General features: G+C 46.1%; 2 protein-coding genes and 1 pseudogene across 2 annotated transcripts; 1 reads left to right on the top strand and 2 right to left on the bottom strand.

The window, feature by feature from the left end:
- Window positions 1-42,445: 42,445 nt before the first annotated feature.
- Window positions 42,446-71,748, bottom strand: NSUN2 (NOP2/Sun RNA methyltransferase 2). The gene is made up of 19 exons (XM_004274532.4): window positions 71,369-71,748; window positions 71,109-71,266; window positions 69,847-69,951; window positions 64,239-64,344; window positions 61,870-61,941; window positions 61,005-61,089; window positions 59,643-59,835; window positions 57,541-57,615; window positions 56,274-56,404; window positions 53,516-53,589; window positions 52,818-52,948; window positions 52,404-52,500; window positions 49,501-49,685; window positions 48,767-48,859; window positions 47,913-48,048; window positions 47,038-47,118; window positions 46,566-46,704; window positions 45,359-45,398; window positions 42,446-43,376 (listed from the first exon to the last, which is right to left on the bottom strand). The coding sequence occupies exons 1-19, from the start codon at window positions 71,468-71,470 to the stop codon at window positions 43,154-43,156; spliced, it is 2,226 nt and encodes a 741-aa protein (XP_004274580.1). The 5' UTR covers window positions 71,471-71,748; the 3' UTR covers window positions 42,446-43,153.
- Window positions 71,749-71,993: 245 nt separating this feature from the next.
- On the top strand, window positions 71,994-98,913 carry SRD5A1 (steroid 5 alpha-reductase 1). The gene is made up of 5 exons (XM_004274502.3): window positions 71,994-72,357; window positions 85,066-85,232; window positions 88,484-88,585; window positions 90,285-90,435; window positions 96,976-98,913. The coding sequence occupies exons 1-5, from the start codon at window positions 72,077-72,079 to the stop codon at window positions 97,040-97,042; spliced, it is 768 nt and encodes a 255-aa protein (XP_004274550.1). The 5' UTR covers window positions 71,994-72,076; the 3' UTR covers window positions 97,043-98,913.
- Window positions 98,914-115,246: 16,333 nt separating this feature from the next.
- Window positions 115,247-115,847, bottom strand: LOC101287397 (glycine cleavage system H protein, mitochondrial-like; annotated as a pseudogene).
- Window positions 115,848-144,179: the final 28,332 nt, after the last annotated feature.

The following is a 144,179-nucleotide window of genomic DNA, read 5'->3' as shown; positions in this document are numbered from 1 at the left end:
ATTAGGACACAGGTATGCACAGAGGGAAGGCCATGGGAGGACACAGCAAGAAGGTGGCCGTCTGCACCGCAAGGAGAGAGGCCTGAGGAGGAACCAGCCCTGCCAACACCTTGATCTCGGACTTCCAGCCTCCAGAACTGCAAGAAATGAAAGTCTGTTGTTGAAGCCGTCCGGGCCATGGTCCATTGTTACGGCGGCCCGAGCTGCTAATGGCCGTCCCCATCCAGATGTGAGGTCTGGAGCAGGGCAGGGAGGGCTTCAGGTGTATGGCTTCAGGTGTACGGCAGTGGGAGGACAGGGCTGTGGCTGAGGGCACTAAGAGTCCAGGTGTCTTAGGTGTCAGTCAGCTCCGGCTGCCGTAATGGAACGCCTCAGACGGGGCAGCTGAAACAACGGAGTTTTACTGCTCGCAGCTCTGGAAGCTAGAAGTTTGACACCAAGGTACCAGTACAGCCAGGACCCGGTGAGGGCCCTGTTCCTGACTTGCAGACGGCCGGCTTCTGTCCTCACCTGGCTGAGAGAGGAAGCTCTGCACTCTCTTCCTCTGCTGGTAAGGATTCTAATCCCATCGTGGAGGCCGCATCCTCAGGACCTCATCGAAACCTGGTCACCTTCCAAAGGTCCCACCTCCTAATACCCATCCCACTGGGGCCGGGGATTCAGCCTTTAAATGTTGATGGTGCACAAACATTGAGTCCGCAGCACCAAGCCAGGCGTGAATGGGAAGGAGCCTGCGGAGGGTGAAGCCGTGTGGATGGCTGAGGGGTCCAGGGAGGGAACTGCTCGCCTGTGGTGCAGCGGGTGCCACACGTTCTGGGCGGGGCATCGCTGACACGGCAGCGGGAGCTGGGAGGTGGTGATTTCGGCCTCAGGCAGGGCTTCCATCCAGGGAGAGGGTGAGGGAAGAGCCAGGCCCCCTGCTGAAGTGAGACCTAGGTTAGACCCAGGGGGCGGGGGCCCAAGGCCCTCCTCCTTGTCACCAAGGATGCTGACACCCGTTTGGGGCCTTCCTCTCTCCCGGGACCCCTGCCCTCCCTGCCCCTCAAGAGGTGAGCTCCCTCCACCTGTGCCTCTCCCGGCTGTGCTCCTCCGATGTCACTGGAATGTTCTTGTGGCTCTGCACAACCTCTTGCCCGTCTGCCCCGGCCCCACCAGGCCACTGAACTCCCAGGAGATGACACCCCGTTGTTCCCATTCCCGGGCCTGCCTCTTCCACAACTCCCCTCCCGCACCCAGCAGGTGCCCGTCACAGGGGGCCACCCTTCCTCACCCTCTCCAGCAGAGCCGGGCACCTCCTCCTCACCCATGTCCAGTTGGTCCCTCCTCCGGCCACCCAGACCCTCAGGCAGTAACAGAACTCAGGGTCTCCTCCATCCCCCCCAAACCATCCCCACAGGGGTAAATGCCGTGACGGCTGTGTTCGTTCACAAGCATCTCTCTGCTTTTCCCCCTCCCCTCCCCCAAAATCCTGGACTCCTGGGGGCAGAGGTCAGGCCTGGATCATTTTGAACCCCGGCAGTCGGGGCATCTAGCAAGCCATCTGGTACATAAGAGAGGCTTGCCAGTTAGTTTTTAGGAAATAATTAATAAATCCCTAAGAGAAGCTACAGTTCATTACTTCTAGACAAGTCTGAAAACTGTATGTGAGCATTACGTTTAATACTAACATTTTAATGGTTACGTAAATAAAATATTTAATGCTTTGTGTCTGGGACACTTTCAAATTGTCCAAGGAAACTCATTTCTAAGTGAACCTTTTCACATTTCATGACGTCCCTACTCAACTCTGTGTTCTGTGCCAGGAGGAATATAAGAAAGGATGATCAAGACTGACTCTCCTTCCTGTTCTAAAACGTTCCAGCCGCTCCTGCAGCCCCTCCCAGCTCGTCTGGAGGCCGAGGACCATGGTGGCCATGGCCACCTCCCCTGGGAGCAGACCAGAGGCTGGGGGAGGAAGGGGACACTGCTCAGGGGAGCCTGCCTGGACAACACGCGCCTCCCCAGAGCTCTGCAGGCAGCTGACCACGGGCACAGGCCATGCGGCTGAGACCTGTCCCAGCTGTGAGTCAGCCTTCCACCCACAGGTGGCCCTCTGTCCATGGGTGGCCCTCGGACAACAAGAATGGGGACTCTTGTCCCAACCCTGCAAACAGCCTCACTGAGGTAGCTCTGCGTCTTGCTTGGGACATTGTGGAAGGCCTTAGGAATGGGTCAGCCCCAGAAAGAGGGAATGGGGTCTTGTGGGAAAAGCTCCTTCCCCACTTCCCTGCAGGCCAAAGCGAAGCAGCCTCCCACTGGGGCCTTCTGAGCAGCGGGAGGCCTGTCCCTGCAGGGTCACAGAGTGACCTCAGCTGAGTGCAGCACAGGGCAGCAGGGCAGCTGGGGAGTGGATGGAGCCCCAGTCCCCAGGACCCACTCCCACCTTCTCTGCTGTCTGTCTCCCAACCCCACAGAATGACCGTTTCCTACTCGTGCCCCTTCCTTGAGGAGCCAGCCTCCAGACCCTGGGGGCTCCTGGAAATGCCGGTTCTGGCTGAACCCAAAATAAGCCTCCGTGTCCAGAAGCTTCCCATTAACATCGGGGGTCAGACCTCTCTCCTGTTGAGTCAGTGTCCAGCAGAGATGGATGCAGGGCACTACCTACCTGGAGAAGAGGCAGCCCACCAGGACGCCTTTCCTGCCTGGGAAGGTTTGGGGTGAATCAGTACCGGGGGCAGCTCCCTGATCCAAAGCTCTCTGCCACCTCCTTCATTCTGTTTGATGCAGGTCCTGCGTCTTGGCAACCCAGGAGCCTAGATGTCAGGGCTCTGGCCAAGAAGAGCTGTTTTTCTAAAAGTACATGTGACATTCTTGGCAGAGATGAAGGAGAACGTCCTTCCTGCAGCCCAGCCTGGCTGGTAACGCTCTGAAGGGCGATGGATGCTGAAACTCGCTTGCAAGATCTCCCTCCAGCAAAGCCTTCGGATGCGCGGTTTCCCTGGGACTCATGCCTTGGCTCACAGCCCAAGAGGGCAACAAGACGAGGAGGTGAAACCCGACCAGATGCCAAACTCCCGCAGGGACCCCGTCCCCTCCCTCCACGAATGGTGGATGCGAATATTGGCAGAGGGGCCGCTGCCTCGGCCCTGGGCTGAGACCCCTGCCAGCTGAGAGCTCGGGCCCGACATCTGGTGGCACTTGGTGAAGGAACCCAGGGGGCCTCGTTTCTTCCCCCCGGGGCTGTGCACGGGGTGATCACACCCCTCCCACCCTAGCTGAAAGGGGCTCTGGAAACTGACTTTTTTCAATGGATGTAATGTTGTCTTGGATGACATTGGGTTTCCCCTGGTAAGGAAGGCAGCGGTGAACACGGGATGGGCAAACAGCAGCTCTGCCCCAAACACAGAGAAGACCCTTCAGAAGGAAATGGGGGCCCAGTGACCCTGCTGCAGGGATGGGGCAGTGGATCCCGGGAAGGGTGGGCAGTGGGTCAGGCCATGTCCTCAGGTTGCAAACAGAGAACAGGAGAGAAAGAGCAGTACCTAGAGGCCCAGGAAGGGCTGTTTGCCTTCTTGGGACAGTAAGAGTGAGGGTCACACTGAGCTGGGGGAGGAGCTTGCTGGGGAAGGGGCCCCCGTAAGCCAGACATGCTCTTGCACAAGCATGAATTCCCCACCCAGGCACCCCGCTCGGAGAGCTCTCACTGGGGACCTTATCTAGGGCTCTGGTCGCCACTGCGACTCAACACTGTTCCATTCCTGGCCCTTCCCCCTTCCCTCCCACGGCCCCCCAGCCCTCTAGGTTTGGGTGATGTCCCCAGGCCGTGCTGGTCCTCCTGAGCTCCACCTGGCGCCGTCTGTCCAGGGAGCACATGAAACATGGGAGCCGATGCCTTCCCCTGCCTGTCATACTCCTCGTGAGTCAATAACGAGACCTCGGTTGTCACTTTTAGGTTGGCACATTGATCTAACTGACCACCTGCACACCTGATTGTTCAACAATCTCTAGTTTCTAGCGTCGATCTGGGGTCCAGCCTCCTAACAGGGATGGAGATGCCAGGAGACCAGTTGAGGAGGAGCCAGCCTCAGAAGGCAGCACCGGGGCATCAGCTGAGCACTGGTCAAGGTCCCCCTGGAAAGGTTGGCCCCTGCCGCCAACCCCGGAGTGCCCTGTGCACTTCTCCCAGCAAGGATATGGGGATGCAGAAGTGGCCTCTCACTCACTGGCCACTGAGGGCCACAGGCCCATCTCCCCGCTCCATAACCGCTGCTTTCTGCCCCCAACACAGGGCCTGGTGGACACGTTCACCAAATACTCCCCGAGGTGGGGCGGGAGGGAGGGAGGGAGTGGATGAATAATGAAAAAATGGTGCCCTAAACTCGCTGAAGAGCTGAAGCCAGAACCACTTGCTGCGTGGCTCCTGTTTCCCCTCCCCAAGCACCAGGCCAGCATTCAAGTTACTCAGCAGGCAGAAGCAGGGTCTCCATTTTACTGCTGACTTTGGAGCCCTTGGGCATCTCAGCCTCAGTGGACATGCCTCCAAGGACCACACCTGTCTCCTCACTCCTGAGTTCACGTCCTGTCCACAGAGCTGGCATGACCCTAGTGCCTGTCTCCAAGGCCAGGCCTCAAGGGAGAGGAAGCTTCCATATCCTGTACCCTGGGGCTTGATGTTGCCCAGCCATCATGCTGGGAGGAAGCCCAGGCCACATGGGCATGTCCTGGCCGACAGCCTCACTGAGGTCCCAGCTGACAACCAGCAATGGCCACCGGACATGTATGAGTGTGGTTCTGAGCTGACGGCTGGATGCAATCCTGCAAGAGACCCTGGTCAGCTCCTTAAAGGAGGAGCGGAGGGGGCAATAATATGAAGTTAAAAGTAATAAAATTATTGTCTTTGCTTTAAGCCACTACATTTTAGGCTGATTGGATATTCAGCAGTAAAAACTGGAAGAAATGGTCAACTAATAAGAGTTGCTAAAATTGAAATAATAGCTCCTTCCCTGCCCTTCTTAGAATCAGCCTTCTGAGCTGTTAAATTCCATACAAATGAGTCATAGCTCTTCTTAGGAAAACTGCAGAATGCTCTTTCTATCACTTTGAATCTCTTGAGAAATATCACCTGCATTGTGGGCCAGATCTTTAAATTTTAAAATGTCGATTTGCAATGCGGGCCCTAAAGGCTACTCATAAAAAAGGCGTCAGAGAAGCAACTCCCTTTGTTCATGAAGGCAGTATTTTCTGCCTGGCTCTCTCTCTGAGCAGCATAAAACTGTTTGCTCAAGAAGCCAATATTTGAGCAGGAACAGGTTGCTTTAATAATTGATTATTAGATAACTTTAATATAGAATATAAGGTAGAATGAAACACAAGGTAAATGCATGAATAAAAGTGAATGGGGGCTTCCCTGGTGGCGCAGTGGTTGAGAGTCCGCCTGCCGATGCAGGGGACGCGGGTTCCTGCCCCGGTCCAGGAGGATCCCACATGCCGTGGAGCGGCTGGGCCCGTGAGCCATGGCCACTGAGCCTGTGTGTCCGGAGTCTGTGCTCCGCAACGGGAGAGGCCAGAACAGTGAGAGGCCCGCGTACTGCAAAAAAAAAAAAAAGTGAACGGGGTTCCCAGAGCTCCCAGCACAGTGGCAGTGGCAGTGGAGATGACGGGCCCAGGCAGACAATGAACTTGCAAGCACACGGAGCCAAGGTGTTACCATCTTCCTCTGAGTGTCTGCAGTTCTACTCTATTGAACTCGACCTTGAACCCATCCTACTTTATACCATGTTCTTTCTAGTTTTCCTGGGTGTGGTCCACTCATCCAGGCCCAGTGAGCCTCTCAAGGGTGAGGAGGCTGTCTGGGGGCCCACTCAGTCATGAGAGATTGCCATTTGTTGAATTAATGCATCAAAAGCCATCTTGTCTGGAGATTGGTTCAAGATGGTGGAGTAGAAGGACATGCACTCATTCCCTCTTGTGAGAACACCACAATCACAACTAACAATCATCGACAGGAAGACACTGGAACTCACCAAAAAAGATACCCCACAACCAAAGACAAAGGCGAAGCCGCAATGAGATGGTAAGAGGGGCGCAATCACAATAAAATAATATCCCATAACCACTGGTTGGGTGACTCACAAACTGGAGAACAATTATAGCACAGAAGTCCACTCACTGGAGTGAAGATTTTGACCCCCATGTCAGGCTTCCCAACCTGGGGGTCCAGCAATGGGAGGAAGAATTCCCAGATACTCAGACTTTGAAGGCTAGCAGGATTTAATTGCAGGACTTCGACAGGACTGGGGGAAACAGAGACTCCACTCTTGGAGGGCACACACAAAGTAGTGTGTGCATTAGGACCCAAGGGTAAGGAGCAGTGACCCCATGGGAGATTGAACCAGACCTACCTGCCAGTGTTGGAGGGTCTCCTGCAGAGGCAGAGGTGGCTGTGGTTCACTGCAGGGACAAGGACACTGGCAGAAGAAGTTCTGAGAAGTACTCCTTGGCATGAGTGCTCCCAGAATCCACCATTAGCCCCACTAAAGAGCCCGAGCAGGCTCGAGTGTTGGGTCACCTCAGGCCAAACAACCAACCAGGAGGGAACCCAGCCCCACCCATCAGCAGACAAGCGGATTAAAGTTTTACTGAGCTCTGCCCACCAGAGCAACACCCAGTTCTACCCACCACCAGTCCCTCCCATCAGGAAGCTTGCACAAGCCTCTTAGATAGCCTCATCCACCAGTGGGCAGACAGCAGAAGCAAGAAGAACTACAATCCTGCAGCCTCTGGAACGAAAACCACATTTACAGACAGACAAGATGAAAAGGCAGAGGGCTATGTACCAGATGAAGGAACAAGATAAAACCCCAGAAAAACAACTAAATGAAGGGGAGATAGGCAACCTTCCAGAAAAAGAATTCAGAATAATGATAGTGAAGATGATCCCAGACCTCGGAAAAAGAATGGACGCAAAGATCGAGAAGATGCAAGAAATGTTTAACAAAGACCTAGAAGAATTAAAGAACAAACACCTGGAAGAATTAAAGATCAAACAGAGATGAACAGTACAATAACTGAAATGAAAAATACACTAGAAGGAAACAATAACAGAATAACTGAAGCAGAAGAATGGATAAATGACCTGGAAGACAGAAGGAATCAATAACAGAATAACTGAAGCAGAAGAATGGATAAATGACCTGGAAGACAGAAGGAATCAATAACAGAATAACTGAAGCAGAAGAACGGATAAATGATCTGGAAGACAGAATGGAGGAATTCACTGCTGTGGAACAGAATAAAGAAAAAAGAATGAAAAGAAATGAAGACAGCCTAAGAGACCTCTGGGACAACATTAAACACAACAACATTCACATAATAGGGGTCCCAGAAGGAGAAGAGAGAAAGAATGGACCCAAGAAAATATTTGAAGAGGTTATAGTCAAAAACTTCACTAACATGAGAAAGGAAATAGACACCCAAGTCCAGAAAGTGCAGAGAGTCCCACGCAGGATAAACCCAAGGAGAAACATGGTGAGACACATAGTAATCACACTGACAAAACTGAAAAACAAAGAAAAATTATTAAAAGCAACAAAGGAAAAACAACAAATAACATACAAGGGAACTCCCATAAGGTTAACAGCTGATTTCTCAGCAGAAACTCTACAAGCAAGAAGGGAGTGGCATGATATATTTAAAGTGATGAAGGGAAGAACTACAGCCAAGATTACTCTACCCGGCAAGAATCTCATTCAGATTCGATGGAGAAATCAAAAGCTTTGCAGACAAGCAAAAGCTAAGAGAATTCAGCACCACAAAACCAGCTCTACAACAAATGCTAAAGGAACTTCTCTAAGTGGGGAACACAAGAGAAGAAAAGGATCTACAAAAACAAACCCAAAACAATTAAGAAAATGGCAATAGGAACATACATGTTGATAATTACCTTAAATGTGGATAGATTAAATACTCCAACCAAAAGACACAGGCTTGCTGAATGGATACAAAAGCAAGACCCATATATATACTGTCTACAAGAGACCCACTTCAGACCTAGGGACACATACAGACTGGAAGTGAGGGGATGGAAAAAGATATCCTATGCAAATGGAATTCAAAAGAAAGCTGAGGTAGCAATACTCATATCAGATAAAATAGACTTTAAAATAAAGAATGTTACAAGAGACAAGGAAGGAAACTACATAATGATCAAGGGATCCATCCAAGAAGAAGATATAACAATTATAAATATATATGCACCCAACATAAGAGCACCTCAATACATAAGGCAAATGCTAATATCTGTAAGAGAGGAAATCGACAGTAACACAATAATAGAGGGGGACTTTAACACCTACTTACACAAATGGACAGATCATCCAGACAGAAAATTAATAAGGAAACACAAGCTTTAAATGACACAATAGACCAGATAGATTTAATTGATATTTATAAGACATTCAATCTGAAAATAGCAGATAACACTTTCTTCTCAAGTGCACACGGAACATTCTCCAGGATAGATCACATCTTGGGTCACAAATCAAGCCTCAGTAAATTTAAGAAAATTGAAATCATATCAAGCATTTTTTCCAACCACAATGCTATGAGATTAGAAATAAATTACCGGAAAAAATCTGTAAAAAATACAAACACATGGAGGCTAAACAATACGTTACTAAATAACCAAGAGATCACTGAAGAAATCAAAGAGGAAATCAAAAATTACCTAGAAACAAATGACAATGGAGACACGATGACCCAAAACCAATGGGATGTAGCAAAAGCAGTTCTAAGAGGGAAGTTTATAACAATACAATCCTACCTCAAGAAATAAGAAAAATCTCAAATGAACAATCTAAACTTTCACCTAAAGGTACTAGAGAAAGAAGAACAACAAAAACCAAAGTTAGCAGAAGGAAAGAAATCATAAAGATCAGAGCAGAAATAAATGAAACAGAAACAAAGAAAACGATAGCAAAGATCAACAAAACTAAAACCTGGTTCATTGAGAAGATAAACAAAATTGATAAATCTTTAGGCAGACTCATCAAAAAAGAGAGGGAGAGAACTCAAATCAATAAAATTAGAAATGAAAAAGGAGAAGTTACAACGGGCACTGCAGAAATACAAAGCATTATAAGAGAAATTCTATGCCAATAAAGTGGACAAACTAGAAGAAATAGACAAATTCTTAGAAAAGTATAACCTTCCAAGACTGAACCAGAAAGAAATAGAAAATATGAACAGACCAATCACAAGTAATGAAATTGAAACTATGATTAAAAATCTTCCAACAAACAAAGGTCGAGGACCAGATGGCTTCACAGCTGAATTTTATCAAACACTTCCAGAAGAGCTAACACCTATCCCTCTCAAACTCTTCTAAAAACTTGCAGAGGAAGGAACAATCCCAAACTCATTCTACGAGGCCACAATCACCCTGATATCAAAGATAAAGATACCACAAAAAAAGAAAATTACAGACCAATATCACTGATGAATATAGATGCAAAAATCCTCAACAAAATACTAGCAAACAGAATCCAACAGCACATTAAAAGGATCATACACCATGATCAACTGGGATTTATCCCAGGGATGCAAGGATTCTTTAATATATGCAAATCAATCAATGTGATACACCATATTAACAAACTGAAGAATAAATACCATATGATCATCTCAATAGATGCAGAAAAAGCTTTTGACAAAATTCAATGCCAATTTATGATAAAAACTCTCCAGAAAGTGGGCACAGAGGGAACCTATCTCAACATAATAAAGGCCATATATGACAAACCCACAGCAAACATCATTCTCAATGGTGAAAAACTGAAATAATTTCCTCTAAGATCAGGAACAAGACAGGGATGTCCACTCTCGCCACTATTACTCAAAATAGTTTTGGAAGTCCTAGCCACAGCAATCAGAGAAGAAAAAGAAATAAAAGGAATATAAATTGGAAAAGAAGAAGTAAAACTGTCACTGCTTACAGACGACATGATATTATACATAGAGAATCCTAAAGATGCCCCCAGAAAACTAGTAGAGCTAATCAATGAATCTGATAAAGTTGCAGGATAAAAAATTAATGCACAGAAATCTCTTGCATTCCTATACACTAACAGCAACAGGTCAGAAAGAGAAATTAAGGAAACAATCCCGTTCACCATTGCAACAAAAAGAATAAAGTACCTAGGAATAAACCTACCTAAGGAGGTAAAAGACCTGTACTCAGAAAACTAAGAGACACTAATGAAAGAAATCAAAGATGACACAAACGGAGAGATATACCATGTTCTTGGATTTGAAGAATCAATATTGTGAAAATGACTATACTACCCAAAGCAATCTATAGATTCAATGTAATCCCTATCAAATTACCAGTGGCATTTTTTACAGAACTAGAACAAAAATCTTAAAATTTGTATGGAGACACAAAAGACCCCAAATAGCCAAAGCAATCTTGAGGGAGAAAAACAGACCTGGAGGAACCAGACTCCATGCCTTCAGACTATACTAAAAAGCTACAGTAATCAAGACAATATGGTACTGGCACAAAAGCAGAAATACAGATCAATGGAACAGGATAGAAAGCCCAGAGATAAACCCACGCACCTATGGTCAACTAGTCTATGACAAAGGAGGCAAGGATATACAATGGAGAAATGACAGGCTCTTCAATAAGTGGTGCTGGGAAAACTGAACAGCTACATGTAAAAGAATGAAATTAGAACACTCCCTAACACCATACACAAAAATAAACTCCAAATGGATTAAAGACCTAAATGTGAGACTGGACACTACAGAACTCTTAGAGGAAAACATAGGAAGAACACTCTTTGACATAAATCACAGAAAGATCTTTTTTGACCCACCTCCTAGAGTAATGGAAATAAAAACAAAAATAAACAAATGGGACCTGATGAAACATAAAAGCTTTTGCACAGCAAAGGAACTAAAAACAAGACGAAAAGACAACCCTTAGAATGGGAGAAAATATTTGCAAATGAATCAACAGACAAAGGATTAATCTCCAAAATGTATAAACAGCTCATGCAGCTCAATATTAAAAAAACAAACAACCCAATTAAAAAATGGGCAGAAGACTTAAATAGACATTTCTCCAAAGATACAGATGGCCAAGAGGCATATGAAAACCTACTCAACATCACTAATTATTAGAGAAATGCAAATCAAAACTACAATGAGACATCACCTCACACCAGTTAGAATGGGCATCATCGGAAAAATCCACAAACAACAAATGCTGGAGAGGGTGTGGAGAAAAGGGAACCCACTTGCACTGTTGGTGGGAATGTAAATTGATACAGCCACTATGGAGAACAGTATGGAGATTCCTTAAAAAACTAAAAATAGAATTACCATATCAACCAGCAATCCCACTACTGGGCATGTACCCAGAGAAAACCATAATTCAAAAAGAGTCATGTACCCCAGTGTTCATTGCAGCTCTATTTACAATAGCCAGGACATGGAAGCAACCTAAGTGTCCATCGACAGATGAATGGATGAGGAAGATGTGGCACATATATACATGGAATATTACTCAGCCATAAAAAGGAATGAAATTGTGTCATTTGTAGAGATGTGGTTGGACCTATAGTCTGTCATACATAGTGAAGTAAGTCAGACAGAGAAAAAACAAATATCATATATTAACAAATATATGTGGAATCTAGAAAAATGGTACAAATTAACCAGTTTGCAAGGCAGAAATAAAGACACAGATGTAGAGAACAAACATATGGACACCAAAGGGGGAAAGCGAGGGGGGGCGGGGTGATGGTGGTGGGGTGAATTGGGAGATTGGGATTGACATATATACAGTAATATGTATCAAATAGATAACTAATAAGAACTTCTGTATAAAAAATAAATTTGAGAAAAAACATGTAAAGCACAGGGAACACTACTCAATACTCTGTAATGACCTACATGACAAAAGAATCTAAAAAAGAGCGGATATATGTATATGTATAACTGATTTACTTTGCTGTACAACAGAAACTAACACAACCTTGTAAATCAACTATACTCCAATAAAACTTAGTTTAAAAAATAAAAGTGAACGAGATTAATAGCATCATTGTAGAAAAGGCCTCCTACTGCCCAGCAGGTCCATGTTTGCTTGACAAGAAAAATCAGTCACCTCATACTCCTTCAAGAGGGTCAGAGCATGTCAGCCAAGATCAGGGAAGACTCAAGGGCAGTTTACTGCCTGGGAAGGAAGTTCTTTGTATGTCATCAGGGACTTGTTCAAACAATGAGTCTTTACAGAGCACAGGCTTTGGCTTCATCTACAAGAAGCCTTGGGAACACAATGCTACTTTTGGTGCTAGAAGGACCAAACCAAGACAGTTTCAAGGAAGTTGTTGACAGGGGCGTGATGGCTCCATGCAGACTCTACACCTGGGTTCTAGAGCAGCACGGAACGGAAGGTGCATTTGCTTGGGGTGGAGGTAATCAGGACTATTGGGAAGACTTTTGCAGCCTTACAGCCCCTTTCAACCTTCCCCAATACACCCCTGAGCCAAGAGTGTCTGTCAGTCTTGGAAGATGGATTTGGAAACTAAAGCCAAACCACAAGATTTATAAACAGTGCATTTGTTCCCGGTCTTCTTGACATGTGGTAGCTCAACTAAAGTAAGGTTTCTGTTCTCGTTTCTTCTCTTTTTTAAAAAAAAATTGGACTCAGATGTGCAGAATTGGGGTCTATGCATAATCCTAGATTCAGGTTATAATACAACCATTGGTCCATGTATGGCTGTCTTTGTTAGGCACGCATGTCTATCTGTCTGTATATGATAAACACCCTGAACTCACCAGCCAGCTCAAGCATGAGAACACTGCAGATAACTAATACTTCATATGTGCTCTTTTCCCATAATCACTTTGCTTCTTTCCTCAGAAGCAACTACTGTCTTGAATTTGGGATTCATGATTACTTTGCTTTAAAGAAAACTATTATGACATACACATGTAGGCCTAAATATTTTGTGTAGCTGTGCATTTTTAAAACTATATTAGAAGCCTCTCATACTATATGAAGTCTTCTGGGACTTGCTTTTTCATGCAACTTTATGATGCTATGAAGCATTGTGTTTTGAATTTTATTTTATTTATTTCTTATACAGCAGGTTCTTATTAGTTATCCATTTTATACATATTAGAGTATATATGTCAATCCCAATCTCCCAATTCATACCGCCACCACCACCCCCGCCGCTTTCCCCCCTTGGTGTCCATACCTTTGTCCTCTACATCTGTGTCTTGTTCGAGACTTCTTATACACGACTGTAAGCATCTCTCTTAATGGTTTCTAGGACTGGAATTGCCAGATTGTTGGGTAGGCTAATGTTCAACTTTACAATGTTCAAAGATTGATTTCCAGAGTAGTTTTAACAACTTAACGCTCCCACCAGCAATGTATAAAGTATACTCTTTTTTTTTTTTTTTTTTTTTTTGCGGTACGCGGGCCTCTCACCGTTGTGGCCTCTCCCGTTGCGGAGCACAGGCTCCGGACACGCAGGCTCAGCGGCCATGGCTCACGGGCCCAGCCGCTCCGCGGCATGTGGGATCCTCCCGGACCAGGGCACGAACCCGCGTCCCCTGCATCGGCAGGCGGACTTTCAAGCACTACGCCACCAGGGAAGCCCTAAAGTATACTCTTGATCTGCTTCCTCTCCAATACTTGGCACTGTCGGGCTTCATAATTTTGCCAAGCATAGGTATGCAATGGTATTTCATTATGTCATGGGCATGTCCCTGATTTCTAATGAAGTTTATTACAGTTTACTGGGTCCCTGTATTGCCTCTTCTCTGAAAGGCCTGTTCATATCTTTCACCCATTTTTCACATCAATTGTCTTTTTCTTATTAATCTCTAGAAGTTTGTTTTATAGTCCGTGTCAGTTGCATGTGCTGCTAATACTGTATTCTAGCTTGCCAAACTCATCAGTTTCATAACGCAGGCTTTTGGTGTGTTATTACAGAAAGCTTTTTCTACCCCAAGGTCAGAAAAATAATCACCTATATTTTCTCGTTAAAAATTTTAACGTTTTGTTTTGATGTTCCTACATGTAAAGTTGACCTTTGTGTCTGATGTGAGGCAGGGATCCCATTTTACTTTCTTCTGTATGGATGAAGAAAAGCCACTTTTCTAGTTCCATTCACTGAACAATCTCCCTCCAACCAGCAACGTCACCTCAGTCGTGTATCAAGTGGTCCTGCTTGTGGGTTCTCTGTTGCGTCCCATTGGCTGATTTGTTATCCTTAGCCCAACACCACACTGTCTTAACTGCTATAACTTCGTGATAATACTTGACGTCTGCTAGGCAAATCCTCCTCATGTTTGTTTAGAATACACATGGCTCTTTCTCAGTCCCTTGATCTTCACTACACGTGTTACAAATCAGGTGTCAAGTTCATGAAAACCCTGTTGTGATTCTGAATGGAGCTGTCTTAAATCTAGAGATCTATTTAGAGAGAATTTGTATCTTTGAGCCGTTCTGTTTTCCTATTCACGAACATAGGATATCCAGCCATGTCTTTTGTCCTTCTTTAATGTCATAGTCTGTACAGATTTTCTGTGTAAGGGTTTTACAAATAATTTCTTAGATTTGTTCTAAGAAACTTGCAGATTTTTTTCTACTATAACATTTTTTTGCTATTCATTTTTCTTTTATTTCTTTTTATTTTGGCTGTGTTAGGTCTTTGTTGCTGCGTGCGGGCTTTCTCTAGTTGCAACAAGTGGGGGCTACTCTTCGTTGCGGTGCACAGGCTTCTCATTGCAGAAGCTTCTCTTGTTGTGGAGCACAGGCTATAGGCACGCAAGCTTCAGCAGTTGTGGTGCGTGGGCTCAGTAGTTGTGGCTCATGGGCTCTAGAGTGCAGGCTCATTAGTTGTGGTGCACGGGCTCAGTTGCTCCGTGGCATGTGGGATCTTTCTGGACCAGGGATCAAACCCATGTCCCCTGCACTGGCAGGTGGATTCTTAACCACTGTGCCACCAGGGGAGTCCACTATTCACTAATTTTTTTTTTTTTTTTTGCGGTACACAGGCCTCTCACTGTTGAGGCCTCTCCTGTTGTGGAGCACAGGCTCCGGACGCACAGGCTCAGCGGCTACGGCTCATGGGCCCAGCCGCTCCACGGCACATGGGATCCTCCCAGACCGGGGCACAAACCCGTGTCCCCTGCATCAGCAGGCGGAGTCCCAACAACTGAACCACCAGGGAAGCCCCACTATTCACTTTTGAAAATCAATTTTTCATCTAGCCACCTTGCTAAACACCCAATTTTTCTAATAACTTATAGACTTTTGTGTTATCACTGTAGATAATCATATCTACAAATAATGATTTGTATTTGCTCAGTAAGCAAATAATGATTTGTAGATATTAATATTTGCACATCTGAAAATAATGACAAGTGTTTCTCTTTTTCATCCTATGCTATTAATTCCTTTTTATATGTAATGTCAAAAAGAAGCATAGGAGCTTCCCTGGTGGCGCGGTGCTTGAGAGTCTGCCTGCCGATGCAGGGGACACGGGTTCGTGCCCCGGTCCGAGAGGATCCCACATGCCGCGGAGTGGCTGGGCCCATGGGCCATGGCCGCTGGACCTGCGCGTCCGGAGCCTGTGCTCCACGGCGGGAGAGGCCGCAGCGGTGAGAGGCCCGCGTACCGCAAAAAAAAAAAAAAAAAAAAAAAAGAAGCACAGAGATATGGGACAGCTTTGCCTTGTTGTTGATTTTAAAGTGGACGCTTCCATGTTTCGTCATCAGAATGATTCATTGTACCCTTTATTAGGTGAAGAACATGTACTATTACTCCCAGTTTAATAAGAAATTTTTATTTTTCATCATGAATGGTTAATTTTATAGGAGGTTTTTTCAACTTCTACTGAAATGATTTTCTCTCTCAATAGAATGACATTTTCAGATTTTCTAACATTAAATCTTCCTTGAACTTGGAGGCAATCCTTAGGTATTGGCTATTATCATTTTCGTACACTCTGGGATTCAGTTTGCTAATATTTTGTTAGGGATACATCTTCATAAGTGAGATGGGCCAACAATTTGGCTTTCTTATACTATCCTTGGTTTCAAGGTCATACCTCGCTTACAGAAGGAGCAAAAGCCAGTTCTCTCAAATAAATTAATTTCCTATCTCTTCTTGTTGACATTTTCAAGTTAACAGGGCCAGCTCAGTAAGCAAGATGGGAAGGAGTTCAAAAAGAGACAAGAGGGGCATTTTAACAAGTTATTAGGTTATTAACAAGAACATGTTTTATAAAGACAGCCTATTTCAGTGTCTCTCAACCCTGGATGTAAAATAGGATCACCTGGAGAGCTTTAAAACAAAATGCCTGTGTGGCTTCCCCGGTGGTGCAGTGGTTGAGAGCCCGCCTGCCGATGCAGGGGACACGGGTTCGTGCCCCGGTCCGGGAGGATCTCACATGCCACGGAGCGGCTGGGCCCGTGAGCCATGGCCGCTGAGCCTGCGTGTCCGGAGCCTGTGCTCCGCGGCGGGAGAGGCCACAACAGTGAGAGGCCCGCATACCGCAAAAAAAAAATTGCCTATGACAGGCACACCCAGGCCAATTAGACTAGACTTTCTGGGGTTGGGCCCAGCCATTGCATTTTTTAAAAGCCCTCTTGAGTGGATCTAACCTGTAGCCAGGATTGGAAATACTGGCACATAAGAATCTGGATTTTCCTTTCCACAAAGCAGTATCACAGATCTTCGTCTTATTAATAGAGTGTTTGCTGGCATATTTCTGAGTGGTAACAATGGTGCTGATCACAGCATAAACAACAGAGACACTCATACTCGACAACTTGTGATTGAATAAACTATGGTTCTTTTATTCAATGAAATCTATGTAGCCACCCAAAGAAAGTTCTACAGAGATGTCAGTGATCTAGAGTTCATGCAGATTATAAACCAGTAGGTACTGATCCTGACATTTCATAAAACATTTAGAAAGAGGAAAAATTGCATGGATAAGCAACAAATAACCTCGTTAGTTGCTCTGTGTTGCGAGTAGGAATTGTTTTAGCTTGCTTTTATGGGGTTTTTTTCCCCTAGCCTGTTTGAAATGCATAGGAAGTTCTTAGGCAAAAGGAAAACGATAAATGTAAAATATAATGAGACAGTTACATAATATCTTATTTTATTTAAGACAGTTTGTTACAAGGACAAATCCACTCATGGCAGCTCCAGCTTCTTTATGCAGCACACACACACTCAAGATGAGGCCAGGCTGGCGTAGAACCAGGACCCGAAAGTTCAGGTGCAGCCCCTTCTCCGAACTCCTGTCTCTCTCCCTCTCTGAGAACCTGCTCCTGCTTCCGTCTCCCCAGACGTCCCGTTTGCCCAAGTCTGTAGCTTGCCGTGGAGGGCCTCGGACTTAGTCATGACCACACGATCTTTGAATCCAGTGCCATCCTTTTGGGCAAGTTGCTAAACCTCCTGAAGGCTTAGTTGGTCATTTATAAACAGAGACATAATGGGACAACCTCACATATTTCTAGCAAAGTACCTGTTGCCTTAAAAACATTCAGCCCGGGGCTTCCCTGGTGGCGCAGTGGTTGAGAGTCCGTCTGCCGATTAGGGGGACGCGGGTTCGTGCTCCGGTCTGGGAAGATCCCACATGCCGCGGAGCGGCTGGGCCCGTGAGCCATGGCCGCTGAGCCTGCACGTCCGGAGCCTGTGCTCCGCAACGGGAGAGGCCACAACAGTGAGAGGCCCGCGTGCCGCAAAAAACAAAAACAAGAAAACCATTCAGCCCATGCTCACTATAAAACATCAAGTGTGATTATTCCTTGTTGAAGATGTGCGATTAAACCTCAGCATTCCCCAGGGGGACAGAGGGCAGCAAGGACATTCTGGGGCCTGCAGGGACAACAGCATGGACCAACCTCAGCATCCAGCAGAGCCAGGAGGAGGGAGGCTGACGTGTGAAGGGGAGAGGGTGCCTGGAAGGATGGGCCCCTGCCAAGTCACATGGATGGCCTGCTCTGGAAGGACCAGGACCCAGAGCCCTTCCTGCTTCCGGAGCCTGAGCCTGGAAGCGGGGCACCCACCCCTGACCTTTGCCATCACCATGAGCCTGGACCTAACTGCCCCGGCCAGCACGGCCCGAGGAGACAGAGAGGCTGGACACGTTGACATAAACAAGGGTGGGCGCCCACAGGAGAGACGAGATTCTCTCCAACTCTCCGCGACTCTAATCCCGCTAGTCTGTGCAGGCTGTTCACTGAGCGCTCGCCGGAGCCCAGGCACCAGGGCCGTGGCACTCGCTGACCTGCTAAGTTCTCTGACCCACCCAGGCCACTGCTGTGGCCTCAGATGTGGGGCGTGAAGCACAGAGGTTGGAGGCACCTATCAGCTCCCTCCCCAGGGCACAGCCCAGCCTCTCCCCTCAAGCCTGTGCTCCCTGGGATCCGTGAGGGGCGTCACTTCCCCCACTCCACTGCCTGCACCCCTTTCAACCTGTCCCCCTCCGAAGCCACCGCCCAGGTCTCTTCTGAATGACAGTGCTGACCTCTGAGACGCCTGGACTGCCTCAGGCCCACGTGGTCCGTACGACCATGGAGACCTTTCCCAACTGCCCACCTGACAGCGTGGGCCCTGCTCAGAGCCCCTCCCTTGCTCCCTATCACCGGCCACCAGGCGTCCCAGGGTCGTAGCACGTTATCCTAGGAGGTACTCTTTGCCAAGTCCTTTGAGGGGATGCATTTGGAAAGGGCAGTGCCCCGTCTGCCCTTCCTGGGATCCACGGACACAGGAGCACGTTTAAGGCTCTGACCTGAGCCCAGAAAGAGGCAGAATTTACTGTCCTAGAGAAAGAAAGCAGAGCCAAGCTAACTGGGCAGGGGGAGGGAGGAACGGGGAGTTAGTGTTTAATGGGCACAGGGTTTCAGTTTGGGACGGCAAAACAGTTCTGGAAGTAGTGGTGATGGTCGCACAGCGTTGTGAATGTACTTAATGCCACTGAACTGTACACTTAAAGATGGTTAAAATGGTAAATTTTATATGACGTATATTTTACAATAAATAAACCTAAATAAACAAACAAAACCCCTAAATTTCTCTCGTGGTTTCCATGGCACTCGAGCACAGGTCAGCTGGGTCCTTGACTTCCAGGCTGAAATCACACTGTCAGCCAGCTGTGTCCTTACCTGGAGGCTCAGGTGAGGAATGATCACCTTCCACGGCCCTCGGGGTGGTGGTGGAACATATTTCCTTGCAGTCGTAGGAGACCTGGGGTTCCCATTGTCCTGCTAGCTGTTAGCTGGGGATGACCCTCAGCTTCTAGAGGTCACCCTCAGGCCCTTGCCATGTGGCCCCCTCCGTGGGCCCCTCAAACTTCCAACCTCTTGCTCCAGGAAGGGCTCAGCTCCTTGAAGGACTCACCTGATTAGGCCAGGACCCCGGGATCCTCTGCCTTTTGATTAACTCAAGGTCAACTGATTAGTAACCTGCTTACAGGCATGATATCCCATCGGAGTCACAGCTTCTGCCTGCAATCCAGGGGGCAGATTATAAAGGGCATGCCCACCAGGAGATGGGAATCTCAGGGTCATCTTAGAGTTCTGCTACCACACCTGCCCGTGTATATTAGAAGTCCCACTAAATCTGATTTAACCTACAATAACCAGCTGGTTCCACTGAGGTTCTCCACTTGGCTTGTAGAGCCTCCTGGGAGAGAAGGTTTTACTGTGAGACACAGAAGGAATGAAAAATTAGCCTTTACCCTTCCACAGGGCCAGCCTGCTTTGAAGACCTCAGGAGCAGCATTTGCAAGACACAGGCAGCTGGAACGGTTAGTGTGTGAGTCGCTCCATCTCTCTGCAAAAGAGAACCCCTTGTGGTTGTCAATTAGCTGTGTTTGCTGGCTTAAGAGTCTGTTGCCTGGACTTGAAGGTAAAAAAACTGGGTCAAATGAAATGATTTCAGGCCTGCGAAAGAGTTCTGTCTGCTGAGCATCCTGTCTGTGCTCTAGACGCTGTCAGTGCTTGGAGGCGGGTGGACAGTGGTCTCCACCCAGGTTGCCCGTGAGAGCCCCTAGGGACCCTTAAGAAACCGGTGCCTGGGCCCTACCCACCGAGACTGATCACATCATGTTCTCTCGTGTATTCTCAGCACTGCTCAGGTGGCGCTAACGGGCGGCCCAGGCAGAGAACCACTAGATTGGATAATCATTTGGGGAACACGTCCTAATAAGATAACAATTAGAAACCAAGCTGATTTCGATGAAAGCGTACCCAGCTTTTTAGAGCAAAACTGGAGCCCTGTAGGGAGTGGGGATACAGCTTAGAAAGAACTTGGTTTACGTGCAGTGGGGGAGGGATGGCTTGTTTCCAGGACATCCAGAGTCAGAGGAGGATTCACGGGGCCAGAGACGCAGCCCACTGTGCACAGCACGGCCCTCATGGAGCTGTGGTCTCCTGGGCACATACAGCAGCAACACGATGTGTCCCCAAAGCTGCTCAGATCCTGGCTGTGTGTGTGTGTGTGTGTGTGTGTGTGTGTGTTTTAACTGGAGCACAACAGGATTCGACTCTGTGATCTTGCACTTTTTAGGTGAGATAATTGTATCATGGTGTGCTAAGAGAAGGCACACCTTTTGCTCCTGGAAATTTATGAATGAGATCATAGACTGTCTTGGATTTGCTTTAAAATCATCTAGGGCAGGGGTGTGTGTGTGGGTGTGTGTGTGGGTGTGTGTGTCAGGGGGCGGGGTCTGTAGACATAACAATGTAAGCCCCAATGTGACTTGTCAGAGTTGAGCGATGGTTGCATAGGGAGGGTTCATTGTACCATTGTCCCCACTTCTGTGCATTTGAAATTTTCCATAATAAAAAGTTAACAAAGTTAATCTGATGAACCAAGAGACAAAAGAATAACACATCAATTAAAATTTTACAAGTTACCTTAAGAAGAAACAGCGGAGTTCAAAGCGGCACGGAGCACTGCCGCTGCATGAGAAGATCGTCAAGGCCCTGAACCTGGAAACCACGTGCATTATGACCTGACACATATGCGAGACCCTGCGTTGGGCTGGGACCTGCCCCTGCCTTGGCCGTGGGCTCCTGACAGAGAGAGAGAGAGACAGCGCTCTTGATAGGACCCCCTCCACCAAGATCTCCGGGACAGCAGGGCCAGGTCTGCATCTCTTTGCACCCTCAGCGCCTGGAACAGCACATGGTGCAGAGAAGTCCCTGAAAAATCTCTGGGCGTTTACAGAACCAAAATAAACCGACTGATTTCTTCTTCTCCTTCCAGGTCCGGTCAGGCCCTTGCAGAAGATGCTTCCATCTGGGGATCCCGGTTTCCCAAGGATGTAAACAATGGAGAGAGTGGAGATGTTGAGACAGAAGGGCCTTAGCAGGGGGAGCAAAGGCAAATCGCAGACGTGCAAGGTCTGGACCGGGATGGGACTGGCTGTTTCTCCATGTGGCACCCAAAGGAGATGAGAGGTTTCTATTCTGGATCAGGGGTGAGCCATGTGAGAGACGCTGAAGAGCTTGCTGTGCGGTCATCCCACGGGGCAGAGGTCATGGCTGTTCTCTCACCAGCCATCCTGAGCACACATCATGGCGCTGGGCATGTAAGGGTACCCTGTGGAAGGAAGGAAGGAGGGGGAGGGAGGGAGGGAGGGAGAGGGGGATAGAGGGGAGGGGAGGGGGAGGGCAGGAGGGAGAAGCTCATTATATCAATAGGCAGTTACGGCATATTCCACACTGGAGACCTTTTAAAGAAGACAGAAACCATTCGGGGATTTGGACTGCTGAGTCGCAATATTGAAAATGCAGGACTCAAACCAGTCCAGGAGAACTGAACCTTGAAGCGGGTGCTGGAAGAAACACACAGGACTTATAACACACAGGCCCACAGCCTGCAGTAACCAGCGCGGGAAGAAACGCCTTATCTGCAGTAACCAGCCCAGGACGCTGCCTGCAGTATTTAGTGACAATCCAGGAAGCAAAACAATAATCCTGTCCTCACGTGGACAGCACTTGATTAATAACTAATGACTTCCCTATTTTTTTTTCCCCCATCCTACTTAGGAGCAGCCAGAGAAAGCCAGATGTGCTCCCCTAATCTGTCACGTAGGTTACCGGCGTCCAGCCCCCAGGCCCGCAGCCTCGGTCGGGGCCACCTGAGCGTCCCTCCTCTCCACCAGGAAGCTCGCCCACTCCTCGTCTCTGCCAGAGTGCCTCGCCACAGCCGGCTCTGGGCAAACAGACTCTGCTCTCCTCACGTGGCGGGCCTTCTGTCATTTCTACAACCCTCACCCCCAGACCGTTTTCCTCCCACTTCTGTCCCTGCTGCCCGTGCTCCCTCCTGTTCCCCTTTCTGCCTTTGCTGGTTTCTGGACTGGGCTTACTGGATAAAATACAAGACGGGAGTCAAATTTGAATTTCAGAGAAACAACAAATAATTTTTTAGTATAAGTATATCCCAAATATTGCATGGGACATACTTATGCTTAAAAATATACAGTCATGGGCTTCCCTGGTGGCGCAGTGGTTGAGAGTCCGCCTGCCGATGCAGGGGACATGGGTTCGTGCCCCGGTCCGGGAAGATCCCACGTGCCACGGAGCGGCTTGGCCCATGATCCATGGCCGCTGAGCCTGCGCGTCTGGAGCCTGTGCTCCACAGCAGGAGAGGCCATGGCAGTGAGAGGCCCGCGTACCGCAAAAAAAAAAATTAAAAAAATATACAGTCATACCTCGTTTTATTGCACTCCTCAGATATTGCATTTTTTGCGAATTGAAGGTTTGTAACCCTGTGTTGAGCAAGTCTATTGGCACCATTTTTCCAACAGCATTGTTTTTTAACTAAGGCATGTACATTTTTTAGACATAACTGCTACTGCACACTTAATAGACTACAGTATAATGTAAATATAAATTTATGTGCACTGGGAAACCAAAGCATTCCTGTGACTCACGTTATTGCCATATTCGCCTTATCGTGGTGGTCTGGAACCGAACCCAGGATATCTCTGAGGTCAGCTTGTACACGTGTTGTTTATCTGCTAGTCACATTTGACCACGTGTCCCGTGTTCTTATTTTCGAAGGCTGATGACCCTACCCTGCGCTTCTCCAGGTGGCCATTTACCCCCCCTTCCCCCAGCCCAGTGATGACTTGGGACAAGAAAGAATGGCCTCTGGCAGCAGGACCTCTACACCCCCAAGATTTCAAAGAAGGAAGCGGAGACTCAGGACGCTGATGTGCACACAGGGAGGTGTGGTAGCTGCAGTACCTCTGCGCTCCCCCGAAGCTGGGGAGGGGGCCCTGCCGGCTGCCTGAGTCACACAGTCACATACGTGTCACGAATGATCCTCTAATCGACACCGTGCAGTCGTGATTCCACCCGTTTCAGATGGGGAAGCCGAGGTCACAGCAGGGCTGGACCCGCACTCTGGCCTCATCGTGTGGTTGGGTGCCCACCTCATCCAGGTGACCACAGGCAGCAAACACAGCTCCCCCTCTGCCCCCTGAGGCATCCAGGCTGTGAGCTGGGAAGAGGGCGAGGCGGGAGGACCCCCCTGAGAAGAGATTCTCCGAGCCTGGAAATGCAAGGGCATCATTCAACTCACCTGCCAACGATTTACCTCTGCGCCCGGAACGCACGTGCTTGTGCCTTGATTAGAGCCCCACTCAGAGACACTGGCTGTTAACTTGATAAACCTCAAGCGACATCTGACCCCAAATGTTATGCCACAGCTGCCCCGTGGGCTAGTGCCCAATTTTGCATCTCATATCAAGCTTATTCCAGCATCTCCTTGCCAGCTGACTGTACCTATCTCCGTTCCTCAAATGTTCACTAAACCAGCTTCACCTTCCTGCCGCTCCCCTCGTTGCCTTACGAATCATCAATGAATCGTTGATCCACGGTCACTACACACGTGTCTCAGAATCGGGTTTTGAAATGTTCGCCATTATACCTGGACCCCAGGACGGCACGCTTGTGCTGACCGGTTTTCTTTACATGCAGCAAATCAAGCCGTGCTTCCAGAAAGCCATATACAGTAAAAGTCTGACGTTACGATTAGCTACAGGCAATATTTATCTTGCCCTCAAATACCAGCATTAATTTTAAAAGAAAAGAAAAGGCTTGCTGAGCTGTGGGGCCCATGGCAGCAGCCGGGACCGGAGAACTATAGCACTGACTGGAAGATTGTCACCCACTTTGGTTTCCACTCTGGACTGTCACCTCCAGGATGGGGGGGAAGGGGCATGTGCTTGCGTATCTTGATGTCTGGTGATGGTGCTGTGTCCTTGTCTACAAAGCCCTAAGGGGGCAGAGCTACTCTGAACAGCAGTAATCACAAAAGGCCCTTCAGGCGACCTAATTTGATGGGACAAGCACGCAGCCCACAGGTTTGTATCTGGCAAGACCCCCTATCGAGATGGGAAAGTGAGGCAGTTATCTGATGCGACACGGACTGTGGAGGGGTCAGGGGGCCCCACTCAGGAGACGAGGGCTCAGGCCCTAGCTGGACCCCGTGTGGTCTGCTCCCTCGCCAAACAGCCGGGGGTGGACCGGAGCCCTCAGTCCCAGCTGCGGGGAGAGGCTCTGGAGGAGGAGGCCTGCCAGCCTTGGGGCTCCTGTGCCTCCAGTTCTGTGACTTTGGGTGACGCCCTTCTCCATCCCGAACGCCATTTCCTCACCGATAAGCGAGCCGGGAGGGCTGTGTAAGTTCTGAGATTCTTCATCTTGGTGGGTGATGATATTCCCGCCCCTGATTATGGAAGTTTATAGTAATCATATTTTTATTTGCATGACAACTTTTTTGGTCTTAGCTCTGACTTATTTGATGCCAAGCCCTTGTTACGACAGCCAGCTCACCCCCATTTTATACCATCTCTTATTCTCGTTGTTCCCTTGGGGAAATACTGCCTGCCTTCTAACCATTTCTAGAAATGCATTCCGGCAAAACACCTGTGGTGCTTGTGCCGGGCTCTCCCAATCACGGGGTGAGAGAACTTCTGCTACGGTCGGGGGTCGGCCTGCGAGTTCCCTGCTGTGGCTGACACACAGTGACAGTCCTGAAGGTGCAGAGCAATGGGGGCTGGGGGAGGAAGGCCCCAGACACCTCGTGTCGCCTTGTATGCCACGATGGGGAAGCAGGGCACTGAGGGGGTTCTCCAAAGGCCTGCAAGTACTTCTTAGAGCCACTGCGCTCTCTTCCAAAGAGATTGATCCCTGCGGGACATTCACGCGTGTCTGGGAAGCTACTGAAACCTCAGCATGTATTCATCCTCGGAAGATGAATGATGCATCTTCAAGACAGAGGAGGATCTCCCTGATTCATAGTGGCTGCCAGTCCTGGGACGAGGGAGGACCACACACGAGAGCCAGTGTCCGTCGTTGGTGTGAGGTTGATGGGCGTTGCTGATTCAGCTGATGTGGAGGTGACGTGGCAGCGGGTCAGCAGGGAGGGTAGGGCCCCGGCTCAGGGATTCTGATGACTCTTCCATGGCTTCCAGACACGTTTTTCTTTGAGTCACTGACGGGCTGTCTGGTGCCAGCCTGCAGCCTCAGAGGGCAGGGTCACCACCTGCTGGGCTGTGCTAGCCACAGACGAGCCTGATGCCTGAGTGGTCCAGGCAGCCCATCCTGGGCCAGGATGTTGGAGAGGCACAGGGGTGGGGTGGCAGGGCACAGTTCCACCCACCGTGAGCTAACGAGCAGGCACCCAGCCCGAGAGCAGGGGAGGCGAGAAGGAGTCTAACTGCCCACGTGGGCATCAAACCACCTGGGAGGTTATCCCAGGGTTTGAGGACGTGTTTCCTTAGCCGCAGATCATCTCCTTACCTGAGGCTCAGGTGAAGAAGGAGTGATGTGCTGCAGCAGGGAGACAAAAGCTTTGTCTACCTCCTACATGGCACCATGCATCACTTGGGTCACACGAAGTGGTTAGCTCTCATCTTGGTAACTCAGATGGCTTACACAGCAGAAATTTATTACTCACAGCTCTGGAGCCTGGAAGCCCAAGATCAGGTGCCAGTGAGGTCAGGTTCTGGTGAGGACTCTCTTCCTGGTTTGCAGATGCTGCTTTCTTGCTGTGTCCTCATGTGGCAGAGAGCAGAGAGATGGCCGCTCTTCTGTCTCTTCTCATCAGGACACTAATCCCATCCTGGGAGCCCCACCCTCATGACCTAATCACCTCCCAAAGGCCCCACCTCCAAATACCATCACATTAGGGATTTGGGTTTCAACATGTAAATTCTGGGAGGATGTAAACATTCAGTCCAAAGCAACTGTATTACTTTTGTGTACCATTTATTTTTAACAAGTAATATATATACACAGGAGAAAATTTTAAAGTATACAATGCATTCCCCTCTGATTCCCATTGCCCCAGATACCCGGTCTCCTCTCTGGAGACAAGCGCAATGACAAGTTCCATGGGCATCCTCCAGAGATAGCCATATAAATAGTGCAAAAGCTGGCAGGCCATATGGGCCATTCTGCACCTTGCTTTTCTGCACTCACCAATGTATGTTAGAGATACACACCAGTAAATAAAGAGCTGCCTTATTCCTTGAGCAAGTTTTATTCCATTGTGGACATACAGCAATCTGTTTCACCGATCCCCTATTAGCAGCTGGTTTCCAATCCTTTGCTCTGACCATGCCATGGTAATTAAACTGAATACACACCCTTTTCCCACTTACCAAAATATTTGTTGTATAAGTTCCTGGGAGTATAATTCCCAAGTCAAAACGTATAGGAATTGTAAATTTGACAGAGATTGCCCAACTGCCATCAAGAGAGGCTTAATCAGTGTGCACCCCACCAGCAATGTGCCAGGGCACCTTGCTCATAGTGTTACAGGGGAAAGACAAACTATCCCATTGCTTAAATTTGCATCCTCTCATAAGACGGCATATTCCAGATGTTTACTGGCTATTAGTATCTGTAGATTTTGCCTGTTTCTCTGGCTGTTGATCTTCTTGTTTTTGATTTGGAGGCACTCTACTGGAGAAATTAGCCCTTTGATTTGGCGTGCTTTTCCATTTATCTTTCGTCTTGGCTATTTTATAGGTTCTTTTTTCCATACAGGGGATTTTTATGTAGTTGAATTTTTGAATCTTTTCTTTCATGTTTCTGGGTTTGGAGGCATATTTTTTAAAGCCTTCCCCACCCCAAGGTTGTAAAAATCAGTTGAACTTTAAACGCCCCCTATACACACGCACACACACTCACACTCACACTCACACTGTATTAAATGTAAGTCTACTGCAGTCACACTGCTTAATGTCCCCCCATAGAATCACTGATCTTCTAAGCTGGAGGGAGATCAAAGGTCAACAGGTCTGGCCCCCTTGTTTAAGCAGTGAGGGAACTGAGACCCGCTTGTAGTGACCATCACCACCTGCAGTCCCACTGGCAACTGGCCATGTGGCTGTGTGAGCACTGGCCACAGGGAACCCACCCTCGGTCTCCCCTGGATTCTGCCCAGCCCTACCCCACCTCCAGGCCCAGTCTCTCTAGCGAACCCAGAGAAGAGCTGAGGCGTGGCTTCCGTTTATAAAGTTCACAGTGTTTCTGGTTGAAATTCAATTGATATTTAAATCATGCAATACCTTAGGCTGGGGGCTTTGGTAGGAATTTCAAGGTACAGGTAGAATTCCAGGGAGCAAAGAGTAGAAATTCTTCTTCCTGCCAATCCTTTTTCTGCGGGATAGAAAAACACATCCTCGAAAATGCCCATCCTGACCGTGGCATTCCCTGGAGAATGACACACCGAATAGTACAGGATGAAGAGCTCAGAAGGGGGACCACTCTGCCCATCCACGCGCAGCCCTTGGGGAGAACTCGGTGGAAGATGCCCGGGCACCTGACCAGAGGGCGGGGATGGAGGAATAGTGGCCGCGAAAGCTCTTCTGGACACTGAGGATTAACTGTTGCTGCTCGGTGGGACCCAGCCCACGGGTCACCTACGAGAAGCTCCCCCACTGGGATTGGAAGTGGCTGATTGGCGTTTCTTCCTCATCTATAAAATGAGTCATTTATTACCCATCCCACCGGGACGATTCACTTCCCAATGGCTCTAAATCAAAGAGCAATTCTCTCTAACCATCTAATACATGATCTCAAATAGATCCCTGGCCTTCTGCTCCACTGTAAATCCTGGGGGCCCAGGGCTCAGAAGGTGGGCACAGCACCCCATCTCTAGTGAAGGGAGGGCAGAGCCACCCCCAGAGAGAGCTGGGCTCTGTGAGCAGGTCGGAGACCTCAGGGCTTTAGTGACTCCCCCTGGCGAGTCTGACATGCAAAGACCCACTGCCTCACCCGCTGATGAGCATGTCTGTGCAGCTGTAACTGGTGCGTCTTCAAACCCCGGATTTCTGGGAACAAACGACGCACTGGCCCCAGGAGCTGCAGAGGCTGCCCGCACCGCACAGGCGAACGCGCTGCCGACTCGGGTCCCCGCATGGCTTGGCTTTCCCAGGCTTGCTCGGCTCCCGGGCTCTCAGCTAAGGGGACAGCAGGGGGCAGCAAAGGTGAAAATGTGACGGGAGGCTGGTGGGGCAGTGTGGCCCGGCGTGGGGAGGGGAGGGGTGTTCAGAGGCCGACATCAACCACTGGCCTGATCTTTATTATTCACAGATATCGGGGTGCCCTGTGGCCTGTGGCTGGCCCTACTCCACAGGAGTTAGCCCCTTATAAGAACTCAGGGAAAGCACACCTGTGTGTCCTCCTCGGCGAGGGCTGTGCCGTCCCCGTCAGCCCTGCGGATCCCAGGCACCGGATGCTCACCTTCGTCCATCATCGAAGGAGCCTCGGAATGCACCCACCCACCCCTCCCCAGGCAAAGGAAACCAACATGCTCCTGGCGCATCCCGCTGTCCCCAGGAACAGCCCGAGGTATCTGGGCGCCCGGGTCCCTCCTCCAATCCAGCCCATCCACGGCGACTCAGAGCTGCCCCCTGCTGTCCCCTCGGCTGAGAGCCCGGGAGCCGAGCAAGCCTGGGAAAGCCAAGCCATGCGGGGACCCGAGTCGGCAGCGCGTTCGCCTGTGCGGTGTGGGCAGCCTCTGCAGCTCCTGGGGCCAGTGCGTCGTTTGTTCCCAGAGATACGGGGTTTGAAGATGCACCAGTTACAGCTGCACAGACATGCTCATCAGCGGGGTGAGGCAGTGGCTCTTTGCATGTCAGTTACAGGAAGGACCTCCCCGCCCCCCCACCGCGAGGGCAGCACGTTTCACAGAAACGTGGAAGCGTTTGCCCTCCATGTATGCACCCCCTTCTGCCCCTTCCTGATGACAAAGAGGGAGAGGAGAACAAGGGCTCAGGGCCGTCTGAGACCTACCCGGCCTCCTGGTCCTGAACCTCCAGGGGGAGCTTTTAAAATCCTGTGGCTGAAACTTGGCATCTTTCCTCTCACTCCCCCTCCTGGAGATTCTGATACTGTGCCTGCATGGAGGGGAGGTGCTGGGAGGGCCCCAGGCTGGGAAGGGGGTCTTCTACAGAGCTCCACCTGCCAAGATTCAGATGAGCTTAATTTTCTGCAATTAATGATGTTTTAATGTTCTTAGTGTCATGTTCCAAGTGTAAAATTCATATTCATAATGCTGAATAGATATGCTTTTTAAGCTACATCTGCACAAGACTGCACGAGGGGTCTCTCCTCCCTCCATAGGCTGCCCTTGCGAGGCAGAAGAGAAACCCCAGCTCTGTCCCTGGGTAGAGCCCTCTGAGAGCTTCCTCCCGTTTCCTCGTCCTGAAACGTGCCAGGCAATGATGCCCACCCACCAGGCAGCATGTCTCCATGTGGGAACAAGGCACAAGCATCCAGCAGGTGTTGGCTTGGGAGATGAATCGGAGATCACGTGGGAGTCGCACGCCAGGTAGATGCTTCCCAAGCACCGGCTGGTTCAGGTTCCGCTCCTTGAATCTCACAATAGGCTGGTGTCCCAGGGGTGGGGGGATGGGGGCTTGTTTAGCCCCTTCCCTGAGTCCTGTGACCAGCTGGGCAAAGCAGACACACACACACACACACACACACACACACACACACACACACACACACACAGAGGTGACCAGAGAGCCAGTCTCACTTCCTCCCAAACCATAAGCCTGAGGGAGGGACAGAAAAGCCAGTGTCCCCACGAGAGGCTGGCATCCCTCACACAGGACGCCTGCCGCTGGGATTCGCTTACCAACACCAGGCCCTGCGGAGAGAGGTAAACCTCCCCGTCCTGGCGGAGCTTGCTGTCTAGAGGGAGGGAAGCAGACAGAGAGCGAATGCTAGAGGGCATGTGGAAGCGCAGGTGCCAATGCGGCCGCCAGGGTTTATGACAACAGGTGAGCACCTGGGCGGGGCCTGCGGCTTCAGCTGGTGAGAGAGGGCTTGGGAGACATCTCAGCTCCCAGACTCTGGGTGACACCTGACACCACCGCTGTGGCTTTTATGCACATCATGCCAGTGAAGACCTCTACTAGGACTGTCACCCCTGGAGGGTCACAGCCAGCCAGGCAGAGGCTAAACACGCAAACAAACACACCTGGCCACCCTTCAGCCCCGTGAGAGAACAGGGAAGAGCCTCATCCGTCCGACTCCTGGGACCCAAGTCCTAGAGCAACTGAGATCCACGGAGATCCCCGCCCCTAACCCAGCACCACAGCCTCTCCTGAAATCTAACCGGAAGCACAGGGAGAGCCCACCTCCCAAGATGTGGCGCTAACCAGAAGGGACCCATTTGCCCACCACCTTCACCCCTTCAACTTTGGTCCCTTTGATGAGTGAATAATCAAAACTCCTTGACACTGTCATTTCTCATTTCTGAAGTCTGCGTGGGGCTGTCTAGTGGTCACTTGCACATCTTTTTCTGCAAACTACCTGTGTCTCTCCTTTGCTTACTTTTCTCTCAAATTGTTCATCTTTCTCTTAGTGATTTGAAGAAGCTATTTACATAGCATGGAGGTGATGTGTTGTCTGTTATACATATGGCAAATATCTTCTCTCAGCGTGTCACTTTGTAAAAATCTTTGTTTATGATGTCTTTTATCTTTATCAAATCACTGAACTATTTAAATAAGAGACTTTTATATACCAATACAGTTCATTCTCTTGGATTTTCATACATAGATAATTATCTGACATGCAAATGATGGCAGTGTTGATTTCTTCTTTCCCTCATTTCTTCTCTTGGTCTCACTGAACTGACCAGGACTGTCGATGTGGACTAATTGAGACAATAGTGAACAATATCTGTTAGTTGGTTCTGGTTTCTAATATTTTTACTGTTAATTATGATGTTTGATACAGGATTTCTGATAAATACCCTTCATGAAGTTAAAAAAGTTCCCTTCTTTTTTTTTTTTTTTTTTTTCAGTACGTGGGTCTCTCACTGTTATGGCCTCTCCTGTTGCGGAGCACAGGCTCCAGATGCACAGGCTCAGCGGCCATGGCTCATGGGCCCAGCCGCTCTGCGGCATGTGGGATCTTCCCGGACCGGGGCACGAACCCATGTCCCCTGCATCGGCAGGTGGACTCCCAACCACTGCGCCACCAGGGAAGCCCTCCCGTCTATTCTTAGCTTATTTTTACTTTTAAGGTAAGGAATGAGTCTTGAATTTCATTAAGTCAATATTTTAATTTTTCTCCTTTAACCACTGAGTATTCCTATGATTCCTTATGTAGCTGTATTAAATGTATACATTCATATATAGTTTATTTTATAATGTAAATATATAATAAATAATATCTACAGTATATATAATAGAATATATAATTATATAGAGAATGTAATTCCTTATGCCCCGTGAATACATCATAGCACATCCCTTATTTTAATTCCCGGCTTGTCTTGTCTCACTAATGTTTTACTTAGGTCTTTTCACATCCACGGTAGTGATGTGTCAGCAGCAGGGTTTCCTTTTTGTATGTGTCCTTGACCACGTGGGGCCTCCTGGGTACGCCAACACAGAACAATGGGGGAAATGTCCTAACTTTTTCTATAAAGTGAATTTAACATAGGAAAGAGGTGTTCCCTGAAAATTTGGCAAAGTTCACCTGGAAATCCCCCTGGGCCTCGTGCCTGTTTGGGGCGAGGAGGTGGGTGCATCTCCAACCGCCCTTTCCCTTTGTTTCTCTCCGTTTCTTGGAACAAATCTGGTGATTTCCTGTATGTTTTCATTTCACCCATGCCTTCAAGCCCATTGGCACGAAGGGGGATGGATGTGTCCTTGCACACTTACAAGTCTCTCCAGTAGTGCAATTTTCTTCTCTCACTGTCTCTTTCTTCTTTGAGCAGTTACCAGAGAGGTGCCTGTTTTACTGGTCTTTCCAAAAGCTTTTGAATGATCGGTCACCCCTAATGGGTATGTGTTCTATTTCATTACTTAGTGTTTGCTCAGGCTTGTTAATTGATACTCAAATCGCTATCTTCTACTTTGCTTGTCAATTTCTGATAGATGTTATTATTAAAATTTCTTAATATAACTGTGGATTTGTCAATTTCTTCTTCTATTGGTAATATTTTTTGCTTTTTTAGTACTTTGTTGTAAGGTGTTTTAAGGTTAAATGCTGTTATATGTTCTTGGTAGATTATTTCTTTTATGAATATAAAATATATAAAATATTCCTGTTTTTCCCATTTAATGTGTCTTACAATGAATTCTGTTTTATTTGATATTAATATCAACACGCCTGATATCTGTCCTAATTTAAAATGCACATATTCCCTGACCAATAAATGTCACTGCTAGGAATTTATTCTAACCCACATGCCGTGTGCAGTATTTGAAATGAAAGGTACAAGGTTATTCTTGCAGGCTTTTGGGGTAGTAACAAAGGACCGGAAACAACCCAAGTGTCTATTCACGAGGTTTTGGCTAAGGGGGTCCTCTGCCCCCTAAGAAAGAACGAAGCTCCTGAGGTCCTGATATGAAATCATTTCCAAGCTGCATTATTTAATAAAAACAAATGCTAGGAGCAGAACATTCTGTACAGAAGTCATATTTGTGTAAAAGGGAGAAAATACCTGCATGGAATATCTCTGGAAGGATATACAGGAAATTACTGATGCTCGTAGCTGCCATGGAGGAGAAAGGGGGCCGGGAGAAGGTGGGGGGACGCATCCTGCTGATCTGAACTTCTCAAATACTGAACGCTGTGAATGTTGGACTCTTCCACATAATATTAAAGCAAAACACCCACACCTCCATCTTTCGTTAGTGTTTGCCTGTGTCCGTCTTGTTTCAGTTGTTTGAGCTGTTTTGTGTTTGTGTTTTCTTGTTATTTCTATCCTTTTTCCCCATTCATTGCTCCCCTTAGACTGATAAAATTTTGTTACCTTTTTCCTCTAGTGGATGGGAAGTCATAATTCCTATTTTTATGTCTCTACCATGTTGACAAACACGTCAGTTGTGTAGGGAATGCACCATGCTTGGGCACACAGCCCAGCCCTGCTTTCTTCCCTGGGCCTAGCGTTCTGATCCAAACTTCCTGCATGCAGATCTCCAGCCCGGGGCTGTTTCCCAGGGAACCTAACTAAAACATGCATTGATTAATAAGCCTTAGAGAACTGTCACCTCGCTCCCAAGCAGGACAGGCCCTCAGCACACCTCGACCTTCCCTCACCCACCGGACTTGACTTGCTGATATCATTGGGAAGCAGAGCACTGCCCACTTCTATATTTATATGTACTTTATGTCTTTGCCTTTCCAAAGACTGGACCATGCAAACGGTCCAACGCTAATAATGAGAGATCAGTTATAAAAGGCATATCTGAACGTTGGCACTGGTTGCATCCCGTTAGTGCATGCTCTGGACCCTTTATACTGTTTGTACTTGTCATTGTTTAAAACTGGCTTAAATATTTAGACATTTTGTTACTGGGAAATGCTATCTGTTGCAACCAAAATCCACCTGGAAAAACAAACCACAGGTATTTATTTTTATTTCAAAAAGTGTAGCCATTCTCCTGACACCAATGACAATCTTATAAATAATCTAATTAGAACACAAATTTGCATAATTTCCCAGGTGCTTGGATACTTTTAATGCAAGACCTATGTTTTCCAGGTTTTATGAGTTTCTCATTCGCTACTTTAAAACTATCTTCAATACTGAAGTTTGACTTTAAGGCTGGAAGGAGCTGGTGATGGAAACTGGTGCTTGAAAATCAAAGAATGGGGTCCACTACACAGTTCCGTATTTCCTGCCGAGACCAGTTCCTGAGCTGCTACCCCTGGCATGAAACACCCCCTCCCCGAGCCCAGGAAAAGAAGTGAGAGCAGAAGCATATGAACCAGGTGGTGCTATGCGGTTCCCGGGCTTTCCCTCTGTGTCTGACTGCCTTAGTCACTCCTGAGACTGAGGACCTTTGCAGCAACAGAACCTGTGAGCGAGACCACAGTTTAAGCTGCATGTACTTCACCCAGCTGATCTCTGTCTACCTGATCAAAAGGTTTTATCCAAGAGGGAAAAGAAACAAGGGCTATGGACTTCCCTGGTGGTGCAGTAGATGAGAATCCGCCTGCCAGTGCAGGGGGACACGGGTTCCACCCCTGGTCCGGGAAGATCCCACATGCCACGGAGCAACTAAGCCCGTGCGCCGCAACTACTGAGCCTGTGCTTAGAGCTCGCACACCACAGCTACTGAAGCCCACATGTCACAATTACTGAAGCCCGCACGCCTAGAGCCCGTGCTCCACAACAAGAGAAGCCACTGCAAGGAGAAGCCTGCACACCGCAGCGAAGAGTAGCCCCCGCTCGTCACAACTAGGGAGAGCCCATGCACAGCAACGAAGAACCAATGCAGCCAAAAATAAATAAAATTAAATCTTTAAAAAAAAAAAAGAAACAAGGGCTTAGCAGTGAATGCCTTGTCCTAGCAGCCTAAAAGAATCAACCTCCACGTTGAAACACTTGCTGTCAAGTGCTGTCCCCAGTGTGTCCCACTCTGTCACAACTTCAGCCCTATCAGGTGGGTGCCGTCATTATGCCCATTTCACAGATGAGGAAATGGAGGCCCAGAGATGTTAAGAAACTTGCCCAGGCTCACACAGTCAGTCAATCAGTCAGTAAGTGACTATATCAGTTATCTATGGCTGCATAACAAATCACCCCAGGATTTAGTGGCTTGAAACATTTACCGTCTTGTGGTTTCTGTGGATCAGGAATTTGGGTCTTTTCTGGGTGTCCATCTTCAAGGTGTCTCACGAGGCTCAGTCATCTCAAGACTTGACTAAGGACGGACCCACTTCCAGGCCCGCCTACACAGCTGTTGGCAGGATTCAGCGCCATGTGAGATGCTGCCCGAGGGCCCTCAGCTCTTTGCTGCTTCAACACAGCACTCACGTCATCCAAGTGAGTGAGCCAGGGCAGAGGTGTACCGGGAAGAGCTAACACAGCAGGGCTGAGACCACTGTCCTCAGAAAGGCCTGAATGCAAGGCTGGCCTCTGGGAACTTCAATTTGGGGAGTGTTCCTCCCACCCTAACTGATTGGGAGGGTTTCTGTGCCTCGACTGTTTATGCAATGTCCTGAACACCTGCTTTCCTTGTGGAAGGCTGGGATTTTGAATGTGCCAGGCAGGGGGTGCCTACATGACCAGCCCTGGTACAAACCTTGGGCTCTGAGTCTCTGATGAGCTTCCTGGTGGACAGCACTTCACACGTATGCCGCAACTGGCTGGATGATTCTCCCAGTCCCCTGGGAGAGGACTCTTGGTTTCCTCCCGCCTTTTTGATGGCGGGAGTGTTCCTCTGCATGGTTAGGCATCATTAATTTCACCAGTGCCCTTGCCATGGGCTTCGCAGGTCTTTCCAGTTTTCTGTTACCATAAACGATGTTGCATTGCATGATGCAGACACATCATTTTGCTCACTTGCAAGTGCAGGAAGTGGACTTGCTGGGTCAGAGTTATGTATATTTGTCATTCTTTTTTAGGAACTTTATTTTATCATCTTCTCTAAGGTGGTATTCCAAGGCTCAAAGGAAACAGAGGCTTTTAAGTGAAAAATTTGTCTCCCAGGTTGCCTCACCTGCAACCAACCCACTGCTATTCTGGACGTGTGGGTCTCCTTCAGAGATGCCCTCTAGGCAAATACGAGCGTATCTGTGTCCTGGCGAGAAAACGTTCGTTCTTCAGCCAGATTGGTCTTTTCTCCTGCAACACTCTCTTTTCAGAGCAGAAACCCCTCACCAAAATATTGATTAGAACTGGAGAGAAACCTTCAGTGTAAGTGTTCATGTTAAGAACATCCTTGTCAATTTTTATTTCAGGTTTTTAAATGGTCTCATCAGGCTTAGCCATATACCATCATCCTCTAGCTTATTTTTTAATAAAAGGGGTATTTTTTAAGAAGCTTTCTTCTCCCTGTAGTCTGTGCTTCTTCCTAGCTGCTTTGTCCTGTTTGCTTTGATTCCTATATTCAATGACAGAGGCTGTTTCCAGGTGTCTGGGGAATCCTTGGTTGTCCACTCTTGACTACCGAGGGCTCCGAGGCGTCTCAGCTGCACTGCTGGGGAGAACGCCACCTGAGGGTGACTCTAGGCGGCCAGCTCTGGGAACCCTGAGGCCACACTTTAGATCTTTCCCCTGGAGCTGGACAGGTTCCAGAGAAGTGTCTTCCAATAATCTCCCACGGGGAGACTGGCTGCCCCAAACATTCAGGAGCCCAGGGAAGGGCCGCCTGTGGACAGCTGCACAGCAGACTGCTTCTCGGCTGTGCTCACCACTGACTTAGGGGTTCACTCTCTCGGTTCTCTTAGTACTACCTCTCAGTTTGCTTTCCAGCTTCTGAAATTGTGTTGCTTCTGTACTGCCCTCTCTTTGTTTTTGTTTGTTAAAATATGGTTACTGTAGTTTTATGAGGGCTTGGGGGGCAGTGAAATTAGATGCCTGGATTCAATCCATGTCTCAAACCAAACCCTCCTAATTATCCTCTGCTTCGAGAAAAGCTCATAAATTTACATTTGACAAAAAAAGCTTAGAGGTTTTAAACAGCTTTAATTTTAAAAGAAGCAAGAAAACATATACTCATATATCACATTTGTTCCTCTGGAGGTTCACTCCTTACTGGCAATTTTGAAAAGCTGCTGAAACCATGAAAATGCGATCACTAAAAAGCAGCCCTTGCAATGCAACTATCCCTTAAAAAGGGAGGTGTCCTGTGATAGAGGCCCCAGTCACAACTGAACTGCCGGCTCTGCTCCTGTAGGTCAAGACTTTTTTTAAAAATTGGAATCCTGTTAATTCAGGGAAGGAGCAGGTCTGAAGAAAAAAATCTGAATTTATTTTTTCAAAAGGTAATGAAGACTTGGTTATGTAAATAATAATAATAAATGTTATATGCCAATTGCTGTACCCCTAATTAGGGAATTAGGGGAAATCATTTACATTTAAATTTGAATTATTTTCTTTATGTTTTGGTAACTAAAGTTCCCGTATTTATCAAAACAGCCTACCTGCAGGCTGTTCATAATGTGATAAAAAAAAAATAAACTACTGTGTTTTAAAGAAAAAACAAAACCAAAAAAATTGGAATCCTGGCTTTGTCACTTACTCTGTGTGATGTCTGGTAGTGACTTATTTCTTGCTTCCATTTCCTTATCTGTGAGTAGGGGTGAGAATACCCCCCTCCATTAGGTTGCTGTATTGAATGAGTCACATATCACTGGTCAGTTTATTGTCTCATGGCTACAAGTTCATCCATCATTGCCCTCTCTGCCAGAAGGGATCTGGGTCCTTGAAACAGTTCTGCCAGTTCTGGCAGTAGAGGGCACTAGAGAGACACAGCAGGAAGAAGGGGTTTTGCCTCAAGATTCTGGTGTCCTTGCTCCCCAGCTGTCCCACTGTGTGCAGCTGCCCCGTGTCCAGCTCCTGCGGGGTGCAATGGCCAGCAGCGCCCAGTGGCCAGCAGCCTTCCCCGGCACCCTAGAGGGCAGATTTCCAGCAAGTTCCACCAACGCAGAGCCATAGCAATGTCCCTGCGGTCACACACTCCTCAATAAATCCCGGGGTGAGGAGTGATGGGCTCCTCCTGCGGTGCTCCCGCCCAGGGCTAGCTGCTCCTTCTGTCATTCCCACACCCTTCACCATTCTCTTTACTTTTTACCAGCCAAGCCCTCATTACCCCGACTCCACTACCATAAGCCATCCTTCCTATTAAATTTCCCGTTCCCACAAATTACTATGGTTTCTCCTGGTCACACCTGACTGATATGAGTCAGTGTAAGTAAATCACTTAACTATCATTGGCAAAGGTCCGACGTTGCCCTGTTAAATGACTGTTATTACCTAGGACCTGGTTTGCTTATACATTAAATTGGGATGAGATCTAAATACTCAAGGGTGTTTTATCGACTGCGTGGGCCCACAGCAACTATGATGCAGTGTGGACAGACCTGGGTTTGAATTATGGCTGTCATTTAATATTGGTCGTGACGATCTAACCATGCCTATGTAGACTACAGCTACACAAAATGTTTGTAAAGTACCTCAACTGAACAAATGTTAGCCATCTTTACTGCAAAGAAAACGGCAAGGGTTCTAATTTGCCTTTAAGGTTATATAAACCAATGGTCCTCAACCTGATCACAAGTCAGGCCATATGGGGTTTAGACTCCACACGGCCATAAGAAATAAGAGTCTCCAATAATAGGGCCAGAAATCTGCATTTTAAAGCAGCTCTGGAGAAACTTGAACAGAACTAAGAGCTCCCCCTTCCCTTTGGCTGGTGAAGTTGGCCTCGGCACAGCTGGTGGGAATTGGAAGGGCCAGGGTCTGAGGCTTTCAGCTCCAGTGAAAGAGGGGATTAGTACCTTCAAATGTTGAACAAATAGAAATAGGAAAACCAGGGCTACGCTGCTTACGTGGGAAAAAAGGGAGGGTAAATATGGAAGGGGGACTACAATAGAACCAGGTGGTGGGTTGGAATCAGAGGTATTGGTGTGACATGGTTTTAAACAATGTACAGGTAACACATACAGATGTACAAATGTAAGGTGTGTGCACACACACGCATTTATTTCCTAGCTGTCTCTGCTGAGAGGGCCTGTAAGAAACAACACCCCAGTAGCTGTGAGCACACCTAATACCAGACGTTGGTTTCTAACGACCAGGTTCCACTAAAAGGATCTGGGGATCCGGGGTGGCTCCAGGACTGGACCATCATTGTACCAGAAAGAAGCATGATGGGGACATGTGGAAGGACGTTAGAACCGACTAGAAGCAACTCCCATCAGCAAATCCTGGGACAATGACAGTAACATATAGCTTACTGAATAAAATAGGAATCCTTGAGTCCACATGACATAAATGAATAAAGAAGTAAATGGGGGAGAGGGGAAAAGTGTTTAGTGTAGAATGCAAACTAATAATGTAGAGGAGTGATAAAATTGCAAATTATCATTTTGCAGATCTCATAGTAAATACTAGTTCAGGAAAAATTACCAAGAAATGCTAAAGCTGGTCAAGTTTGATAACAAAGAGATACACAGTCAAAGTATCTCCCTGCAAAATACCTGTTAATGTTTTAAGTGAAGAAATGTGGAGGCAGTTTTATTCAAGTAAAACTTAACTAGGAAGTGACAAATCCACGTCACGAGCCTCCTGATATGCTCCTGGTGCCTTTGTTTTTAGCAAAGACATGCTGAAGTAGTAAGGGATAATGAAACATGTCTGCAACTAACTCAAATGGTTCAGAAAAAAAAATTAGTTACACACACACAGACACAGGAATTTAGGTGAAGGGTAAATAGGAACTCTTCACACTACTGAGCTGGAAAGCATTTCAAAATCAAGACTTAGGAGACAAATCAACCAAACACAGCGTGTGGCCTATTTGTGCAAACCAATTTAAAAAACAAACTGAGAAGAAGCAAATGTGAACATTAACTAAGCTATTGGTGGGTTTTTTTGGTCTTTATTTCTTCTCCATCTCCCAGAAGCCACTTTTCTACTGCTTTTTTCTGAGTTCAACTTTTCTTTTTTAGATTCCACTCATAAACGACACCATGTCGTATTTGTCTTTCTGTCTGCCTTATTTCACTCAGCACAACGCCCGAGGTCCATCCATGTTGTCACAATGGCAGGACTGCTTTCTTTTTTACGGCTGAATAATATCCCGTTGTATATACATGCGCCACTTCTTTACCCTTTCATCTGTTGATGAACGCTTAGGTTTACCCGTTTCCGTACCCTGGCTATTGTAAATAACATTATGACTAACATGGGGGTGCAGATATCTCTTGGAGATAAGTTTCATTCCCTTTGGATCAATACCCAGAAGACTGCTGAATCATCTGGTAGTTCTATTTTTAATTTCTCGAAGGACCTCCAGACCGTTTTCCACTCCCACCATCAGTGTACCAGGGTTCTCTCTTCCCCATGTCCTCACCAGCCTTTCTTCTTTTAGGTAACAGTCATCCTAACAAATTGTGAGGTGACATCTCGTGGTTTTGATTTGCATTTCCCTGATGACTGCTGATGTTGAGCACTTTTTCATGTATCTGTGGCCATTTGTCTTCTTTGGGAAAATGCCTACTTAAGTCCTTTGCCCCTTTTTTTAATTGGATTTTTTTTTTAATTCAGTTGTATGGGTTCCCTGTATTTTTAGTATTAACAGGTTAAATTTTAGTATTAACCCCTTATCAGACATATGGTTTGCAAACATTTTCTTCCATCCCATAGATTACCTTTTCATTTTGTTGGTTTCCTTTGTAGTCCCACCTGTTTATTTTTGCTTTTGTTGTCATACCCAAAAGAGTCATTGCCAGGAGCCATGTCATGGAGCTTACCCCTTATGTTTTCTTCTAGAAACTTCAGAGTTTCAGTCTACATTTAAGTCTTTAATCCACTTTGAGCTGACTTTTGTATATGTGTAAGATAGGGGTCCAGTTTTATGCTCTGTGCATGTGGCAATCCTCTTTTCCCAGCACTATTTATTAAAGAGACTGTCCTGTTCTCATTGTATAGTCTCAGTTCCTTTGCCAAAAATTGACCACATATGCATGAGTTTATTCCTGGGCTTTCTATTCTGCTCTACATGCCTGTTTTCCTACCAATAGCATACTGTTTTGCTATAGCTTTTTAATACAGTTTGAAATCAGGAATATGATGCCTATAGCTTTATCCTTTTTCTCAAGATTGCCTTGGCTACTCAGGGTCTCTTGTGGCTCCATCTAAATTTTAGGATTCTTTTTTCTGTGAAGAATGCCACTGGAATTTTTTAGGGCTTGCGTCAAATCTGTAAGATCACTTTGGGCAGTATGGACATTTCAACAGTATTAATTCTTCCAATCCATGAGCATGGAGTATCTTCCCATTTATTTGTGTCTTCAATTTTTTCATCCATGTCTTAATAGCTTTCGGTGTACAGAATTTTCATGTAAGTTATTTGACGTTAAGGAATTGTTACTGCTTTTGGTGTGAAGTTATTGAGGTTATTTTTTTATTTTTATTTTTTTTTGCGGTATGCAGGCCTCTCACTGTTGTGGCCTCTCCCGTTGCGGAGCACAGGCTCCAGACGCGCAGGCTCAGCGGCCGTGGCTCACGGGCCCAGCCGCTCCGCGGCATGTGGGATCTTCCCGGACCGGGGCACGAACCCGTGTCCCCTGCATCGGCAGGCGGACTCCCAACCACTGCGCCACCAGGGAAGCCCCTGAGGTTATTTTTTATTTTTATTTTTTAAAAGATTTTTTCGATGTGGATCATTTTTAAAGTCTCTATTGAATTTGTTACAATGTTGCTTCTGTTTTATGTTTTGGTTTTTTGGCCATGAGGCGTGTGGGATCTTAGTTCCCAGACCAGGGATTGAATCCACGCCCCCTGCACTGGAAGGCGAAGTCTTAACCACTGGACCGCCAGGGAAGTCCTGAGGTTATTTTTTAAAAAGAAAAAGGGTCCTTATCTTTTGAAATGTTAGACACGATTTACTTCAAAATAATATAAAAAGGTGGGTATTAATAAGACTGCATTCACTGTGAAAGCCAGATGACAAGGCCATGAAGGTTCACCACACCATACTCTTATCTTCTGAAATTTTGATTGTCATGATAAGATGTGTCACCCAGAACCCCGCCTGACACATAGCAGGGACCTGGTAAGTGATTAACTGAAATGACTGCGCAGCTCCTGCCTGGTCAGCACAGCGCCCGAGGGAGCCCATTCAGCACTGGAGATGGTTCCCAAGCTGCTAAGCAACCCTTTACCCACCCAAATCGGGCTCACTGTAGTTGAAGGGTCAATACCGCCCTCTGGAGGATAAAAGGTAAACCCACAAGAAAGTCCTTCAAGTGCTTTCAGGCCTAACCACTGACTTTATTCAAGAGCTGTCTTCACATTAAAATTCCTTCCACCAGCTAAGGCTTTAATCCTAATGTTTCCATTTACCCCCAAATAAGTTAGTTCCTTCTGCCTCATGAACCGGAGTAAACACTAGAATCGTACACATACCCATTTTCATTAATGACTCTTTATTTAAACTTTGCAAGGATCCCAAACCCCATTTAAAAATTAAAATTGCAGGGTACTCCAATAAAAGCACATAAGCCCCTCATGACTAGTATCACAATTCACAATACAGCTCTTACTGTGAGAAAGTTTACTTTACCTTTTATTACAAAGGCACAGAAGTCATCTGAGACCTCAGATATTAACCCCACTGCGTATTAATGTCGCACTAATGGGCAACTTAACACGGTTATTAAAGCTGATAGTACAGTTTTCCAACAATCCACGCGTAGTTACAGATTCTCCCTAAAAAAATGCCTAAAAGAAGCACTAGGCCTTAAGACCAATATAGGCATAACAAAAGGGACCTGAAATTTTCTGCCAGGGCAGTTATATGTCTTGGTAGAATAAGACTTTAACAATGAAAGTCTATTACCGGCAACAGGCATACTGGACCCATCTTTGCCAAAGAAATGGGGAAATTCTAACAGCTAAAAAAATACCTTCCATACGCTCCATGTGAAAGGAGTCCGGGGGTCATTCAAAGACCTAACCTTCCGTCACTTCCCAGTCTTTACAGATGTGTGCCTCACCAGTCAGAAGTAGGCCTGGGTTTCATCTCAGCGGCGACGCCGAGGTGGAGGCCCCTGCAGCCAGCGCACCAGGGCGGGCCGGCCGCCGGGTCACTGCCTGTGGCGGCATCCGGCCGGCCGGCTACTCTGCCCCTTGCTCGGCACCCGCCTTGTCCTCCGGAGCCCCAGGGCTGGCTGCACTCTCGCTTGTTGGAACAGCCCCCTCTTTCTTCTTTTCTGCCAACACTTCCAGCCCCATCATCCTGAGATAGTGAAGCCGTTCGTTCTTTGGCACAAAAGTTCGAATCGAGGCCTTTCCCCGCCATCCACACAACACGATGGGGCACTGCAGTGTGTCCGGTTTCCTGTGAACAGAACGGCTCCGGGTAAGCGTTAAACATCCTCCTAACTGCACCGTAGGCAGTACTAACATAGAACTGCTCCCCCAAAAATACCCCCAAGCCACGGGGAAGGCATTTTAGTCTGTGATTCTATGGAGGCTTCTCTCAAAGAAAACCAGCTTCCTTCTTCCTGTCCTGAAGAGCATCAACACCCTCAGGTTGGCCAGTCTTTCCTTCTAAAAACTCACAGTGGAATAACCCCCAAATCTGCAGATTTCAAACACTTTCAGTGTTAGAATCTCCAAATACTTGCGTCTTCGCCAATGTGAAGACCTATCTGTATGCCCACCCTACCCACCAACAGGAATCTGTCCTGTCCCTCATGGCTCCTTGCAGCTCCTGCCCACGTCTACAGGTGAGCAAACTGAGGCCCCGGAGAGGCCGGGTAACTGGGCCCAGAGCAACAGCGCCAGCCGCGTGGGGTGCCAGGACCGGGAGCCAGGACCACCATTCTTTGCAGACTCAATGCTTCCCAGAATTGGGTCTGGTCACCCACCCCCACAACGGTACAATGCCCAGCACACCAAGCCTGCCTGTGTCCAGCAAGCAGTGCCATCCGGGCCCAAACACCCTGGCTGCGCAACCGGCTTCCCAGGCGGCACCGACTCCCCTTTCCTAACTGGGAGGGCGGCTACTGTCTGTATTGCGCATGTGTCCCTTATCAAGCACTGTGCGTATCCCCGTGTACCATGCATACTGTTATTTACTTTCTTTCAAACGTGACTCTGGTCTAGTTTTTAGGCTCCTAAAGCCCTCATTTAAGTAAACATGTGTCCCAAGCCTACCTGATGCCAGGCATCAGTGACACAGGCTGTGCACGGAACAAACAAGCGTTTCAATCATATTTCTTAAAAAACAAACAGAAAAAGAGAAGAGAAAGGCCTGAACCAGGAAGAGAGAAACCACTAAGAAAAGGAGATGGAAACACATCTCCTTTTCTTAGTGGTTTGGTAAAAAACGATGACAGGAAAATACCAGAAAATTCCCATACTCCCATTGTCTTCCTCTTTAAAAAATCTAATTCCTAAAGCTGTCTTTTCACCTGTCTTTTCACCTGTGTACTTCAACTGGTAGAAACCAGTGTATGTGGAAAAGCGGACCCACATCTTAAAACAGCCTACAGTTTTCTACGTGGGCCACACAAGCACTGTTACCTTAAAACCCACCTGCCGTCTTACTCCTGGTCCCCACCCCCCAAGGCTGCTCCCCACAGACGATGCTGGATGCTGGGACCTGGCCTCCTGTGCAGACTCCACCCAGGCTGCTGTCCAGCTGGGTCCTGCCTTCCAGAGAAGCTGCCCAAACCCCTCTCCAGCCCAGACCCTGTTCTATCTCCTCCTTTGGAAATGGTGCTTTATTTGACAGAGGCAGCTGTTAAATGTAAACCAGTCTGGGGATGAAAACGCTGACTCTGCCACCCCCTTGCTGAGGACCCCTGGGCCTGACACCCAAGTCCTCTGTCTTGTTTCTGGCAAGTGCTGACCACGTGGGACCTGCTCCCCCTGTGAGGGGTGTTGCAGAACAGTGGTTCCGTGCTCCCGAGGTGGCTGTCAGTCTAGCTATGGGGGCCGGCCCCCCATGCCCCGGCCCAGAGCAACACTGCCTGATACCTAACGGGTGATCCACAAACACCAGCCGAACCAACAGCAGAGGTGGAAGAACTCAACCTCTCTTGACTGTCCTATCTGTACACTTCCTCTGTTTAAGATAAAAATCAGAATTAGATTTCTGGGGCACAGAGAATAGGACTCTGCATTTTATCTTCTAAATAAAAATACACATGGCTTGTTTTATCAAGAGTATCTTCATGATACACGAAAATATTCCATTTCTAAAGTTTGCACAGTACTATTTGAGGGGAACATCATAAAAGGCTTCTAAGACCACCCACCATCCTCCCACCTCCAAGAACACGGAGGCTCCGATGGCAGGAGCGTCTCACTTACGTGGGGTCCGGTTCGTACTTCAGGACGACGCTGCCCTTGGCTGGAAGAGAAACAGACACACACTGGTCGAGCTCTGCCAGCAGGGACACCTCTGCGGTGCACGTTTATGTGCCCAGAGAACAGTAATCTGGACTCTTGATCTCAGGGGTCTTGAGGCAGAAAAAAGGCCTTGCCGTCTAAATTCACAATGCCGTCCGTAAGCCAGGCACCAAGTGCCAGGGGACAGTGTAGGAGAGGCTCACGTCAGACCACTGAGAGACTGAAAACACTCAGCAAGCCTCTCTCAGGAGCAGGGAGGTGGGGATTAACTACTGCTTAATTCTCAGAACTCAAGACTAGCTCCAACTCCCAGAAAGAGCATGGAGCAACACATTAAAAACTGTCAAAAATTATGCTGCGGTCGTCCAAATGTAGGATTAAAAGAGAAAGAGAACACACGTCCCCTCATCCTTTAAAGCAATCCCTACTTTGAACGCAGCCCTGCCTGGGGAGACGAGGACGCCTCGGCACGGCGAGCTCCTGCCGCTCAGGCTTCAGGCCGGAACGTAAGGCATGAGACCACGTAACTTCAATGACTGATTTGTGCCCTTTTCATCCAATCGAGCCGGAAATAAGGAATAAGTTATAAAAAAGCAAGCAAGAATGAAAAGAAAAACAGAACTAGAGTCCCAGGTGGAATTATTTGTATTCGTAGGAGGAAACGTCACTCAGTGATTCGAGGTGGAAGTTTATGAAACAGAAAAGCAAGGATGTGACCGCTACCCACAGAGCAGCAGGAACCTTGGGCAAGGATGCACATTCTACCACGGGGGGCTGGTCAAGGTGCCAAACCAAGCCGACAGCCTGTGCTCGTCTCTCCTGGGCCTCGAGATGCAGACACACCCGAGCGCTGGGACCTGCCCTCTGCTTCCACGCGGGGCCCGGTCCTGGCTGTCTGAGTGACAGCGGGTGGCTTGGGGCTCTGGCAGGTGGGCCGGCCAGGTGGAAGGCTGGCTCGGGGAAGGAGAGCAACCCCAGCAATGCCCTTGACCCTCAATGAAAGGGATTATCAGGCGTGTCTCCAGAAATCCCTCCGAAAATCGACACAGGCACTAAGAACAAAGCCACAACGTACATGAAAGTGAAAAGCTCCGTCAGGCAGGAACACCTGCATCTCCACTATGTGTGCGAGGACAAGCGACGCCTCTGCGCCAGTCAAACTGCTTACCCATGTCCTTGACTTGGCCGTATGCCTCACTGCTGAGTTTTCTAAAGAATGGATTTTCCTGGGTTAACAGAATTTTAACATCTTCCATCGAGACGGTGACAATTCTTGAATTAATAAATGGATACAATGTATATATTCCCTGTGGGAATAAAGAGAGGTGGCCATTACGAATGGCAGCACACCGCCCATGCACGTGAGGTGAGCCGCCCGCCCAAGTCCGCGGGCTTTGGCGGCCCTCCCCTCACATCAGCCCCACCCCTCACCACAGCCCCAGGCAGGCGGGACGCTGGTGACACACGGGACACACGCCAGCAAGCACAGCCCCACCCTGGCGCCCCAGGAAAGCTCAGTGTCTTCGAGAGCCCCCCTGGCAGCAGCCGGCCCGGTGCTCAATGGTCCTGACCCGCCGGGCTGGCTCAGAATCACCCATCCACACCTTCACGGCTGGTGCCGCCCCACCAGCTGCGCTTACCTCCTGCGCCAACCGGAAAGCACAGTCGAACTCTTCACCGCTGTTATTTCGACACCAGACTTTAACCCCAGTGTTAATAACCTGGAATGGAAAATATCAGATGAAACGCACGTAAGTGAAAGTCAGGATAATCGACTAAAATACTCCTATCTAGCACAAGGAGACAGAGCTCTAAGTAGCTGCTGAAAAGAAGGAAAAAAGGAGTGGAAAACACTTCAAGAGTCATCTGACTAAAATAGACGTTCTCTTGCCCCGACCGATACTCTCACACAGCTTTGGTTTCTGTGGCTTATACGGACTGATAATTACAATAGACGTTAAAACCAGGAAACTCTGAAAACACAAGAATAGGTCAGCACACATTCCACGGGCCATCGGGAGCAAGGATGCCGTCAGCCTGGAAGCCCCAGCGGACACCCAAGAGAGGACAGGAAAGACGGCACCTAATGGCCTAGCACTGTCCTGAGAACACTCTGAGCTCGGGGGCCTCCAGACCACAGAGATGAGCTGCGTTAAACAAGCAGGCAAGAGGGAAATGAGCTGGGAAAACTGCAAAGCAAATGAAAAGAGGGCCCAGAGGTGGGAAAAAATCTAAGGAAAATGGAAAAAAACAAAGCCAAGCGCCCACAGGAGCAGCAGGGAGACGTCGGTCCCCCGTGACGCAGACGGTGTGAGCCCAGCGGGGCGGACGGGACACGGCCGGGCAGCCTGTGCCTGGCAGTGGCTGAGGCCCCCGGGCAGCTCGGCTCCCCTCTGCCCACGATGGACAGACTGGCAGGGCCGCATCAGGGCCAGCCCCTCCCAACCGAGTCCGAGCAGACACGAAAGCACCGCGCGCTGAGCGCACGCGGGCCCCGGGGCTGTGTGAGCTGTACCTTCACTCTCTCACTGTTGTTCAGCAGCACGTTTCTCAGCTCCTTGGACACCATGTAGAGCTGCCTTCTCTTCCCCTCCACGGTTCGACTTAACAAATTCATCTTTGGGAAGGAAGGGCCCAAAGCATAAAATTTCCTGTGAAAAAGACAGGGCTGCTTGTAAGAGTTCCGTTCAGAATGTGACGAATGCCTCTTGGCGGCCTGCTCTCCCCGACAGATCCCATTTCTCAAAGCTGCTGTGGTTAAGGGTGCTGGCACTCTGCCGTGGACGCCCACCTTCACCTGCTTCACCTGGGCCTCCAGGAGCTTCGCCTGAGCACAGCTAGATCTGGGACCTGCATTAACAAGTGCAACTTCTCCCCCCAACTGCTGCTCCAACAGCACACCTGAGAGGACCCACCTGCTCCACGGGCATTTTAGGAGGGAATTTTACAAACACAGGCAAAGGACCAGTTATCTACAAGACGATGAATGTAAGTGACCACTCTGGTTTAAAGATACTAAGTTCAACAAACAAGGAAGAGATGAACCCAAGACTGTTATCCTGAGCACCTTGTTCTACCTGGAAATCCCACCCAGACGCACTACTCTTCATTTCCTAACCGGGGAGCCCTGGCTGCAGTCCAGAGTTTTCCATCTCTCTATCTTCTATACCTTTGGGTGGCTTAGGTTCTCTGATTACTGCTCACCTTAAATTGAAGGGTTCAGTAAACACCCTCTAAACTTTCATCCAGCTCTGACATGCGTTGTTAAAAAGGGGCTAAATGAAAAACTACAGTTAAATGTGACCACATGTGCATTTCACCCTACGGTAAATTTAAAAGAAGAATTTAAAACGTTGAATTCATCCTTACTGGATAGGTGGAAATAATGGGTCGTCTTCAGGAATAAATACAAACGGATCTTCTTTAAATCCAAATAACTTCATTTTCTTAGATGGAGGAGGACTGAGAAGGGAATGGAGACAGGTAATCTGTCATCCGAGGAATACCGCTAAATCCCAACAGCACATCCCTCCTCCCGCCCAGCCCTCATCCCAGCTCCATGCCGCCCAGGCTCTGGAGGGAAGTAGGTCTCTTCCCTCCAGGGGTCATCAGCACTGAACCGTGTCCTATACAGCAAGGACCTTCTCACCCCTGCAAAACCACCCCCGAGAGAGATCTGGGTTCCTGTTTAATCTACAAGGGCTGGGGAGACACAAGAACGTGAGGATCAAGACACAACCGTTGGGCTTCCCTGGTGCGCAGTGGTTAAGAATCCACCTGCCAATGCAGGGGACACGGGTTTGAGCCCTGGTCCGAGAAGATCCCACATGCCACGGAGCAACTAAGCCCGTGTGCCACAACTACTGAGCCTGCACTGTAGAGCCCGCGAGCCACAACTACTGAGCCCATGTGCTGCAACTACTGAAGCCCGCATGCCTAGAGCCTGTGCTCCGCAACAAGAGAAGCCACCACAATGAGAAGCCCACGCACCACAACAAATAGCCCCCGCTCGCCGCAACTAGAGAAAGCCTGCGTGCAGCAGCAAAGACCCAACGCAGCCAAAAAGAAAGTAAACAAAATAAAAAGACACAACCGTTTCTTACCCACACACACCATCTTTCTTATTTTCATTATTCTCTAAATTCTCAGCTCTTTCAGTTGCTTCTGTGTCACTAATACCAGCGGCCGGTTTACTCTCCAGCTCCAAGGGGTGGGAAACGCTCCTTCCCATGGGATCTGCGGGGCCCGGCTGCACAGGCCCCCGCGGCTCTGCAGACTCACCCTGCAGCTGGAACAGGGGGTAAGCTTGTTTAAACTCAGACAACAACCTCCTCTGCCCTGATACAGGAAAAGAAGGAACTCAAAATGTCACAAAATCCATCCAAATGAATACAGCATTTCATGTACAAAAGAGAGACAACAGAATTTTTTTAAAACAAGTGTCTTAAATCTATCTACTATTATAAGCAGAATTCACGGGCACTGATTCTAGTTTTAACTTCCTGTTTCCTAGCAAAGGCCAACAACGCCAGCTTGTCTTCACTCAGAAATGCTGCCGTGCATCTGCTCTGCGTGATGAGTCGCATGCTGCCCCAAACATACTATCTGGGGCCGAGAAGACAAGGACATACATAAAGGACAGTGGAAACTCTCCCAGGATCCCTGGGTAAACCGCTGTGGAAGTTAGAAGAAAGATAGTAGAAAGATAAAGTGGACCTCTAGGGACTGAGAAACTACCTGTAGAAAAACGAACTTCTGATCTGGGATAACAGTATAATTTTGGCTTTAAGAATGTGCAAAATGTTTCACTTACATTAATTTTTTATGTATATTTTATATACAAGCTTATATAAAAAAACTATTGCATAACACAGTACAGCGACTACAGGTAATAACACTGTTGCATATTTCAAACTTTCTAAGAGAGCAGATCTCAAAAGTTCTCACCATGAGGAAATACATTCTGTAACTATGTATATATAAACAGAATCATCATGTCGTCCACCTGAACTAATACAATGTTTTATGTCAATTACACCTCAACTTAATAAAATTCTTTAAAGCTACACGTCCTTTCTAACAGGTCACAAGATTGGTAAAAGTGATAATTCTCAATCCCTATGAAGTGAGTTTACAAATTAGGACACCTGAACACAGAAAAGTTCAACATGTCCCTCAGTTCACAAAGCTATTAAGTGGACACGTTGGTAAGGTTCTAAAGCTATTAACACTAGGCAACACTGCCTCCCAGAAAATGTACTCTATTTGTTTAAAAAAAAAAAAAAAGGCAAAAAAGAACAAACCCTTTGCCAAGGCTAGCAATGGTACGCATCCTTTCTATGCCCACCTGTGCCTGCTGTTCGGAGCCCGTCTCCCACGGCCCTCTGTGCAGGAGGCTTTTTCTGTTCCATTGCAATGACCCAGATCTAATCCTGCCCCCTCACAAGGATACCAACAGCACTTTGTCAGCATGGCTCTCCCCGGCTCCAATTCTGACTGTTTTTACAAGCTCCATCACTTCAACTAGACAACGGCGTCCTGAAGACTGATAATCTGAGTTATCAATGTGGCCCCAGCAGAGTCACGCTGGGCGAGCTCACAGGGCAGGCCGCCAAAACAGGTTTTCAAAGCTAAATGAATGATGAACTGACATACTCACAGGAGACAGAAGTAGTAGTAAGATTTAAATGAGCAAATGATACCAAGTTGTTCTAAAAGGTAAGATGCCCCATCAGAGGTGGCACACTGAAGAGAAAGCTCAAAACCACTTATGTGACAAAAATGTCAACACAGCCCCAAGTGCAAGTGAATCTGAAGTACACGTATGTGACAGGCTCTGACCAGTACCCTTGTAGTACAGCACAGCCGTGCACTTTGACCATGTCAAATGTGCCCGGTGCTATGTAAGATGCTTCTTAGAGTGAAAGTTCACACTGTTTTTAAATCTCGGAATGCAAGCATGAAAAATATTTCACTAATAACTTACTTTAATTGCATGAAAATCACATTTTATTATACTGCGATAAATAAAATGTCATTAATCTCACTTTTTCGTTCACTTTTTATAATGCGGCTGCAAGAAAATTTAAGTTACCATGTGGCTGGTGTTCATGTGTCAGGGAGTCCTGCTCCAAGCCCCGTGGCCCCATTCCTGACCGGGAGTGAGGGGCTGTGACAGCCAGGGGCTCCGCCTCTGGGAAAACCTCTCCAACCTCACAAGCGCCGTGGCGACGGCCCGCAAATGCCACGTCCCTTCAGTGTGAGGCTGTGACCCAAGCATTCGTCTGGATTAGCCATACCCCAGAGAACAGTTTCCTTTCTGTTTCTCCAAAGGCGAAGCATTATTTGTCCTCGTTTTCCAGCATGGACTGTGACTCCAGGCCATGTTCCACGGCAACGGAAGGAAGGCTGATGGACACGCTAACAAAGTTCCCCACGTTGATACACTGATAAAGGGGAGGAGAGCGCATCACACAGCAACTTTGTGTCAAGACTGAAGGCTGCCCTCTCCGAACCCCTCGGCTTCATGGCCTCCCTTACATAACCCAGGGGGCGGCTGAGGTTCGTTCGACAGGTCAGGCCCTATCTATGTCCACTTCAGCCAGGCCTGGACAGCTTGTCATTACCTCTTATGGCCAAGGCAAAGACTGGCTGGCCTGAGGTTGGCAGAGTTGTTCCGACTGAAAACTACCCACAGGAAGGCAGACACAGACACTGGCCTGCAGGGGTTCCTTCTGATCCTAAACCACAGAGCAGCCGTCTTTATGACTTTCCAATTTTTATTAAAGAACTGGATTTAAGATATAGAAGAAATGCATTTCCCAACTCCGCCTTTTCCACCTCCCTTATAAGACACGGCTGCTTTCTGGAAAACTCAAAATTTAAATTTAAGAACACCACCATCACCGCCCCACACACAAAAACGCTCCACTGACCTCGGCCAGCTTCTGCCTCAACTGCACAAAAAGACCACATGGTATGCTACATTGTTTCGGAAGATGTTTACCTTTGGGGGACGTTTATTCCATGGCATTGAAGACTTTTTCACTAATACTGCTACGAAGAACCCTCCAGTGTTTTGATGATGTGGTAATATCCTAAGACTGAAAAAAACAAAAACAAAAACCCACACAATTTACCCTTTTTAGCTGATCCTAAGTACATTCTTTTGCTGTAAATATTCACCCAACCCTCACTGACAGAATCATCAATGTGTAATGTGTAAAAAGTTAACGTAGTGGCCAAACTATTACCTAATTAAGTTCAAGCCATTTATTTTTGTTATTTACAAATGCTCAACGCCTGCAGCTCAGGCCCTGAGAACCTTACTTGCTGAAAAGTTCACACATGAGGGGTCGGCCATGGGCACAGCCCAGACCACGCAGGACACGCTAGAGGTCCCACCTCCCCACAAGCTCACCACCGCTCTAGGTGCATCGCCTGTGACTTCTCGGGGTCCTTTGGGGGGAACATGGTAGGCCGAATTTGGGTGTGTCTGCTGTGCGGAACATCATCCCACGCTGCAAACCACTGCCCATCCTTCGTCATCACCTGCAGAACGAGAGGGTGGGATTCTAGATTACCAGCCCCACCTAATAATAGGAAAAGTCAGAGTGGGCAATTCTCATTTCTCTCCAAAGCGAGGACTGTTTGCAAAGATAAAAATGCGACAACCTTTATTCCATGAAACAGGACAATCGTTCTAGAAAGCAGCATTTTCATTTTCCATGTGGGTTTTTTTTTTTTGTTTTTAAAACAAGCCTCAGATTGTTCCTCGTTTAAAACTGAAAACTGAATTGTTTCATATTGGAAACAAGGCTTGAATTCCAGCCAGTTAAAAGAAAAAAAGCAAAACTATACTTATGGGGATGAGAATAAACAAAGCTGACTTCTAACTGCAGAATAAAGACAGGAAAACTTTTCCAGTGCCAGAGAGAAATATTTGTGTAATCATACCATTTGTCATTAAACATAATTTTGAAATTGATTCTAAGCTGCATAACCAAATGTACTATTTATTCAAGTTACCCAACTGTGGGTGCTCTAAAACACCACAAGTCTAATAGGTCTATCAAGTTGATCTGCCCTTCTGAGTCAGAGTCCTTGCGGAAAGACTACCTTCCACTGTGTGAGTCCAGGCATCCACTTTAGTCCTGGCAACTCAGAGGACACATCAGCAAGTTCCAAGGCACCTATGTATCAAACAAAAAACAAAACAAAAATTCACATTACGCCCAGTGAAAGAAACTAATTATAAAAGATCACATATTGTATGATCCCATTTACAGGGAATGTCCAGGGAGGGCAGATCCACACAGGCAGAGAGCAGATTTCCTGCGGCGGGCGGGGGTGGGAACAGGGAGAGACTGCAAATGAGCTCTTCTCGAAAATGCAGTGAAGTCACTACAGGTCACTGAACTGCACACTTAGAACAAGTGAATGTTACGTGCATAAATGACAGCACAGAAAAGCTGCTGCAGTAAGGAGCTGCAGAGTCCACACCACGTCCGAGACAAAGTCCACAGCAACAAGAGAAGCCACCGCAGTGATAAGCCCGCGCACCACAACGAAGAGTAGCCCCCGCTCGCCACAACTAGAGAAAGCCCGCGCGTAGCAACGAAGACCCAGCGCAGCCAAAAATAAATAAATAAATTTATAAAAAGAAAGAAAAGAACACTGTGTCTACAGTAGCACTGCTACAAGAAGCTGTAAGTTAGGGCCATTACAGGAAACCTCTCAAATGAACTACCATCCACAGAACACAGACAGAGCAGACGGTCTCAGGAAGAGGAAAATCCAACATAAGCTCCATGGAAGCTATGAAAAATGCAGGCAATCATGAAAACAGAGGAAAAGAATCCCCGAGGTGGAGGTCCAACAGTAAGAAACCTTTGACAAAAGCATCATACTGACCTCCACTAGTACATCCAAATATTCTGGCTTTTAAAAGCAAACACTAAATAATAGGGCAAGTGTACGAAAACTGGTTTTCTCAATCAAACACTGCCCTGGGCTCAGCAGTGACTTTCTGCCAGCATTTGGGTCAGAAGCTGCCAACGCTGGCCCAGAGCATGTAGACTGAATGCGTATCGGCCACCCTTCCCCCAGCTGAGTCTGAGGACTTCAAGGCAGGGACCACAGGCTCCCCAGTCGAAATCCCCAGCAACTGCAGAGTACAAGGCCCAGCCAAGGCCTACTGTCTGATGAAGCCACGTCCACGCATGACGCCTCTACAGGACGTCTACACGGGACGGAGGACAGAGATGAGACATGTACAGTGTGGTCTGGAGCAACCACGTGCAGAGATGGCTGTGAGAGCAAAACCGAGACTGGAAGCCCACCTGCCTGGTTAGAAAGTAATTACAGAATAGGACACTAAGAGTTAAATTTACTATCAAATTACATCACCCACAGCTCTCCTCTTCACATGCCTTTCTAAATAAAGTACCATCAAAAATGTAGAGCTCATAACCATGCAAGAAACACTGTTCAGAAATCACATCTTTATGTAAGTATAGCAAAACAAAATAAACACAACATAGTAAATTCAGGTCGAAAAGACCCCAAAGGTGCGAACAATCAGAGGGCTGACCACACAGCACAGAGATCACTCTGCCACTAAGAATGTAACGGAAGCCTAGACTGTCTCGGATACTGCCTCAGGAAATGCACACCTGTTTCAACATCTGCATTTCCACTTGCTTCATACATAAGTAGAAAACTCGGTAGCATTCTATTCTGGAAATGTAGTTAGTTTGAAATCTCCAATTATTTCTGTTAAGGAGAAACTGACAGAAAGGTTAACATTTCAGCAAAAACATGAAAACATTATGAAATGTCCTTACAACCTATGCTGGTCCCTCAGTATAAAACAGTGTGATAAGACCTCACACCCATTAGGATGGTTACTATCAAAAAACAAAACAAAAAAACAACAACAACCAAAAAAAACAGAAAATAACAAGTGCTGGCGAGGCTGTGGAGAAATTGGAACCCTTGTGTGCTGTTGGTGGGAATGTAAAATGGTGCAGCTGCTGTGGAGAACAGTATGGTGGGTCCTTAAAAATAAACACAGAATAACCATCTGGTGCAGCAATTCCACTTGTGTGTACGCACATAAGAACTGAAGGCAGGGTCTAAAAGAGTTATTGGTACAGCCATGTTCAAAGCAGCGTTTATTCACAACAGCTAAAATGCAGAAGCAAAACCAAGTGTCCATCAACAGATTAATGGATGAACAAAATATGGTCTAAACATACAATGGAATATTTTCAGCCTTAAAAAGGAAGGAAATTCTGATATATTATATAACATGGGTAAACTTTGAGGACATTATCTGAAAAGAGGTAAGCCAGTCAGTCACAAAACAACAATACTGTAATGATTTCACTCAAAGGAGATATCTAGAGTGGTCAAAGTCACAGAGACAGAAAAATAATGGGGGGGCGGGCAGAGGGGATACTGGGGAGTTGTTTACTGGGTCCAGAATTTCAGTTTAGCAAGGTGAAGAGCTCTGGAAATTGGCTACACAACAATGTGAATGTAGTTAACACTATCAAACTATATATTTTTAAATAGTTAAGATGGTACATTTTTAAGTTATGTAAGTTTTACCACAATTTTTTAAAAAATGCAACAGTGTGGTAAGGATCTGACATAACCTTTCAAACCTAAAGAAGCAAAATGGGCAAACTGCATAACTCACGAAACACAACAAACCCATTATATAAGCATGTTTTTAATCAGGGATACCTCATTTTAGGATTTATAGGCTAATCACACAAGCAAACGTAGAAAAAGCCTACAGAAAAATACACTATAGCAATAAAGGTTTTGAAAAGTACATACTCTTATTGAAAGATCATCATGCACTTACCTTCACTCTTTTCCAGTAAAGATGCTATGACTGCTTCATCTTCAATGGGGTTTAGTGAACACGTAGAATACACCATCCTGCCGCCTTCCACTAGCTGTTCAGCGCCCCGAGTTGCAATCCGCAGCTGTAAACTAAGGGCCGGAGACTAGGTTACCCTATGTGCCGAGCACATCCGCATGGCACATACGTCAGAGGCACTGACTGTAGCACACATTCATTACAAATTTTATGACAGACATAATAAAATATAAAATACTCTATGTAAGATGAGCAACTCCCATATAAAGAAAAAAATAACAGCAAAAATTTTAAGATTTTTAAGCGAAGTTAGATTAACCCTATATAAGATGTTCCCTGTTTATCTAAAAAGCACCTATTTATAGATGTTGTTACTATATGTTGTTATACAATGTTGTTAGTGTTGTTAACCTTTCCCAACATGCCAACAAGCAAAGCATAAAGCTGATTAACAAATGAATTCAACATATTAGCTAAATTTCACTATTAAAAAGTCTCCATACTTCTACAAATATTTGCTTTTTCTTTCCTTGAGCAGTTTGTATCTCTTAGTACATTATAATCCCAACTGCCTGTTTCACAAAAACAGTAGTAAGTTTTTAACAGAGAAACAAAATTTCCTCAAGTTATTTATGGTAAATATTCATTAGTACCCTCCAGATCACCCATAGTTCTATATTTGTATAATTTTAATGTTAAGTGAAAAAAAGAAAGCAAAGCTCTGTAGACAGTAAAATCAAAACAGCTATTTTAAAAATCCCTCTGCACAGAAAAACACTATAATATACCAGGCATGACAGAAATTATCTTTGAGTTATAAGAGTTTCTCTTTCCTTTCACTTCTAAGAACTTTCCAAATTTTCTTTAAAGACAACCAAAACATATTTCTGAGAGGTCAAAATGTTAAGCAAAATAATTCAACACAAAAGAACTGAAAACAGAGAGGAGAAATATTAGTAAGAAATGGTCATTTCATGGAAAACACATGTCTGAAATGTTACAGGAAACTTTTATAAAAGGCATTCTCAATGAATGTATACCTGAAATGTATACAATCTTCAGTTTCCTACTCTTGAGAGGTTTTAAAAACAACTACTTCTGACAAATAAGCAAACTCGCATGAAGGTGGCCATTAACATTCTGAGGATTACAGTCAGTCAGCTGAAGCTCTGGATGCCCAGGTAATTCAACCATAAACCTTCACTAATCTCTTAGTCACACAGGGCTACCAATTACACAGTTTATTTACCCATGCAGCTGCAAGCTGTTTAAGGTGCTCCACTTTTTCCAGACGTCAATGTTTTTCCTCATAGTGCCATCTCCACTGCAAAGAAAGATATTTAAAAACTTAAAACTCTGTACCGGTTAGATGATCACAGCTTAACAAATATGTCATATTCGAGTTAAATTACAAAACAGGTATCATTATTATTACTATAAACACCAATTAGAAAACAATCTAAATTCTCACAAGCTACAATAAACTTTCTATTTTTGTTTTGGGGACACTCTAGTACAGTAAACCAATTGCACTTCCATTTCAATGCAATAAGGAAATATGATTTGAAAAGAACACCTCTCTCAACAAAGAGATAGTAATTTGTTTTCATTTGAGAAAAAATACTATAGCAAAACTAATCTTCAGGTCTTCCCTGGTGGTGCAGTGGTTGAGAGTCCACCTGCCGATGCAGGGCACACGGGTTCGTGCTCCGGTCCGGGAAGATCCCACATGCCGCGGAGCGGCTGCGCCCATGAGCCATGGCCGTTGAGCCTGCGCGTCCGGAGCCTGTGCTCCGCAACGGGAGAGGCCACAACAGTGAGAGCCCCGCGTACCGCAAAACAAAACAAAACAAAAAACTAATCTTCAGACCTAGGACACAGAACCTTTTGATCCTGCTACTTAGAAAAGAAACTTGGCTAATCAACAGTAACATTTTAATCAGAATTACAAGAATAATGATAAATTTATACTCATAAAGGATTTCCACAGCAAATTCAATTAAGCCAATTTAATTTCTTTACCAAGATTTTTCTATATATCACACTGAAACATTTTTTAATTTCTGCTTTTACTTAATGGAAATCATTTACACGTAAATTCCATAATACAGAGTTGATCAATTAATCTTTCTGTCCATGTCGAATTTTATCTACTCAGAATTTGAGTAATTCCTGTGTCTGCTGGCTTTCTCTGTAAAGTTTAATTTTCCTTGATGGTCTAGTCACATGTCCTTGAGGTGAGGGGTCTGCAGGATGGAAACGTCCTATACGATATAACTGCTTTCAAATGACATCCCTTGCATGTATGGTGGTGGCTTAAATTCTAATTCCCTCAGCTTACAACTCAGAGCGCATGAGGTCACGTCTTTCTCACAGTATGATATTTGTGATCGCAAAAACACAGGGGTGGGAAAAATCAGTTTTTCTGATCCAAACGAAAACTAAAAAGCTGCAATCTAGAAAGAAAGGAACGTAGCTCATGACCTATTTCAATTTTGTGAAGGAGAATTCTTTCGGTATTTGACAGGCAGTCACACTCAGTGCTAATGAGTTCTGCCACCAGCAGTAATCTGCCCCTTGTTTAAATAAGACAGGATTTAATTCCGATGTGTCATATCTAAACACTGTGTTTAGTGCTAACAAAGTTCTGTGGCAGCGTCTTTACTAAACTTTGTCTCAACAAAGTTTGTACTTTGTCTCAACAAAGTCGTGTGTTCAGAAGGTATTAAACATGTGTGACACCACTGCCTGTGTCACTGCCTCCAGGAAATTAACAGACGTTTTAAGTTTGATTCTCTTCTTTTTGGAAAATCTAAGTTATTCAGTTATGCCATGAAATTCTTTTATAGGTAAACTCTAAAACTCCATAATTTATTTGTAAAACTTGAAGAAAGGCACGTGTACAAATACACTTGAGTTTCCCAAAGGTTGGAACCCCTGAGTTTCACTGTGCTACATAAGATTCACCACAGAAGCCCAATGTGATCACGTATTATCCTATGACAAGTATCCTACATACTCACCGGAAATAAGCACAAGCAAATCGCTCGCGGCACTAACATCCTGAAATGCCTGTTAAGGAGGCTTTATGACGACACTGCTTGCCTCTCAGGTATCTTCTTCGTGTCCCTTTTCAAGACGATCAAAACCACCCCCTTTCTGATCTCTTCGTTCTGTTTATCACTAAAATTGAGTTTCTGGCTTCTGATTTACGCTCAGTGTCTTTCTCTTCAAACCAGTTGCCATAAGATTGACACCTGCAATTGCATGCACACCGTGTGCAGATTCACTTTAGACTATATCTGATTTGATTTTGAGTGGACTCTGGGCTTTCCGGCCTCTTAATCATACCTGCAAGGGACGTCACATAAGATGCGGTCATAGAAGAGAATCTCCTTCTTCCCGTTCACATCCATCTGGAGCCGAGGGATGCAGGAAGCATCGTGGTTGACCACCATGATGCAGGGACTGCTCAGCCGCTTGGCCTGATGCACAAGCAGGTAACAGCGCTTGTTGTCCACGTCATTCGCGATGACAAACCCCTCTGGGAACATAAAACTGCGTCAGGTGAAAGGTGGCGTAAGTGGAGCAATTTCCTGAAATGTGTAACCTCTAGGTTGGCAGGTGAGACGGACAACTGAGCAAACTTAAGACCGAGCTTCAGATTTGCTAGAACTAGGGAAGTGGTCCAGAAAAAGGAACCAGGTGGCTCGGCATGGATTTCACAGTCAATTAAAATGTCAAAACTTCAAAATTCATCTGTTCAACAATTATTCACTTTGTACCAATTACTGTGCCAAAAGTAACATTTCCATTATTAACGATTAACTAAAAAGGAGGGTGAGGGAAGAAAGATGTAGAAAACAACGAAATCCCCCAACAAGTGTTTAAAATAGTGCACATGTGCTGGGCCTCCATTCTGGACCCTGCGAATCTGCTTCCTGGGGAGGGGCCGAGGCTCCTCAGGGTCAAGTCAACCCGCTCCCTGGGAGGCTCTGACCTTTGCAATCTTACATAATGTCCTCCAAGTTCAAGACAGATGTCCCATTTCGTACGTGATGTCTGGTAATGTCACAGAACTCACCTATTAAATGGCGGTGGGATTTGAACCTGGGGAGTCTGACAGCAGCTCTGGACAACTACATTCTCCTGCCTCTCACATAGGTAGTAAAGAGTCAAAAGGAAACAAAAACCCCAATGTGAGACTGTTACTACTGAAAACTCAAAGGGCAATCTACCTACTATGGCTTTAAAAAGAAACACCACTTGCTTTTATAGAAAATACACGTAGGGGGCTTCCCTGGTGGCGCAGTGGTTGGGAGTCCACCTGCTGATGCAGGGGACGCGGGTTCGTGCCCTGGTCCGGGAGGATCCCACGTGCCGCGGAGCGGCTGGGCCCGTGAGCCATGGCCGCTGAGCCTGCGCATCCGGAGCCTGTGCTCCACAACGGGAGAGGCCACAGCAGTGACAGGCCCGCGTGCCGCAAAAAAAAAAAAAGAAAAGAGAAAGAAAATACACGTAATTCTAAAGTAAAGGCCCTCCCCACAATGCACGTGTGGGTCTGAGGACAAGTGACAGGTGTGCACAGCGTCCAGCTCTACTTCCAGAGACACAAAACCCATCTGCCTGATGCCTCCTGTGTTATGCTCTTTTCCTTGTCTACAACCCACCAAAGTAGCACCCCTACCCTTCAAAAACCAGCCCAGTGCATACCTGGGAAAGGCACGCTCATGTCGGCATGCAGCATTTCGATTAGCTGTGTGGTCTTTGATCCAGGTGCTGCGCACATATCTAAAATCTACTGAAAAGCAAGAAAATGTCTGATGTTCTTCTTTTAATAAATCAATCATCCTACATTTAATTTAGAACGACTTAAAACTAGTTTCTCATTTCTATTTCACAACCCAAATACATTTATTTATAGAATGAATCTATAGCATATTATACTGAACTTCCAGGGGCCTAATATTATATGATGTCCCCAAACCACAGAAGGATAAAGATACTTACTCCACAGGGGATAGGAACAAAATGGCACTAGACACCAGTGAAAGCAATACATTTAGGGATGATGAGTAAAGATGCTAAGTGCGAGAAGCAGTATAACAAAATGCTAAAAGGCAGAGCTAGCTGGGTTCAAGTCTCAGCTCAGTCACTGGTGACTAGTTGGTGACTTCAGGCTCCACCTTCCTTTGCCTCCTTCCCCTCATCTGGAAAAAGGGGGACAGTGATAGCATCTACCCTCAAAGGGGTATGCGGATAATAAAGTGAATCGATTCACAAAAAGAACATAGAACAATCCTCAGCATTCAACAAGTCCTCAGTACATGTTCACTATGATTTTCAACCGATTTAGTCAATCAAGAACACTGAAGATTATCTGAGTAGTAAGTAAAGAAACTGAGTTGTAAAAATTGCAAAAAGAACCTAAAATAAATGTCATTCTCCACTTTACCCAAAGTGAAAAGGAAAACAGAAATGATTAACTATATAAAGAAAAAAAGGTCTCAACAGAACAGAGAGACACAAACACGGAGGGTGGTCTACCCACCAGAATTTTCTATTCAATGCACGATACCTTATGGTGAGGGTGAGCATTAAGCAACAGTGGTGGAATCATGCTAACGGCTTCTTGACGACTGATGTTTCCCTTAGAAAATAAAATTTTTTAAAAATCAGCAATGGCATTAAGAAAGGCAGAAAAAAATTAATACTGGGCGTTATTTCCAATGCAACAGGAAAATACCATATAATTATACCAGAACACAAAAGTTAGTACTATCACATAGACAGTAAGTAAGACAGATTTTTATACTAGTGGATAAATGGTTGCTACCAAAAGACTAAGTAAGGATGACCATAAATATCAAAACAACATTAGAATATTAGAAATTCAAGTAAAACACGAGCACAGGACAGGACAGAAAGTCCCCGTTAGAAGTTTCATAGCTGAAACTGTAAGTTCTATCTCTTAGTTCTCCTGTTTCCAGAACAGCCCACGCCTGCTCTGTATTCCTGAGAACTGTCCCCATCAACCACTGCCCCCATGTTTCCTGTGGAAGAGAGAGAATAATTAAAACTCCTCACTAAACCAACCATCCTCTAGATCTTCACTCGTGGGTCAGGACATCTGTTAAAATGTACAGCTGTTCAGATTCAGACAAAGTTCCTTAGTGAAATCCAGCACTTGTGCCAATCACAACTCTATTGTAACAGCTTAGGACTAAACACTTAACAAAAAGCCAAAAAAGCATCAGCTACCAGGAGGCTTCTGCTTCTTTACAACCTGGGGCCCCGTCCTGGAAAGGCCACCCAAGCAGCCATCACTCATCTTACACCTGCGCACCTGACTGTCAGAACCTAAACACAGGCCTCCACTCACACCTGTTCCTTTCACCTCATGGGTTTCCGGCCAGCACTGCATCTGTGAGGACTGAACCATGACTGCCTCGCCAGGGGCACGGATCCCAAGTTCTGGGTTACACCTGTGATTCTGAAGAGCCTGCCTTCTGTTTTCACCCGAGTTGTCACTCAGAGCATTCACGTAGGACGAGGATGTCAGGCCCTTGGCTAGACACCCCAGCAGGTGGTCCCTGGATTCATGGACACTCTGCAGTCAACTTTGAACAACCCAGGGAGTACTGCACCCTGCTGACTCCTGATCAAAAATCTGGACTGGTTCCCTACCATACACGCCGCCAACACTAAACTCCAGTGTCCTCTACCTTTCAAAGCTGCCAAAACCCAGCTCTTCACGGCCTACCGGACTGTGTATCCCTCCATTCCCCACAAACCCTCTGCTCTGTTGAAGTTCGAACCTAAATTGCTCTCTAAACGCATCCAAGTAGATTAAAAGCTGAGCCAGAGAATCCCTTCTTGTATGAGCCCGAGCACAGAACTGGGCCCGTGGTGGTGCTCAGCTCTGTTTACTCCTTACCAGGGTAGGGATGGGGGTGGGAAACCAGGCAAGCAGAGCCCAGGTTACCAGGTTACCAAGCTGGACACACAACCACAAGAGGGAACAGCTCTACCCTGGTCTGAGTAGCTACTAGAGCGGAGCGAGGTGAAAGGTTTCTAAATTGGTTATGGCTTCAAGGCAAGAAACATGGGAAGCACGATAATCCTGTCAGCTGGACACAGAAGCTCCGAGTGAAAAAGAAATAAAAACCATCTGGTGACACACAGAGGTTTCCTTGGCTAGAAAAAGGAGATTAGAAAATAAGAAGGGGCAGCTTCTGATTTTAAACGTGAGACTATTAAGAATGCCAAAAAAACTGAAAGTAAACTGCAAAGCTCACAACATCCAAATTTTATGGGCATTCACTCAATCATGCATTACACGCGGGAACAGCTATTTTGTCGGGGAAGATGTGAGGCTAAAGGTTAGAAGTTCAAGTGACTGAACCGCCATCAGGGAACCTGGGGAGGCGGAGGGGCTGCCAGGGCGAAGGCAAGGTCGTTCTACGAGAACCAAAGTTGTCGCATTTAGGTCTTGTTTGTCTGCCTGGCAAAGGCGGGGTAAAACACTTTAATAAAATACACATGGCCGCGAGAGCGTATCGCTTTCTCCGCGGGAAAGGCGCGTGGCAAGCGTACCTCGGAAGGACATGAGAGCAGACAGGGCAGCTGCTCCTGAGCGAGGCCCATGGAGCAGGGCGCTGTGCCCCGCCCCCGGCTGCGGCCACCCCAACCTGGAGCGGCCAGAAACAAGGAGCCACGCCGGCGCCCGCCGGACGTTTCACGATCAGAGGCGCCAAACGAGACAGCAGCCACGTAACTTAGCAGAAATTCAGGGGGCGCGCGCACACACTTCAGCGGGTTTTTCTGCCTGCCTCATCCACATCGGCACTCCCAGAGGCACGTATGGTTAAAATAAAACTACCGGACTGATACTAAGGCCCAGTTAAAGTTTCAAGGAAACCAGCAAACGTAGAGGCATCTACTCACAGATTCAGTTTCGCTAACCAGAAACTGGTGAAACTTTTCCAATTGTGGAGACTTTCTCAAGATCTTTCGACTTAAGTTTGTGTGCCAGGCAAGTTCTTCAGGATACCTGACCGAAAAGAAAGCAAAACATTTATGGGTTATGTTAAAGCGGCCTCTTCACAATTTCTTGCTTATACAGGTCATAAGCCAAACGAGACACCCAGCTGTGTTCCGGCCACTCAGTCTCGTCCTCGCGTGACGGCCAGCAGCACCGTGAGAGCTCTGGGACACACGGGTGCACTCTCACTGCGCCCCGTGGCCCCGGCACAGGCGGCCTGGGCGCTCTGAGAGACACACGCACATGACACCACTGAGAAGTTATGGTGATGCATGTCCACGATCTGATGAAACGGGAGCCTCCCACCCCGCTGCTCTCCACTGTGGTGAGCTAACGTGACGGCACGGAGGCCAACAGAGGACATAAGGTGACGAATTACTTAAAATGCAGATCACACAGAATCAAAGTGATGCCGTAGGGCAGGTATTAGAATGTTTACCAAACGTTTGATTACAATCCTTTTTACTATATTTTTCACTATTTCCAAAACAAATCAGTCCAATAATGTACTGAAATGTTTTACATACCAAAAAACCCTGGAAATCACCAATGCATTAATTTGAGCTCCTAGGCTGCTACTTATACAGACCTAAGAATGAAGATTCTCCTGCCATTTCTGGGAATATATTTGAACTGTCTATAAATCACACCACCACTGATTAGGAAGTGTGTGCTTTTTCATCGCAGCTTGCACCTGCCCACCCACTGAGCTCCAACTGCACAGGTCAGTACACGGATAGGACACATGGGGCCACGCTCAGCATAACGTGGCACTCGGTGACAAATCATACCAAACTCATTGTTAACTCTGAGGTACAATAATGAGCTCAACTTAACAATGCAGGGTCACAATGTTTCCATGTGTCAAACTGCAGCTAAGGTGACAGCCATGAAAATGAAGCTGGAACATCTGAAAAACAACACATCTGACTGCTTTGAGACTCTGATTATTTGACAGACACAAACTCAGGCTTAAGATCTGAAGACACTGCTCAACTGTCATGTTATCATGAGATACATGTGAAAAATACTTTCCACCAAATAATGAATATTAAACTGGCTGAATCTGTTCACGGCCACCCTCCAAATGTCCCGGTGCTTTGTTTCTATCTCTTATGCCTGCTTCTCTCTTCAATATTTAACCTGTTTCAAAAATACAGAAGCAAAATGCAATCATACTTATCAGACAATTTCAAAAAGTTTAGCTTTAAATACTCCCTTTGGCCTCACTAGAGGTGAATGGCAGGGATTCACTCAGGTTGGCTCCAGCTGTAGAACTGAAGAAAACCTGCTGACCCACTGCTACCTTTGCTGATATCCAAACGTCTACTGGCAACCCCAAATTGTCTGTGACTAATGACAGCACACATGCCAGTTACTACTTTACCAAGCCACCGAACACCACGAATTTGAATGCTGCCTGCCACTATTCATTGTACATTGCTGAAGTTTCATTTTCAAATAGAGACGACAGTCTCTAGATATAATTTGAGGGAATATTTCCTTATGTGCCTTACAGGTTGAATTTCTAGTAGTTAAAATGTAAATTTACTATTAGAATAAAATTCGATTGTAAGTTATTGTACGTTATTATGATTGTGAAAGCTCTTACTCATATGAGAAAAATATTTAAGAACTTTTAGACAGTTAAACACAGACAATTAAAATGAAAAAGTATGTTTCTTATATAGCTTTAGGAACAACTCTTTTGAGCTAACAGATGTTTATGAAAATCTTCACAGATTTCAACATCAAACAATCTTAAAAAACTGTATTTAATTTATAGTTATGTAATTCAAATTTAGCTCCTGAGTCTCTAAAGTCCTATTTTGCAAACTTGTCGTATCTTTTAAGGATAAATTAAAAGCACCACTGTCCCCTTTGTCCCTAAAAAATTCTTAAGAGAAACAGTCTCTAAATATATACAACACCTACGATAAATCATCTTCAACCCAGACATTTAAAAAGAACACAAACAGCATGACAATAAGGTGTGTTCTCAACAACTGATTGTCAAAACAAGGTCTCTTAAAAATTGCTTTAGGATAATTCCTTACAGTTCCTAGTCTATGAAAAGTAAGGATAAAAATGAAATCTGCCCAAGCTATAAGTCCTATACATGATAAGTCCTATACCTTCTAGAAAACCTGGTTCCCAAAAACATTTCTCCTATATTATATCCCACGATGTAGCAAAAGGTTAGAAGAATACATGACCTATTTCTGCATTTTGAACAATATAGAAAACCACCAGAAGTAGTTTAAGCTTCTGCTTTACTTGCTTACTGATTTATGGGTTTCCCACACTTGACAAGTGAATTTGATTGATTAAATGTTTATACAATAAAACTATCACACAACTTCACCGATAATGGAAGAAGGTTGACTATCAGGAACCCAAATCTTACAACATGCTGCTCACACCCTTCAGCCATGTTCAGAAAATTAAAGCAAACAGTAACGTGTAGAGAATGCCTGGCTGTTACTAGAGTGACTCGCTTGTGTTCTTCACCCACAGAACACCTGCAGAGCCTTTCCAACAAGTCTGGGAACTGGTCCTGACTGGTCCTGTACCCATCCCCCAAATTCAAAAATCGAGAGCGAAAAATAGCCGTTAAATGTTCAATGAGCTGATTAAACAAAAGTATGACCACAGTTTGCAGAAAACAATAAAAATAGCGAGACTAGGGCTTCCCTGGTGGCGCGGTGGTTGAGAGTCCACCTGCCGATGCGGGGGACGCGGGTTCGTGCTCCGGTCCGGGAAGATCCCACGTGCCGCGGAGCGGCTGGGCCCGTGAGCCATGGCCGCTGAGCCTGCGCGTCCGGAGCCTGTGCTCCGCAACGGGAGAGACCACAGCAATTAGAAGCCCACGTACCGCAAAAGAAATAAATAAATAAAAAATAATAGCGAGACTAATTCCCGTATTTGTTGGAGCTGTGGAGGAAAATCCCACGAGAACAGGCCCAGAGAAAAGGCGCCTCTTTCCCACAGGAGCACGTGCTGAATTTTCACCTCCTCTTACTGCCCAGACCCAGAGGACACTCAGAGACCTTCGCATCCGAAAAGCTGCACCTCTGAACATAAGGCTGAAGGAATAAAAATGTTTTCAGGTGATTGTGAGAGGCAGCAAATGCAGGCAAGATTATTAGAAATAGAAACGTGCACAAAGACAACCTTAAACCTGCTTCTGAAAACATCAGATGACCCCTGCTTAAGCGCCAGGACATCAATCACATCTCCAAACCTCGGCACAGGAGAGTTAAGTCTACAACCCAAGTCCTCTGAGAGGAAGAGCAGCTCACCACGTGAAGGCTACCTCACTCGGCAACACTGTAGGTACAGCAACTGGAAATACATCTTCCTTGTCCACTGGCCTCAGGACCGCGGACATGCAGTGAGTGACCACCAACAGCCACCGAGCACCTGAGTCCTTTTCCTGTCCTCTAACAGTCAAGCTTTTAAACTCTGACTAAAATCGTTTTAACGAAAAAAAACACCATGAAATGTTCTGGCTTAATACTGAAGGTTTAGTCCTGTGTCCCAGAAATGCATTCTATAATGCTGACATTTGGTTTTGATCTGATTTTAGCATCTGGCCATTCAGCATTCATTCTAAAGGTGGATGATGTGCACATCTGTGATACAGACACTGAAAATCCAAACGGCCAAAAAAAGAATGAAAAGGAAGCAAATCCACAGCCCATGATTAATGAGAACCTGACCTTGGTCTGTGATCACTAAAGGGTATCACAAGGGTAAAAATGAAAGGTAACATCAAATACATGAAGAGTCAAAGCTTCAGAAGTTGCCAGGAAATGCTGATTAAATTCAGCTTTTTATAGCAATCATTTAAAATGTGTTGTTTTGTGAGAACTCTCAATACCGCAAAGTTGATCATCGGAAATGTGGAGCTACAGCAATTTAACGACTTTTCTGTTTATAAATTAGTCCAGGGCTCGGCATTGCTATGGTTTGTGCTCGAGTACTCCAGACATTTTACGAGACAGAAGGGTCTGCCTTCACACATCTGAGCCCTGAACTGGACCCTGAGAAACAAGTAAGCCACAGGACACCTACGGGACAGTAAGATTAAAGGGCAGTGAGCAGAGAGGGCAGGAGTGTGCTTGGGAGACACTGGAGACAGCCGACACACAGGACGGCTGAAGCAGCCTTGCTGAGCCTTTGCCAGGTGAAGGGCTATGTTGTGATTTCTAGTCATGTGATTCCTACTCTCTCTTTTTTTAAAAATAAATTTATTTATTTTATTTATTTTATTTTTGGCTGTGTTGGGTCTTCATTGCTGCGTGCGGGCTTTCTCTAGTTGTGGCGAGCGGGGCTATTCTTCGATGCGGTGCGCAGGCTTCTCACTGCAGTGGCTTCTCTTGTTGTGGAGCATGGGCTCTAGGTGCATGGGCTTCAGCAGTTGTGGCACGCAGGCTCAGTAGCTGTGGCTCGCGGGCTCTAGAGCGCAGGCTCAGTAGTTGTGGCACACGGGCTCAGCAGTTGTGGCTCACAGGCTCTAGAGTGCAGGCTTAGTAGTTGTGGCACACGGGCTTAGTTGTTCCACGGCATGTGGGATCTTCCTGGACCAGGGCTCGAACCCGTGTCCCCTGCGTTGGCAGGCGGATTCTTAACCACTGCGCCACCAGGGAAGCCCCGATTCCTACTCTCTTGTATGACTTTTGGCAGCGTTGAGTAGTCCGAAATGGAGTCACAGTGACCAGTGTGAATCTCCGTGGTGACTGTTCGGAAACGTCTGGTGTTTGGTAACGTCCTCAGAAAGACGGCATGGGAACAGAAGGGTGACAGATAAAGAAGAGAACCCCAGGTGCATAACTCTTTAAAACACTGAGACAGTGGCTGGAAGGCTCATCATCCCAGGACCTTATGCTCCAAGGCCGAGGAGCTGCTTCAGACAGAGACGCTGCTGGAGGCACTGTCAGATCAGATGGGGACTTCCCGCTTGCTCACACCCCAGGAAAGGGGACCAACATTCATGCTGAGACGCCCCCTTCGTCACCCCCTTCCTTCCCTCAGGTGCATGATCACCTTCTCGTGTAGTGTGGTGTGTACAATAAACCGGGCAATTCACAAACTGAACATCGGCTACCCTCCACGCTACCTCCCGTGCCGCGATCCTTACCTGGCCTAACCGCTGGGCCCTGCAACAAAACACTAAGTTTGCAACGCTTCTGACATGAAGACAAGGGGTGGAAATGGAAATGGTGGAAATGGTAACGTCAAGGAAGGTAAGAGGCTGGACTGACTTGGAAAAATTAACTGAGATCAAGACTTCAACACACTACGGCTGCAAATCACATAGGAAAACTTGCACACCAGCGTGAACTAACAGCGATAAAAAAAAGCACTGGGAAGAACAGGAGAATGCCCGGAAAGTATATTCAGGTTCTTTCAGGCCAACAGCAAACGCACTACCAAGAAATACATTCAAGTGAGAAAGATTAAAACTCCAGAGAAATATCCAACAGGATGAAGCCTCGTTATACCTACCAACTCAGGGGCTGTGGAACTTCAACTTTCTGCCCGTCCACCTCCAGGTCCTCCAGTTCCTTGAAATACTTGTTCTTTAAGCAATGGAGAATCTCTTTTGCGTGGCTATTAAAAAGTAAGCAAGTTTCAAATCCATCTGGAAAGCTAATTTAATAAATTTTATCTCTCTGTAAATTCAAGATTATGTTTTAAAACTAAAACCATCGTTGTGTGGAGAGAACACATTCTTTAATTACTGCCTTTTTACTCTATTCTTTCAAAGATAACAATCCTCATTGTCTGACCACTAAAAGGTGATAAACTAAATACAATACTACTGCGTTCCTTCCCTCCTAAATATTCCTCGAGTTCCAATTTCACTTGCAGGTCATCTTCAAAAGGTATAACTGAAACCATACCCTGTAACTTACACACTCAAGGCCCATAGGCAAAACACAGTGATTAACTGAGACCTCTAAGCTTGTTTTGCAAAAGACCAGGGATGTGCAGACATGGAAACAACGTGCTAAAGGCCCCTTCGCGTGGCACAGGCGCGTTTAGGGACTAAAATAACCCACGGTAAACTTTAGACATCACAGGCTGAAAATCCACCACATGTAACAGACAGAACGCCCCACCCCGAATTTGCACATGGGACCCATAAACAGGCATGAAGGACAGAGAACCTGTAGGGAGCTCTTGAAACTCACCCCAACTTTCCACCCATCATTTCCGAGCCCCCTCCTCCTCTTACTGGCCACCTCCAAGATAAATACCCCACTCAACAGCTGACGGGGAGAGCGGAGCTCTGCCTCCTGTCTCCTTGCTTGGTTGCCCTGCAGTAAAGCCTTTTCACTTTCTGCAAAAGCCCCTTGCCTCGGTATTTGGTCTTTGTGCAGCGGGCAATGGGCGCGCACTTGCTCACCTACAAGACTACAAAAAAACATTTTTTTTAAGGAAAGAGAACACTGTACGTTTCACTTAAACTCGGTAATGTCACAAATTCTCATGTGTTCCAAAGGGTGGGCATCCTCAACTCACGAATTCCCAGGAGTCAACCCTTCCTCAGGCTGCATTTTCCTTTCTCATTCTGGCCTCCCAACTTGCAATCCCTCCTTTCCCTACGCCGTAGGACACTTAAGCTCCCTCCCCTCAAGGCCTCCAGGATCTCGAATCCGCACCGCTGACATGCGCTTCTTAGGGGAAAAAATAACACCCGCGTTTTAAACCTTGGGCGTTCTAACCCCAACTTTCCAGGAAATACGAAAAGCACGACCCCCTACCTTTTGTAACCCGTAATTCTTAAAGTGGCCGGGAGAGGCTCCCTGAGCGCTTCCATGAACTGGTCCCACTCGCCTTCGGGCACGATCTTGAGTTCCTGATAGTAGTGCTCGAACAGCTTGTTCTCCTTGACGATCTCGGGGTACCCGCCTTCCCAGCCCTGAGGAATAAGAGGGACGTGTGCCCAGGGCCGGGGAGCCTCCCCTTCGCCGCCCCACAGGCCTGGGGATCGGGGAGGTCCCCGCGGGTCCCCGGCTCCTACCGCCCCACTGCGCTTCCCGCCGTCCTCGGCGCCGTCCTCCGCGCTCCCGGGTCGCTGCTGCTGCTGCTGCTGGAGCCGCCGGCTCCGCGACCGCCGCCCCATGGCCCACGCGGCAGCGCACGCCGCCCGCACACAGCGAGCCGCCACCCTCGGCCGCGAGCACTTCCGGGCTGCAGCTCGAGGACCCCGTGGGTCAGCGCCTGCGCCTCTCCCGGACCTGCAGGACCCTTCAGGAAACAAGCCAGAGCGCCGCGACCCGTGCTCCCGGAAAACAACGAGCAGGAGGAGCCGGGGACAGTCCTGAGTGGGAAAGTGGCTCCAGAGAGCAGGCCGAGAGACGCCTACTGGCCGAGGGCCTGGGTTTCCGCGCGGGCTCAGGCGGCGATGCGGACAGCCCGAGGTCACGCATGCGCACCAAGGCGACGGGGGGGCGGAGCGGGCCCGGAGTGGGCATGGCTCTGGCTTGTGGGCGGGGCGGGTGGCAGACCCACCTCCCGCCCAGTCCGCGGCGCGCCCCTTGTACTGGTGAAACAGGCGGGGTCAGCGTACCCACTGCTTCCTGGCCGCCAGGGCGGCGTGGATCGCGGCCCCGGATTTTGACAGCGGGCCCCGACCTCAGGTAACCGCGCCTCCCGCCGCCCTCGCCGCCGCCCTATATGTGGCGCGTCGCGGCTGCCGGGCCATGGAGCACGCCTGCTGTCCCCCACAATGGAGCTGGCCGAGCGGTTCCTGCTGGACGCGCTCGCCTACCTGGAGTGCGCCCTGGGCTTCCTGTGCTACGTGCTGCTGAAGCTGGTGGGCTCGCCCTACGGGCGCTACGCGTCGCCGCGCACCGCATTTCGGCTGCCGGCGCGGGCCGCTTGGGCGGTGCAGGAGCTGCCCTCGCTGGCGGTGCCGCTCCTCGCGTGCGCCTGCGCGCCCGCCGAGCGGCTCAACCGCTGGCCCAACTGCATCCTCCTGACCATGTTCCTCGTCCACTACGCGCAAAGGTGAGGGCGGGCGGCCCCGCGCCTCTCCCTGCCACCCCTGGTGCGCTCCCTTCTCCCTGCCACCTCTGGTGCCCTGCCCTCTCCCTGCCACCCCTGGTGCGCTGCCCTCTCCCTGCCACCCCTGGTGCCCTGTCCCCTCCCTGCCACCCCAGGCTGGCTCCCTCCACCTGTGTAGCAGGGCCTGGCGCCCTCTCCTTGCGCCTCTGCTTCTTCTCCCAGCATCCTCTTTCTACTTTTCTAGTTCCACTTTGGGCTCTTTGCTGTGGGTGGAGGAGCTCTTTTCCTCCAGCCAAATGGTCACCTGCAACTTGGGAGCCTGGTTTCCTCAAACTCCTTGTGACTTGCCCTTTAGGATGTACGGACTGTATGGGCTTGAATGGATCACGCTCAGAGACTTTCACCTCCACATTATGCAAGGGCCCCCGCGACTGTGGAAGTGGCTTTCCAAGAAATAACCTTAAACACACATGAGGTCTTTACACTGACTTCCAAGTGTTTCGTTTTTGTGAAGAATGCTCAATGGCTGTGTCTGAACTGTTCAGGTCTCGTAATAAGTTGGGACTTTCTCCAGCTCTTAGGTTTTGGCTTTTACACCGCTAAACCAAATGGCTGGACAAAAGTTTAAAATCAGAATTTGAAAATGTGTATTCAGACTTCAAAAGGCTGCCAAGTTAAAAAGGGCGTTCCCTGCATGTGAGAGACCTGGGCTCACCTGCTCTGTGAACGTGGGCAGGTTACTTGACCTCTGTGATCGTGGGTCCCACCCCACTACGCCCGCTTCATAAAGTGGGACGGGAAAGAAGTGTGGGTGTCTCTAAGCCTCTCTTGAGCCCCTGGCACAGCTGTGTCCCCACCTGCTTTTAAGCAGGCACGGGAAGTGGGCAGAGTCAGCATTCCACAAGGCTTTCTGGGGGCCCTGTTTCTGACACTCCTAGAGAATTCCAGTAAGCAAAGTTGTTACCAGACTCATGGAGGTTCTGTAATGTGATTGAGCATTACTGCAATTTGCATATCAATAGAATTCTCATGACTACATACATTTCTCCATAAATATGCCAGAACCTATGTCTGTCTGTTTCTGTCACAACTAAAAGCAAGCTCTCGAGTCAGACTGCTAGGTGTTATCTCAACCGCATCACTGGTGACTGGTGAGGTAAGTTATTAAGCTGCTCTGCAGCAGATTGCCCCATCAATGAAATTGGCGGAGCCATGGTACCAGCTACCCACCAGTGGGACTGGCATGCATATTAAATACTAAAGGCAACTCCATAAAATGCTTGTGAGGTTCTGGGAAATCTGAATGCTCAATGGTGACAAATAACACCACTTTATATCACCATGCAAATGGGCGTATCTGCATACACACTCTGCGTGACATTTGTTCACGCTGCAGCCAGCTTCCAGTGCCAAGAAAAAAATCTGAAGACATTGAAGGCATTGGAAAGATGTGAAGGGAGCACTTTACAGAGCTTTGTCTGAAAGCCTGGAGTTGAAGCTTTTTGATGTAAGGTGTCATGTGTAATTGCATCGGGGCTCACTCTAGTGGGAGACTGGATGCGGCCTCCCAGAGGGCCGAAGTCGCTTCTACAGATAGAACTGGAATAGATCCTTTCATACAGATGAGGCCACAGAGCCCCAGAGTTCAGGTGTTTTATCCAAGCGATTGCCGGGACTAACACCCTGCTCCCCTCCTCGGTTTCTAGACCAGTGGTTTCAGAAACTCTGCTCCAAAGGATTTGACGGGTCACGTGTAGTTTTTTAAACTGCTGGGCTATTCTTTTTTCCCCAAGTCGTTCATGTTACTATACACATAGCCCATGTGGTTTGGGGGCATTTAAGTTTTTCCAAATAGAAAAGATAAACATCTTCCATTCTACCCAAGCAACTAATTTATTAAACGGTCATTTGACCTAAGTCGGTGAGCTCTTGGACGAGAACGGAAGTGCAAACCGCATTGAGCGCTTGTTCCAAACCACTGAACTCCTTGACCCAGAAGCTGTTTCTTCAGCCCCTCGTTTGTCAGGGCTCTGCAGGCCAGACAAGACAGTAAGAAGGCAGACAGGTGAATCCAAGCCTGAGTCAGGCTAGTGGCGGGAGAAACACAAACCATGGGACATGCTTGGGAGACATGAGACCGACTGGGCAGCAACTTCCAGAACTTGGCAGACGTGTGCCGAAGCCCTGTGCTAAGACGTGGGCTGACACAGGAGGGAGGCGGGGCCCCGCCTAGGGGAGCTTGAGCCTCTTGAGGACTGAAGCCAGAAGGAGGCTTCCCACGGTCTGTGAGAAGGAGTGTTTGCCTGTGTGTTTCTAGCTCTTCATTCGGCACACACTGACTACGGATTATTTGATGTATTTGGCATTCTACTCACCGTTGGGCGTACAGAGTTGAGATGTTCTCTTGAGTCAATGAATACAGGACAGACTCTGGAGAATCAACAGGATCTTTGGGGCACAAGAGCCAGGGATGGGAGGGAAGGCCTGCCTAGGAGGGCAAGAGGGGACAACTGTGGGACAGAACACACCAGGGCCCTGACCAGCTCCCCCAAGGACGGTGAAGGATGTTTGTAGTAACTTTTTTTTATTTTAACTTTTTGGCCGCACTGTGTGACATGTGGGATCTTAGTTCCCTGACCAGGGATCGAACCCATGCCCCCTGCAGTGGAAGCGTGGAGTCTTAACCACTGGACCACCAGGGAAGTCCCCGTAGGAAGGTTTTTTTAATCTATGGCAAACCACATGGTTGTCCCGCCAGCGGCCTGTGGCCTTTGCATCCTGTCTGCACTGAGGTCACCTCCTGTTGGTCACGGGCTTCTGAGTTCCCAAGGGCACCACCGCATCTTCTCACACCGCCCTTGGTTTCGTGTGTGTGGAGCGTATCCGACCTCTCGCCTGCTCACCTGAGGCAAGTGTATGCCGGAAATGGGCAGTTGCCTGTTCTCAAGTCAACTCAGAGCTGCTCTGCATTTGTCAGAAGCCCAGGTGTGGCTCCTTCAACCCCGTCTCACCTCATGTTCTGCTGCTTTCTGTCCAGCCAAGCAGGGATTCGATATGACCCGAACCCAGGGTACCTGTGTCATAGATTTTCCCTTTCCATTCAGCAGTGAGTGAGTGAGTCAGTCACTGATTATTTCTTAACAGCTTCTCTGTTTAACAGTAGTTATAAACCAAAATCCCACTTGAGCGCTGAGCTGTTTATTTACCGCTGGGGCCCCAGTCACCCTGAGGCCACAGAGGAAGGGTGCCAAACACTCACCTCACAAGTGTGCAGACTTTCAAACACCCACCCCAAGGTCTGTGCTCAACCAGATCTGTGACCTTGTGGGATCTTGATTCTGTTGTCATCCTTGACTGCAATGCCTCAAAGCCCCTCACCTACTTCAGGTTCATCGTTCCTCCAGCTGGGGCCTGTTAATGGTCTGGGGAGAGCCTGGCCCAGCCTCTCTTTTAACTGTGTCATAAAGCATGTATAACATTAAAACACAGCAGAGGACTGGAGAGGGTGAAGGGCACACCACATCCTTGGCCCTTGCCTTGTGGATTCAAATAATTTGAGAAGAGGAAAACTTTTATGTCAAAGTATAGAGTGACAGAAAGTAAAGTATTAATTGTGTCTGTGACCTTGCCTTGAAAGAGCAAAGTGCTTATTTAAGTATGTAGCTTTACTGCAGTTTAATCACTCCAGGGAAAGAAAAGCAAAGGGAACTGATCCAAATGTAGGAAGTGCTGTAGATTTCAACGATGTCAAATTGTTGAGAAAAAAGTAATACAGTCAAATATTAAAATCAACAACCACTCTCAGTTTTAAACATTTAAAAATGGTTAAATCTACCATTACCTAAATTACTGCCAGATCACCAAGTTGGTTACTTAGTGTTCCCAAACTTGGGTGGGCGACATTATAGGCTGTCCTAGGAGATGATGTCCAACTGCTTCCATTTCCAGAGTCAAATCATTTGCTGAGTGATTGCATTATTTCTCGTTGCAAGAAAACTGCAGTGTTGTTATTGCAGTTTATTGGGAAAACATTTTAAGAGAGAATTCTTATACTTCACTATGCAAATTAAGCAGTCATGGAGCTTGTGTCTGGGAGCCCAAAAATTGAAATCTTAACTTTCAACCATTAGAGAATTGTCATTCCACATGGTTGCCGGCATGTTGACCTTTGAAAGGAATGCTTTCACTTGAGTCTTTCCAGCAGATGGGTGCAGTGGTTATTTGCCAGTTAACTTGGGTTTTGTGTAGGCATTAACCCTACTGGCTTGAGTGGTTCAAGAAACCACGTGAGAGCTGCTTGGGAGGATGAGAATCTTGGGTCTCTGGGCGCTACTTTGCAGTGAGAGTAGAAATGCGGGCTAGCTCTGGGGACTTTGTTCTTTTCTGTAATCCATTTTCCTTCATGGGTGCTAATAGGATACTTTCTTGTTTCCTTAAAATTCAGGAAAAAATTTAAGGAAAAATTTTTGGTTTGCTTTATTAATTTTGCCTGATTCTCTCTGAGCCTTTTCCAGTAAGCAATTGCAAGTCTTCAGCCCAAGAAATCAAATTTCTCCCTCTCACTCATCAGGTCTGTTCTGAATGTATTAGGTTCCAGGACTTAAAATACATGTGTGCATATTGCATGCAAAAGAACCTACAACTGAGTACATGCTCCTGTACAAAACTTAGAAAATGTGGAGGAATTGAAGGAAGAAGATAAAAACCACCTACAGTTCCATCACCCAGAGATAACACTGACGATATTTTGGCATATCTCTTTCCCATCTCCTTCACTGTCTTTAATAAGTTTTTGATCACTTTTTTTTCTAAGCAGTAAAGATAACACGCATAAACACGCATAAAACCTTATATCCCACTGTTGTCACTTAACGTAAGTATTATACTGGCCTAGTAGAAATACTTACTAAGGATGACTTCTAAAGACCAATGTGCCACAGAGTGAATAGACAGAGCCAGCCCTGCTTGGTCCTGTTTCTCGCCACCACCTTGCGATGTGTTGGATGGCACACCTGGGTCATTGCCTCGGAGCCTGCCTCTTCCTAGCCTACTGTCTCTCTCCATCACCCAGGGCACCGCATTCCTCTGAGCCTCTGGGTCCTGATCTATTAAATAGGGTAAATAGTAACAGTTCTGACAGTATTTTAAAAAAAAAACATGTTGTATAGGATTAGGAATTATTGGGAACATTTTTATCAGGCACTACGAGAAGCACCTTTATGCTTTCTAAGCATGGAAACTCACCCAAAAAGTAAACAGGTGGCAGACTGCCCTGAGCATCAAAGCCGCGCGGAGTTTCCGGCATCTCAGGGCTTTTGGTTCATCCAGTCGTCAAACATTCCCTGCATTCCTGATGGTCCTACAAACACAAACTTTTGTAAGTTTCCCTGGGTAATTAAAAACAATTTGATGTTTGGGCTTCCATGTTGGCGCAGTGGTTGAGAGTCCGCCTGCCTGCCGATGTAGGGGACACAGGTTCGTGCCCCGGTCCGGGAAGATCCCACGTGCCGCGGAGCGGCTGGGCCCGTGAGCCATGGCCGCTGAGCCTGAGCGTCCGGAGCCTGTGCTCCGCAACAGGAGAGGCCACAGCAGTGAGAGGCCCCGCGTACCGCAAAAAAAAAACAAAAAAACAATTTGATGGAAAGTACATATTCTTTCTTTACATGGAATAGAAAGAAAATAAAATAAGGAAACTGTAACACAATGAAGAACAAAGTGTCAAATTCAATCCCATATCTGCTTCTGATGATGTAGGAAACAGAATTCCTTCCTAGCTCCTTGGGACCTGGCTACTATGTATCCAGAAGAGGAAATGGCTTTATAACCCAGTACCTAAATAAAATACTTTTTTTTTTTTAATAAGTGGAATTTGTGGCTTTATTTATTTATTTGCGATACGCAGGCCTCTCACTGTTGTGGCCTCTCCCGTTGCGGAGCACAGGCTCCGGACGCGCAGGCTCAGCGGCCATGGCTCAGCGGCCATGGCTCAGCGGCCCAGCTGCTCCGCGGCATATGGGATCTTCCCGGACCGAGGCACGAACCCGTATCCCCTGCATCCGCAGGCGGACTCTCAACCACTGCGCCACCAGGGAAGCCCTAAATAAAATACTTGTAAGTCCAAGTGCTTCATAGTTTCTCAAAAGATTATTTCTATTTTAAGGAATTTTCAACCTCTGACTTAATGCCATTATTTTAAAGAGGGGTGGTATTCATTTCCCATAGGTGAGTGTGAGGGTGACGCAGTGTCTGAGAAGAGCTTTTGAAGACGAGTGTCTGTTGTAACCAAGGTGGCCTGGGTCCCAGACCCTGGCGCATGACTGGTGCTGTGTCCATCCAGCAGGTGTGCCTGCCTTCCTTACTGTCTGAGCCTGGATCCTTCGCCCTGATAGGCGGCTGGGTCCACAGCAATCCCTGAACTGCTCTTGCCCCCCCAAAGTCTGGATGAAGGCTCAGATGAAAGCCAAGCCCAGAAGCCACCACTCCTTGGTCCCATTCTGATTCCTAAATGGCCCAAGTCAAAGAAAAACACTGCTGACAACAGCTGCCTGGATTTCCGAGGAAGAGATGTAAAGCTAAAGGGAATAACCCAAAAAGAGAAAAATAATCGAAAAGATGCCAAGAGGGGGCAGAGCACTCCCCTCTGGAAGGCATGTTGCATTTGGACATCTGGCCCCTTAAGACCCTGGCCGGCATGTCCTCAGAGGCAGTCCTAGAGGTCTGCAGGCATAGGTGGCATTGCTCAGCATAGCTTGTTCTGACTTCGATGGTTTTTATGGCCAGGCCTGTGGACATCAGGGTCACTGCTGTCCCCTCCAAGGGCAGAGAGCAGAGAGCAACAGAAGAGGCCTGTGTCAACCTTTATAAGGCCCTGTTTCCAGTCCTTGCCCCTTTACTGACATTCACGTGAGACCAAAGAGAGGTAAATCCTCTCCCCAGGTTCTTTATGACTGTCTTCCCCAAGTTCCCCCCAGGGCATGCATAGGAGCAAAAGTCAGTGCACCTCTCCTGCCTGGTCAGGTAACAGGACACGGGTGCGCAGTCCCTGCCAGCCATCAAGCCACAGTGAGCCCCGGGACGCAGCGGCTGCCCGAAGTCCAAATGCTGGGGCCACAGGCAGGAGTGTTTTCTAAAAAATCAAAGTGATGGTTCTAGGTTAGATCTCCTGTTTTAATCTAGACCAAGAACTATGAACTTTTTGGGAAAGGGCCAAATAGTGCATATGTTAAGCTTTCTGGGCCAAAGGACAAAATAAAGTACATGGTGTAGGAATTTATAACAAAAGAGAAAAGATTTCACAAAAGTTGTATTGACAAAATTTGAAATATGATACCTTAGTGCAATTTTGGTAATACAGGTGTAATGAAAAGAATGGGGTTCTTTTTTTTGTTGGGGAATAACATGTAACTTAATTGGACATCAGGGTTAGGGCACCTTCTTATGAAAATCTCTTGTGTCTACCTCTTACCACGATGACATTTTATCTTTGAAAATGTCCTTTCGCGCATGTATGTCCTGCCAAATATTCGTATCAGTCCACAAGTTTATGATTGCAATTTAACACAACCCTGGCTTGAAAGCCTTTTGTGAAATTTTTTTAAACTTTATTCTATAAATGTATTTATTTATTTATGGCTGCGTTGGGTCTTCGTTGCTGCGCGCGGGCTTTCTCTAGTTGCGGCGAGTGGGGGCTACTCTTCGTTGCGGTGCACGGGCTTCTCATTGCGGTGGCTTCTCTTGTTGTGGAGCACAGGCTCTAGGCATGTGGGCTTCAGTAGTTGTGGCACGCAGGCTCAGTAGTTGTGGCTCGCAGACTCTAGAGTGCAGGCTCAGTAGTCGTGGCTCGCAGGCTCTAGAGCGCAGGCTCAGTAGTTGTGGCGCACGGGCTTAGTTGCTCCACGGCATGTGGGCTCTTCCTGGACCAGGGCTCGAACCTGTGTCCCCTGCATTGGCAGGCGGATTCTTAACCACTGAGTCACCAAGGAAGTCCCATGAAATTCTATTGCATTCTTCTCTCTTGATATCTGCCTTTTAGTGGGTCATGACATTGTAGATTAATATCTTGCAATTGAATATCAGGTGGCAGCTCCTCGATTACACAGCTAAGTGGATTTTGAAGTATGGAAACCAAAGTTCGAGAAGCACTGCTAGAACTAGTCTGGGCTTAGAAATTGTCCACTGCACATTGATGTGAGAAAGTAGATCTTGCTGCTGCTTTTAATTTTAACAGCACGGAAAGTATTAATATATAGAGCAGTCTGACATGACTTGTGATTCAAACAGTGTCAGTTGTCATTGAAATAACTAACACAGTGTAAATTTTGCACCTGAGTGATTTTTGTCCTACAGTTTTAGGTGGATTCACTAAGAAGGTGAATTGAACCTGCAGCAAAAGCTAATTTCCAAACCCTTTAAAACTCAGTAATAGTGGGCTTCCCCGGTGGCACCAGTGGTTAAGAATCTGCCAGCCAATGCAGGGGACACGGGTTCGAGCCCTGGTCCGGGAGGATCCTATGTGCCACGGAGCAGCTAAGCCCCTGCACCACAACTACTGAGCCTGCACTGTAGAGCCCGCGAGCCACAACTACTGAAGCCCACACGCCTAGAGCCCGTGCTCCACAATAAGAGAAGCCACCGCAAGGAGAAGCCCACGCGCAGCAACAAAGACCCAACGCAGCCAAAAATAAATTAATTACTTTAAAAAAAAACTCAATAGTAGTGGTTGAGAGCAATTTTTCTCAATGAGAAAATTTGTCTTGAGCTCTAAATAGTGGTCAGGTCCATGGAGGGAATGTCACATGCACTGTTGACACTGTTGATTCAGTCACACACGATAGATTTTGTTTGTTTTGCCGAGTGCCTGATGGTATAGGAGATAGCTTTAAACACCTTACATTTTCACAAGCTTTGTAAATTTGTAATTTATCTGTGTGTCTGTCCCACACATTTTTACCACCATGAGTAATAACATCCTAGCTGATTCCCCTTTAGGCTGTACTGAACTAGTGTTTCCTCAACCTCTTTGGAAGTATCCTCACCTTTAGCTGTTCCACGCAGACTGTTTAGAGAGCCTGAGCCTGCAGTCGCTCCAGCCTCGGCACTGAACCCTAGAATGAACAGCTGAGCGATAGCATCCAGTTCCGTGGACACACCAAGAGCCAAGGATGCTCACATGCTGCATCTTCTGCCCCGCTTTTTTTTTTTTTTTCGGTACACGGGCCTCTCACTGTTGCAGCCTCTCCCGTTGCGGAGCACAGACTCCGGACGCGCAGGCTCAGCGGTCATGGCTCACGGGCCCAGCCGCTCCGCGGCATGTGGGATCTTCCCGGACCGGGGCACGAACCCGTGTCCCCTGCATCGGCAGGCGGACTCTCAACCACTGTGCCACCAGGGAAGCCCCCTGCCTCGCTTTTAAACTATAGACGTCACTCCTGGTATCCTAACTCCTCAAGTGCTGTTCTCCCCAAAAGGCTAATAACAATGTACAACAAGTTTATATTCCCTGGACATGTTTCTTTGGCTGCTGCAATTAATTGCCTCACCATTGGCATATGGTTTTCCTTGTTTGGCTAACAAAATGAACTGCTTGGTAGCTTCCTGGGGGTCCATAGCCTCATTTTCATTTCTTTTGTAAAGAAATTCTGTCATGGGGTGCTGTTTTAAATTCTGTGATTTTTTTTGATCGTTGCTTTCCTGGGAGTTGGGGACATTGTGATGACGGCTCAGCCTGGTAGTGGGGACCTCTGTTATATTCTCCTGGCACAGCTATAGTGGCATTGCATCCCAAAGAATGCTTTGCCCTCTGATGCAGTAACAAAATAGCCCACACTCCACTGTACCTTCAAAGCACGAAGAGGCCATCAACTTTTCTTGTTCTGACAGGATGGGTATGCACTGGTCATACACAGCCCAGTGCTGTGCTTGGTACTCAGGTCACTGCATCACGGTGATGGGCAGCGAGCACACCAAGCAGCAGTGCAAAGCGATAAGATGGTCATGTACAGTTTCTGCCACAGCTACTGAACTCTGCGCAGACAACGTGTAAACAGAGGACCATGCTCACGTTCCAGTACTGCTTCATTTATGGACACTGAGATTTGAATTTCATATAATTTTCACACGTCATGAAATATTCTTTTGATTCCCCTATCCCCAATATTTAAAAATGTAAAAAGCATTCTTAGCTCACAGACTCTAAAACACAGTGGTGGTGGACAGGATTTGTCCCAGGGGCTGTGTTTGCTGACACCTGATCCAGACTCACGTTTTGATATCACAGGCATAGAACATTAGTGACAGATGAGGAACATTTGTGAAGGCAAAACAAAAGAGAGGTTTGGGTTTCACCTTTACAGTGTGCCAGCCAATGTTTGCCAGTTTAGAATTCAGCCCTGAACTTGAAACCGGATTGGGAGAAATCCATCAAAAGTTTGCTGTACAGAAACGTCTACCACCTTTGCAGAATGTTTCCTCAGAGTTGCTTCTACAACACTTTATACATCTATAATCTAGAAATTTGTGACATCTAGCCTAGAAGTTTGCCTCCCACCATTTTTTAGTACCTGTTTTTCCTATTCCAAGCTTACTGTTTTTCCCTCCACTCTCTGACCCTGCGTTTCTATTAGCCTGTGTTGAACTCGGCATGTTCCATTCAGGTCAACAGTCCCAGTCTTTCAGGAACGGAGCATTCTACATTTTAACAGGCATCTTTCTAAACCAAGTCCAACCCCTGCGTCTACCACAAGTCTTATATCCTGCTCTCTCTTCTTTTTTTTCCGTGTTTCTCCAAACTTGGAATTCTAACACTTTCTCAGTTCAGTCCTGCGATTTGCCTCCTGGAAATTTCCTTGAGACCATAACTCCCCGAGGAGATTTTTCCTAACTTTCTCACCATACTGTCCCCTTTCTACTTTCCCACGGCTAGAGAATCCCCTACGCTGACTGTGGAAATGAGGCTGCTCACTCCTGGTACCTCTGAAGTCTGGGCACTCAGGGACAGGGTGAGAACCATTTTGTATTCTGCCATCTACCGTTTTCTCTGGGTCTCACACAAGGGCCCCTACCCTGGCTGAGAAACAGGGAGAGGCAGAAAGGCACCTTGACAACAGTGCCCAATCACAACACGTCAGAATCCCTGCCTGTTTTTAAGGGAGCCTATGCCGGTCCAAGACACGCACACTTACCCCCAATCAAGACCAAGTCCTGATCTTGCAGTGTGAGTGTTCGCAGTTAACCTGCATCCCCAGTGCCAGCCCACTGTACCAACTGTCTGCCAGATAGGAACCATGTTTTCCCAAGGCAGAGAGAAATGGTTGAGATTCCCTGTTCTTTTTGAGGGGCTTTTCAACACTATAGTTTCCAGGTAAATCTCTACTTCACTGATGATGTCATAACCAAAGGGATGCTTTGCCCTAAATTTGAATAAGGTCTTCTTTGGGGAACGTGTCGTGAACAAGATGAGAACCTTGAAGGCTGCTTGTGATTCGTGTGAAAGTTCTCCCAAGATGCTGAGTGAGACTGTTGGGGAGAGAATCCCTTGAGGATGTATAGCCAACATTATAGTACTATTCTCATGCTATTACTATTACTATTAACAATCAATTAACGTTTTTACTCTAGAGTAGATGGCCAAAATGGAAACAATAAGTGTTTACATTTTTCCTTGTTTTAAGCTATAATTTACATAAATAAAATTCACTCATTTTGAGTCTATAGTTTGATCAATTTTGGTGATTGGATTAAGTTGTGTAGCATGGCCACAATCTGGATACAGAACTGGTGTACAACAATTCCTTTCACCGACAGAGGGATTCAAGTTGTCACTTTCTTCTTGGGTCAGTTTTGGTCACCTTTGTCTTTTAAGAATTTTGTCTATTTCATCCACGTCAAATGTATTGACATACAGCTGTTGAAAATAGTTTCTTATTATCCTCTTAAGTGCTGTAGGTTACATAGTGATGCCCCTTTTTTAAATGTATTACACACTGATTCTAAAGAGAAAATTCAAACACAGAATAAAATTTTGCATCCTGTTTTCTTCATACATTTCACGTTTCTTGTCCTTGTATTTTCCCTCTTTAAATTTTTAGTAATGTGCCCCTACACCAGCGTGATATAACCAAAGAACGTGATGTCAAATTGCCCAGGTTTACACTGAAACTCAGCCACTCTCTTGCCCTGTGGCCTTGAGCAGATTACTTAGCCACTCTGAGTCTTAATCTTGTCCTCTGTCAAATGTGCGTAACGCTATCTCCTGTGCAGGTAGCTGGGAGGCCTCGCTGTGATGGACGCTCAGGGAATGAGAGCCACTGTGATGGTGATGGACAACGTGATGGTGGTCCCCAACGCGTAGTGCTCAGACTAGAACGAGTCACTGGTTTTAGGATGGTGGGAAGTCTGAGAGTCTCTTGAAGCCTTCAGTCTCTCTCATTCAGTGCGTCTGTTTCGCATTCTGTACAGTTGGAATCCTGAGTTTGTGCACAGTGGTGTCCATTATTGAAACACGGTTAATTCTTTAACTAGAAATGCTGCTTTTAACAGATGTGGTACTCTGGGCAAGTGTTACTAAGAATGACTTTTGTACAAAAAGCAGGATTAAAAACCCAAGACACTTAAAGTAGAATTGCAGAAATTAGATTCTTTATCGTTGTTGCTTTTCTTAAAAAAAAAATATATATATATATATATATATATATATGTTTCTTTTTTCCGAAGGGCCTTGATTTTCCCATTTCTGATCCGAGGAGGAAAGCCCATGCCATTGTACACCTTTATCCTGGCATTCATGTTCTGCACCTATAATGGCTACTTGCAGAGCAGATACTTGAGTCAGTATGCGGTATATGCTGACAACTGGCTCACTGACCCCCGATTTCTAACAGGTGAGTGTCCTTAGTGATGCGCTCCATCCTCCTAATCATAACTTCGGTGCTCACCTTCCAGTAGTGTCCAGTGAGAAAGCGCACACTTCTTGAGAGAACAGAGAGTCTGCGTAGGTCCATGACCTAGTAGGGGGCCAAGCACTGGCAGGAGGGAGGGTCAGGCTGTCCCAGCGCCGCATCAGTAGCAGGAGATGACGCAGGTGCCCGTCACCCTTGCCCACTCAAGCACTGAAAGCACAAATACCTGTTCTTAAGGTGAGCCTAAAAATAGCAACCGGTTCCAGCAGAGTGAGCAGTGGACGGAGAGTGAGTTCATTTGGGCACTAGTTGACTGTGTAATCTAAGACAGTGGTTAAACCTCCTACGCTTTCTTCCGGAAAGCAAGAGAAAGTCAGTCTGGGTCATCTTCCAACAAGGTAATTAGACTTTTATGGTTATACTGACTTTAAACTTTGAGGTTTGTGAGGTTTTTGAATTTTTTTAAAATTTTTATCAATGAACGTAATGTACATTTTCAAGTTCTAATTATAACCTTACAAGTTCTGAACAAAAATGATGATAGAACATTAGCCATCAAAAATATTTGCAAGGATGTTAAAACTACGTAATTTGGGAGCTCTTGTTTGTAAGGAAGTTTCTTCTCTATGTTTACCCTCCTAACATTTAGACATTCTAGCACATTCAGGTATAGCTTACCCCCAAGGTAGCATGCTAAAGATCTGCAGTTGGTCCATCAAATTCTCAAACTGCCCCAGAGCCCTTCACCCTAAAGTACATAAAGTGACCTTACGTTTCATCTGGCTTTTTCTCCATGTGTATGAATTTGTCATAATAGAGAAAACGAATATTTGAGTAGTACTTTGTTGTTGACGAAGCAGTTTCACATTTCTCGGTCATATTTTTTTCTGTGAATTAAAATTTTGCTCCCAGGGCAGAGTCCTCATCGAACCTGAGAACTGTGACAACAAGGGATCTGCTTCCTCATCTATCAGAGGGGGGACGAATGCGAAAATTTTCAAGAGCCTTTTCTAGCTCCACAAGTCTGTGCCTCCATGAAACACCAGACTAAATTGTTTTGTTTGCACCCTGCCCCCAGATATCATCTTGATTTATCTGCTCCCTGACTGTCTGATTTTCTTCTTCCCCAACTCTCAGAAGGAGACAGAACAGGCTTGGCCATCTGCCAGGAGCTGTACCCATGCTTCTGCCTGTCCGAGGTTCAGAAAAGGGCAAAAGTTAGGTCCTTTTCACAGGAGAAAGAAAGGTCATGTGGTTAAGCAGCTGGCCCCAGATCTAAATCGAGTAATAGCAGAGTGGTGGTTTAAACCAGATCATCACACTGGCCCACAAAAGGCAATGAGGGACAGAGAAAGGGGATTGTTTTTTAAACTGAAAGATAAAGGTTTTAAATGTTTATTTGAGATTCTCATGGTAATCGTGTTTATGATGAATTGTTTGAACTTTTGATGAACAACAAAACAAAAGAATTCTTTGGTCTGTGAATTTCAGTGTCATTTAAAGGAGCTCTATAGATAGACCATGTTACCTGCAGGTGCCTTTGAAATTGGTCTAAAATTTAAGACATCAATAAATTGTATACAGACTTCTTGACTTCTCTATGATTGAACAGAAGTAATTGAAAATGAGGAAATATGCCAACTGAGAAACAAACTGGGTTACTTTTTTCATATTCATTTCATAAAGTTTATAGATTTTGTAATTACATGAATAATTTTAGAAATCACATAATTAATTATACTTACAATAGTTATTATGAAAAGGTTAAGCAAGTATCAATAGTAATAAAATCCTAACAAAAAGTTTCCCAGAGAAGTAAGAGTGGTTAAGCTAAAAGAATTTATACAGAGATTTTAAGATCCGTAACCATGGAATTAAATGTTTCGTTCAGATAAGCACAAATATTAGTTTTCCTACGAATCTAGGCAATAGAGGGAGCTTGTCTCTTAGAAGACAAATAAAGGAAGCATGGAATTTTGAGAACGTGATGCTTTCTGGAGCATCACATTGGGGGCCAAATCACCTAGAAGGGACATACTGAAATTCAAACAAGGTAGCGAGTCAGCCATAAATTGATGGATCCAATAAGTGACTTACAAAACGTATGAGACAATTTGGTACAAACTGTTTAGAAAGGAAGCTGTCTAGTGAAATCAATAGGAAGAAATCTTGCAAGTCTTACTGTAGACCTGAACATGATTCATATGTCCCTGTTCTAACTGTGGAAAACTATTTAATGCCACGGGGGTAACTAATAATGTTACTCCAAGTGTACGTTCCCTTGAAATTGAATTGAATGCCACCATGAAGCACCATCGACCATTCACAATGTTTTAAGTATCTCAGAATAATCAAATTAACTCTTTTTATGAAATCAAATTATTCCTTTTATCAAGCACTATTTTGACATCTTGCCTTTTCTTGTTGGAATTAATTGGTATGATACTGATAAGTCTCCTTTAAGTGATGAGAAACCTCTGAAGGCTTTGGAGAACTGGAGAGAAAATGTTCAGATGCTGTGGAATATCTACGCAGAGCTGGGCGGCTGGCAGTTGAAGATTTAGTTGGGGGAGATGAGGTGGACGAACAGACCCAGGAACACCGACTGATGAATAAGCAGGAAGTCGGGTGGGGGAGGCCGTGGATGTGCGTTAAATTGTTCAAATGAGGTTATGGAGAAAGGAGAGAAGAGGACCAGAGGTTAGCTCCTCCGCACCGCCCCTCAAGGGGCCTGAATGCAACCAGTCATGGTAAGGCACGCGCTGGGATTTCCCGTCTCCTCTTCTGCGAAACAGAGGGGCCAGAGGGGGCATCGTGCTTCAGACAGTGTTTGAGAGGACAAATAAACGTTGTGGGCTGACCCACTGACAATGGTAATACCTCTTCCTAGAAAAGAGCCTTGTGCCTTAGTCATAAGTCAAATTTCTGATCATACCAGTCATCCTAAAAACATAGATTGTGGCCATCCCGTTAAGCTATCTTAAATAGTTTAGATAATTTAATGGTATTATTAGAAAAGCAAAGCCCTATCTAGCAGGCCTAGAGCAGTGCTTCTAAGTCATCTTCCTCAATAAAGCACAGTGTTTATTATATACAATGATTTTTGCTATCCGTCATGGCTAATGTGTTATACAAATAATACCCTTCATTCAGGCTTGGGTTTGTAAACTGTGTAGTTTATTAACCATAATACTCTTGAATATTTTATTTTCTTTATATCTCATTTTCTTTAGGTTTTGTCTTGTGGTTGTTAGGTCTGCTGATAAACATCCATTCAGACCATGTCCTAAGGAACCTCAGGAAACCAGGGGAGACTGGATATAAAATACCAAGGGGTATGTACCAAAGATGGGGAATTTATTCTAAAATCTTATTGAATGATGCTTTGCTGTTTTAGTTTTGCTAGATCTTGTAACTAAAGTGCAGTATGTTTTAGCTGCAGGTTTTCAGTGTGAGTCACCATTATTGTTCGTAACAGTGACTGATTACTCTTTTGTTAAAATGATGAAGAAGCAATTCTGACTAACTGGACGCTTATTAAGCAAAAAGGAAGCTCTAGTTATATCTGTGTTTGGAAAGAGAGATTAGTAGGAATTTGTGGTCTACAAGGGGTGTCCGATACTTCATTTCTAGCCACAGAATAGAATCGATAGCTCGACTGACCCTCCCCCCGAAAACAATTTAAAATGTTGGGTGAAAAATTTAAATGCGTCAGTGTGGTATCAAGAAAGCAAGTAATCATCAGAGGGCAAAATCTAAGTGAGTGCTAGAGTCCAGAGTGCATCTTGGTTTAACCACTGGCTGACCCTCATGCTGGTTTTGTGGCCCAAATTCGTGCCACTCGCCTGGTCTGAGAAACGTCCAGCTGTGAATTAGGATCCATGTATTCCTGGGGGCGGTGCGCTCATGCCTGTGGCCAACGCAAGCCCAGATCCCCAGGGAACCTGCCTTCAACTCAGGCCTCCGAGAGCCCAGCGGACCACACGCCACAGAATAAGGGCCGCAGTCAAAAGTTGTAGAGCCCATGAGGAAAAGGGCACCATGAACAAGAGCTTCATGAACGTGAGCGAGCTCAGATCTTAGAGTTCATGGACACAAGTTGTAAAGTGAATACTTAAATATTTAAAAAATAAAAAAGGGATTGAAATTATGAGCAAAGGAGCAATATACTCTAAAAAGGACAACATAGATACAAGCTGGAAAACAACAGAGCTTCTGAACACTTTCTTTAAATATCAGTAGGTAAGACTACAACTAGAGTGAAAGTGAGAAGCACACAGCAGCACTTAGTTTGGAATCCTTCAGCTTACCTTCCTGGAAACCATACAGGAACAACAGCAGAACAAATGACCAAGAAACCCTGTAAAGCTCAAATGACTTAAACCGTGGCCCTGGGGTTCCCCTTGGAGTGTGCAGCTCTGCTCTCCGGCCCGATGGCTTCCAGGCCCCCGCGCCCTGCTCTGCCCCTTGGGTGCCCCCCACTCCCTGGGGTGTAATGGCCCAGATGTTGGGGGAGGGGTCTGGTCCACACAGCACCCCACGGGCTTCGAGAAAGGTCTGGCCTGTCATGTACACTTGATGAATCTGTGAAGATGTGAGGAGTGAATGAATGAGTCTGTCCTTGAAAATCTGTATTTTCTCCAGCTCTTTGTGTAGGGGTCCCTTAGGTCCATTTTATCAAGTTCGTTCATCAACTGTTAGTCTGTGTTCCCCACCCTTGTTTAAGTTTTGTCAGCTTGATTCATTAACCAGGGAGGTGATATATTGAAGTGTGTTAAAACCGTAACATTTTATAGTCAGACAAACAGATAGGTATTGATACAGGCATGTACTTCCTACCAGAAGTTGTGATATGAAATAGTAAAAACGGTCATGTTAGATGTGTCTCATTGATGAAAATTCTGTAAAGGTTGTATTTCTCCAGAGCTGCTTTGTATGTTCTCCGAGGAAGTATCCACTGGTATCTCTTAAGTCAGGATTTCATTAGGCACTGTTTCATAGTAAACGCACTGCTGAGTCTCTGTTTTCTTCTAGGGGGCTTGTTTGAGTACATCACTGCGGCCAACTACTTCGGAGAGGTCGTTGAGTGGTGTGGCTACGCCCTCGCCAGCTGGTCCATCCAGGGCTGGGCTTTTGCCGTGTTCACCTTCTGTGTCCTGCTCACCAGGGCTCAGCAGCATCACCAGTACGTTTGAAAACGCTTTTAGCATTTCTAATTTGTCCTCCGACCTTGGTAGAGCAATTTGCAGGTTAGATTTTTGAAATGTTCATATCAATTTGCCAAATCCCAGTTTAAACCAGGCTTTAGCTAAACGAGCATGGAACCACGCAAATGTCTGAAGAATAGCCCAGCTGTAATCGTCAGGTACGCGTCAGCCACATCATTTGCTCCACCCTGCTCTGAGCCTCTTTGAATGTCTGCTGCTGGACTCGGTGGTCAAGTTGAATGTCAGGCAGGGGGATTCAGGGTCTGACGTGGACTCGCCAATGATAACAGGGGACGCTGACCGGGCAGCAGGCCCTCGGGCGGCTGCAGTTGGAAGCATCAGTGTCTGGCCCTGGCAGAGCCCCTTCCCACAAGGGCATCCCACTGTGCAGGGTCCCTGATGGACTCCTGGGATACCGCACCCCGAGGTCACATTGTTTTCCAGAGTGTGAGGCCTTTATCAGATCTCCAAAAGGGTCTGTGATCCATTTGACCAACAGCATAGAAAACAAAGTATGTTAAAGCTGAAGTGAGCTTGGAGGGCATCTTCCCCATCTAACAGGTGGGGAAACTGAGGCTCAGGCTCAGACAGGGTGGAAGTCACGTCTCGCTGAGACTGGAGAGCTCGCAGACCATCTGAGCATCGGGACAGTCCCCTGATGCCGCAGCAATGCTGGAAGTTTGGCGCGGCTCGTTCCCCAGTGCCCACATGGACAGCTCGTGTCCTCTGAGCCCGAGGGGACGCTGCTCTGCTTTCCTGGCTTCATGCACTCGGAAACATTCCATCCTGACCTCCAGGGCTGCTGACACAGAGGCATCCAAAAATGTATATCATTGTCCTGCTTCACGGACTTTGCCATCTCTTTGGGGAACAGGACAGAGCTGGAAGGCCAGCAGAAGAATAGATGATATCACGGTGCAGTGGGAAACACAGACTTCTTAGAGTCAGAAGTCCTGGGTTTATTTCCCAGGCTCACCATGTATTTAAAGACACAGAGGATTATTATCGTAGGTAATGAGAAAGAGCTAAAAATATCTGTTTAGCTAGTAGTTGAAGACATTACAGCAAAAGCGTGAGAGTTATTGAGATCCTGAGAGCAGCACCTCTGTTCTTTGAAGTGACCCCTGTGCTGGTGAGTTGGTGAGCTTCCCTCCTGCCAGTGAGGGGAGCAGGGCCACAAAGCCAGGACCCGTGTGTATCCCGGAGCTGCTGTGAAGACAGGGGTGGGAAGGAAGCCCATACCAGCGAGGGCTCAGGAAAGGGGTTACAGCGTCAGAAGTGGCTCAAACGCACAAACGTTCAGGAATGATTCGCCGTCTAGGGTTGGATTGAGTCCTAACCCCAGGAACAGAGTCCATGTAGACGGGCTTAGTTCAGATGAGGTCACCCTGGAGTCAGGCCCTAGTCCAGTAGGACTGGTGTCCTTACGAAGAGGAGACGCTTGGACGCAGACATGCACACGAAAGAAGCGACGGCTGCGTGCAGACAGACACAGAGGGAAGCTGAGGGCCGAGAGTGTGGCAGTGATGCAGCCACAAACCGAGGAACCCCAGAGGCTGCCGGAAGCTGGGAAAGGCTGGAAGTCACACACCGGGTTTCAGGACTTAAATGAAGCTCAGATTCTTGATGTCTCATCGCAGAAAGAATTCAGTGAGAGACAAAGTGATGGGTAAGAAGTGGATTTATTTAGAGAGAAACACACTCCACAGGCAGAGTGTGGGCCATCTCAGAAGGTGAGAGAGGCACCAGGGTATGGGAGCCGGTGATTGCATAGGCTAATGAGGGGGAGGAGTGTTCCAGTTGCTTCAGGAAGGGGCGGGGATTTCCAGGAATTGGGCCACCGCCCACTTTTTGATCGTTACGGCCTGTCTTGGAACTGTCATGGCGCCTGCGGGTGTGTCATTTAGCGTGCTAACGTGAGCTTGCTGATACCGAGGCTCAAGGTCTAGTGAAAAAGTCGACTTGTCCGCCATCTTGGACCCATTTGGTTCTAATCCGTTTATGTCACGTCCTCGGGCTGTGTCATTCTTTCAAAGGTTGTGCCCTGCCTCTTCCCCTCCTGTTTCAGAAAGACCCTCCCTTGGAGCCTGGGAGAGAGCAGTGGCCCTACCACACCCGGACTGCAGGCTTCTGGCCGCCCGGCATAAATGCTGTTGTTTCAGGCCCCGGGTTTGTGGCTCTTCGTTATAGCAGCCCTGAGAAACCAACACACCAGCCCTTCCGGGAGTTACAGTCCATGGGGCTGTAAGCAAAGGCAGTGAGCCTGAGGTCCTCAGTTTTCTCCTCTGCTAGATGATTTCCCCAGATCTCATGCCTATGAAACTCTTGCCTATGAAACTCTTTTCTTAGAACCAGAAAGATTCATACTCTCAGCAGGCCTGGCTGAAATAATATGTTATTATCACCTTAGAATAAAAGTATCTAACAACGTCCTAGAAAATGAATAAAGCAAAACTAGGTTCATGTAACAGCAGTGACAACAACTGCAAGCTATCTTCCCCACCCCCACTCCGCATCCCTTCCCCTCCCCCTCCTCCACCTTCCTCTCCTCCTCCTCTTCCTTCCCCTCCCCCTCCCCTTTGTGTCCCCATCTCCCTCCCCCTCCCTTCTCCCCTTCCCCTTTCCTTCCCTCCCCCTTCCCTCACCCTCCCCTTTCCTTCCCTCCCCCTCTCCTCCCCCTTTCTTCTCCCCTTCCTCTCTCCTTCCCTCCCCCTTCCCTCTCTCCCTCCCCCTTCCCTCTCTCCCTCCCCCTTCTTCCCTCCCTCTTCCCCTCCCCCTCCTCCCCCACCTCAGCACCAGCACCTACCCCACACAGCCCAGTGCAGGGGCCTAAGACCACCTTCTCATGGCCATGGGGGAGATGCTATTCCTGTCCATTTGTTATATTAGATATTAAAAAGTGAATATTGTTTGGTTTCTAATAATAAAAGCGAAAGAGATAATCCTGACATTTTAAGAAAGTGGAACAGAGGAAGATTGAACAAGAGCACACTAGGTCAGTTGTAAAGATGTTTTCTCAAATGAAAACAGGGCACAGGGAAATCCCTCTCAGTGCTGCAGTGTGACACAGATATAAATAGAGAATAATCCTATTTTCCAAATGAAAGTCTCTGTAAAGAAAACCCAAAGGTGTTCTTTGCAGATTCACGGGTTGAAAGGGCTCTTTTTCGTTCATTTGCTGTTTAAATTGATGTCAGTGTGAAAGCAATTTTAATTGCTGAACAATTAATTCGGTTTAGGGGAAGTATGTTCAGAAATGTTAGATTTACAAGCTGAGGACAAAATTAAGCCTATCTTTGTTTTTTTTTTTTTTTTTAAATCCAGTCAACCCAACTAATGAAACCATCAGATAAGTTGCTTCCAAAAGGAAACAATCCCTGGGACTAGTCCTTGCACTATATTTGACTTACTGACAATGTTCCTAAAGCCATATTTTATTACAATGAACTTCTTTCTGTAACAGCTAGATGTGAAGTATTTAAATCCATAAATGATTGTTATATTGATAATTAAATCTGTAGATCAGAAACTGAGGGTCACCTGTTCCGAGTAGCTAACAGATATTCAGGTTTGAGGCCACATTTCAAGGAATGGTTAAGGGGGGCACGTTTTCTCACCGTTTTCTTCCCTGCCAGCCTCGAGCAGCCATGCTTGTTGGATGGGGCCAGGGTGTGGCTGCACATGATTTCACAGCTGTGTGAGATGAACTCAGACGTGTGCTCATTCACACCCGGGCACTGGAGGTTGGGGCTGGCCTCAAGCACAGTCTTTGAGGGCAGACTCTGTTGCATGCTTATCTATTTGTTAACTTTAATGTCATTTTTAAAAATGAACTCAATGAGTCTTCAAGACACTGGTTGATGACACAATGATTTTTTTTTAAAAAGACCCACGTGAATATGACACGCTGCCATCTTGTCACAGCCTGTTTCATGAGACGTGGGTGCATAACCGTGATATGTGAACACTCGGAAAGTGCTTACTCAGCTGTCAGTGGCCCGTCCCTGTGTTCACAAACACAAAGCTGTTTCTGAGCCCGAAACGCACAAAGGGTTAGGGATTATTTTGCATTCAACAGAAAGGCAATGAGATGTTAGTTCAGTCTCCACAGTAATAAAATCAAGACAAAAAATTGGTATCCAGCCCTGGTCAGTGTCACATAAACTTTGGTTCTAAGGGTAGCAAAATGAATGAGAAAAGTAATAGAAATATGCCGCTTGTCCTTTTAAAAGTATCTATACATACACACATACTTAAAGTACTTTTTTTCTTTTTGGCTGTGTGGCATGTGGGATCTTATTAGTTCCCTGACCAGGGATCAAACCCATGCCCCCTGCAGTGGAAGCACAGAGTCCTAACCACTGGACCACCGGGGAAGTCCTTTAAAGTATGTTTTCTTGAGGTGGGTTTGTGGTCTCAGTGTTCAAACAAATGAGAAGTTTCCTGGGTGGCTGCACAGCGCCTGGAGCCGTCCCGAGGGCGTGGGCGGGAGCGCCTGTCCTGTTCTTGCTGTCTTTGGGCCGCGGCCTTCACTCTTGCCCATCTGAGGCCGGTGTCCCGGGTCCCGGGGCAGTTTCAGGACAGGGGCTTGCCTCCTGCTCTCCTAGCGTGCTGTCCACACTGCTGCCCCATGGGAGGCTCTTCGGAACTGGCTGCCAGGTCTGTGTCCTGGATCCCGAGCGGGCTGTCTTAGTCTGTTCAGGCTGCTGTCACAAACATGCCATAACCCAGGGCCTTATAAACAACAAACGAGGGCTTCCCTGGTGGCGCAGTGCTTGAGAGTCCGCCTGCCGATGCAGGGGCGCGGGTTCGTGCCCTGGTCCGGGAAGATCCCACATGCCGCGGAGCGGCTGGGCCCGTGAGCCATGGCCGCTGAGCCTGCGCGTCCGGAGCCTGTGCTCCACAACGGGAGAGGCCACAACAGTGAGAGGCCCGCGTGCCGGAAAAAAGTAAAAAACAAAACAACAAACGATTATTTCTCAGAGTTCTGGAGGTTGGAAATTGGAGATATGGGTGCCAGTACTGGCAGTTCTGGGAAAGGCCCTCTTCTGGGTTGCTTTCTCGCTGTAACCTCAAGGACAGAAAGAGCCGGGGGGCCTCTTTAATCAAGGCACTAATTCCATCCTTGAGGCTCCATTCCATCCTTGAGGCTTCATGACCTCTTCGCCTCCCAGAGGCCTCACCTCCTAATACTATCATTGCCTCGGGCGTTAGGTCCTTCACATGACTTTTGCGAGGGTCACATTCAGACCATAGCACAGGCTGACATGAGTAAATATGTGGACTGTACACATTCTTGGCACCTCTGCTGCCCGTAGCCCTTCTTGTCTCCACACACATCACTGATCTGGAAAAGTCCGTTGTTACTGTGGCCTCATGTCAGGGGAGGTGCTGCTTGATCTGAGGCCCAGTGACCAGCTTCTGTGGGTGTTTCTCATCCTGTGTCTTTTGGGGAATACAGAACAGCGCATGAGAGCACCATGGCATCTGCTATGTTGTAATTCTGTATTTGTGGATGACAGTGTTTAGTTGATCTAAAATCGACAGGATTTTGTTGACTCACTTTCAGGTTGTTGTTTTCATATGTTTCTGCCATCTTAACAAATTAGCTAATTTTTTTTTAATTTAATTTAATTTATTTATTTATTCAGCAGGTTCTTATTAGTTATCCATTTTATACATATTAGTGTGTATATGTCGATCCCAACCTCCCAGTTCATCCCACCCCCACGCCCCCGCCATTTTCCCCCCCTTGGTGTCCATACATTTGTTCTCTACAATAGCTAATTATTTTTCATCATTGTTTTTAGTCTGTTTAGCACTCTTTTGTACTTATGGAAAGGCTTTTTCTGCCTATTTCTCCATTTTGTCAAATTATTTTTAATCTTTTACTCCACCCACTTAGCTGCCACCCTTCCCAACGGGCTATTACCCCACAACGAATGAGTGTGCCTTTGTTGATTTAATTTATATCAAAACTGAAAATACCTGTTTGAGTGCAGGGCCGAATTATGAACGACCCGTGTCACGTGTTCCTAGGTTTGTTTGAGAGTCACCTGGCATTTAGCTGCGTGCCCCTGCCACAGACCCTGGGTCTGGAGCAGTAGTTCTCTTCTGGGAACTGGAGAAAACTCTTGGGGTAACTAAGAGATACTCAGGATACACCTACTCGGTTCCTCTCCCCTCCCCCAGTCAGCCTGCTTCCCAAGATCTGCAAAGATAGTGCCCCAATATCCTGATCTGCGTGTTTATCACATGCCTGTAATTTTCCCTGCCTATATAAAGGTGAATTATATGAGTCACATCTTCGTGAATCGTGCTGTACCGTCTGATACGTTTATTCATGATACAGACAAAGTCAAGCTATGTGTCTGAGATGCCAGAATTTTTATTACTACTTTTTTAAAAAGCTCAGTATCCCTTTATGATGAGAAATATTGTCCGTTTTGTTAGCAACTGTTAAATGTTTCAGTGAGAAAATTAAGGTTTTTTTAATGTATTTTTTTGTCTTATTTCAGGTGGTACCATGAGAAATTTGAAGACTATCCCAAATTCAGAAAAATTATGATTCCATTTTTGTTTTAAGTTCGTTGTCAATGGGGTTACCTTCAACTTGAAACTTTTCGATCATGTTTCTCTCAGGATGATATAAATGAATGTGTGTCTGTGTAATTTTTCTGCTACTTAACCTTTTTCAAGATTTGCTCTAGGATTGTGTAAATGAGTAAACTATCTAATAACAGTAGCCAATGTGTAAGCTACCTAATAACAGTCTAATCAAACTGAAATGGCAGCTGGAAGTATGACGCTGCATACCGGGTCACGGATCTGGAACTCTAATTGCAGCTTGACCCTCCTCGCATGTGTCTGCCTCTTTGGACCAAAACATTCTCTACCCCTTGCACAACTCCCTACAGCAATGGGTTTAAGGTCAAAGGTGATGTTGTCCCCTCCGGCTATGGAGGTGTGTTCTGTCTTCATGTCCCTCTCATCCCCCTAGGTCGGAGAGGCCCGTGTCCCCACAGAGTACCCACCACAGCCTCTCACTGTTGGGTGCTGGGCAGGCAGAGAAGCTGGGCGTAGAGAGAGGAGAGGCCCAGCGGAGGCCGATGCAAAAGGCCTCTGGCACCTGCTCCAGCCTGGACCACCAGGTGACTTCACTGGCAGGACAGGGCACTGGGGGCATTCCTAAGGAGCAAGCTGCTGTGTCCCCCATGAAAGGGACTTACTTCCTGGAGGCCATCAGCTGGGAGCACGAAGGTGCTGCGGGGCAGCCTTCCCATCTCGGGTCACTCGCCATGAGCCATTAGGAGTCTCTGGCTTGGGATGATTTTTCTTCCTCCTTCTAGGTAGAATTAACATTTTTTAAAGGCACTTTTTCTTTTTAAATACCTCTCAATATTGCAAAACTATAATTTGAAGCAGAATTTCTTATTTTAGATGCACTCAAAACCTCCACGGAGATGAATGACAGTAATAAAATGTACTACTTATTGCCAGATATGTGAAAGAAATCTCCCCACTGGAAGGCTACCTACTGAGTCTCTTGCCCGCTCTGTGAAAATCCAATGAACACATGGTACGGACCCCTCCTCACCTGGGACAGCACTACCTCTATTGCTCCCGCATTTGCAGGGGTGGGAACCGAGCAAGGGGTTAAGTGGAGAGAGTCCGTGTTCACTTAACTATCTCTAACGATGCTGGGTGGCAGAGGCCTCCGGGACATGCCTGACGTTGCGTCCTGTATGTTCTCCGACCGACTGCCACCTTTGGGCAGGGAGCAGGCCCTCCTGCCCCCGGCACCCCGGGGCCCCTGGGCACCCCATCATTTCCCTCCCCCCTTCTCCTGGCTCACCTTCCCAACCAGGGGCTCCCTCCCCATGAGGTTTCATGTAGAAACTGTGTTCTTGGTGTTAGTGGTTTTTAGAGTCCCTTAGGGTTTTAGAATGACACGGAAAGCTTTTCCTGATGTGGCCGTGCTTCATTTTTAACTAAAAATGGAATGCTTTTGTGGGGAAATGTTATGATCAAATAAACGTTGGCCCTTTTTCTGACTGAATAATTACTTGAAACCATAAAACAATAAATATTTAGGATCTCCTCCAGAAAACTCAGAAATCTGAGCAAGTCTTGACGGATCTGGGCCCCTGGGCTCTGGAAGGTGTACCTGGCCAGAACGATGCTTGTCTGAGAGCTAGAGATGCTCACTGTGACTTTTAATTCTGTTGGTGCTTCTTTTTTATTTGAGTGACCAAAAGTTTGGGTTAAGTGGGGATTTGATGAATGGTTGCTACTTCACTGTCATGTGCTGGGTGGATGATTGACAGGACGAAATCTTGTTCTATGTTGTCTGCCTGTCTTCCCTTTGCTAAAAACTGTAACTAGCAGATTATGACAGTTTGTTATTGTGTTAGTTATAATAATTAAGGAGATTAATAAAATTACTGGTAAAAGTTCGGTTGTTTTGTTACCCTTCTGTGTGGACAATTCTTCACGCTAGAAGTTCAGACAGCCCTGAAATCTCTTTCCCACCCATATTAATATTTCATAGTGCTAAATATTCTCTTCTATCTCTCAGTAGAGCTGTGTGACATTCTTCGTATAAATCTTGTGCATTTCTGCTAAGGATATTTTTATTTATTTCATTTTTTTAACATCTTTATTGGAGTATAATTGCTTTACAACGTTGTGTTAGTTTCTGCTGTATAGCAAAGTGAATCAGCTATATGTGTACATATATCCCCATAGCCCCCCCCTCTTGCGTCTCCCTCCCTCCCACCCTCCCTATCCCACCCCTCAGGTGGTCACAAAGCACCGAGCTGATCTCCCTGTGCTATGCGGCTGCTTCCCACTAGCTTTTGGTAGTGTATATATGTCCATGCCACTCTCTCACTTCGTCCCAGCTTAAGGTTATTTTTAGATATATGTGAATGAGAATATGTCCCCAAATACATTTTATAACCAGGATAAATCAAACCTATTGAGGTTTGTATATTTGTCACATCCAGCCATGCTACTAAGATTATTTTATGAATTCCCACCTTTTGTTGCTGTTATTCTTAGGTTCTCTAGCTTTACAGTCATGCCATTCTCAATAAGTAGTTCTTATTTTGCAGTATTTGAAGCTGTTGCTGTTGTCGTTTGCTGCTTATATTAACAAGAAATTCAAAAGCAATATTAAATAATAGAGGTGATTGCTAGGATTCTTGCATAATTTTGACAGGAATGCCTAATGTGAAATGATTATTTTGAGCACTCATTTTCTTGTGTGGTTATGGTTCTGTTTAAGCTTCAGCCATTGGGATCTTGTCTTTGCTTTTTTTGTTTATCTTTTTATTGAGAATTTCAAATGCATGTCATACAAATCAGAAATGAAGACAAGGGTTGGCCAGCAGGCATAGAGAAGATGGCAAACTAAGAACAGGCCCACTTGGACATTCTGGTCTTGCAGGTTATTCATTAGATATTCTTGGAGTTTATCTTTTTCTGTTTTACTCTATGTTTTTTATGGTAATTTCCTCTGTATTGCCTAATTTGTTAATATTCACTTTGATCTTATTTTCACTATTCTAATTTCACTCCTCTAATTTGGGGGAGATTTTTCCATTGTGTTCCTAGCTGTTGAGAAGGAGTGCTTCATTTATTTTCTTCTGAGCATGTGTATTTTTTGGCTTTTATTAAGGCTCTGTGTTTCTGCTAAGTAACATTGACCACATTTCCTTAAGTTTAACCAAGTTCCTATAATTATGATCCTGAAGAGTCCCAGCTATACTTCTTAGATTTGCTTTGATCCAAATATTGTTAGGAAACTAGTTTTTTTGTTTGAAATGGTGCTTTTTCCTTTTCAACCATTTGGGGGGATTTTATTTAAACATTTTTTGTTCTTTTCACATGTGTGGATATAGTAGAGACCATTTTCTGTGAGATTTCTCCTTTGTGGATTTTGAGTTTTCCTTTGTAGCCTCAAACCTTTTTTATAAAATAACAACACCATTTTTAAAGTTGGTGCTGTTTGTTCTATAGTTAATTCAAACATGTTAGTTATATTGTTAAAATTCCCTTTATTTTTTAGCACCTTAGGAATGATTTTGTTTTTAGGAGTTCACTTAGAAGCTCCCAGTTAAATATGATGAGCTGAACTTATGCTTTGACTTCCTCCGCCTGCTGACAGAGGTTTACAAACCACATCTGATAGAGGTCTTGTATCCAAATATGTCAAGACCTCTCAAACTTCCGTAATAGATATTTTAAATATATTTTAATGGGCAGAAGATTTGAACAGACACTCATCAAAGAATACATTCGAATGGCAAGTAAGCACATGCAAAGGTGTTTACCATCTTGAGTCACTAGGGAAACACCCATCAAACCACAACGAGATACCACTGCCCATCTCTTTGAATATCTAAACTTAAAAAGAATGACCAACCAGGGTTTGTCAAGGATGTGGAGACCCTGGAACCCTCACATACTGCTAGAGGAAATGGGGAATGAGCTAACCACTTTGGAAAACACTTTAACAGTTTCTTAAAAACTTAAACATACATTTAATATATGACCCAAAATTTTCACTCCTGTGTATTTACCCAAGAGAAATAAAAGCACATATCTCTACAAAAACTTTTACATGAATGTTCATCGCAGTTTTATTTATAGTAGCCCAAACCTGGAAACAATCCAGTTGTCCACCAGTTGTTGTGTATCCACACAATGGAATACTACCCTGCATAAAAAGGAATAAACTATGGATCTCAGCAGCAACATGAATGTGTCTCAAAATCATGCTGGCTGAAAGAAGCCAGATAAAAAAGAGTACCTGCTGCATTGTGTGGAGATAAGCGTTTGCCTGGGAATGAGGGCAAGGGGGAGGGGGCATGAGGAAACCTTTGGGGTTGATGTTTGTTATCTTGGTTATGTGAAGCTGTGTGCATCAAATGATACACTTTAAATATATGCAGTTCATTGTATGTCCCTTATATCTCGAGCTTTTAAAAAAAAATCATGTTATTACACTTGCAAAACAATAGAATGCTATGAAAACGAACTTATCTGAGAACAATGAATCTAGGAACTTAGAAAATGAGAATTTGATTGAAGAGGTAGAAGGCAAAATCAAGGCTGTCCTAGAAAATATAACGACCAAGAACAAGGAAACACAGCACCACGTAGACGGTCCCACATTTGACTCATGGGCATAACAGAAAAGCCTTCTCCCCAATTCTTCCCTAACTGGGATGATTTCAAGAACCTCAGTCCACATAAGCTGATCTGAGGATTGCTTCAAGGTGACCTGTGAAACAAGGTGGACTCAGACTAGACAGGAAGCCCTGGTTGGCCTTCTGGTGAAGGAAGCAAGCAAGCGGCACAATCACTGGAGAATGATACAGTGTTTGCAAGTTGAGAGGGAAACAAAACGCTGTATCTGTGGAGAATGTGCGTGCACATGTAGTAAAAGCATAAAAACAGGGATTGGATACACAGAAGTCCTTGATCATGGTTGTCTTTGAGGAGGATGTTTCAGCAAAAAAAAAAAGAAATGAAGTCCTCCCTCCCCTGAGAGCAAGGCAAACAAAGGGACAGCGAACAGGCTAGAGAAGAAACATAACCTGGCCTGAAAGAGTTAATCACGCCTTGGTTTACTTTAACTGTCACTAATTTGGAGTAACTAGATTTGTACTTTACAAAGCTAACCTCACTCCCTCACTCCCTGACACTGTGTAATTTACATTCGGTACCCATCACCCCTAACTCTGTGTGAGTCACATCCCCTGCCTCTCACTCCCTAATCTTATTATGTCCGGCACTTACATTCTATACGCCCCTTGTAACAAATCACCCCCTATAGGTTTTGCATTTCAGAAACAAGGTCACCGGGCAATAACCAGAGGCAAACGGTTGCAATTACCAGACAGCGGGACCCCAATTACGGGGCGGCCTGACGCCAGCTATGACTGTTTTGAAATAATGCAAAGGAAAGGAAGAATGCAAGACCTTCACTACTTTGATCCTTATCATATACCCTGGACTGCAAGCCCCGCATATAAAATCTTCCCTGATTCCCAAGGAGGGAGGACACAGCTCTGGAGGTGCTAGCCTGCTGCGTCTTCCCTTCTGCCTGGCAGAAAAATAAAGCCATCTCTCTCTTCCTCCAAAATCCCTATCTCCGTATTTCTGTTCAGCCTAGGTGCACAGGGAAGCCAACATTTCGGCAGCAAGGAGAGGAGACTGGAAATGGGGAGGAGAATCCGGGCTACTTCAGGCTTCCAGACGTGTTTGTTTTAAAGATCTAAAGCAAATATATCAAATCTATGTTTCAAATAATACTTATGCTGGGTGGCTATGTTATACTTTGCAGTTCTATGTGTTTTTACTTTTTAATTAAAAAAAGAAAAGAATACGGAAGTGGACAGTGGAGTCTGGATGGTGAGGAAAGTGAAGCCAGGATGCTGTAAATAGGAAAGGAGAAAACGGGCTGTAAGCAAGGCGTGCCTTGAGTTGGAGCAGCCGTACACATGGAAACTCACACGACTCTGGAGAGCTCCACACAGGCAGCCATCCTGTTCTTAGGGCAGAGGGTCTCACACCTTCCTTTGCTGTCGTTGTTGTTGTTGGGGGCATCAGAAGCAGCACAAGGAGTTCATGAACACCACTGAGATTTGACGACAGTTCCTACACACTGAATGAGGAAGTTTAACAGATGACAGATACTGTATCCCTGTATCCCAAAAGAGAAATGCAGGGTTAGATTACTCAGTACGTTTCTGGAGAAACCTGTGGTCCACCGTGGCCAGTCACGGAATTAGACAAGGGGGCTAAAAGGCACAATGTAGTTGTGTCCCCAGTAGATCTGGGGTCTAGTGTAGAAGGAAAATACAATGGGACGCTGCATTATGGGAAATGAAAAGGACAGAGGGCCCTCAGTCTGCTCAGTGGCTATTGTATGTTTACAATTTGGGGAAAACAGTCTGGGCAGAGGCCATATCTGTAGAGGCCAGAGGAGTGGAAGGCCAGGAGGCTTCTGGGACCGAATTTAGTCCAATGTTGGTGAAAATAAGTGAGAAAGGGGGAATTGGAGGGGCTAAGATAAAACAGGTGAGGCACGTGTGAGGAAGACACCATGTGGCCGGCAAAGGACAGAAAGTCCTGTCATTCAGAGCCCACAGGCATGCCTGAGAGGGGCTATGACATCAGACCTGGAGGCTCCGGAGGTTTCTCTGGTAGCCATGAGCGTGATGCAGAGGAGTAGGCAGGACAGGGAGATGGGTGAGGAGTCAGGAGAAGAGCAGGTGTGGACCTGCACAGACAGGTGTTGGGGGAGGGGTAGACCTGCACAGACAGGTGTTGGGGGAGGGGTGGGCATGATAAATACCGAGGAGTAGAAGTTGAAAGTCTGTATTTCTTTTTAATTTTTTTTTTTTTTTTTTTTTGCCTCACCGCACAGCCTGTGGGATCTTAGTTCCCTGACCAGGGATCGAACCCTGACCCCCTGTAGTGGAAGCACTGAGTCCTAACCACTGGACTACCAGGGAAGTCCCATGAAAGGCTGTAGTTTTAAATGAGCCAAAGATCTGAACTTCACTAAGTAAAATACACCTGTGGCAAATAAGCACATGAAAAGATGTTCAACATTTTTAGTCATTAGGAAAATGCAAATTGATACCACAAACATACTACCACACATGTGATAGAATGGCTCAAATGAAAAGCCTGAGCATACTAAGTGTTGGAGAGGATGTGAAGCAACTCAAAGTCTCACCCACCTGGCTGGGGGGAATGGAAAATAGCAAGACCGATTTGGAAAACCAGAAATTTCCTTCCTCTCTTTTTTTTCTCTTTCTCTCTCTCTCTCTCTCCCTCCCTGTCTTTTCTTCGTTTCTTCCTTGTTTTCTTCTTTTCATTCTTATGTTCTTTCTCTCTCTCTCCCTTCCTTTTTTCCTTATTTTGTTTTGAATTGTCAAATATTTAATGCTAATTAAAGACCCAATGGTCTTACATTTTTATCACTATTACATTTTATCACTTACATTTTATCACTATTTGATCATGAATGTAGAACATTGTTGGTCTACAACATACCATCTATCTATATACAAAAACACCGTAACATATTCTTAGGCTCTTAATTCTGAGTTTGAAGGTTAAGCTGAATTTCTACTGAATTTTAGGAAATGTTAACTGTAAAAGTGATTGAATTTTTTAAATGTATTGCTTGTTCTTTGAAGACCATTGACAGTGTGAATTTAATAAGCACACCGCTGGAAGCTTTAGGAGTTACATTCCTAATATTTATATTGCCTGGACTTAAAATTACTGAAAGCTTTCCTTCATTATCAAAGCTCAGAAGTATTGATTTCATGGCATACTGAACTGGAAATGTGCCATTAGAGGATTTGGAAACTGTTTATCACATACGAAGTAAAGACCATAGTACCATAAGAGACTCCAGTTCAAGTTGGCAGGCAAAATATAATTTAGACTTAAAATGCTGTATTTAAAAAGAAAATAAATTTTCAATTTGGATAAATAAAAATAACTTCATTTTCAAAGCCTTGGCACCACAAAGGATGGTGTGCACAGTAAGAATCCTTACTTCACAGTGTCCCTCTGCTCTTTCTAGAGACTTGAAGCTGGTCAAGTAGTGAATAAGAATGAACATTTTCCTCAGTAAGATTCATAAGTCATAACTTATTTACTTCCCCCCATTAAATACTGTTACATTTACTTCAAATCATTTAAAAACTAGGTCTGTTCAAAGTGGAGGTTCTCCAAGTACAATGCAAATTTGTTTGACCAGAGAAAAGCAAACCTTCCTAAGAATATAATCTTTATTGACAACATTTTAACCCTCTTTTTTAAAATTTAATTTAAAAAGCTAGTCCAAAAATGGCCTTTTCCTGTAAAGATGCATCTCTTCCAAACCACAGTGAAAGAGACGTAAGTCATTTTCTATTTTATTTTCTACCACATGCCTCAGAATTCCTCACGAAATCACTCTCGGACACACCAGAAGAGCATTTGCAGAATGAGTTATGGGGATGACAGTGTATGAGCCTGTTGGACACGTAGGCAACGAAACCAGGACGCTGACTGTTAACCTGTTAAAATTATTCAGACATCAAATGGTTGGTTATATGCTAATTATTTACATAGAACATGGATTCACCAGCATGAAAAATAGGTAGCGGCTGCCAGGAGACTACTTCTTTTGATGTGCAGAGGGTTAGCTGTTCTTCCCACTTCCTGCAGGCAAATCCTCCTCTGATAGACATTTTATGCCTTCCTATGATAGAAATCTCTGGCATTTTCCCAAGTGATTGTCTGAACAGCAGGCTAGCAGCCATCATACACAGAGACGTCAACCTCAAGTGTTCCATTCACCCAGGCTGATCAGTGCCCAGGAGGCTGGGTTCCAAGGATTAGATATGAGCACAGCGTGGCCTCCGCGGCTTACGTTTTATCCCCCCTGGACAGCACTATCCCAGGGCCCATCCATCGAGGTCCACTTGAAGACCTGGTAGGGAACCCGGGGCATAGTCAGGGATCAAAACACACTTGTTAAATGAAACAATGACTCCCACACTGCTTCTCACTCAACAAGAAAACCAAGGTAGAAAAGCTCCCTGCTTTAGGACGGGACAGCCTGGGCCGAGGGTCTGGATCCTGAAATAAGTGTCCTGTGGGGAATTGGTGGCTTTCACACAGACAGTCTGGACAAGTGTGCCTGTCGCTGCCTCTGGCTGGAGGTCATTCAAGTGTATTGCCAAACACAGCTGGCCTGTGTATTTTTAGACCCATAATCGTCTTGGAATCCTGTATGCTTGGAAGCGAGTGAGTGGGTACACATGATTGATGGCTCTTGGGGGTGTCCCCTGGTGACCCCTCTTGCACAGAAGCAACTTCCAGAAGCTAAGACCCTACCCTGGGCCAGCTTGGGGCCCTCACGTCTGCCTCTTTGCTCTGTTACCTGGATCTTGTTCTCAAAGCACAGACTCAGCCTTGACTAGCATCACTAAGGATGAGATTTGGGGTATCCTTGCGCTATGATGAAGTCCAAGATTGCCAAATAAGTCGCGACTTAACAGCCTGTAGCTCCAGCGTGATTCAGGGGCCCCTGGTTCCTCCAGCCTTCCGCTATGCCCCTGGGGAGAATCCGCTGTCTTTGTTTTGCCCATCGGAACATGTGTCTCCCTCCCCCACTGGGACCAACTCTTAGCTGAGATTCAACGTTGGACTCTGGCGCTGTCCACCCATCCCAGGCAGGAGGCTGGTCTGCAGGGAAACTGCCCTGCTACTGCTGAGGCTATAGCCTCTCCTCGGAGACCAGCGTCTCAGCCTCTCTCTAGTGGCCAGGGCAGTCTTCCCTCATCGTTCAGGATCCCTGGGGAACCAGGTGCATCCAGGGGTCCAACCCACAGCTCTTCATTCAGCATGGAGAGGAGCTGGCCGCCCTGCCCACAGACCTGCTGCCTTCTGAGCTGCCTCTCAGCATCTTCAGTCCCCTATAAGCAGTGTGCTTTCCCATACCTGGCCTCCCTCTGCCAAAATCACTCTGCTGTGGCAGCCCTGGGGCTGGAGCAGGGGCCCAAGCCGGGGGCAGTTTCAGAGAGCCCCTCCTTCCTCCCCTCACTGTGCCCAGGTCTGGAAGGGGCAGGCTTCCCACGCTGTCCTCGCTTGCCTAACTGGGCTTTCTTTCTGCCCTTCAACTTTGTGGTTAAGCCTTGCTGCTGCACAAGGTGCAGGACAGAATGCGGGACTCGTTTAGCATGAAGGGGCTGAAGTCAAGCGGTATTGCAGAAGCTGTCATCTTTTACAATTGCCAGCTGCCTTATTTGTTTTAACCCCAAGTGATTTTTCCCTCAGCCCCAACAGATGGTCCCTTTCCTTCACTGACTCAGAATCCCTCCAGCAACCCCCAGGGCTCAGTGCCAAGCTTCTCCTCACTTGACCTGGCAGCAGTTGGCACTCTGCCTGGCAGGGACTTCTCTCTCTACCTTTTACCTGCTTCTCATCCAAACCACCTGAGTCCCAGGCTCCTCCCTCCCATGACTGTGCAAGGCGTCAGTCATCTGTTATCTGCTACCCACTCAGTCTGCTGCTATTTATGGGAAAACAATCCACTGGCTGTCTCGGCTAAATCTGAAATCCAACAAGGCAGAGAGCTTACTATACCTGCCCTCCTCAGAGGTTGCTTCTCCAGGGAGCAAATAATGACAGTTTTACTTCTTCCTTTCCAATTTTGATTCCTTTTATTTCTTTTTCTTGCCTAATTGTTCTGGCTAGGACTTCCAATAATATGTTGAATAAAAGTGGTGAGAGTAGGATTTCTTGTCTTGTTCCTGACTTTAGAGGAAAAGATTGTCACCACTGAGTATGATGTTAGCTATAGGCTTGTCAAATACGGCTTTTATTATGTTGAGGTATGTTCCCTCTATACCTGCTTTGTCGAAAGTTTTTACCATAGAGGATGTTTACTTTTGTCAAATGCTTTCTCTGCATCTATTGAAATGATTGTATGATTTTTATCCTTCATTTTGTTTAATGTCAATTGTTTAATATCACATTGACTGACTTGAAGATATTGAGCCATCTTTGCATCTCTGGAATAAACCCCACTTGTTCATGGTGTATGATCCTTTTTTTTTTTAAATTTTTTAATTAATTAATTTATTTATTTATTTTTGGCTGCATTGGGTCTTCATTGTTGCGCGCTGGCTTTTCTCTAGTTGCGGTGAGCGAGAGCTACTCTTTGTTGCGGTGCTCAGTCTTCTCATTGCAGTGGCTTCTCTTGTTGCAGAGCATGGGCTCTAGGTGTGTGGGCTTCAGTAGTTGTGGCATACGGGCTCAGTAGTTGTGGCGCATGGGCTTAGTTGCTCTGTGACATGTGGAATCTTCCCAGACCAGGGCTTGAACCAGTGCTCCCTGCATTGGCAGGCGGATTCTTAACCACTGCACCACCAGGGAAGTCCATGTATGATCCTTTTAATGCACTGTTGAATTTGTTTTTTTAATATTTTGTTGAGAATTTTTCCATCTGTGTTTATCAGGGAAATTGTCCTGTAATTTTCTTTTCTTGTGGCAGCTTTGCCTGGTTTTGGTATCAGAGTAATTCTGGCCCCATAAATGAGTTTGAAAGATTACTTTCCTTTTCTGTTTTTTTAAAGAGTTTAGGAAGGATCGATATTAATTCTTGTTTGAATGCTTGGTAGAATTCATCAGTGAAGTTGTCTGGTCCTGGACTTTTTATTTTTCTTGTAAATTTATTTATTTTATTTTTATTTATTTTTGGCTGCATAGGGTCTTCACTGCTGCGTGCGGGCTCTCTCTAGTTGTGGTGGGTGGGGGCTACTCTGCGTCGTGGTGCGCGGGCTTCTCATTGTGGTGGCTTCTCTTGTTGCGGAGCACAGACTCTAGGCATGTGGGCTTCAGTAGTTGTGGCTCATGGGCTCTAGAGCGCAGGCTCAGTAGTTGTGGCGTACGGGTTTAGTTGCTCTGCGGCATGTTGGATCTTCCCGGAACAGGGCTCAAACCCACATACCCTGCACTGGCAGGCAGATTCTTAACCACTGCGCCACTAGGGAAGCCCTGGGCTTTTGTTTCTTGGGAGGTTTTGATTACTGATTCAATTTCTTTTATGTGTAATTATGACATATAGGACTGTAACACCCATCTTGTAAGATGCTCTCTGTGCTTTGAAGAAGCCAGCTGCCATGGTGGAATCTGCCCCATGGAGAGGTCCACATGACAAGGAGGTAGAAATGGCCTCCAGATGACTCACAGCAAGATGCTGAAGCCCTCAGTCCTACAACCACAGGAACTGAAGGCTGTCAACAACCACACCAGCTTGGAAACAGATTCTTTCCAATTAGAGCCTCTGATGGGATCCCAACCCAGTTGACACCTTGACTGCAGCTTGGTGAGACCCTGTGCAGAGGACCCTGCTAAGCTGTGCCCCTGAGTCCCAACCCTCAGAAACTCTGAGGTCATAAACATGTGTTGTTTTACACCTTAAAGTTTGTGGTACAATTGTTATGGAGTAATAGGTAACTAATAAAATTATAAAGAGTATGATGGTTTGCTTTTTTTTTGAAAACCACAATGGACTGAGGATGGAAAACTTTTCAGAGCAGATAAGACAAATATACACATATCAGGACATCCTCTTAACCTCACAAAGAACCAGAACATTTTGTAAAACTGCCTTTTGTCTGTTTGTTCTAACCCCAGTGCTAACATCAGGTTTGGTCAAAATGTCCTTCCTGCTTTAAGTCATTTCAAAACCCAACTTGTCAGAAGATAGTAAATGGAACTGCTAAGTCAGTAAAATAGTCTTTCTGAACTTCTAGGACCTTGTCCACAGAATGATGGAATCTAATTAACACTATCATTCAACTATGAACCAGTTTAAAAACTGCTGAAAGCAGGTTTTTTTTAAATGACATTCTCCACTTTTCCCTGAAGAAAATGGGGTTGGAAAATCATATTTATATTGCCACTGACTAACGGAACTCAAAGGTAATATTTCAGAATGTTCACCTTCATTTATAAAAGCCTCACCTTTGTCAAATACAATACGAATGGAATATTAGATTGTTACCTCATCAATTCTTGGGTCTCCTAAAGCAGTCAGTTTTTACATAAAATGAAGATATGTTTAAAGAAGCAGTATAAAAATCCCTCAGCACTTAGTGGTCTATCTAGACGTCTGTTGGCAGATGGACAGGTGTCTGTATATAGGGAAGAACAGGAAGGATTAGATACTATGCTCCTGCTTTCAGGAAGGATGATGGGACTCTCTAGCCCACCAGAAATGAAGCAAGATGGATTCAACAGGACTGGAACATGGAGAGCTGATGGGGTGCTGGGGAGGGCTGCCTTAGCATTAGGCTGAGGACTAAGGGTTTGCATCATCCATGCAGCTAGTCCCCCGGTGAGCATTTGCTCTGCTCCAAATGGAAAAGGGGAGGTGGTATCTCTTGAAGACTGTATATATGAAGCCCTCTGGTCAAAGAGATCTGCCCTTTGCCAGGGTACCTCCCTCAGTTTGCATTTCCTCTAGGAAGATACTGGAAACACAGCTGTTTTGTATAGATTACGCTGGAAGAGTGGGTTCTTCAGTATCTATGAATGAGTTGGTTGAGGAAGAATGAATGAATGAGATTGTTAAAACTCTATATCTTGGAGGGAATATTTGGAAAAGTTTTATGTAATACCCAGAGCGGAGTGAAAACCATGATAAATGAAGGGCCCCTGGGCTAAAGACAAAGCCCAAGGGTGTTAAAGACATCTCATTTCCCATCTTGCCTCATAGAGCGATGCTCGACAGAGCTTGGCCAGGATGAAGATGAGCAGCAACGAAGCTTACAGTCAAGCTCCACAGTCTGGGTGCATTTGGGAAGAGTCTGGCCTGGATTCCTGGAAACGCTGACTTAGACATTCCAGAGACCTGACAGTTCATTATTCCCCAAAGCTTAAGGAGGAAAACTCAAGCTGTGAGTAGGGGGCCTCTAGGAACCGTGGTGCCCACACACTGACCATTGCAAGGACACATTGAGGATCTCAGACAGACAGCCACTGGGCTCTGTCACTCAGTCCCACTAAGAGGAGGTCCTTCTTTGGGGTGGCACGCTTCAGGGCAGACAGCTCCCATTGTCAATGTCAAACTAGAGACAGAAAGAGCTCAAGCGTCATGGTCAAGCTGGACGTTGAAACTTCTGGCAGTTGCATTCCTGTTTGTAGATGTTTGCTGTCCAGGCTGTTGTCTGTGTATTAATCCCGTCTTCCCATCAAGGTGACAAGGGAGCCACCACTCTTTGCTCTTTGCGTCTCTCACTGTGGCTGACAGGGTGGTCCTTAAGAGATAACGTTAACCTCTTAATAAATATTGGCTCATGGAGAATTTGCTGGAGCAAGCACAGACACTAAATTTAAATTCTTCAGTTTGATAGAATTGAAAACAAGCCAATTCTCTCAATGAGGTGACAATTGCCTTTCTCTTTTTAAAACTCTAGCTTGCATGACCTAAAATACACAAGTGGGAGGCAGTATTGTAGAACTATCTCAAGTTAATACTTTGCAAAGTATTCAACAGTCTAGATTGGTTGCTTCCGCACATTGCACATCAGCAAGATTTGGTCTCAAAGGCTCCACGTGGCTGAGAAAACTCCATTCCCAGCTAGGATCCTCTGGAGAGGGCATCAATTATTCCCCATTGTTTTAACATTGATTGTACTGTCTAATTTGAAAGCATGTAAAAAAGAAAATGTTACTTGGCATTAGTATCATTTCCCATCACTTTTGAAAGATGTGTTAAGGGAGTGTTTGGCCCAATCAGTCTAGAAAAGTATTTCTCCCATAATGACAAGCCAATTATTTCTGCTTTGAATTACAAATATCTCCCTTAGGCCCATAGGGAAAAAATGAGTGACAAGCATATGAAAAAATGCTTGATAGCATATGTCAGTAGGGAATTGCAAATTAAAACAAGATACTACCGCACACCTATTCAAATGGCCAAAGTCCAAAACACTGACATCACCAAATGCTGGTGAGGACGTGGAGCAACAGGAACTCTAATCGGGCTTCCCTGGTGGCGCAGCGGTTGAGAGTCCGCCTGCCGATGCAGGGGACGCGCGTTGGTGCCCCCGTCTGGGAAGATCCCACATGCCGCGGAGTGGCTGGGCCCGTGAGCCATGACCGCTAAGCCTGAACGTCCAGAGTCTGTGCTCTGCAACAGGAGAGGCCACAACAGTGAGAGGCCCGCGTACCGCAAAAAAAAAAAAAAAAAGGAAGTCTCATCATCACTGGAGGGAATGTCTTACTATACTATCCAGCAACTACGCTCCTAGACGTTTGCAAACCTAGCTAAAATGAGTTGAAAATTTATGTCCACACAAAAACCTGAACATGAATGTTTATAACAGCTTTACTTACATTTGCCTAAACTTGGAAGCAACCAAGATTTTTTTTTAATTTATTTATTTAATTTATTCATTTTTGGCTGCGTTGGGTCTTCGTTGCTATGCACGGGCTTTCTCTAGTTGTGGCGAGCAGGGGCTACTCTTTGTTGCGGTGCACGGGCTTCTCACTGCAGTGGCTTCTCTTGTTGCAGAGCACGGGTTCTAGGCATGTGGGCTTCAGTAGTTGTGGCATGTGGGCTCAGTAGTTGTGGCACACAGGCTTAGTTGCCCCGTGGGGACATGTGGGATCTTTCCGGACCAGGGCTTGAACCCATGTCCCCTGCATTGGCAGGCAGATTCTTAACCACTGCGCCACCAGGGAAACCCTCAAGATGTTTTTCAAAAGATAAATGAATAAGGAAATTATGGTACATCCATGCAATGGAATATTATTCAGAGATAAAAAGCTCTCAAACTACAAAAAGACGTGGAGGAAACATAAGTGCATATTGCTAAGTGAGACCAATCTGAAACGTCTACATATTGTATGATTCCAACTATATGATATTTTGAAGAAGGCAAAATATGGAGACAGTAAAAAGATCAGTGCTTGCCAGGGGTTGGGAGCGAGGGGAGCGTTGAGTAGGCAGAGCACAGAGGATTTTTAGGGCCATAGAGCTATTCTGTATGACACATGTCATTATGCATTTGTCCAAACCCATGGAATGTACAACATCAAGGGAACCCTAATGTAAACTATGGACTTTAGTTAATAATAATGTATTATTTTATTATAATTATTCATTTTAATTCATCATTTAAATAATAATTTAATTGTCAAATGTAAATGCTATTTAGGTTTTACTTTATTTAAATTATATTTTTAATATCATTAATTGTAACAAGGGCACCACACTAATGCAGGATGTTAATAATAGGGGAAACTATGTGTGGAGAGAGGGAAGGATACACAAACTCCATTTTCCGCTCCATTTTTTTCTGTAAACCTAAAACTGCTCTAAAAAGTAAAGTCAATTAATTAAAGAAACAATAGCTAAGTGGAAAGAGAGGGCATTTTGGCCATTCGGACAGACCATTCAGACGTGTGATGTGTGATGCCCTGGGGCGGAGCCCACGGTAGGTAAGAGAGGCTGCCCGCACCCTGAGCTTCTGATGCTCTGGTTCTCCCAGGGCTGAGCTCCACTGCCTCCAGCTGAAGGTGCCCAGGGAAAATGGACAGGTGACTCGTTAGCTGCTTCGCAGAGCTTTCTGCTGGATGAATTTCTCAAAGGCAGGTGCCTAACTCCAGCCAGGGAATGCCTTCTCCAGAGCTGGACACATGTGGCCCCCATCTGCACAGCTAATCCCCTTTCCAAGCTGGGCTCTGGGGAGGGAGGGCTGGTGGGGATGGCCAGGGCTGGGCAAGTTATAAAAATGTGCCCTTCCTCAAGACACTTCGTGTCTACCTGTCAGAAAATTGTCACATGTTCTGATTATTTATTTATTTTAATTTATATACCAATAATAGTCACCCAGTTTTTTAAGTGTAGTCTATCTACTCAACACATTTTTTAATTTACTTATTTAGTTATTTATTTAGCTGTCCTGAAGGCATGCAGCACCTTAGTTCCCTGACCAGGGATGGAACCTGCACCCTCTGCAGTGGAAGCACGGAGTCTTAACCACTGGACCACCAGTCTTGTTATGCTTTTAGAACAAGACACTTGCATCTGCTAGAAAACTGTCAAGATAAGTACAAACCTGCACTGTCCACGCTTCTGATGATACCTCCTAGACGTGGTGCCCCCCTCCGCACTCCCCAACCACCCTACAGCTCCTGGAATATCCATCCTGGTGGCTGGTCCCCTCTGTCCCCCAGGAAGCATCCTCTTCCACACTCACTTGTCCCTGCTGAGGGGCCAGGAGACCTCACAGATGATGTTCAGAATCCCTTCGTGCAGCTTCATCAGGAGTCCTTAGGAGTTTCCTAGGTTAATAGCACAAAAATGGGCTACTGTTCCACATTTCTGTTTATTTCCATCAGTTAATTGGACTTGGTTCTGCCTGAATAAGAAGGTTTTCTCTCTTGGGCTCCTTGAGAAGAGAAGCCTTGGGGTGCCGTCCTAAATCTTCAGGGGACAGACTCCCCGTACATTACCCTCCCAGTACTGAGTGCAACGTGCGTCCTGAGAATGTCCAATGCCCATAATTTACAGCTGTTTTTTCTATTATAGGTAATAATTTAATTCAGGACAAGAGATGTTATTCAAAGACATATAAATAATAGCCTCTACTAAGAATGTTCATTGTGTTGAGAATAAAGCACTGGGAGTTTCAAGATTGGCAAGTGAATGCCAAGGCTGGTGGGGCTCGGGGACAATTTTCCCTCTTGAATAAATGAAAAGGAGCATACTGCTACTTTCATTTTTTTTAAGAAGTTGAATATTTTATTATTAAACCGTTTCTTATTTTCCTGCAAGGCTGTTGCTTCACTGTACAAAAATAGTACCAGCAAATACAGTATATTGCAAAATTAAGAGAGCAATGCTCTTCATTGGACACTATACAACTCACAAACTTTTCTCCACTGCCATTTATTTCCAGTGGGAAAATCATTGAGTATTTTGATCCAAATCCAAGGATGGCTGTAAGCAATTTACAATATTATATAAGGTTAAGATAACAATGTTATTCTTGAATTACATAATTTTTATAACTAGTTTTACCACAGATAATTTCAGGAATTCTGAATCTTATAACTGGAGACTAGCCTAAAAATCATAGGCTGTTGTGAAAAAGATGCATAGGGTTTATCTGACATCATTTGGAAGTTAAGGGGTATTTTCTTCAGGCAATAATGTAGCAAGTAGTTTCTTTTGCTAAAAGTTGCTTTTAAAAAATCTATCAGCTACTAATTTAAGACAACTATGCTAGATTAAGTTGTTTCAAACTAGTTTACTTAGGGGTTCCATGTTCACTCCTCAATAGAGTTTATGTATTTCTCATATGCTTCTTCACTCATTAGTTCATCTAGTTCTGAAGGGTTACTCAGTGTCATCTTGATCAGCCAACCATCTTCATAACAAGATTTGTTGATAAGTCCTGGATTTTCTGCTAGAGCTTCATTAATTTCAGTTACTTCTCCTGATAGAGGAGAATGGAGTTCATTAGCAGCTTTCACATTTTCCAAAGCACCAAATTCCTCGTTTGTTCAATTTTGTCCCAGCTTCAGGCAGCCTACAGTAAACAACATCTCCCAAAGCTTCCTGTGCAAAATCGCTGATTCCCACTGTTCCAACACCGTTTTCTGTTGTTACCCATTCATGTTTGTCTGTGAATTTACGCACCGACAGCAGAGCGGGGCTGGTGCGCAGCGCCCCGCCGGCGCCCACCCTCAGTCCCCAGGGCCACGGCGGGCAGGGCATGTTGGGCACAGAGATGGCACGCAGGCTGCAGACCACAGCTGGCACACTCCGTGCTGCTCGCAGAGTCATGTTCTCAGGGGTCACTACTTTCATTTTTGTTAGAAAATATGCCTTATAATAGCTCCCAATTTTTCTCTTTCAAACTGTCAACTGAAAATAATGCACAACCTAAAAGTTGAGAGTTGTTTAATCCGGTGGACAAAAAATGAGGACTTAAGCCAGGGACAAAGAATCTCAGATCACTCTGAAGAGACAAGGTGGGGAGCCAGGTTATAGAGGAGTTTTTGCAAAAAAGACTGGGTAGTGGGAATGTCAAAAGATTATTGTTAGTTAAAGAAAACCAGACATCTCAAGTTAAGGAAATTGGTGCTCTTCTCTGTATGGGAAGATGCAAGAGTCTGGACTCACTGAAATTGTTCCTTTGATGTGCACCTCAGCTGTCTGGGGCCGGTATCCTGTGCTTTCCCATCCTGAGTCTCCTCAGGGTGCATCTTTGTGGGGTGGCTGCAGTGACTGAGGGCTTGATGGCGGGCATCCTGTTTCTATCCTGAGTTCCCTCAGGGCTCACCGTCAGGAGACTGTAACGTGATGGCTTAATGGCTGCTACATCCTTTGTTTATTGATATGGCAGGCAGCATTTTTAGTTCACATAATAGAGAACACCCATCCTACCCTGCAGAGAGGATAGATTCAATGTCCACTCTCCTCCACTCGCCTCCCTCCCCTCTCAACATCCTCCTGACAAGCATTCATTCAGCTCTTGCCAAGTGGCAGGCAGAGCTCAGGCTCAGGTGCTACAGAGATGAATACAGGACAGTTCTCAACCTTGAGGCACTCATTACCTGATGAGTCAATAAAATTAATTTTTAACACAAGGTGGCAGGTATGTGATACAAATTATGTTCAAGACATGTGTAAGTGGAGGGGGAAACGCTTGATTCTGCAAAGACAGCAGGTAACATTTCAGACCAGTCTTTGGCAGAAATAATTCTCATTGTTATCAACCATTGAATTCTCTTCCTGTGCAACCAGGAGGATGACATTTACCAGCTCCATTTACACAAATGGGGCCCTGAAACTAATTCCAGCCGGTGGGAGGTAGGCAGATATGATAGATGATACTTCTAGGCTGGCCCATAAAATACCTTGCACACCTGATCCTTTCTCCTCTTCTGCTGTAGCAAATCTAGAGCCACATGTTAGAAATGGCAGCATTTCAAGACAGAGGAGCCAGGATTGCTGAGTCACTGCCTGAGGGAGGTGCCCCAGCTGGAAAATCTGCATTGGATATCAAGTGCATGAGAAACTTTTACTTTGCCGAGCCACTGAAATTTGGGTGTTCTTTACAACAACTACCGTAACTTATTTAACACCATGGAAATTGCTGTTTTGCAGTGGGCTGTTTGGGTGACAAAAAATAGGTGGCTATTTTCTTAGCAGCTGGGCAAGAGAGGGTGAAGAAACAGCATGCTGGGTGGCTGGACATCTATGTGTTGTAGTGATAAACCATTCGACCAAAGGGTCACCTGCAGAGATTTGGAAGGCAGACCCCATCACGATAGGGGGTGTACTGGAAAATGGAATGTTAGAAGCGTGTTTTAATTGGACTTGGCTCTGTTTGGCAAGGCAATCCAAGGAAGAGATGAACTCAGGGAATAGTTGGCTGTTTTTAAGCAGAAAATGAAAGGTAATAGAGAGTCCAGAAATTCAGGAACTTGTAAGGCTGCAAAAGGTAACTGTTTCTAGTCCCCAAACAGTAAAATATGGGAATAAAATGTAATTGAGCTGACTTTTCAGTTTTGGTGAACTTTCTGAGTGAAATAACATGACTTGGGACAAAGGTGTGAGTGAGCGGGTATACTGCCCCTCAAGCCAGTGGCCTCCAAGAGGCTGCCTCTTTGTTGAGAGGGAGTCACAGGAGTGAGGAGGCCAGAAAACAAAGGAGATTCCAGAACAGTGCTTAGGAAATGTCTTTGGGTGCAGTTATAGGTACCTGAGAGTGACTGGAGGCAAATATATCAGCAGTCATTAAGTTTTTGAGATGATTGCTTTGCCAAGAATACCACGAGGCAGTGAGGTAAACAGGGAAAAGGGGTCTGTCTTTAGGTAAAAAGAAGGCTGAGAGATGGTCAAGATTCACTGTTCTGGACACCTAGGATCTGATCCTGTCAAACTGGAAGATAGATACACAAGCCTTGATCTTTTTTTTTTTTTGCATTACTGGGGCCTCTCACTGTTGGGGCCTCTCCCGTTGCGGAGCACAGCCTCCGGACACGCAGGCTCAGCGACCATGGCTCACGGGCCCAGCCGCTCTGCGGCATATGGGATATTCCCGGGCCGGGGCACGAACCCGCATCCCCTGCATCGGCAGGTGGACTCTCAACCACTGCGCCACCAGGGTAGCCCAAGCCTTGATCTTTTCAGAAGGTAATTGGACTATGGATCACCACAAACTTAATTACATGGTGACTCCGATATTAGCTGTTCTTTCAGACATGGTACCTTTACTGGAAAATATGAACAGAGCTCCTGGCATTTGATATGCAGCTATTTATCTGACAAATGCTTTCATTGATTATTTTCCAACTTGCAAGTACCAGAAGAAGTTTGCTTTTACTTGGCAGGGCCAACAATATACCTTCACAATCTTGCCTCAGCATTGTATTCGCTTGTCTTCTCTGCCATAATCTAGTCTGTGGAGAACTTGATTATTTTGATATCCTTCAGAATATCACACTGACCCTGCATGTGCCTGGAATTATGCAGATTGGATTTGATCAAGAAATAACAAGTACCTTCAGTGCTATCTCAGTCAGCTCAGGCTGCCATAACAAAACACCACACTGGGCAGTTTAAACATCAGAAATTTATTTTCTCACTTCTGCAAGCTACAAGTCCAAGATCAAGGGGCCAGCAGGGTTGGTTTCCAGCAAGATCTCTTTTTCTGGTTTGCAGATGGCTGCCTTTTGCTTGTATCCTCACCCAGCCTCTCCTCTGTGTACTCAGAGAGAAGGAGTGAGCACTAATGTCTCTTCCTTTTATAAGGACACCAGTCATATAGGATTAGACCCAACCCTTACAACCTCATTTAACCTCAAAGGCCTCTTTAAAGACCTCATATCCAACTATAGTAATATTGAGGGTTAGGGCTTCAACATATGAATCTGGGGGACATAATTCAGTGTATAGCAGATGTCATATAAGAACCATGACAGTTAGAGCAGGTGAGATAAATACAAAGAAAATTCATGGGCCCATTACCTTGATAATGTCCCTAGGCCTCTATGGTCTATAGCACATCGGAATACTTTTTTTTTTTTTTTTTTTTTTTTTTTTGCGTTACTGGGGCCTCTCACTGTTGGGGCCTCTCCCGTTGTGGAGCACAGGCTCTGGACGCGCAGGCTCAGCAGCCATGGCTTACGGGCCCAGCCGCTCCACGGCATGTGGGATCTTCCTGGACCGTGGCATGAACCCGTGTCCCCTGAATCGGCAGGAGGACTCTCAACCACTGCGCCACCAGGGAAGCCCCGGAATACTCTTTGAAGGCTAAAGAAAAGTTGCTGCACACAACTTCTACTTAAAAATAAAAACAGATTCAATACTTAGGGGCACTTTCAGAATTTGGAGGCAACACATTCCACGTTTGAGTTTGCTAGTCCAACCTATCTACAGAATAACTAGAAAGACCACCAGTTTTCAGTGGGGTTTCAGAGCGAGAGAAGATTCTGTAGCAGGTGCAGATTACAATCCAAACTGCCCTGCCACCTGAGCCTCAGGACAGAGCAGATGGGTGATGTTCCCTGTGTGTTGCCTCTCTGGGAGACCCCAACAAGAGGACCATGGGACAGAACCATACACTTTTGGAGCAAAGGCCTCTCTTCTGCAGAGCAACAGACTTCTCTTTGAATAAAAGCACCTGGCTTGGTAATAGGCCTTGGAAACTATGGAACTTTGACCACAGGATCGGTGTCCTTGAGAGCTGAATGCCTCATTCTGGACTAGGTGCTATCTAAGCTACCAAGTGTGGGTGGATGCATGAGTATTTCATTACCAAGTAGGTGTTGTGTCTATGTGCTTGGCCCCTGGCTGGTACAGAAGGCACAAGGAAGTTGCATAAGTATGTGGTTCAGACTCTGACCTCCGTCCCCGCCGAGCTGCCTCATTTTCCTCGTGGGAGATTTGTTATGTCTAGTTGACTGGGGAGAAGCCCTCATGCCTGCTTTATAGTTGGTTCTACACAACGTGGAGGAACCCTTGATGTGGACGCCTGCCCAGTCAGGGGAGTCCCAGCCACCACTGCTCAACTCTGATGTCCTAATACAAAAGCAGCCAGAGACAATATGGCCCCAATACAAGGCTATGCCCCAATAAAACTTTAGTTATAAAGACAGGAAGCAGGCTGGACCTGGCCCACAGTCCATAATTCTTGACCCCCTATCCATGGGAGACAGACAGTGAAATGATTGATGAATAAGATGAGTCACTGGCCATCAAAGACTCTCCATAACCTCTCCGAGAATCTTAAAAACCACTTTGAGGTTTGACATATGCCTGAGGCATCCATTTGCTATGAATCATTTCTTACCTGCATTTAAAAGGAAATCTTAAATTTACTCTCCATTTGTAAGAGGATTTAAAAATACTCTTAACGGACTTCTCTGGTGTTGCAGCGCTTAAGAACCCGCCTGCCAATGCAGGGGACACGAGTTCGAGCCCTGGTCTGGGAAGATCCCACATGCCGCGGAGCAACTAAGCCCGTGCGCCACAACTACTGAGCCCGCGAGCCACAGCTACTGAAGCCCACGCACCTAGAGCCTGTGCTCTGCAAGAAGAGAAGCCCGCAATGAGAAGCCCGCGCACCACAACGAAGAGTAGCCCCCGCTCGCCACAACTAGAGGAAGCCCACGCACAGCAACAAAGACCCAACACAGCCAAAAATAAATAAATAAATAATAAAAATTTTAAAGGAAATAGGTTTTCTTAAAAAAAAAAATAAAAATACCCTTAAGACATATTTTATTATAAAATACCTTAATCTGTGACCCCCATAATAAATGCAGTAGTAATCATTTTCAAGGAGTAATTCTTCACTTTTCAAAGACATTGCTTTTGAATTTCTTTAAATATTTATATCCCTGCCTGAATTCACTGTGTTGGATCTGGCAACTGTAATTTCCAATAGAGGGGGTAAGTAGGTAGAGGAACATTTTTAACCTGATGCATTATAGTTAATTTACTTCAAAATGGTGAAGGGAGAGAACCAACGGAACAGCGGGGCTTCTCTGGGCCTTGAGCGGCTCTGTGTGTGTGTGTGTGTGTCTGTGTGTGTGTGTGTGTCTGTGTGTGTGTGTGTGTTGAGGGCCCACTCTCTTTTCCTCTCTCTACCGACTGTGTGGCCACTACTGTCCTGGAGCTCGCCTTGGCCACTGCTGCAGGCCATGCAGTGGGCAAGGACGTCAGAGGCCCTGGGGAGGGGTGCACCCCTGCCATAGCATCTCCCCTCAAGGCCAGGTTAGAATCCCTTTCTCACATCTTGCCCTCCACTGGTGGAGGCCAGTGTGGTGTTACAGTAAGAGCCAGGAGCTCTGCACAGACTCCCAGCCCCACGCCTCACCAGTTACGGGATTCCTCACATCCCTTACTGCTCTGCACCTCAGTTTCCTTGTCTGTAAAGTGGGAACGATAGTAGTTCCCTTGCAGAGTTGTTGTTAAGATTAAATGAGGGCTTCCCTGGTGGCGCAGTGGTTGAGAGTCCGCCTGCCGATGCAGGGGACACGGGTTCGTGCCCCGGTCTGGGAGGATCCCACATGCTGCGGAGCGGCTGGGCCCGTGAGCCATGGCCGCTGAGCCTGCACGTCCGGAGCCTGTGCTCCGCAATGGGAGAGGCCACAACAGTGAGAGGCCCGCGTAACGCAAAAAAAAAAAAAAAAAAAAATTAAATGAGACAGTATCTGAGCAGCCAAAACAGGGACACCCCACAAGCAAGGTGGCTCTTAGCCCAGTTCAGGGTCTGCTTCTGATATTTATTAAGCCTTCTTCAGTGAACTTGACCTCTCCTCACTCGCCTTCTTCAAAGTAACACTTGTCATTTGTACAGAGTGATTCAGTGGGCTCTTCCATGGTTGTTTCTCATGTTCTCTCCCTAAGAGAAAAGTGACTGTAAGAGCCGTGTCACGCACTTCTGTGTTTTCACCAGTAACACACACAGAACAGCTGTTAGTTTCATATTCAATATTGGTAATAAATATTGATATTTATTTTTATTTCAGGGAGGTGAGCAATTATTTGCCTTCCTTCCATCCTTCCTCCCTTCCAGCCTTCCTCCCTTCCAGCCTTCCTCCCTTCCATCCTTCCTCCCTTCCAGCCTTCCTCCCTTCCAGCCTTCCTCCCTTCCAGCCTTCCTTCCTTCCTTCCTTCCAGCCTTCCTTCCTTCCATCCTTCCTTCTTTCCAGCCTTCCTTCCTTCCTATCTTCCTCCCTTCCTTCCTTCCTTCCCTCCTTCCCTCCTTCCCTCTTTCCTTCCTTCCACCTTTTTGGATACAGGGCAGTGGCACAATGGGTTCTGCCTTCAGCTGTGACAGCTCAGGCTGCCCACCTCAGGTCTGGTGCTACCTTCCATCCACACAAACAGCTCTCTGCATCTCTGCAGGGACCACATCTGCCCAAGGATGGAATGGCTCTTCGAAGTCTCTGGAGCTGGGGACTGGACTGTCCTCCCTTCCTGCAGGGAACCTAGCAGGTTCCGATGCTGGGCTTTGTGGTTGCTTCCCTTTGTAATACGTTGACCCAAGGGGCTCAGGGCATCAGTGGCAGAGCCTTGGGCTCAAGAACTGCTCTCCCAAAGTGTCTGTTCTTCCCCGACCACCGGGCACTGTGGAGAGGAGGCCACAGGCTGTTGGCAGGCAGAGAGTGGGGTGCAATATTTCACAACCACAGGTCTGCTTAGGGGAAGTGCAGGGCCAGCCACGGGGACAATGTACCAGTCAGAGCGCCACCGAGAGACATCCAACTTGGGATCTTTCTGTCCGTCAGCCAAAATAACAAGACCTCCTGTCCCAGCACCCCTTCTGGTACCCAAAAGCCTCTGCTATTGGTCAGAACTTCCTTGGTTGAATGTGAAATAAGCGCAAAGGGGAGAAGGTGTTCTCCAAGGAGACATCGCTTGGCCTTCGAGAGGCTGGTTGCCAGGGAGCTTCCTTTTCCCTTGGTCAGTGCCAACTTCTTCATCTCTTGGAGCCATCCTTTCTTCCTGTTGGCTCCTGGCCTGGTTGACCAGTGCATCCTTGATTGTCCATCACACGTGGTTGTAGGAACAGTCCCTGTTTGCCCCAGGCCCATGCCAAGCACAAAGTACTTTTACTCACCCTTCATTTATTCACTCAACCAACAGTTAATGAAGACCTACTGTGTGTGTGTTCCGGGCACTGTGCAAACATCAGTGAACAAAGCTCACATTTGTGGAAGAAGACAGAACAGAAACAATAAACACAGTAAAGAAGTGAATTCCACAGCACGCTGGGAGTTGCAAAGTGCTGTAGGGAGAAGAATGACAGACTCAGGCAGGACTACGGGCATCAGGATGGTGGAGGAGAGAAAGGTGTACTGATCAGGGCTACCGAGGCGGGCGTGGCTGAGAAGGAGGGGAGGGAAGGAGCCAGGGGAATATGTGGAGGAGGGTGGTGGGTGGAGGGAGGGGCCATGGCAAAGACCTAAGGGGGGAGCCTGGGGGGCTTGCGAAGAGCAAGGAAGCCAATGTGGCCAGAGCTAGGCAGAGGAGGCAGACAGGGCAGGGGAGCTGGGCCAGCCGCTGTACCAATATACCACCCCTGGGGGCGCTCATAAACAGCAGAAATTGACTGCTCACAATGCTGGAGGCTGGAAGTCCGACATCAGGGTAACGACGTGGTGGGCTGATAGTCCTTTTCTGTGTCATAGACTTCCCACATCCTCCAATGGCAGAAAGGGCCAGGGAGCTCTCCGGCACCTCTTTTAAGGGCCCTGGCTCCATTCATGAAGGCTCCACCCTTATGACTTAATCATCTCCTAAGGTCCCGCCTCCTCAAAGGATCACTTTGGGCATCAGGTGTTCAACATATGAATTTGGGGCGATGCACAGATTCAGTCTGTATGTAACAAGGCTGTTATGGCTGAACTCAAGGCAGAGGTGATGGTGGCTGGGACTGAGGTGCTCGCAGCGGGGATGCTGAAAGGGGGTGGGTCCTGGGTGCACAGGGAAGGAAGAGCCAGAGTGAAACAGAAGGAGAGGAAGAAAGGATGACTCCAAGGTTTTTGATCTGAGCAACTGGAAAGATGGAGGTGCTATTGTTAGCAAAGATGGGGGCTAAAGGAACGGGGGCTTTCTTGGGAGGAGCAGTAGCTTCAGATCTTTTTTTTGAAGTATTGTTAATTTACAATGTTACGTTTCAAGGGCACAGCAAAGTGATTCAGTTATACATATATATTCCTTCCCAGATTCTTTTCCATTATAAGTTATCATAGGACATTGAGTATATTTCCCTGTGCTACACAGTAGGTCCTGGTGTATAGCACAGTGATTCATATATATGTATGTGTATGTATATGTATATTTTTTCAGATTCATTTCCATTATAGTTCATTACAAGATATTGAATATAGTTCCCTGTGCTATACAGTAGGACCTTGTTGTTATCTGTATTATATGTAGTAGTTTGTATCTGCTAATCCCAAACTCCTGATTTATCCCTCCCTCCTCCTCCTTTCATCACCATAAATGTGTTTTCTATGTCTGTGAGTCTGTTTCTGTTCTGTAAATAAGTTCATTTGTATCACTTTTTTTTTTAGATTCCACATATAAGTGATATCATATGATATTTGTCTTTCTCTGTCTGACTTACTTCACTTAATGTGATAATCTCTAGGTCCACCCATGTTGCTGCAAATGGCAGTATTTTGTTCTTTTTTATGGCTGAGTAATATTCCACTGTATATATGTGCCACATCTTCTTGATCCACTCCTCTGTCGATGGACACTTAGGTTGTGTCCATGTCCTGGCTGTTGTGAACAGTGATGCAGCTTCAGATTTAAGCATTTTGGATCTGAAGTATCTACTCATAGCTGGTCCCCTCTGCTTTTCATGATTCTGCCTAGATTCCCTCTCAGAGAGTGACTTCATCCCCAGGTCTGCAGACCCCTCTCCAATAACAATGGAAGGATATTACTTTTCCCCATAAAACTACAGGATTCAGTAATGAAAGTTGTAGCCATGATGTCATATGCATAAGCAATAAAAAGTTAAAAGTCATAGTTTAATATTGTCTGTCAAAACTTTTTATAACATGTAGCCAAGAAGCGTCAGTTACATACTAGCAACTTGATTTAATCTCAGCCAGGTTTCTGAGGTATAAGAAAAGCAGAAAGTAAAGCAATTTCCTCGTACATTTTATTCAATTGAGAGAGAAAGTCAACCAGACAGTTCCACCGGAACGACTATGCCTTGTACAGGTGCACTTGTTTGGAAACCTGCATTATATATATATTTTTTCTTTTTTTTTTTCTTTTTTTTTTGCGGTACGCGGGCCTCTCACTGTTGTGACCTCTCCCGTTGCGGAGCACAGGCTCTGGACGTGCAGCCTCAGCGGCCATGGCTCAGGGGCCCAGCCGCTCCGCGGCATGTGGGATCTTCCTGGACCGGGGCACGAACCCGTGTCCCCTGTATCAGCAGGCGGACTCTCAACCACTGCGTCACCGGGGAAGCCCCTGCGTTATATTTTTAAATATGTACCTATATCAGTCAGGGTTTTGCAGAGAAATAGAACCACTAGGATGGTTGGATGGATAGATAGAAAGACAGAGGGACAGGCACACACACACAGAGAAATAGATACAAAAAGATTTATTTGAACAAATAGGCTTATGCAATCATGGGGCTGAGAAGTCTGAGCTCCATCGGGCAGGCCAGCAGGAAGGGCAGGCTAGAAACGCAGACAGGAGCTGCTGCTGCTGCCTTGAGGCAGGATTCCTTATTCTCTGGAGAACTAGTTTTTGCTCTTAAGACCTTCAACTGATTGGATGAGGCCCACCCACATTATCAAGAGGAATGTTTATTTCAAGTCAACTGATTGTAAATGTTAATGACACCTACAAAATACCTTCCCAGGAGCACCTAGATTCATGTTTGACCAAACAACTGGGCACCATGGCCTTGCCAAGTTGACACATAAAATTAAGCCTCCCAGCAAACTTCACAAGCAAGGGTCCTGCTCTTCTTAGAGAATTCAGATCTTTTTTTTTTTTTTTTTTTACTCAGGGCTCTTATTAGTGAGAGAACTGCTAAGACGTTACAATCAGCTCAAAGGAGAATTTGCAGAATAGATATATATAGATGAATTTGCCAATTGAGGCCCTAGGATGTTTGGAATCATCCTTTCTACAGGGTAGAAAGCACTTGTATCTTGACAGGACAAGATTCACTTGCATGTTTAATAAAGGGACTCCTCAGTTCTGTGCACGTTAACTCCTATCTCTATAGAGTTTCAAAATGGTCCAGCCAGAGACAAGGGTGCTGCCCCTATGGATCAGATAAGCCATACCTGTCCCCTAGACACACCAGAGTTCCACTGGAAAATTCAGATCTTGAAAAGATGACATATATGCAAAAAAAAAAAAAATACTAAGCTTACATTTTTTTTTGGCCACGCTGTACAGCATGCGGGATCTTAGCTCCCCAACCAGGGATTGAACCCATGCCCCCTACAGTGGAAGCACGGAGTCTTAACCACTGGACCGCCAGGGAAGTCCTTAAAATAACACCAAACTTTAATGGAGAGAAATTCATAATAAGAGTTTATAACAGTCCTGGGCAGATCTGAGGCTTCGGGAATTGGGCAGAGGCTGAGCTAAGGGTGGTGTAGGCGGCCTGGAGAATCAGGGACGCTTCGGAGGGAAGAGCCAGGGGCACAGGGCACAGGGCCTGCACCTGCTCTGTTTCCTTCACCCACCCATCCCCACTGGGGGGCTGTCATCAATCACAGAGGCTTACTGGGTTTCCGCCTGCTGCTACATACTTGGGGTTGGACCAGAGGGGCGCCAACAGTTAGGATGGCAGATTCCTGCTCTCTAAACCCCACCTGTGTCACTCTTCCTTTCACGGTGGATTATTCCATCCTTCATATTCATTGAGCACCTGCTGGGGCCGGGCCTGCAGTGGGCCCTGGGGATGTGAAGACCAGGAAGCTGAACCCACTGTCAGAAGGGGGAGGCTGCCAGGCGGCGATGGCGGAGTTAGGGTAACCTCAGGGTGCTGTGGAAGCTCCAGAGTTAGCGGGGGAGGGATGTTCCTGCACCCCAGGAAGTTCAGGGAAGTCTTCTCGGAGGAGGTGACCCTGGACAGTCTTGAGAATCCTCCAGCAATTTTGTAAAGATCAAACCACAAATGACCTGCACCTGTTTGCTAAGGTTCAAAATGATTGCAGGAAAGACCTAAGAATTTTTCTATAACATGGTTACATAAATAGTCCCAGCTGAGTGTCACAATTTCCAATCCCAGTTGCTTACCCTTTTCCCATTCCTGTGCTGTTTTTGGCCATACAGCTTGTGGGATCTTAGTTCTCCAATCAGTGATCGAACCCGGGCCACAGCAGTGAAAGTGCCAAGTCCTAACTACTGAACTGCCAGGGAATTTCCCCATTCTTGTGTTTTTGACTTGGAGTTATCTGAAATTATCTTTAGGAAGGTCATAGAAATCTCTTCAGAAGAATTTAAACTCATTTCATGAGAGTACTATGAGGCCACTTAAAATTGAGCAAGTTGGGCGAAGTGATTAAAAAGCAAGCAACATGACATTTAACATTTCCAAAAAGGATGAAAATCACCATTACAGATGCAAAGCGAGTCCAATGCCACCTGAATTCGCTGAGTGCCTTTTAAAAAATCAATCGAGACATGTTTAGGAATCAGAGAACTGAAGAACCCACCGGGATTTCTTTGTATATTTCAGGTTTGAGCCTTTATACTCGAGGGAGAATTAATGAGTCGTCACTATGTAACTGTCATCTGTTGAGAGCCTTCTTTGCTGAGTCAGCGGAGGCCCCGTTCGCAGGGAGTTGTTAATGAGTCAGTACACACGTAAGTAGACGTGTGGTTTGCACAAATGTCTGATTCAGGCAGGACTGAAGCCCCCGGGACCAGCGGTGGGATAATAAGTAGGACTCACTGTCTTAGTCAGCTGGGGCTGCCCTTGCAAAATACTACATACGGGGTGGCTTAAACAGCAGAAATTCATGCTCTCACAATTCTGGAGCCTGGAAGTCTGAGATCAAAGTATTTGAGGTTTGAGAACCTGCTGCCTCAGGGCTTCGTGGGTATCTTTTTTTTCCTGGGAAAGGCCAATATTTCATCTTTTCCTCAGGTTTTTGAAATACCACTTCTTTTCATTTCCTAGATTCCGAATCTACTAGGGTCTGTTTTGGCATTCTCTACTTTGCTTATTAATTTACTAGATACAAGATTTCTTGGAAGACTATACTCTTACAGTGTTGTTTGATGTCTGGAAGGACAAGTCCCCTGTAATTATTTTTCTTTAAAAATGTTTTTCTTTAAAATTAAAAAAACAATGCTTCCATAAATGTATTGTTTCTGTTATTTCATGTCACTTTAAGTTGATCCCACTTTAATTTTTAGCCAATGGAAGAGCCAAAAACACCCCATAATGCACTTTACCAGTGTGTAGTAAATACTCAGGTTTTCTCAGTGCAGGACACTGAAATGAGTTACAGAAAGATGGGCTCCTGCTGGCTGGGACACACAGCCAAAGCTGGGGCCTGAGAATGAGAAAATTGCAGATGTGATGTAGTGAGCACAGGACTCTTGGAATGTAAATAATGAGTTTATTCTCAATAGAGAAGTTTTAGAAAGTGAAAAATGGTGAAATTAAATGAGTGGATATAAGATTATATTTAAAATGTGGAGACATGGACGGGAGAAGATAGAATGAAAAACAGTGTGGTGTGTGTTTGTGTATGTGTGTGCAAAGGTGTGCATGTGTCCGTGTGTGTATGTGTGTATTTGGGGGATTGGGTGAGATGGAGCAATAGATAGTAAATCAAAAAGTAACATTTAGATCTTTACTCTGAGAATTAGAGAAGGTTAGCTCATGAGCTTGTATTAAAAATCAACAATATAACCATTTCCAGAATTAAAGGTCAGGATATCTAACTTCGAAATATAAAGCTTCTGCTCCATACCATCAAGAAAAAAAAAAATTAAGGCGAGGAGAAAGAACAAAGACGTAGAAGATAAATGCAAAGAACAAGAAGACAGAAGCAAGCAATTATTTATCAACTAGAATAAAAAATATAAATGGTGTAATAACACAGAATCAGAAAGAAAATTTTCAGGAAGTTCTGAAAATGTGAGTACTATTCATGAGAGTCATGCCTACAAAATCTGATATTAGCAGATTGAAAGTTAAAGGAAGAAACTAAGCGGAGAAGGACTTCAGCTTTGTTCTGATTCAAGATTTTCTTGCTGTTTCAGCATTATGCATTTCCATATGCATTTTGGAATCAGTTCGCCAAGTTTCACAATAGTAGACATGCTGGAATTTTACTTAGGGTTGGATTCAAGGTGCAGATCAATTTGAGAGGCCTGGCATCCTTAGCATATTGGTTTTCCCCATCTATGGACATGATGTACCTTTCCACTCACATAGGTCTGTTTTAATTTCCCTCAGAAATGCTTCATCATTTTCAATGTAAAATTCCTGCACATATTCTGATACATCTACTTCTAGGTATTTTATTTTTATGTTATTGTCAATGATACATTTTTTAAAATTCTTATTCTGCTTCTTTATTGCTGGCGTATAGAAATACATTTGATTTTTGTGTGTGTGTTGGTTTTGTATTCAGTCACTCTGCTCCATTTGATTATTAATTTGAATACTTTGTAGATTGCTTTGGCTTCTCTATGTACACAATGATGCCATCAGCAGATAATGAGTTTTATTTATTTCTTTATAATTCTCTTGCCTTTTTTTGCTTGGCTTGTCACAAACGGAAGACCTACCATATAATGATGAATGTGTAACAATGGACATCCTTGTCTCATTCCTGATTTTATGGGGGGAGTTTCAATATTTTATCATTAAGAGGTTTACTTCAAGGTTTTTGTTGATGTTTCTTATTAAAGATGGCCCATTATATTCCTGGTTTTCAAGAGTTTAGTTTTTTGGGGATTTTTTATAATCATGAATGGGTGTTAAATCTCATAAAATGCTTTTTTCCCCTGAATCTATCTAGATGATCATATGCTTTTTCTTCTTTTTATGCTAATGTGGTAAACTAGGTGGATTGATTTCAAATGTTAAACCTTCTATTGTAATTACCCCAAACTTGACCTGACGTATCATCATGTTTATATATTGCTAAACTTTGGCTCTGGGTCCAACTTGTGCTCCTGACTCCTGGTCCTGCTGAGAAACCGTGTCCCCAGGCCACCACCAGGCAATTGGTTGTAGACCTGTACAGACGGCTGTACTCAGAGGCAGCGTCTCCCTTGAGGCAGAAGTATCCCTGGCCCTCACCAAGGACTCGCCCTTTGTGGTTTCACTTTGGAAGCAAGACCTGCAAGCCCCCGTATGTCCACCAGCTTCAGATGAGCTGGTGAGTGACCGCTTCTCAGATCCTTCATCCCCCTTCACAGACCTTCAGTGCCCGAGCCTCTCCCACACCTGTCAGCCCTGGGTCCTAAAATAAGTCCCTCATTCTCATAATGCTCACAGTGGCTCTGTTATCCTGATAGAATGCTGACTCATCAGCGAGAAGAAGCGGATTGAATGGAGCACAGGGGTGTCACTTTACATTGTTAGATTATACAGTTCAGAACAAATATATAACTTTAATGACTCTTCAGTGACCAAACAACCGAGCTTAAAAAAGGCAACAACTATTTAGAACTACAAAACAGAAATGGATAGAAACACAACTTTATGCTATAGAAATGTGAAAACTGATGTTTTGCTAGAAAGATACAGATAACTCAAATGGATTCGATAAGAAATAGAAAGCCAGCAAAGAACTCTGGAAATTTTAAAAGTTATCAGAAATCTGTCTTCAGTAACATTGCTGTCACAAGATAATTTTACAAATCACTGTCATGAAATCCTTAAGGAACAAATGTCACTATTTAAACTACGTATGAGTCTCACAGATGCAAAAACTTTAATAAAATATTAATGTCTAGTGGTCTATTCCAGTAATAATCCACCATGTCTAAGTAAGATTTAACATAAATTAAGTTGTTCTACAATTCTTTTTTTTTTTTTCTTTGTCTGCGTTGGATCTTCATTGCTGTGCACGGGCTTTCTCTAGTTGCAGTGAGCGGGAGCTACTCTTCATTGTGGTGTGTGGGCTTCTCATTGCGGTGGCTTCTCTTGTTGTGGAGCATGGCCTCTAGGTGTGTGAACTTCAGTAGTTGCAGCATGCAGGCTCAGTAGTTGTGGTGCATGGGCTTAGTTACTCCGTGGCATGTGGGATCTTCCCGGACCAAGGCTTGAACCCCTCTCCCCTGCACTGGCAGGTGGATTCTTAACCACAGCACCACGAGGGAAGTCCTTGTTCTATAATTCTTGAATGAATAAATAGGTCAAAGTAGAAAGGCTTTGGGCTTCCCTGGTGGCGCAGTGGTTGAGAGTCCGCCTGCCGATGCAGGGGACGCGGGTTCGTGCCCCGGTCCGGGAAGATCCCACATGCCGCGGAGCGGCTGGGCCCGTGAGCCATGGCTGCTGAGCCTGCGCGTCCGGAGCCGGTGCTCCGCAACGGGAGAGGCCACAGCAGTGAGAGGCCCGCGTATCACACACACACACACAAAAAGTGGAAAGGGTTTATGATTTTTTGATAAATATAAAAAAGGTGTTTGATAATATTCATTTCTGAATTAAAAAAAAAAGCTTCTAGAGCTACAATGTCATTTTCTTAAAAATCTAAAAACCTGTTGGAAATAAGCAGGTAAATTTATTTAGCAGTGAAAAAATATGGGCACTCCCATTAAAATCAAGAACAAGAAAAATGCCTACAATCACTGTTACGGTTAATCATTCATTTGAAAATTTTAGACAATGAAATAAGATGAAAAAAACACGAAGCTGCATATTGCAAAGTAGGAGACAATGTTATCTCATTTTACAGGCAATTTGACTGTCTGCCTGAAAAGCCCAAGGGAATCAACTTATTAAAACTGTTTTAATTAATGACAAACTCAAACTGAGTGGTTGGTTAGCAATCCAATACACAGAGATCAATATCTTTCTGAAATAGCAGCAATAGCAGTAAAGTTAAAAAATCATCTACATATTTTCAATTAAAAAAATAAAGATACTAGTAAAACACAGAATGTGCAGAGTCCCTGTCAAGTCGCTACTAGCACTTTACTTCAAGACATAAAATTCTTTTTTTTTTTTTGGCCCACCTTGCATCATGAGGGATCTTAGTTCCCCAACCAGGGATAGAAACTGCACCTCCTGCGTTGGAACATTGGAAGCACAGAGTCTTAACCACTGGACCGCCAGGGAAGTCCCAAGATATAAAATTCTTGAATAAGTGAAGAGACATAACATTCTTCAGGGTGGGAAGACTTACATTAATTCTTATATATATTTAATACAATGTAATAGAATTGATTTATAGGATCTAAAAATGTAATATAATTTAATACATTTGAATTTATAGAACTCTATTGGGTCTTTTTTTGACCTTGACAAAATTATTCTAAGATTTACCTGGAACAATACCTTTACTGAAACATACAAGATAATTTGTTTCTTGTAAAGTAACATAAAACTTTGGAGAGGAACCGCCCCCCTTACCAGACATTAGACATACCAATGTACAATCTAATAATTAAAATGGTAATTTTCTGGTTTAAGAATGGACAGACTATCAATACAGAAAGAAACTTTAGAAACATACTCAAGTGTTTGTAAAAATGTAGTATGTCCAATCAGAGTAGTCAGAGAAATATTGGATTGTTTTTGTTTTTGCTTTTGTTTTTGCGGTACGCGGGCCTCTCACTGTTGTGGCCTCTTCCCGTTGCGGAGCACAGGCTCCGGACGCGCAGGCTCAGCGGCCATAGCTCACGGGCCCAGCCGCTCCGCGGCATGTGGGATCTTCCCAGACCGGGGAACGAATCTGTGTCCCCTGTATCGGCAGGCGGACTCTCAACCACTGCGCCACCAGGGAAGCCCAGAAATATTGGATTGAATGACTAATTATTTGGAAAAACTAAATCAGATTTCCTATCTCACAGTTTACACACAAATCAATTCAAATGCATTAAAGTTTTAAATGTGAAATATAAACGCATATATTTATTTCCATTGTGTATGCATAATATAAACGCATACATATATGGTGGAAATAAATATACGTATTTGAATGGGTGAAGAAATTCTAAGTGTGACTCACAGTCAGAAAAAGTATTCTACGAATTGTTTATCCCTTCACTGTGGTTGATTATTATTCTCAAAATATTATACTAACCCATTGAACCCTTGTTTTATTTTCATGATCCTCCAGTTGAAAACAGTATACATGTTCTTCTCTCGAATTACTTTTTCATAAAAAATTCACAAATGTAGAAGATATTTTTCAGTACTGGGCTTAACTTTACCATAAGTATTTTTTCTCCCATGAAATTATATGTCACATTTTAGACGTCAGGAGACTGGGTCCTAAGGGGTCACAATTTGGATTTAAACATGTCTAGCTTTCAAAAATTTTAACTAGCGGCTGTAAGTAATGTGCCAGTGTTGGCAATAATTCTTTACAGCAATTTAAAATTTTTGAATTCTGGAAATGTCTTTGTCTCCACAGCATGTTTCTTTTGCTTTAGACATTTTGCAAACAAGATGCTTTTGGAATAAAACTTTCTAACTCCCCTGGAAAAAAAAAATGATTTTATCATTTTATTGTTTAGACATGAAATGCGTTCACCTGTCTGTTAGTACACAGGCCTTTATTAAGTAATGACCTAATTACAGGATTCGTGCATATATTTTCTATGACATTTCAAATTTTCACAAACTCATTCTTAGAAATTAGTGGTAAAGAAACGAGGTCAAAGTTTCTCCCATCTCCCTCCAATAGCTGTGTGCCTGGTGGATAACACACGCTCTGGTCTGTGTCTCTAAAACATGCTGAGTGCATTGTCCTGAAAAAGAGCCAGCTTCTTTGGGAAAAAACTTAGCCAAGATCACTTGCTAACTTTATGATAAAATGTAGTGTTTCATTATAAAGCACATATTCTGTTTCAAAAGGATGGGAAGCAAATTTTAAAAAAAAATTTTATTGCTGTATAGTTGATTTACAATATTGTGTTAGTTTCAGCTGTGCAGCACAATGATTCAGTTATATATATATATATATTCTTTTTCAGATTCTTTTCCCTTATAGGTTATTACAAAATATTAAGTATAGTTCCCTGTGCTATACAGTAGGTCCTTGTTGGTTATCTATTTTATATGTAATAGTGTGTATCTGTTAATCCCAAACTCCTATTTATCCCTCCCCCACCCCCCTTTGCCCTTCGGGTAAACGTAAGTTTGTTTTCTATGTCTGTGTGTCTCTTCCTGTTTTGGAAATAAGTTCATTTGTATCTTTTTTGGGGTTTTTTGTTTGTTTTAGATTCCACATATAAGTGATATCGTATATTTATCTTTGTCTGGCTTCTGGAATTGAATTTTAGAAATATTATTTGATTGAGCTAAGGATGAAAACAAAATAAATTGAATATCTCCCTTTACTCTGGGACAATTTTTTGAAATTTTAGCACCCAGATAATCCATGTCAGCAGTTGTGCTGAGTTCACTGAATCCTACAAGGGACCCGTTTCAATCTTTTGATTTTTGCTTAATAAGAGCTTATGTTTTCAAACCAGTGTGGAAAAACTTCTCTCTTGTCCACTAAGTTGAGGTCTTCCGGATAGTGGGCAGCTCAGAGCCTGGCACCCTGATGTGCGGTGGTTACTCCTTAAATACTTACAGATTCCCCCTTTTGCTGCCTGGAGCACTTGGAGATGAATGGTGTCTGTCTTCTGTTAATTTGAAACTTTTGTAGTTCTTTTAAAAGATCTGTACCCAATTGCAGTTAAGGACATTTCCTCCCCTGTGATACTGGGTTATCCCAGGCAGTGTCAGAAGGACCTGTGCCTGTCCCGTGAGTTACAAAGGAGCAGAGAAGCAGCTGGAAACACGTCACACCTGCGTGGATTGAGCGCCTCCTGCCGGCCAGCTGAGGGGCTGGGGCCAGTGCAGGGCTCAGATGCTCAGGAGGTAAGACTCCTGCTGTGATGAAGCCTATGGTCCACCTGGGACACCGAGTAAAAGGGTGAAAAATCAAGGGACCCCACAGCTGCCAGATTCCAGGCAGTGGGAGAAGCCCATCACTCCTTTTCGAAATCACTACAGTAACGCTCAGAATGACTGTAAATCTCCACTTCCTGATTCCATCACTTTGGGCTAATGTGGCCAGGAAAGCCTTGCAAAGGTTTTGGCTGGACCTGGGTCTGGGAGGTTTGAGTTGTACTGGGAGAGGCAAAGATGAGGTTGAGAGAAACTTCCAGAAAATTGGTGCACCTTGAACGCAGGTCAGAGACAAGAAAGACTGCGGCTCGCTAAGCTCAGGGGCTGTGAGCAAAGAACTCTGAGACCCTGGGCACCAGCAAGTGGCAGAGTGCCTGGAGGGAAGCTGGTCTGGAGATTGAGGTCCGGTTGGGAGGATCTTGAATGTCGGTTGCTTTATTCAGTTGACGACTGTGTATGGGACACCCCGCTGAGCTGTGCCAAAGGGTGCGCAGGTTGGCACTGTCCCTGTCCCCAGCCGGGGTAGCAGAAGGGGACGTCACCAAGGTCACGTCACTCTGACAGGGCTCATGGCCCATCCCCTGTGCACAGGGTCGGTCACACTGAAACTTTCTACCCAGAACTTTGACCTCCTTTTCCCAGGCATTTGCCTTTTGCTCACGGGGGGTGGGACCTTCCCCGGGACTGAGGAAGGTGTTTGACCTCGAGTCCTCATTCTGACTTTCTGATGGGAGGATAATCCCTGAGGTATTCCCTGCTGTCCATCCTGTACCCATCCCATGGGGGCAAAAGGACTCCACATAGGTCTGTTCAGTCATTGCATAATGAATGCACAAGTGGACGAATTTATCTACAGAAGAACCGAGAAAGACACGGCCACAAAGACAAAGCAAAGCTTTGACAGTTGAAATGGTTTCGTTCTTGTTTCCAAACATCTTGAGGTCAGAACATCCACTAGTCTTAAATATTTTTAAGATAAAAAGAAATGGACTTGTTAATGGCTGTTTTTAAACTTAGCCAGACTGAGGCAATGAACAGCCCTGCATTTATTAGCCCAGAGTCTGCAAATTCCAGCGCCACCTTAGAACACAGAAGCATTGTCTATGAGTGGGGTGGACCACTGGTGAGATGCGGAGCGTGCAAGGTGACATCCTTTGTCCAGAGGTGGTATTGGATCTCCATTATCCCTGATTGTTCTCCGTCCTCTGTCAGAGGATCATGCATCCCATCCTCTCCCTTGGGCGTGGCTTCAGCCAGTGGGGTGTGACTTGATGTGGCATCGCCACATCCCAGCAGAATCCCGAGAGCCAAGGTGCGGCTTGGCTATGTCTTCCTTTTCCCTCGCCGTGTAACTGAGTTGGGGACTGATCCTCCGGCCAGGGTCCCTGAAGGAAGAAAGTATGATGTGGAACAGTGCTGGGAGGTGCTGCCGAAGTGTGCCGTGTTATTCCTAGAAGCCACTGAGACGGGGGCTGGGGGTTGTTACTGCAGCATAAACGAGCAAAGCTGACTAATCAAGTGAATTTTATTTTATTTTATTTCATTTTATGGTATTTTATGGCCACGCTGCTCAGCTTGCGGGATCTTGGTCCCCTGACCAGGGATCCGGCAGTGAGAGCGCTGAGTCCTGACCACTGGAAGGACAGGGAATTCCAGCGATTTATATTTTAAAACGTTAAACAACATAGTGTAGGCCAAAGGAAGCATGTATCAGGCCAGCGTGTTCTTTGCAGCTCGATGCCCACACCCTCCCCTCCAGGAAGGCTAAAGTGACTTCCGGTGACGCTGGCCCATCTCTACCTTAGGGCACGGTCCTCCTTCAAAGTGTCTGTGCCAGGACAGGCAAATGCATCATGCAGAGCCCCCCAGGCTGGAGCACCCTCCTTCCAGCCCCCTTGTGTAGGGGTATTTGATAACCCTGCCCACTCCCTTCAAATCCCAAACTTTTGAAATGCAACTGTAAGTCCAGAGCAGGAGTCCGGCCCAAAAATACTTCCCATAGAATGACCATGTTCTCTCTGAGCTGCACTAAGGCACCTCATGGCTAAAATTAAACACTCTTCCAATTCAAGAGAATTAATAAACGGAAAACGGCAATGATTAGCATCCTGTCCTATACATTTTTTTTTTTTTTTTTTGCGGTACGTGGCCTCTCACTGCTATGGCCTCTCCCGCTGCCGAGCACAGGCTCCGGACGCGCAGGCTCAGCGGCCATGGCTCACAGGCCCAGCCGCTCCGCGGCATGTGGGATCCTCCCAGACCGGGGCACGAACCCATGTCCCCTGCATCAGCAGGCAGACTCTCAACCACTGCACCACCAAGGAAGCCCAATACTTTTTTTTTTTTTTTCAATACATTTTTTAAACCACGGTACTTGTCATCGTTTCTCTGCTGGGGTGAAACCCATGCCTGTTTCACAACTTGTGGTCTGTTAAGGAAGCACTGCGGCATCATGTACTGGTTTGAAACTTCAGAAATGGATTCGTTTGATTGCTCCCTCATTTTCGGGGAGGAGGGTGCCCTGTGCTTTAGGGAAGGTGACCGTCCTGTGTCCTGTGACCGCCCACCTCCCATTTTCTTTCATGAAGGGCTGTGGCCCTTCATGATGGGGGACTCCAGCCATGATCCTGTCATGGCTCAAGTTCAGAAGGAAGGCGACATTAGGATGAGAATGTTTTTCTCAACAAATAGCGGGTTGCTGGACTAGGAGATCCCAAGCACCGCCTGCATCTGCCCTCCTGGCAGCATGGAATTCACCAGAAACGCCTCTGCCGACAAGACTCCAGGCCCAGCTTGCCTTCACCTCCAGCACTGCTTGGCTGGGCCCGCGAGGCCTCACAGTCAGGAGGAAAGAACCCGCAGGTCTGTAAACTTTCTATTTTTAGGCCTCGGTGGACCTAAGCCAGTTACCCGAGTGTATGTAGTAATTGCTGAAATATTTTATTGAATACGGCCTTGAAAAGTGACAACACACATCTTAAATCTACTCAGAAATTTGAAGAGGTTTAAAACGCCATGCAGCGAATTCGCACAGTGACACGAGCTGCCTCGCCCTGTGCCATCAGGCTGGTCCCATCCCCCCTCGGCTGCCCTGCCAACCACACCCACGGGGCTGAGCTCACCCATCGGCACTACAGGCCGGCAGTGAAGTTCCCTCCCAGACACGCCTCTTCAGACCAGTTTCTCTTCCAAACACAGCACTTATGTGGCCAACCGCCTCCTGGGTATCTCCCCAGGATGTCAGGCAGGGACATCTCAAACCTAACGTTTCCAAAAGGGATGCTTCTTGCTTTCCCTGTGTCTCCATCTGGGAAAGGAAGGCTGTCAACTGCTCAGGCCACCAACCCGGGTGGACCCTTTACTCTTCCCTCTGCCTCACTCCTCAGTCAATCCTAATAATTCTACCTTCAAACTCCATGCTGGATCTGCCCACTGGTCCCCGTCAGCCCCCAGCATCCTGGGACCAGCGCCCGTATCTCTTCCGTGGAGCTGCCGTGGCGCCAGACTGGTTCCCTGCCTGGATTCCTCCCTCTGCCCGGTTGCCCTTCACAGAGCATGCGGGGCGACCTGCTGGGGGTGTAGGCGCCGTCTCCATGGCTGGGCCCAGAATCCTGTCGCCCTGGCCTGTGAGGAAGGACACATGTCTGGGGGTCTTGAGGCCCCTCTCGTCTCTGGCTATTAAATGTCATATACAGGAGATTTGACTCAAGCGATGGTTTAGCAATGACTGGAAATAGGGATGCTTCCATTCCACCCGTCCAAGTCCTGGTTTGCACAATAGAACAAAACAGACATCCAGAGGGTTTGTCTGGGACTGAAGAGAAATAGAAAAATGAATGAGTTCTTCAGACCTGCAGAGCAATAAACTCTTCTCTTCCATCACCAGGGATGTTGGATCCTGACCAAGAGCCGAAAGCAGGGAGCATGGCCTTTGACTGCATCTTCCCCTCAGTTAGAGGAGGAGATAACTAGGAAACTAAGGATGCCAGGAAAATTCTACCTTCTTTAAGAATCTCCGCGAAATAACATTGCGAACACACATGTAGCACCTGTGCTCTGTGCCAGTCACTCCGGTAAGCACTTCACATGTATGACTCTTTTAATCTGCACACAATCCTACGCATAGGTTACAACTATTGTCCCCATTCTGCAGATGAGCAAATCAGCGCCACCAAGGTTAATCAGCTTGCCCAAGGCCTAGCCGTCAGGAAATGGCAGAGTGTTTGCAAAGTGAGCTGGCTCCACAGCCCCTGTTCTTAACCAGAGAAACAGATCTGGGTTTAAGAATGGGCGGTATGCCCCATTACAGTCCTAAAGCACAGGGAAGTTTCATCAGACTCCGTGAGACAGAGCGTCTGGGTTTACTTGCCTACGACTGCCTCGCTGTATGGAGCCGTAGCTTACGAACGCCAGGGGCTGTGGCAGTGACGTCTGGACCTGGCTGCCAGTGACCTCTGTCAGGGGCGGGGACAGAGCCCCTGGCGACTTCAGCTGCGGGGAGTGTCTGAGACTCTGGTGTGTAAAATAAACACTCAGTATGTGCTTCTGGTTGTAAAGGCTTCTCCAGGGAGTGGGAGAAACAACAAAGCCAAGGGGCCTCTCCTAGCTAAGAATGAGATACTGAAAAACGAGAATTTTCCGGTTTCACATGCAGGGTGTCTTTTACATCGTAGATTTACATGCATTTATATCCATATTTCTCCTCCAATGGGATGCAGGGCACACAGTAAAACAGGTGGTGCCTGTTAAGTGTTCTGCGGTGCTTTTAGGATAGCCCTGGTCAGACTCGTCGTTAGGGCCGGGCTCCCGTGTTCTCCGTCAGCGGGTCTGTCCTCAGGCTCCTCGCTGGAAACCTGGAAGCTCTCCGGCTCTTCCCTCGTCCCTTCCTCCAGGTGGAATCAATTACAGGGCCGAGGGTTTTACCTCTGAAAAGTATTCTATGGCAGAGTCAGTGCCGTGCGTTTACCAGACCCGTTTCCTTTCGGTTTGGGGCTCTCGGCTCGACTACACTTTCTAGACTCCCTCCGATTAGGTGGGTCCGTGAGCCTGAGTTCTGGCCACCGGGATGTGGGCCGAAGATGCGCCGGCCACCCCAGGCCTGGCCCCAAACCTCCTGCAGGACCCACCATCCTGCTCCTTCCCTCTCCTGCCGGCCCACTGCCGAGAACCAGCGGAGCCTGCCAGGAGCCAGGAAACTGCTGCACTCCTGAATTAGGCAGCCTGCATCCTTGAGGGACCCCGTGAAGTCCCTCCCCTCCCGACACCCAGGCCCCATCAGGCCCAGCTGGATGGGGATGTGAATGAGAGAGAAACTCACTACGTCCTGCCGCTGTGATCTGAGGGTGTTTCTTACACCATCTACAGCTACTGACCCGAACTAGTTTATCTTCTCCTAAATATTCCTGTGCAAACCTAATACTGTGCCCATTACTGACTTTCTAGTTCTCTCCCCAGGCCACGTTCTCCTCACCTCTGTCCCTCGTGCATCACAATTCCATCTCCTAAGGCAGAGTGAGCCTCTTAAAACACAGCTCAGACCCTGTCACTCCTCAGTGCAAATCTTTTCATGGGGACTCCGATAGCCTCCAAAGTGCTGCAGCGTGGAATATGGTCTTCCCAGGCCTGGCCTTGGGCTACAGCGCCAGCCTCGTGTTAGATTTCTGTGGCCATCCCCTGGGCCCGGATGCAGGGGCGGCAGACGTGTCTGTCCTTAGGGCTGTTTCTCTCCCCAGGCCTGGAACATCCTTCATCTGCCTGCCTCTACCTCCCTCTGCTGGCTTACTTCTCTGCATCTCGCAGGATCCTCTGGCAACACCTGCTCCAGGCTCCCTTTTTCTGTATCCCTCTCAACAACCTGCACGCCACGCATATCACTGTTTTCTCCACCCAGCGCATGTGGTTCAGAGACTGTGCTGGTCATCTTTGTGCCTGACACACAGCAGAGGCTCAGCAGCTACCCCTGAGACCTGACAATCACAAGTGTCTGCAGACGTTGCCAGATGTCTCCTGGGAGGCAAAATCCACCCCACTTGAAAAGCCCTGCCTTTGAGTCAGGCGGGAGAAGGGACCATCTGCTGATCCTGACAAGAAATCAGAGGGCACGTTATCTCGGTGGGGTCACCCTGGTCAATGTTGACCTGAACCTGGATTTTATCAAAACAAGCTCTCAAGGGACCAAATTCAGAAGAGACTGGGGTGGCAGACACTGGGCTTACACAGTACCCACTGCCTGCTTCTTCTGAGCTAACAGATCCCGGTCTTTGTCAACACGGCCATACGCCCAGCACAAGCAATGTCTCACGATTAGTCTAGGCCTTTCTTGATCATTCTGTGTCTCAATATAATTTCCCAGCTTTTCTTGCAGTTAGGGGTGGCCTTATAACTGGTTCTAGTCAACGAGATATAAGGCAAAATCTAGTTTCTTTTTAGAAATTTCTGCTTTTCTGATAAAAAGGGCCGCAAGCAGGAGACACCTCCCTGCTTCACCTCCCTCCATCGTTGACTGTGAACATGACAAGTGGGCCTGGGGCAGCCCTGGAGCAAAGGCCAGGGGAGCCACGGGCGGGTCAGCTCAGACATCCTCGGACACTGAACCACCCTGCCAGGGGTGCTTTTTCTTCTGACTCTTAGTTATGGGTGAAAAAGAACCCTTTGTTTTCCTGTAAGACCCTGCAGTGGGTTGAAGAGTATCTTTCCCCTGACCCCCAAATTAATGTCCACCTAGATTCTCAGAATATGACCTCATTTGGAAATAGGGTCTTTGCAGTTGTAATTAGTTAAGGATCTTGAGATGAAATGATACTGAATTTAGGGTGGGCCCTGAATCCAGCGACTGGTGTCCTTATAAGAAGAGGCGAGAGCACGGGGAGACTCACAGGAAGAGGGCTGCGTGGAAAGACAGAGGCAGAGAAGGAAACAATGCAGCCACAAGCCACGGGACACCAGGAGCCACAGGAACTAGAGGAAGCAGGGAGCGCGGCCCTGCCGACACCTTGATTTTGGGCTTCTGGCCTCCTCAGCTATTAGGGAGTGGATTACACTTGTTTTAAACCTCCATGTTTGTGGTGATTTGTTACAGGCAGACCCAGGAAACAAATACAGCCACTGTTAGTGAAGTTTTCTGCTGCTTTAAATGAAACTATTCTTTAAAAAATTAAAAAAAATTTTTTTTTATTGAAGTATAGTTGATATACAATGTTGTGTTAATTTCTGCTGTACAGCAAAGTGACTCAGTTTTATTTATATATACATACACACACATTCTTTTTCATATTTTTTTCCATTATGGTTTATCACAGGATATTGAATATAGTTCCCTGTGCTAGACAGTAAGACCTTGTTGTCCATCCATTCTATATGTAATAGTTTGCAGCTGTTAACCCCAAACTCCCAATCCATCCCTCCCCCTCCATTGGCAACCACAAGTCTGCCCTCTATGCCTGTGAGTTTGTTTCTGTTTCACAGATAAGTTCACTTGCGTCATATTTTAGGTTCCACATAAAAGTGACATGATATGATATTTGTCTTTCTCTGTCTGACTCATTTCACTTAGTATGATCATCTCTAGGTCCATCCATGTTGTTGCAAATGGCATTATTTCGTTCTTTTTTATGGCTGAGTAGTATTCCATTGTCTGTATGTACCACATCATCTTTATCCATTTAGATGAAACTATTCTCAATGAATACACTAAGACATGGATGGAAAAACCAACTTAAAAACCACACTGGGAGATTTAATTTCCAGGGTGCTTGTTTGAAGACAAGGGAAGGAGAGGAGCAGGTCAGCTGTTGTTCTAGGGAAAATGAAGCTGGTTTCTTTCATGTCTAGGTGGAGCCTTTAAAAAAAATTGGCTCCAAATATTTACCACTGATCTATTTTTTATTATTTATCATAGAGACATTAAAATGGTGGAGAACAACATGCATGGAATACACTTCATTTATCTTACATTGTGAGGAAGTTAGATTTTCCACATAAAATGATTTTGCAGAAAACTGAGGCTTACCACTTTTTATGCTCACACACTTCTAATATTGTCAATTATATATTTATTTAGTGTTAATTTTGAAGCATTCTGAAACATATATTTTCTGTTTTCTCAAAACCAAAATTTTTTCAATATGCTTGAACTTACGTATAAAGTTTTAAAAATTCAACCTCATTTATTTTACTTTTATTTTACTTTTAAGGAAAAATTGTGCATATTAAGGTGTACAGCATGGTGATTGGATACACCTGTACATAGTAAAATAATTGCTACAGCCAAACTGACATATCCACCTTCCCTTAGGTTTTTTAGGTGGAGCCTTTTGAAAATCTCCCTGCCCCCCTCAAATCTCATGGTGAAGGACCATGTGTGTCCACCAGGGTCAGGGTGTCCATCCTGGGACAAGAGAGAGTCAAAGCATGATTATGAGGCTCCCTGTTTATAGATTCCCTACAGACCATTTCCCAAATTCTGTTACATATGCCTTCCACAGGAATACTCCTTCCGTACTCCGTTATGTCATATTTGCGTGACATACTGAAGTTAATTCTTATGGGGTCTAACTGCCAGGACTTGCTCTGCTGAGCCCCCCACTCCAGTCGACCCGATTGGGCCAGAAGATTAGAAGTCTGGGTTTCAGGAAAGCCTCAGAGTCCTCACCCGGGGTTGTGAGGAGTTAGACCGGACGATCTGCATGGCATCTTCTGCGTCTCAGGTGGGAAGGGGCGTCTTGGGACGGCTGTGCTGTTGAAATGTGGTGACCCCGCCCTGGTGGAATAATGGACGGAGGGTCTTAGGTGATGCTCATCAAAGGCACTTGAGGGACACAGATCCACCTCCGCCGTTGTCACACTTGCCAAAAAAGACCGAAGCCGAATGTGATCAAGACTCTAGATCCAACAGACCAATTTACAGAAAAGAGAGATGACAGGGAACACGTTAGATGTTACCACAGGGAGATATAACTGCAAGATCCAGACCGTGGGACAAAGGAACCAAATTCTTCAACAACAGACGGGAACCCCCTCAACCCTTGCAGGAGAAAAGAGAAAAAGATGAGGGAGAAATCATAGAT

Source organism: Orcinus orca, chromosome 3, assembly GCF_937001465.1.
Source record: "Orcinus orca chromosome 3, mOrcOrc1.1, whole genome shotgun sequence".
Taxonomy (NCBI): Eukaryota; Metazoa; Chordata; class Mammalia; order Artiodactyla; family Delphinidae; genus Orcinus; species Orcinus orca.
The sequence above is the reverse complement of the archived record's forward strand: the minus strand, read 5'-3'. Positions and strand labels throughout refer to the sequence as shown.

Excerpts from the sequence above, each read along its gene's own strand:
- NSUN2 (XM_004274532.4), bottom strand. The coding sequence starts at position 71,470 with ATGGGGCGGCGGTCGCGGAGCCGGCGGCTCCAGCAGCAGCAGCAGCAG. Across the intron at positions 61,090-61,869 it reads ATGCTCACCCTCACCATAAG|ATTTTAGATATGTGCGCAGC; the intron begins GTATCGTGCATT and ends GCTTTTCAGTAG. Across the intron at positions 47,119-47,912 it reads ACAACAGTGAGAGAGTGAAG|GTTATTAACACTGGGGTTAA; the intron begins GTACAGCTCACA and ends TTTCCATTCCAG.
- SRD5A1 (XM_004274502.3), top strand. The coding sequence starts at position 72,077 with ATGGAGCTGGCCGAGCGGTTCCTGCTGGACGCGCTCGCCTACCTGGAG. Across the intron at positions 85,233-88,483 it reads TGACCCCCGATTTCTAACAG|GTTTTGTCTTGTGGTTGTTA; the intron begins GTGAGTGTCCTT and ends CATTTTCTTTAG. Across the intron at positions 88,586-90,284 it reads TGGATATAAAATACCAAGGG|GGGGCTTGTTTGAGTACATC; the intron begins GTATGTACCAAA and ends GTTTTCTTCTAG.